This window comes from Onychostoma macrolepis, chromosome 12 (genome assembly GCF_012432095.1).
Source record: "Onychostoma macrolepis isolate SWU-2019 chromosome 12, ASM1243209v1, whole genome shotgun sequence".
Classification (NCBI taxonomy): domain Eukaryota; kingdom Metazoa; phylum Chordata; class Actinopteri; order Cypriniformes; family Cyprinidae; genus Onychostoma; species Onychostoma macrolepis.
Window position 1 is genome coordinate 27428063 of NC_081166.1, and position 123830 is coordinate 27551892.

At 36.3% G+C, this 123830-nt stretch overlaps 4 protein-coding genes across 12 annotated transcripts; 2 read left to right on the plus strand and 2 right to left on the minus strand.

Moving 5' to 3' along the window:
• The first annotated feature begins 288 nt into the window (after window positions 1-288).
• Window positions 289-26235, plus strand: LOC131551072 (uncharacterized). 4 transcript variants are annotated; one of them, XM_058793703.1, is made up of 32 exons: window positions 289-387; window positions 492-577; window positions 3700-3723; window positions 3797-3968; window positions 5123-5403; window positions 6965-7107; window positions 8738-8969; window positions 9631-9752; window positions 10042-10320; window positions 10971-11066; window positions 11175-11304; window positions 11429-11550; window positions 11646-11921; window positions 12122-12217; window positions 12336-12468; window positions 12606-12730; window positions 15926-16204; window positions 16324-16416; window positions 16518-16653; window positions 16805-16926; window positions 17025-17300; window positions 17508-17603; window positions 17780-17912; window positions 18075-18199; window positions 18292-18570; window positions 18683-18775; window positions 18905-19040; window positions 19197-19223; window positions 19382-19580; window positions 23867-24135; window positions 24292-24437; window positions 25082-26235. In XM_058793703.1, the coding sequence occupies exons 2-32, from the start codon at window positions 541-543 to the stop codon at window positions 25439-25441; spliced, it is 5037 nt and encodes a 1678-aa protein (XP_058649686.1). In that variant the 5' UTR covers window positions 289-387; window positions 492-540; the 3' UTR covers window positions 25442-26235. The 4 variants fall into 4 exon arrangements, with proteins under 4 accessions (XP_058649686.1, XP_058649687.1, XP_058649688.1 ...); XM_058793704.1 differs by having other exon boundaries at window positions 9631-9694; window positions 10122-10320; XM_058793705.1 differs by lacking the exons at window positions 492-577; window positions 3700-3723; window positions 3797-3968 and having other exon boundaries at window positions 365-387.
• Window positions 26236-26429: 194 nt separating this feature from the next.
• On the minus strand, window positions 26430-61822 carry LOC131551074 (integrin alpha-X-like). Of its 6 annotated transcripts, XM_058793710.1 has the most exons (30): window positions 61691-61822; window positions 55652-55757; window positions 54919-55022; window positions 54751-54821; window positions 42300-42411; window positions 42056-42186; window positions 41815-41960; window positions 41514-41661; window positions 40947-41097; window positions 40704-40777; window positions 39188-39305; window positions 38965-39104; window positions 38716-38862; window positions 38401-38604; window positions 36274-36407; window positions 36048-36184; window positions 35385-35536; window positions 35080-35211; window positions 32906-32979; window positions 31157-31298; window positions 30308-30406; window positions 30153-30232; window positions 29937-30023; window positions 29338-29416; window positions 29131-29226; window positions 28963-29043; window positions 28734-28844; window positions 28522-28635; window positions 28170-28280; window positions 26430-28052 (listed from the first exon to the last, which is right to left on the minus strand). In XM_058793710.1, exons 1-30 carry the CDS (start codon window positions 61728-61730, stop codon window positions 27984-27986), a joined length of 3390 nt encoding a protein of 1129 aa, XP_058649693.1. In that variant the 5' UTR covers window positions 61731-61822; the 3' UTR covers window positions 26430-27983. The 6 variants fall into 6 exon arrangements, 5 of the variants coding, with proteins under 5 accessions (XP_058649693.1, XP_058649695.1, XP_058649696.1 ...); XM_058793712.1 differs by lacking the exons at window positions 55652-55757; window positions 61691-61822 and adding an exon at window positions 51980-52082 and having other exon boundaries at window positions 26435-28052; window positions 54919-54982; XM_058793713.1 differs by lacking the exons at window positions 54751-54821; window positions 54919-55022; window positions 55652-55757; window positions 61691-61822 and adding exons at window positions 43107-43809; window positions 43911-44096 and having other exon boundaries at window positions 26436-28052.
• A 26052-nt stretch (window positions 61823-87874) lies between these two features.
• LOC131551029 (solute carrier family 2, facilitated glucose transporter member 11) lies at window positions 87875-90478 on the plus strand. The gene has a single exon (XM_058793621.1). It carries the CDS (start codon window positions 87965-87967, stop codon window positions 89483-89485), a length of 1521 nt encoding a protein of 506 aa, XP_058649604.1. The 5' UTR covers window positions 87875-87964; the 3' UTR covers window positions 89486-90478.
• A 22626-nt stretch (window positions 90479-113104) lies between these two features.
• On the minus strand, window positions 113105-114756 carry LOC131551351 (transmembrane protein 100). Its single transcript, XM_058794242.1, has 2 exons — window positions 114512-114756; window positions 113105-114409 (listed from the first exon to the last, which is right to left on the minus strand). Exons 1-2 carry the CDS (start codon window positions 114585-114587, stop codon window positions 113910-113912), a joined length of 576 nt encoding a protein of 191 aa, XP_058650225.1. The 5' UTR covers window positions 114588-114756; the 3' UTR covers window positions 113105-113909.
• Between the last annotated feature and the right edge of the window lie 9074 nt (window positions 114757-123830).

Here is a 123830-nt window from a genome sequence, read left to right on the forward strand (position 1 = left end):
TTGTTTGTTTGTTTGTTTGTTTGTTTTTTTGCAAAATTCACTATCAATTTCTTAGTGAAAATTGTTTCAAAACCATTTTGTATGTAACATTTTTAACTTATTCTAATCTTTAGCCTGTCATGTACATCAGTCATAGTACTACAACGGTATTTGTTCAACATAAATTCTTAGATTCATTCCATTCCTCTAATTTGCTTATATGTGCTGTAATATTTCCTTAGTATTCAGAGAACAGGTAAAAAGAGAGAATGTTTGCATGCTAATATGCAAATCTATTCAGTACTATGGCAACATTTGGAGCGCATGTTCACATTCTTCATTGAATCTGACATATTCTATACAGTGGATTTGCAAAGATATTGCACAGAAAACAGCTACATACTTCAGGTATGCACAATTTATTTTTTAAATATAATTTGACTTCTGCTGGTACATACAAATAGCATAGGACTTCTATAGATCTATTGCTTCTATATTTATTTTCTCCTCAGATGCAAAATCTGCCTTTTAAGAGTGCCGACTGAAACTGTTTTTATTACAATGGAATTGCTGTATCTGATGCTGACATTTATCATCAGTAAGTTTCTTAGTTTTTGTTAACATTTAAAACAAGATTGATTTAAATTCTATTTACTGTTTATATTCTATATTATATATATATTACATATTCTGTTTACATAGTTGCCACTTTTATTACATTTTAGAGTAACATTAATGCAAAGAATTCAGTATTCTTACGATGACAATACAACAACAGGTGTTTAAAAAAGCCTTTGGTGGCAAACATATGTTAATTGTGGGAGTTCAAGGGGCAACTAGCCAGATTTTTATACAGAAAACAAACAAACAAAACGATCATCAAATGATCCATGAGACCAGGTAGAAATGATCACAGTTGAAACAAATAGATATGCAAGTTACTAAACACTTGTGATGTGTAGCTGTGAAACACTATGCATTAATCATGTCCAGTGACCCTCGGTAACTGTTGATTCTGGAAGTCTAGCTAGTGGCCATAGTGGTTCAATGGATCATAAAACTCGCAGTTCAGATCATACTGGGATTTCTGAGTCACAGTCAAGATCATTTTTCAGATCACATTTATATGTAACTTTGCTTGAATTGATTACTCAACTACCCGGATAAACGGTCATTATACCACGTTGCTATTGACAACAGCCATTATCGGTCATAATAAATTACCTTGGAATGTTGAGACTGACTAAACAGAATCAAGAATTTCAGTACTCTGTATAAGAACTGAATAAGAATAACATTTAAGTTTGGTTTCAGCACTCGGCAGACAAGCACTCTAACTGAGGTGCATTGTTGCCGGATATCACTGCAAACAACACCCTTGCTCTGATACAATTAGCGAACAATGGGTAAAACATATAAGATTAACTAGTAGCATGCAACTAAATGAAAATCCAGGGAATGTAGTTACGTAAAAATAAATCAATATATATATATTTTTACATATAATAATTAAATAATTTGTGTACCAGAGCCCCGTATTACAAACATTAATAATATGATTTCCCTCCGTTACCTTAGAATTGTATCTCATTTAATCAATAGGTGGAAAAAAAGCTCACCATACAAAACTCTTCAGTGCTGTGCATGCATTATAATTATTTAAACTATTTCTAGTTGTTTGATGACCTTCATCTGATATTGTGGATTTTTTTTTTTTTATTGTTAGTTGTCCGCAGAGCTTGGTAGATTTCTTACAAACTGTAGGGTTACACTTCTTTTCGATAGTCCACTTTAGACATTCTACTAACTATAAGTCACTTTGTAACTACATGCCAACTAATTCTCATTAATTTGCAACTACATGTCTACTAACTCTCAGTAGGGTAGGTTTAGGGTTAGTAGAATAAGTTGACACTTGCAAAGTTTCTCATAATCAGTATGTTGTATGTTGTGGACCAATCAAAAATAAAGTGTTAGAAGATATTAAACAGAGAGTCTACTAATACTCTAATGACTGCTAGTTGACATGTAGTTGCAAAGTTACTTACTGTTAGTAGAATGTCTAAAGTGGACTATCAAAATAAAGTGTTACCAACTGTAGTCCATTACTGATTACAGATTACATGATTCGTTCTCACTCCCAACTCGTCACATATTGAAGCTTGGTCAGGACCACTTGGCGTCGATTTTTGGCGCTCAAGGTACCCCTTTAACGCCATTTTTCGACTTGCAGGGTCCCCATTGTTTTCAGTTGTTTGTCTTAGTTTAATGGTTTGCATGCATTTGTAAAAAAGAGAAATAATTTTATATAAATTTATACTTTCATTGGAGCACCTAACCCCACCCCTACCCTAAACCAAAGTCTCTTTAAGACAAGTCATGTCACTCGGCGGCCATCTTTGAAACGCCACTCGGGCATGCAAGTGCAGCTCCTATCACTTTGTATGGGGAAACATCAAAATCTCCCAAACTGTTCACCAAGCTTACGATTAAATTCCATATTTGAAATCACCAATGAAATCGGATAAGAACCGTGTCATGTTGTTTCTTTTGCTCAAATAGCATTATAAAAAGGTTATTTTTCAGGCTAGATCAGCCAGTGCGCATGTGCAGTCTTAGGCATAGACATCATATTAGTTCTCAGAACGCTGACTGTTTCTATAGCAACCAGGACTTTTAACGGTAGCTGCAGTGACGCGCTGACTTTACCGATTAGCGATTGGCTCTTTCATTCAGAAGGCGGGGCTTCCTGCGATTGAACAGCCATATTAAGCGTTGCATTTTTCCACATTCAAAACTATACGAGTGACACATCTTGGGTATTCTATAAGCTTTGCCTACCCACTTCTGAACAATATAAAACACGTAACAGGCTAATATAAGTGCAGTCACAAGTATTTATTGCAAAAATTGACCATAAACAAGCAGTATAAAAGCATTGCAAACAAGTCGTGTTGCATTCTAAATCTTCTGAAGCCGTACGAAGTCTTTACCCGGAGAAGAGAGTAAAACATAAGGTTTTAATCGCTGAAAATGATCCCGCACCGTTAACGCGCTCACATCTGATTAGGTGTGTTCGACTTGAAGCGGCGCTTACAAACGTGTATTTTAGATTTTTATAGAAATATGGCAACAATCACATATCTCACCCAGAGATCGCACTGTCATTGTGTTTGGAAATATTCATGCATAATTTAGATACATAATAGCATGAAATCAGATTTAAAAAATAAAACATTTTAGAAGAGAATGCAGCATCACGGTTGTCTGAACCAATGAGCATGAAGCTGTGTCGTCAGTCAGCCGTTTCCCATCATGCTTTTGATCAGCACAGTCGGTGGAGAGCAACTGCGCGCGACTGCTCAATCTGACACAGCCGCCTCGCCGTCGCGAGAGTTTTTTTGGCACACGTCAGCATGACATCAGAGCAAGGCGGACGTAACTCGGACACTTTTCTAACCGGCATGCATCTCGCGGTGATCACCGGTGATCGGTTCTGCGCAGATTTTGCTCATCTCAAACAAGCCTAATGGAGGATCTGCACGTCGAAAAATGACCATGCTTCAATATGTGACGGGTTGGGAGTGAGAACGTGTTGGATTTAAACTTTAGCTACTGAACAGACTTTGCCTGAAAGGGACTTTGAAGTCTTGTGATTCATCTTGAACACACACATACATTGTGTGAAATGTTTTTATCCTCTCTCCTTTTACTTTATAGGTGACATGAGAAAAGCTATAAAAGGTAATGATGTATTTAAAGTATAAAAACATCTCAAATTTGGTCCATTATTGACAACTCTCACTCTTCTCCTCAGCCCAGCACTGTGGGGTTTCCTCACTCAGCACTCATATTGTAGGGGGTGAGGATGTAGCTGTAGGGAACTGGCCTTGGCACGTCAGTCTACACAGTTTTGGCCGTCACCTCTGTGGAGGGTCCCTCATCAGCCAGGAATGGGTGCTCACTGCAGCTCACTGTGTTGAAAATCTGTAAGAACATAAAATAGATGTATAAATCACATAATGTGTGATTTAATGTGAAGATGCAGTTGTTATTCTCAGAGCTATTTCACTGAGAATAACAACTGCATCTTCACATTAAAGGTGCAATAGGAGATCTCGGAAAATGCTAACTTTAGCCTGATAGCACTGAAAGCGAACGTCCCGCCCTTCCTGCAATCGCCGTCTAAAGCCACGCCCCCTGAACGCACATTCGCTCAAAGAGCAGAATACCAGAGACAACATTAAATTACTACAATAGGCTACATCAACGGTTTCCAATTACAGTCCTCACGCCCTCCCTGCTCTGCACTTTTCATATGTATATCTTATCACATCCAATAGTTGTTCTGTTCGACTGTAAGTCATTAAGTGCCCTGCGAAGTGGACATCACCAGATATTCCGCCATGATTCCAGTTCAAAGCATATGTTCCATACAAAGGGCATTAAAGTGTGCGAGACGAGAATTTAAATTATATTTATTTACAGAGGTATATTATGTCATACTTCACACTTCTCTAGTAAGTTTTGTCTGTGTGTGAAGACGCTGAGTAGCACAAATCCATGAGTGAATGTTCCGAAGTGAAATAAACTTCAACGGATTTTCCCTGCTCAGGGAGTAGAGAGCAATGAACACTGTTTAGGGAGAATGTCAATCGGAACACAGTTCATGCACTGAGCTCACATCTAACGAGCTGGTTATCTGAAGCGAGTGTGTTAACTAAGCGAGACATACAAAATATGCAGAGCAGGGGGCGTGAGGACTGGGATTGGGAACCGCTAGGCTACATCATGTGTCATTCACCGGTGAGAAAACTTTTAGTAAAAGTATTACAATACCAGGAAGGAAGATTGGATTGTTGATGTTTGCCTGCCATTCTTGCTCTGTCCGCACAGCGTGTGTGAATGCGCTGATGACGTATCCTGTCTGCGCAAAGGTATGCTAATACATACGTTGACCAGCAGATAGGAAAGCCAATTAAAATGCTCGGACCAAGTGTTTTGATTGGACGAACATTTCTTCCACAGAATATAAAAATACAGATAAATACATTTAGACCACTTAACTTAATGATTGCTATCAGGATGTGAAGTTTTTTGCTTGTTTCATTCAGTTTTTTGATGTTTTTGCTTCTTCATTCAGATCCTCAGACATTGGACTGAACGGTACTGTTTATCTGGGTAGACAGAGCCAAAATATTTCAGTCTCTAACTCACATGAGGTGATTCGAGGAATCCAATCTATCATTCCACATCCAGACTATGACCCCTCACAGTTCGTTAATGACATTGCCTTGCTGAGACTGAGCGAGCCAGTCAACTTTACCAGCTACATCAGCCCGATCTGCCTTGCTTCTAATGACAGTGTCTTTCACAACGGCACTACCTGCTGGGCCACAGGATGGGGAGAAACTGGCTTTTTAGGTAATGATCATCATTTTAAAGGGGTCATATGATGCTATTTTAAAGATCATTATTTTGTGTATTTGGTGTAACAGAATATGTTGACATGCTTTAATGTTCAAAAAACACATTATTTTTTCAAATACTGTACATTATTGTAGTTCCTCTATGCCCCGCCTCTGTCAAACGCGTCATTTTCAACAAAGCCCCTCCTTCCGACAAGCACAGTCTGCTCTGATTGGCCAGCTGTCACAGTGCATTGTGATTGGCCGAACACCACAAGCACACGTCAGAAATGTAACGCCCCTTACCATAATCGTGCTTCAGCTTTCAAAATAAATGTAAAGACAGTTAATAATGCCTAGGTCTGGATCAGCCTTATCTTTTAGATAGAATAAATCCTTTTGTGGGAGACTTTGAGCTTCGTAACTCTGCAGATCTTATACATACACAAACAGCTACATACTACACTAAAGAAAAGGAAAAATAGAAATTGCATCATATGACCCCTTTAACACACTGGACCATGTATTCTAGGTTATGTAACCAGATTACAAAATGTAGGCCTACTACATTACACTGCCAATTTTAATAGATGTACATTTGTAAAGTGGACACGTCTGCAATTTATTTTCCTTTCATTTTATATTAGAATCAGTCAATAATGGCAGGACACAACATAAAGTACAGGACACAACATAGACTTACATGGTTTAACTCCAATTAAAAAATCCATTAAGTTTTAGCATTTCCATTTTCTAAGAAAAAAATTATATCTGAATAAACTTCAAATCATAAACAATTCTATGTAACACTTATGAACATTAAGTGAACCTTTACTCTTTAAAAAAAAAAAAAATCTAAACCTTGAGATTTATTTTAAGATGTATTTATCATTTTCCTTCTCATTGCTTTACATGGCTGTGAATTGAGCTGTGCCACATCCCTCGATGTGACATCATCAGCTTTCAGTCATATTCAGACTTGGCACGTGAATATGGGGTGAAGTGTCACTTGACCAATTTCCAGGATCAAATACATTTTTTAATGAAAATTTATAAAAATCACTTATTCTTTTCATGCATTTCATAGGCAAAAGACAGAAGCTGTCCTTTGTTAATAGAAATGTAAAGTCAGCACTTCATTTCATGCACAAAATGAATTTCATGAACTAAATTCACTTCATTCCATTCCATTTTGCACCCTAACCATGTTCTTTGAATGTACTTCATTGATAACAAAAACACGTTTTGTCCATAAAGTGCATATGTCCATCACTTCAGCTAAATATATGTCTTTAATGAGTATTTCAAGGACAAAATGTTTTGTGACATACTGGGAGCATTTTGTTTACAAAAGTTGTTTTCTGTTATCCATAAAGTAAAAAAGTTAATTCAGTCTTACATGCTCATAAAATGGAAAGAGTGTGTATTAAATAGACTAGCAGCTGGACATCGCATGAACATACTATACAAGCATTGAATTAAAATTTACTGTAAATGCATTACAGTAAATGTAAATACAGTGATCCATATTTTTATCTGAACATCTCAAAAGCCTGTTTACTTGATATATCACTTAGGCGCTCAGCACACTTATGGAACTCTGCAGGAAGTGAAGATGAAAATAGTGGGGAATAAGGAGTGTGACTGCAGTTTTAAGGACATAACAATCACTCCGACAATGATCTGTGCTGAAGGAGAGGCTGGCGAAGGAACGTGTTATGTAAGTTATAACAGTTTATAACGAAAACTGTATTTGTAAACTGTAAATTATATGAAATGTATTTAACATGCACAGCTATGAAGTAGTTCCAGGATATTGACTATATTGTAGCATAATCACTTTGTTCAATAACACATATCAGTGCTGTACATTATCTTTTTTTTCTTTTTCTTTTTTTTTGCATATACTGTAGCACTGGTGCTACAGAGGTTAAAAATGTTTGTAGCACAGGTCACAGAATTGGAGCACAAGAATAAAATGTTACCATCTCTGGAAATAACCACAAGTAGTGCAGTTTAATGGACATTAATGTTATTTATATTATTATTATACATTAAACTAAATAAGAAACATTACTATTGTAATAACACTGTTTCACTATAATATACAAAACAGTGTATTTCAGAATAAATAAAATTATTATTATATCACCGTATTTTACAGAAAGCTGCAGGGTGACCTGTTAACATGCAGGAGGCTATAACAATAAATCATTAGAAATCTCTAAGGATTTATTATAAAATTGTTATAATAAAAAAAAAAAAAAAATCTGTCACAGTCATATGCACCCACTACATCCGTCTTATGCATCCATTGAGAGAGAGAGAAAAAAAATCCTGTACACTTCTCTACACTGGAGAAAAACGTATAATGCATATGGATGTTTACTTTTTACTATTTCTTTAGAGAAATGTGTTATTTTTCCTATATTTATACCCCCGCTCTGACACATTCAGTTCAGTTCACGGAGCTCTCTTCTAATGAGCTGATGAACTGAATCAATTGTGTTAAATAAGGAAGACATAAAAAATGTGCAGAATGGGGGGTTCCCAGGACCAGGATTAATGCTGCATTCCATTTACCTCGGAAGTCGAATGTCTGAGTTGGGAATGACGTCACACCCAAGTGGACCCTGTTCCAGTAAATAAATTAAAAAATAAAAATAAAATAAACAAGGTGGACCCGTCTATTGTTAGCAATACCATTAAAACACATAGGAAAGCTATAGTACCATGCAGAGCTTGGGCCAGAACTTAAAAGACTGATTGCTGGCGTGATTGACTCACCACTGATGTTGGTGAGCTGCTGGCATCCCACTGACCTCTATGCACCACTGCTGTAGCATAATAAGGTGCAGATAGATGTGTTTTACCTGATGAAACATCAATACAACAAACATACAATTGTGAGAATAAGTGGTATATCTGTGTTCTTTGAGCCATCTTGGGTATTTTTATAAGAATGAAGTATATTTATAGGCCTATGTTAATTGACTTAGCCTTCTATCATGGTATAGAATTCTATAAATAGTTTGGTTTCTGCCTCATTCTCTGAACCCATGTCACTCGACTGGAGTGAAGTGAATTTTGCATAAAAACATGTCATTAAATGTTCTCTTTGTTTGACAACAGGGTTTGTCAACAAGCTCACACACATTGCAAAACTGTATCGCACGCATGTGACACACAACATTATATCACACTGTACAGCCCTGCATGTACATGCATTTACGATGAAATACAAGAAGTTTAAGCTTTCTTCAGACAACATCTGGTCCATATAGCTCAAGTTAGTTTCTTTTAAAATTAATATTTTAATATGATTTCACAGCCCTTGCTTTCATTTTTAGGACGATTCTGGCGGTCCATTACAGTGTGAGCAGGATTCTGTCTGGATCTTAGCTGGCATCACTAATCCTTATTCTTGTGGCACTGGAATTGTACCTGACAGCTATGCTAGAGTATCCAAATTTCAAAACTGGATCATGGAGAATGTTAATGGAACGGATATTGGCTTTGTGACTTTTACATCTGATGGTGAAGATAAGGACAGCAGCTTTCAGTGCAGTGGAGAAGATATAGGTAAGACTGAAAGCATATGACAGTTAACTGCCAGTAAAGACGGAATTGAACCTTTTCCTCTCTCAAAACCTCTCTTTTCAACTATTTTGGAATGGCCAATAGTTATCATTTAATTCCTACAACTTTTGATGTACTACTAGCACTGTTTTGCCATCCAGCTGGTCCTATTGCAAGAGGATAGTGAAGACCACAACAGTGGTTTTTATACTTTTCCTCATTAAATAAGATTTTGTTCAGGTGATAGCCTAATTACTTCATTAAGCAGAATAAGGTGTGCCTGTGTTGTAATTAAACAGACACTGGAATCGAATATTTGCCATACATGTTAGATGCCGACTTTATTGTAGAGGTATTTTTGCACTGTTGTTCACATTGTCATTTAAATGCGACTGCCATCAGTCTCGTGTGAACCGTATATGGCCCTGAAGTGACCCGCATGCGCAGAAAAAGAGGTGACGTCAGACGCAGCGCATTGTGTTTGTGGAAATAAAAATGGATGCTGCTCATGTTAGCGTGTTTTTAGCAATTTTTAATTTAATGTGCAATAGGAGCCTAAATAACGAAGTGATAAGAAGAAGAAAATTAAGAAGAAGGAGAGCACGATTTCCTCCAGCGCAGAATTTTTATTCCATTATTTTTTCTCATTGTTTTATAATTTCAGGTCTTTTCTACCCATTTGGAAATGAAGACATAGTGAATCCCTCTGAAGATGATGGAAGCTCCCAGTTAGTATTACTGGAAGAGCCCTTTGTATATTTTCAACATGTTTATCAACAAGTTTATGTAAGAGCATTGTTTTCATAAATTGTGTGTGTGTGTGTACAATGCATTCAGAAAGTATTCAGAATTCACTCCATACACCATAATGAAAAAGCAGAAAAATTGTGATAACAAATTTATTTAAAAAGTTAGCTCTGAACTGTCACACTGACATAAGTATTCAGACCCCTAAGTCAGTTGAAGCAGATCATACACTATCCAATTGTTGAAAGAAAACAAACCTGACTTTTTAATAGTTTCAGGTTCCATTTTGTACTGTTCTATTTATATTTTTGTTTTACCTCTGTTTCAGGTTAATAACAATGGCCATTTGACATTTGATGAGCCTCTTTCACAACCAATACCCAATTATTTACATTCACAACTCAACAGAGACATCATTGCTCCACTTTGGACAGACATGGACAACAGAGTCAATGGAACAATCTCCTATCGTCAGGTCACCAGTGGTAGACTCTTACTAGCAGCTTCAAACAACATAAACCAGTATTTTCCAAATCTGAACTTCACTGCCTCATGGCTGTTCATTGCCACTTGGGATAAAGTGCCGTATTATAACTACCTACAATCGGTAAGCTATCTGTTACTGTTATTACTCACATCTGGTAGTTTCCCATTTGCAGGTAAACCTATGTTAGGCCAACATTGCTACACTCTAAAAAATGTTGAGTTAAATACAATCCAATGCTGGGTAAATATTGGATAGAACACATTCTGGGTTGTTTTCAACCAACAGTTGGGTTAAATGTTTAACCCAACCTTCTGGGCAGTAACCCAACCACTGGGTCTAAACAACCAATCACTGGGTTCGTCCATATTTAACCCAACATTTTTTAGAGTGCATCAAGCTTGTTCCAGTTCACAACAACCTTTAACAATAGCTTCAAGCTTTTTCCAGTTCACAACAACCTTTAACAATAGCTGTGTGAAATTCAGTCATTTAAATAGGAATCCACCTTCACATTAAGGCAGAAAATTTCCCCATCATTTTGAAGTAGGTCTAGTAAATTTGCCTCAGTGACCAGAAGGAAGCTGCTTAGTATTAAAGTGACTTCTGCTTGAGCTGTGCTTTATAAATCTCTACGCTATTAGACATCGGACCTGTTTTACTTGCACTAATGTGACCTCAGATAATTTGTGTTAGAGAAAGAGGAAAATTTTGGTAAAGAAACAGTATCCCATGTCATCTGTATTTATATAGTTTTTATCTTCATCTTCCAGGAGTCGACCTTTCAAGTGGTTTTGGTGTCTGGCAAAAACATGTCATTTACACTCATGCATTATGGTCATATCATTCCGAGCACATATCCTGTAGAGGTAAAGTGATATGAAAACCATGCTGATCAAAATATATTTCTGTAACCGCTATATGATAAGCATTTGGTTTTAACTGAACTTTTCATTGTCTTGTTATTTGATTGACAGTCTGGCTATGACACAACAGATTCAACTGATTTCTTTTCAATTCCTGTCTCTGACGCCACATATCTGCCATACACAAGCAATGTCAATGTAAAGGGTCGATGGGTTTTTCGAGTTGACCATGCATCAGATGGTATAATAATTTAGAACAATTCATTGGACAATTAATATGTAGTAAAATGGTGCAATGTTTAATCTTGGTACAGTATGTACCGTAACAAGGCTATTTCATGCGATGACATTTTTTCTTTTTCAAGGGCTTTTTTATCCATCTGGCTATCAGAACACACAGAATCCCTGTCGAAGTAATACAAGCTCACCAGCTCTGTACTTGCTGTATCCTTTCTTATACTTTGGACGCACATATCAACACATATATGTGAGATGTTACATTAAACACATTACATTTTAAGTACATTAATGTATTACAACAAGTCATGTTACTTGAGTTAAATGTTCAAATCTCTACTATAGGTCAACAATAATGGACATTTGACGTTTGAACCATTTTATGAAAGCCTCCCCAAGACTTTCCCTGTCAACTCTTCTAGAGACATTATAGCTCCACTCTGGGCAAAGTTTGACTGTAGTGTCAGTGGAAGCATCACCTATCGCATTGTAACTCGAGGCCGTATTCTGGACAGGGCGAGAAATGATGTCAAACAGTATTTCCCTCAGTTTGGGTTCTCAGTGGATACAGTTTTCATTGCTACGTGGAATAGGGTGCCCTACTTGAACAGCCCCACTACGGTATGTAGAATGACAGGTTACTTTATTCTTTTTAAACATAAGTTTAGTACAAATCTATGGTGAAACTGAAAATGAGTTTTATGTCCCTGATAATATCAAACTTACTAAAAGGATTGCATACATTTAGCTTAAATGAGTTTTGTTTATAGAGAGTTTATAGCTGTGTTGTTTTTTAATTGAAACGTAATGACTTTTCCTAGGAATCCTCCTTCCAAGTCGTTCTAGTCTTTTGCAGAACTCTTTCTTTTGTCTTAATGAACTATGGAAATATCTCCTCAAATGATCAGAGTTTTCAGGTTGGACAAAATAAAAATCTTACTACAAAACTTTGAGATACATATGATAATAATGGGACCTTCATATTAACTGGTCATATACATTTTTTTTTTTTTTTTTTTTTGTATTTACTCGCAGGCTGGCTATGATACAGTAAACTCAACAAATTATTTTTCAATCCCTGTGCCTGATGAAAATAAGCTGTTCAACTCCAGCAATGTCAATGTGCCGGGACGCTGGGTATTTCGTGTTGATGGTGGACCTGAGGAGGGTAAGGTCACTGTTTAATATAGAAAATATCACATTATTAGATAAATAACAAAGATAAATATACAGCATTTTCATGCTTATAAAATGTACTCTTTAAAATTGTTTAACATGCCTCAATGATATTATTGGAAATATTAGGAATATTCTACCCATACGGAGATGAAGAGGATGAGATGAGCCCGCAGTCGGATGATGGAAGTTCTCCACTGATTCCTCTGCTGCAGCCGTTTGTGTACTTTGGCCGTGTATATGACAAAATATTTGTAAGAAGCATTGTGATATTCATGACTATTCCATATAGATTATTGTTTCTCAATGGGGGTACTCGGATAGCATCCGGGGGTGCTGGAAGCAATATTTTTGAAAGGTTAGGGGGCACAGAGGTGTTCTTGGGGATATTTTGTTAAGGTGATTATTCCAAAGATGAATGAGCTGAAACTTGCAAAATAATATGATCGCACGTCCCAATGCCGTATCTATTTCCGTCTTGGTAGCGCTTTAGCGCAAGCGCGTGGAGTTCTTCAGAAATAAAATGCGGTATCTGTTTACTGTAGAGCGCGTTCGATGACAGAAACACTGATTATAATGGGTTCTATGTGCTTTGACACAACGTGTCGTGGCATTCGTGTCCAGTGTAGTAGTGTTACCTGCTATTACACCAATGATACTAGACTAGACGGTGGGTCACAGGCAGGCACCAACCCTACTCCTTTATAACTCTGGGGAACAGACTAAAATCTTCATTAATGCCACAAAGTTACCACTTCCTCAAAAATGTCTTTATTTTACCAAACTGAAATCGGAAAGTAGATTGGAAATTTAATCATGACTATCAAAAATATAGGCCTATAAATCAGGGCAGCACTAAAATAGTTACTATTTTGACTAGGAGCATATGTATCTTTTACTTAGTTTTTGCTGAATACTAACTGCAAACATCCACCCAAAATTTAGAGGTAAAATCACAACAGCAAAAGGGTGTTCAAGAGTTCCAGGTAAGGAAGAACAAAAGGTAATCTCTTTTATATATATAAAAAAAAAAAAATCCTTTGTGAATATATTCTAAACAGGATTTAAAAAAAAAAACCTTTGGGTCTCTTTAACCTTTGGGGCAACAGGGTCAGTGTCAGATAGAGAGTGAAAGAAACCTCAACATTGCCAAAGCACTAAAAATCACAAACATGTTTAAAAACTCTGTAAATTAATGTTCTTACACTTATTGTTAAATAGTTTACTGTAAAAAAAAAAAAAAAAAGCAATTTACTGTCTTTTTTGAACAGTTTAATGGATCATTGAATTAAATATTTAATTTCTTAAAATTGTAATGACCCCAAACGTTTGAATGGTAGCCTACTGTAAATATAATAATATTTCTCATTATAAAGACAAAATAAGGTAACACTTTAGAATAATGGTCCGTTGTTAACAAGTAACTATGCAGGAAGTAATAGGTAGTACTACATTAACACACAACTTAATACTATTAACTAATAGAGAAGTAAGATTAACTAAGCAGTAAGTAACAATTTTAGGACAAAGGTAGTTCCTTATTAGATATGTGATAATTATTAAATAAAAATCTCCTCACTGAGAACTACTTGCGAACTATGACCAATTAATAAAGAATAACCAATTAATTACTAATCACAACAGTAACGTCTTAAAAGTGAGCAATTGGGTTCTTTGTGGAAACTAATTTATGAATATGATATCCCCCAAATAAGTCGGCTACAGTTTGAAATTATGACTTCTACTCTTACCAAAGGATGGATGTTCTCCGTTTATTTCAATCAAAAACAGAATAATAATAAAAACGATAATTCACTTAAAAATTTTAATAATTAGGAAGTGATGCTGACAAGCTCATGATTGAATTAGTTCACAATTATGAACTCTGTTTTATGTCATTTCAATATGTATCCCACTCCACATGATCTACTGGTAAAATATCACTAGTGCTTCACACAAATGTATGACTCAGGTGTCAGATATAAAACATTACATAACTTATTAATTTATGTGTGAGTAATTACTGAGGGGTTAACGTGTTTTTCACTTTAAAATAATGGTCCAGATCACTAGTAGTTCCTTAGTAGCACCTTAGCTTTAAAGTGAAAAATACATGAACCCCTCTCAAACGTTACCTTGTCATCCTGCAGGAACTACTAGTGATCTGGACCATTATTTTAAAGTGAAAAACACCTTAACCACTCAGTAATTACTAAGTAATTTAATAAGTTATTTAACACTTTATTTTGATGGTCCCTTTTGAACATTATGCTGACACTAAGTAATGTTGCAACTACATGTTAACAAACTCTCATTATTAGAGAGTATTAGTAGACTGTCTGCATATCTACCAACTCCTTATTGTGTTGGTCTCCCAACAGATAATAACTTTGCAAGAATGTCAACTTAATCTAACCCTAACCCTACTAGTCAACTAATACACTACTAACACTCTAATGAGAGTCAGTAGAAATGTAGATGCAACATTACTTATAGTCAATAGAATGTGTTAAAGGGACCATCAAAATAAAGTGAAACCAAAATATTTAAATCTGACACATAGTGTACATTCATACATTTTTGTGATGCACTAGTGATATTTTAGCAGGCACTATAATCTGGAATATGCTGTTTTGTGCTTAACACAATATAAATGCAGTCGATGCCTTCATTAAGGATGTGAATTGCTTTTATCAAGAGAACATCATTATTTATATTCAAGAAAAGTCCTCCCCAGCCTACTGTCTCTAAAGGTAGGTCTTTTGGAGTCGGAGGCATACTGAACTGACACAAACTAGAGCTCATAATTGTTAACTAATTCAATCACTTCCTAATTATTAACATTTTTAAATTAATTATTTTTATTATTATTCTGTTTTTGATTGAAATAAACGGAGAACATCCATCCTTTGGTAAGAGTAGAAGTCACAATTTCAAACTGTAGCCAAATTATTTGGGGGATATCATATTCATAAATTAGTTTCCACAAATAACCCAATTGTTCACTTTTAAGACGTTACTGTTGTGATTAGGAATTAATTGGTTATTCTTTATTAATTGGTCATAGTTCACAAGTAGTTCTCAATGAGGAGATTTTTATTTAATAATTATCACATATCTAATAAGGAACTACCTTTCTCCTAAATTTGCTACTACTTACTGCTTAGTTAATCTTGCTTCTCTATTAGTTAATAGTATTAAGTTAAGTGTTAATGTAGTACTACCTATTACTTCCTGCATAGTTACTTGTTAACAACGGACCATTATTCTAAAGTGTTACCCAAAATAATAATCAACCTTAATATTCATTGAAAACAATTAGACTATATTTAATTTAATGGGGGCAGTAAGAGACCTGGATAATGGGTGGGAGGTGCTAGCCCAAAAAAGGTCGGTAACCACTGATAGATGATGAAACTTCAACATCCAGACTGGTTTTTATTTTACAGGTGAATAATAATGGAGACCTGACCTTTGATGAACCATTTTCCCGGTATCATCCCTATTATTTTCCTGCATACTCGACTAAAGACATCATCGCTCCACTGTGGACAGACATTAATAATAATGAGGAAGGAACCATCTCTTACCGACAAGTAACAGATGCTCGTCTCTTGAATCGGGCTTCAAGAGACATAAACAAATATTTTCCCAACTTGAACTTTTCTGCCTCTTGGGTTTTTATTGCTACATGGGATAAAGTTCCGTACTATAGAAAGAGAGAGGCGGTAAGTTTATCTTTCAGTTAGTTTTCTGTTTTTACATAGTATTTTCAATGAATATCCAGAATGATGCTGTACTCTATTAATGATGACTGTATTAATGAAGGATTTCCACTCTCATCCAGGAGTCGACCTTCCAAGTGGTGTTGGTGTCTGGCAAAAACCTGTCATTTACTCTCATGCATTATGATTTTATCACTCCCACCCAAAGTGTAGAGGTAAAGAAGTGAAAAATATTGTTACCCCAGCTTACGATCTTTAGAAGTGTGAAATGGTTTTGAATTTAATGTGATTTTTTCTTTGTTTTCTTCATTGACAGTCCGGCTTTGACACAATTAATTCTACTAATTTCTTTTCAATTCCTGTTTCTGACATCGCAAATCTGTCACAAACAAGCAATGTCAACATCATGGGTCGATGGGTATTTCGTGTTGACCGTGTATCAGGCAACAACGGTACAATAATTTAATAATTAAAAATTTACTGAATTTATTGCATATCTTGTTTTGAGACGTAGAACAATTCATTGATATGCAGTTAAATGTTGAAATGTTTAATCTTGGTATGTACTGTACCAAGGCCATAATGACATGTTTTTTTTTACAGCTCCGTTTTATCCAACTGGCTATCAGGACTCTCAGAACCCCTGTCAAAGTAATACAAACTTAACAGCTCTACACTTGCAGTATCCATTTTTGTACTACGGACGCGAATACAATAACATATATGTGAGATGTCATGTTAAACAATTACATTTGAAATACATTGCTATATTACAAGTCATGTTGCTTCAGTTAAATGGTCAGTAAAATATTCTTTACTATAGGTCAACAATAATGGACTTTTGACATTCAAACCATTTTATGAAAGTCTCCCCAAGGCTTTCCCTGCCAACTCTACTGGAGACATTATAGCTCCACTCTGGGCAAAGTTTGACTTTAGTATCAATGGAAGCATCTCCTATTGCATTGTAACTCGAGGCCACATTCTGGACCTGGCAAGAAATGATATCAAACAGTATTACCCTCAGTTTGGGTTCTCAGTATATACAGTCTTCATTGCTACGTGGAATAGAGTGCCCTACTTGAACAGCCCCAGTACGGTATGTAGATTGAATGATTATATTAATCTTTTTTAAACATACGTTTAGTGTAAATTTAGGCAGAGATAGAAATTAAGTTATACATTCTTGATAATATCAGATTTATTAAATGGATTAAATACATTTAGCTTGAATAAGTTTTGTCTGTAGAAAATTCATAGCTGTGTTTTTCATTCAAACATAATGTTTTTACTGGACTTTTCCTAGGAATCCTCCTTCCAAGTTGTTCTAGTCATTTGCAGAACTCTTTCCTTTGTCATAATGAACTACGGAAATATCTCCTCAACTGATCAAAGGTTTCAGGTTGGACAGAATAAAAATCTTGCTACACAACTTTGAGATCCATATGATAATAATTGGACCCTGAATGTCTTTCAGTGGAATTAGAAAAAAAAAAAAAAAACAGTTTCAAAGATCATCATAATAACTGGTCATATTTCATTTATTAATTACATTTTTTTTTTTTTTTTTACTCATAGGCTGGCTATGACACAATAAACTCAACACATTATTTTTCAATCCCTGTGCCTGATGAAAATAAGCTGTTAAACTCCAGCAATGTCAATGTGCCGGGACGCTGGGTATTTCGTGTTGATGGTGGACCTGAGGAGGGTAACTTCATTGTTTAATATAGACAATATCACATTATTTGACAAATAGTCATGAAATATGAAATATAACATGAAAGAAAAAAAAAAGTGGTCATTTTGATGCTTATAAAATGCCCTCCCTAAAATCCTTAAATGCTCGTAAAAATATTATTGGAAATATTAGGAATATTCTACCCATATGGAGATGAAGAGGATGAGATGAGCCCGCAGTCGGATGATGGAGGTTCTCCACTGATTCCTCTGCTGCAGCCATTTGTGTACTTTGGCCGTGTATATGACAAACTATTTGTAAGAAGCATTTTAATATTCATGGCATTCATTAATATATATTCCTCATAGAAGATAAAACTTGAAAATCCAGACTGGTTTTGATCTTACAGGTGAATAATAATGGAGACCTGACCTTTAATGAGCCGTTTTACCAGTGGCATCCATATTATTTTCCTGCATACTCATCTATAGACATCATCACTCCACTGTGGACAGACATTAATAATAGTGAGCGAGGAACCATCTCTTACCGACAAGTAACAGATGCTCGTCTCTTGAATCGGGCATCGAGAGAAGTAAACAAATATTTTCCCAGCTTGAACTTCTCTGCCTCTTGGGTTTTTATTGCTACATGGGATAAAGTACCATACTATGAAAACAGAGAGTCAGTAAGTTTCTCTTTCAGTTAACATGTACTATTATTGAATTCTCATTGAACTGATACTTATGGAATATCCAAAATGATGCCTGCAATAATATGGAGTTCACACTCTCATCCAGGAATCAACCTTCCAAGTGGTTTTGGTGTCTGGCAAAAACATGTCATTTATTCTCATGCATTACGATTTTATCACTCCCACCCAAAGCGCAGAGGTAAAGTAGCGTGGAAAATGCGTCAGAATATTGTGTTAACCCAGTTTACAATCTTTAGCTGTGTGAAATGTTTTTGGATTTAATGGGATATTTTTGTTCTTTTCTTGTTTTTGTTTTTTTCCCCCTCAGTCTGGGCTTGACACAATTAATTCTACTAATTTCATTTCAATTCCTGTTTCTGACATCGCAAATCTGCCATACACAAGCAATGTCAACATCAAGGGCAGATGGGTATTTCGAGTTGACAATCCATCAGAAAACAATGGTATATATTTGTTGTTATGAAATTTGTCATTTGTCTCAATTTCAGATATCTAAATGTATAATTTTTTTGTCTCAAAACATGCATTGTTTATTACTTTAAATTGTGTTTGTAAGAGTCTTTTAGGTAGAAATGTAACATGCCTCTGTTGTTTTGCAGGATTCTGTATCAAAACTAACCCCCAAGGTATTGTACATTAATACTTCAAGAATTAATAATTAATGATATTTATTGATATTATTACATACTGAGCCAGGAACTAAACAATTTTTGGATCCCTTTCAGTCTGTATCAGCGCAGTTGAGTTACTGGGTAATAGCCTACACCATTGTCTTTTGTGTTAGCTTCCTCAGATGATGTTTCTAGTGCTTTGAAATGTGGAAAAACCCCAGTTACCACCAGAAGCAGGATAGTTGGAGGTCAGAATGCTTCAGCTGGACACTGGCCCTGGCAGGCCAGTCTTCTTCTGTTAAGCAGGCACATCTGTGGAGGTTCTCTCATCAACAAACAGTGGGTGCTGTCTGCTGCCCACTGTGTTCATGGGTAAACTCATTCAACTACTTGCAGACAAATACTTCAGCTTTCATAGTTTATTTGAGTAGTTTATTTTTCAACTGAGCAACTGAATTAACCCTTTAAAGCCTACTGTATCATATATGATATACACATTTCTAAGGTCCCTTAATTATCAACATGATCAAAACTTTGCGTCCCGTGCTGCAAAAGATCCAACTGAGGAGGTAGGGCAGGGGCTCTGGAGGAGGATGCATAGCAGGAGAAAAGCAGGGACTGAAAGAAGGTGATGGCAGGAGGAACCATGGTGGAGATGACGGAGGGAGAAGCCAGGTGGTAAACCAGGAGGAGCCATGGTGGAGAGGGGCTCAACAACACCATGTGGATGATCCATGGAGACAGAGCCACAGAAAATAGAGACCCAGTGGGACCCGAGCAGATGGAGAACCAGAATGACACTGGAGGCAGAGCTGATGGCTTATGCAAAGCGAGAATGGGGACCTGGAAGACCGCGATGCAGCTGGAGCGACTGAGAACAAATGAGTAGTCAGAGGGAAGAACAATTTAGCATCTTCAGTTCTCCTAACCTGCATGTCTTTGGGCTGTAGGAGGAAACCGGAGTACCGTAGTAAACCCACACTGTCAACTCGACACAGGGAGAACATGCAAACTTCACACAGAAAGGCCTCCCGTCCCTGCCAGTGCTTGAATCAGGAATCTTGCTGTGAGACAACAGTCAGGGCTCGCAAAATTTCAAAATCCCTGGTAGCCCTTCGGGCAGGTACTCTTCAGATTTTGGTAGCCCGAAAATTAATTTAACTAGCCCAAATTAAAAAAATACTTTTTTTTTTTTTTTTTTTTTTTTAATATAGAAAAACAGATAGGAGTTTAAATGTCAAATCAAAAATATTTTCAATACACAAATATCAACAAATATGAAGGAAGGAATCTTATTTCACTATTTACAGGGTATCTGCAGAATTTTTAAAAATATATTTAAGGCAATTTATGACCCATTTTAAGAGCTGCACGAGGAAAATGAACACAGTATGAGCGGGGTTGGACAGTGTCTATGGTAACATACAGTATTGAGCCATAAAATTACATGATTTACAGTTCAGATACAGGTTTTCACAAAACCAAAAATCTTATACAACAGCATTTCAGGCTATAGACCATTTTTATGAAAAGGGATAAATCAACCATATAAATTGTTAATTTAAAATGTATAAATATTACTGTCTTAATTGTTAAAATTTTTTGAAGGCATATTAACTTCTTTCTCATTTACAACTCTATGTGTTTGCTGCGTAAAAAGTTGATATTTGCATTGATCTGACCATAAACAGCAAGAAAGGCTTATTGGAAATGCAGATTCATTCTCTGCCACGAGGTGGCGCTTTAGGAGCGCTGAAATATTGCGGTTTCCCCGGAAACGCTGTACACAAAGCAGCTCCGCAGTCATAAATGCTGCTTTATCAGGAATTATAGTTTAGATGAAATTAAAATGCCAACGACACATTTCTGAGGACAGTCGGTTCCCTTCAGATACATTCACATAAAGACATCCGCGCTGCGTTTTGACTTGAAACTTGCAGCGCTCATATTTATTCAATGACATCATTGCCTTTTGAAGTTTAATCCTGCCGTATCGCGACTCTTGTCTTTCCTTCCCCAACTGTAAGACCTCTAGAAATTATAATTAAGACATTTCTTATACCATTTAACGTATTTAAAACTTTTTATGGCCTTAAGTTTGATACAACTCACTTTAAGAGTTTATAAGGACCCGCGGGAGATCTGTATTTAAGGTAGCCCATCGGGCAGGCGGTGATACATTTTGGTAGCCCGACTGGAAAACACAATAGCCCCGGGACATCGGGCTAGCGATTTTGCTAGCCCTGACAGTGCTAACCACCGAGCCACTGTGCTGCCCCTGAACTCAGGCAGGTAAACGGTTTATAATGTAATGTCAGAATAATGTCACGTTATGGTGGCTGTAAAAAAGCACACACCATTGGAGAATAATCAGAAAGTCTATATTTCAAAATCGAATAATAAACATTCAGGAGAATCACAGATAAACACAACTTACAATATTAACAAGACTGAACAGAAGGAACTCAGGGCATGAATACACAAGGAGAGATATACATCCTTGCACCATAACAATACAATCCAACAGAGGAGGGAGGGTGGGGCAAGGAGGTGGACGAGGGAATGGCAAAGGGCAGGGAACCATAAGAGAATGTGCTGAATGTGAATCAGGGTGGAGAAAACAGAGGGAGGAGAACAGAGCAGGAGTACCCAGGTGGAGACCCAGAGCCAAGCCAGAAAGGAGGCCCACGGTGGAGTCGAGGAAGGGAGGTGACATGGTGGAGATTTGGCTGACAAAACCATGAGGACAACGAACGGAGACAGAGACGAAGGAGGTGGATACCTGGCCAGAGCTGAGGAGACTGAGACTCACGGTGACAACAGGCCACAGGACTGAGGTGGAAACTGGGGCTCAGCAGGCTGGGGTAGAGCCAGTGGGACTGAGGACCCAGGTGGAGCTGGAGGCAAGGAGGAGCCCAGCGGAGCCACAGGGATGGAGGGACGAGGCGCAGACAGAGAAGTTGAACATCATTGTGGAGGCAGGTCGATGACGGACCAAGGCAGAGCCAGAGGGAGGAGGGAGTGCAAGGATGGCAACCAAAGTCTCATTCTGATGAGATCAGGCTTTGTGGACAACAAAGGAATGACTTTTGCCTTCAGATAAACAACACTACCTCTTGTGGACAGGAAGGTTAACATTAACCCACAGTAACCCCCGCTCAGGAACTGCTTTGTTCTCCCTTACTCTTATCAAAGTGTGAATGATTGTAAACCCCCCTCACAGGAGAAACAAGTTTTGCCATGTGGCCAAAGTCACAAAGGAAGAACAGATCTTAAAATGCATTCATACAAAAAGAACACAAAATCGATTAAACATTCTTCAACCTTCAGAAGTTCCGCGCTCCGTCACGGTTAGCACTCACACTACATGCGTGCCGAGCCCGAGCCCAACTGAACTGCACTCTGGCCCACCTCTTCCAACCGAGCCAGGGACGGCTAAACGAACCATGCCCTATTCTCCCGCATCCCGCACAAACGAGTCTCTACCTGTCCACACCCGCCCATCAAGTGTTGTCCTGCGCCGCACTCTGCTGCGTTGGGTCCCGTGATCATGCAGGTCTCTACTCGGAAGGTGCCTGCTATAATGTTATGATCGAGGCTCTGGACTCTGAGCATAGCTTGTTTTTTTATAATTATAAAATATTTTCTATAAAAACTTTAATGCCCTGGCAGTGGCAAATAGCTATGGTTTTATATTTAATTTGATTACATTAATGTTATAAATTGAGATTTACAAGAAATATGTTAACTGCTACTATGTAAAAGGTACTGCTGTAAAAAAGCACCTTATTTGTTTACATTGTTTGTAAACCAAATGTTATTGCACTTTTGTTCATATAGCAGTACTTTTAAATGAAAAAAGTGCAAATTACACTACTTTTGAATTCATTATTGAATTTTGTGCATAACAATGCGATTAATCATAGAAAATCATGCGATTAATCGTGATTAAAAATTTGAATCGTTGCCCAGCTGAACGGGGCTAATAGATCAGAAGGGGTATTGATGCTAATCCACCACGGGACTCGTGTAAGAAGTGCGACAGGAGACAGGGCACTGTTCAACTCTTTATCTGAAGTATTTAATTGTTCACAGCAGATGGCACAACATTGCTGCAATTGGATTGTACAATTTATGGCCACAAAGTGTTAAATGTGTTCTTTCTGAAATAAACAGAATAAAGTAAGCATCAGTTTGCATCTGCTAAATGTAAATTACAGACATGTAAATAACCTGCTACTGACGCGTTATACATGAATCAACATGACGAGAGGATTAACAGTAGCGAGCATATGCATTTGAATCACCGTATCTTAAATATAACAACATTAGAAACAATGTAAGGTTCAATTACACATGAATGAATATTTAAACACAACAATGAAATAAACAACGTTAGTTAGCTATTTTTTTTTTTTTTTTTTAACCTTGTCAAAATAACCCAACTGCAGTTTGATTGAGATTAATTGGAATGCACAATGAAAAAACAAAGATTTCTGACACTTGTTAAAAACGGAGTTATCTGTTTTTGCAAATTAACTCTTCATATAATTGGTTCATTTAAAAATAGATTTTTGACTATTAATTTTTTTTTGTCAGGCTTAAAAGAAACTGTTCTTGACTCTTACTTTCTCTCTGTTATACTTTAATTTTCTCAGGTATCCTACCTCTTATTTCACTGTATTTTTGGGGCGACAGACCCAGGGAGGCTTCAACCCCAATGAAGTGTTCCGATATGTGAGATTAATCATCAAACATCCCAGTTACAACAATTTTACAAATGACAACGATATTGCTCTTCTCAAATTGAGATCACCTGTCACCTTCACTGACTACATCAGACCCGTGTGTCTAGCAGCTCATGATAGTATTTTCAATAGCGGCACAGACAGCTGGATCACTGGATGGGGAAACATTGGTGAAGGAGGTGAGAGTTCATTTCTCTCACCTCTTAGTTGTATTAAAGTCAGCATATAAATGCTGATTATGAATGGTATTTCATCTGCAACATGACATATTTCAAGGTGAAAGAGAATACTCAATGACTACGCAGAGTAAATAACATCTAGTGTTTTCCATACAGTGCCCCTTCCATCCCCTAATGTTCTTCAGGAAGTGCAGGTTCCTGTAATTGGTTACAGACAGTGCAACGGTCTCTATGGAGTTGGAGAAATAACAGACAACATGATCTGTGCTGGTCTACTGGAAGGAGGCAAGGACTCATGTCAGGTACAGAAACACCTCTGCTCAGCTCACTTAGTCCCCAGACATGTGTCTAAATGGTAAAAAGTAAGTGCTTCAAATGACAAACACATGGTTAAACTTTTAAGGTTCATGTCCAATCTTTGAAAGATAATCAGAGATTTTTTAAACACTGTGTACCAAGCAAACATATTATTCCTACGTAACCGGTGTTTGGTACATTTTAGTGAACAAAAATGTATATTATGATAAAGTCTTTATTTTGATTAATTTATACTAAATAAAATAATAAAAAATACAATCTAATCTATACTAAATAAAAGTATTACTTAAAAATGTAGGTAACACTTTAGAATAGGGAACACTTATTAACTATTAACTATGACTTTTCCCTCAATAAACTCCTAATTTGCTGCTTATTAATAGTTAGTATAGTAGTTGTTAAGTTATTGGGTAGGATTAGGGATGTAGAATAAGGTCATGTAGAATAAGGCATTAATTTGTGCTTAATTACTACTAATAAATGGCTAATATTCTATTAATATGCATACTAATTAGCAACTAGTTAAGAGACCCTAAAATAAAGTGTTACCACATTTTAATATTGACAGAATCTTTGAATGGTGGTGTATGTAACTTTCTACATTGTATGTATTGATGTGCATTTTCAGGGGGATTCTGGAGGTCCGATGGTGAGCAGGCAGAGCTCTGTATGGGTTCAGTCCGGTATTGTTAGCTTTGGGACTGGCTGCGCTCGACCTGAACTTCCTGGTGTGTACACCAGAGTATCACGCTATCAGGAATGGATCAGCTCCTTTGTGTGCAGCGATCCACCAGGTTTTGTACAGTTTACCTCCGCTGGAGCTGATCCTGACTACAATTACAGCTGTCCTGGTCTTCCTCCTCCTCCTTCCTCATTAAAAGATACAGAATCTAAAATTGGATCTTCTGCAACAACTCCTCCACAAAATTATTTGCTATCATATTTGCTGTTGCTTTTAGCAATACTACTTTCTTTATTTTATATGTAAAGATACATTTGGGGTAAATACCTTTATCAATTGGGAATGTATCAAACGTGACAGTAAATGCATTTATAAGAAATAATACAATAAGACATGTTTCAAATCTGCATATAAGAATGATCCCTGAATTAACTAAATTACTCTTTTAAGTTGTAATATTATTACCTTGGTAAGCATAAGAGACTTCTTTCAAAAACATTTAAATCATATTGACTTTTGAACAGTAGTATATATACACAAATAGACAACAAATCTGTGTAAATGTAGGTGGTGTATGTGCTCAGTCAAATTCATTGATGAAAAGAGTTTTGATCTTAAAATATTTAGTTGTTCTTGATCATTCTTAAACAACTTTAATTCTTCACTTATTTTTAAATAACTCAAAATATTAATTAATTTCATATCCTGCATTCCATCAGTTTATATATATGCTGGAGAATGCTAATTTAATATTTACCTTTTATTACTAATTACCTTGTCGACATATTGTTTGTCAAATCATTTGTGAAGAAACAGATGCATGTTGTTGCACAAATCACAAAAACATATTTGTTTCACATGTATGATTTTTTTCTGTCTCATTGCATTTTCCCCATGACCTAGTTTCTCAGTCTGTTGGATTAATCATTCTGTTCACCTTTTTTCTCGCTAATTAACTCATCAGTTCTTTTATTTGCTACCTTTATTTAAACCCACAGTTCTCCATTTGTCTCTGTCCATTATCAGTTATAATAGTGATTGGTAATGTTTCTCTGAGTTTGTTATTAAAGTCTATTTCCAGTTAATCTCCTTTGTTGTGTGAGTTATAATTCTACAACATGCTACATCTATTCATGTAGCAACAATTTTATTTCCTATTCTGTTTGTTTTGTATATCTTTACACCCTCTAATATAGTTTAGCAAAGGAATAAATAAATACTTTTGTGATACACTTTTTAAATGATATGCAAGACACTTTTTAAAAATATAATTGCATCATAATTTCATTGTTGTGGTGGTGTAACGCTTATAATAGACTTTGTTTTATTCTGTGGCAAAAATAAGCATGCATATTATTCCACAATAATGGAACTGGAGCCTTTATACATGATTTTTTTTTCTTTCTCCATCCAAACCAGTGAAGCACAAACTCATTGGTCATAAACTACTCATTATTTTTGCTGTTTTGTTTGCCAAGTGCACTGAAATTACACAATGTAAAATTGAACAAATGTAAAAATTCCCTGTTGTAGTCAGAGGTGTTACGTGCCCCCTCAGATTTTTGAGCCAAGTAGATTTTAATTGCAGCTTTCAAAATACAAACAATTCGCCAAATAATATTTTTTTTAGATTTGATATGATGACACCAGTGTGATTAGAATGTTCAGTGTGGCACATCGCCAGCTGCTAAATTCAAATCTGTGTTTGCACTTTGGCTTTAGCTGAGTCAAAGACACAGACAGATGCATTTTTACAACTCTGCACATTATAACCAATCACACACAATTATGTTGAGCTTATGAATGCAATGGCCAATCAGAGACATTCAGATCAGTCATCACTGAAACGGCAGTGTTTTGTTCAATGCTTGCGCTCGCTGACTGAATTCTGCTCTCTGGTGAATTCTCTCACCAAAAACAACAAAGTTACGATGTAAGTAATATATTCATTTCACAATGTAAACAGCTTAAGTGATTATAATGTGGGACTTTGAGAGTGTTTTAACTCTGGCTAGACTGACAGTGAAAATGTTCATTGATAATGTAAATGTTCTTTGCTCTCTTTCTGTACAATGAAAGTGTTATAATTAGTAACTTACATCCCCAGTTTCACAGACATGGCTTAAGGCTAGTCCCTGTTTGAGCGGTCTCAACTGAAAATATCTTCCATTGTTCCAACGTTTTCTTCCAAGGCATTTTTATAAAAGCTGTTTAAATATCTTAAATCTTAATTTAACTAAGGCCTAGTCCTGGCTTAAGCTAAGCCCTTTCTGTGAAACCGGGCCACAATGTTTTTATTACATTCACGTTGAATACAAAGTCGGTTGTATTAAAAATATTTTATGGCATGACTCCCATATCTGGTACTTAAAGTAAGTAAAAAGACGGGTCTAATGCATAGTTATAGATCAACTAATACGATCTACAAAGGTGCAAAATACATTTACTTACTTATTTTAACTTATTTGAAAATCGACATATTTCAGGATATAGTTAACACGTTTGGGAATCTATCAAATTAAATAAAACATAAGCTTACACCAGTGCTATCATGGCTGCTGTGTGTCACATGACAAGCATGATGAGATTGTTTCTCCTCCGTTTAAAGCATCAGTACTTTTAAACGTGCAGCAGGCCCTTTTATTTAATAAAGATATTAGAGAGTTTGTTCACGGAGAGCTTATGATTATCATACAAGCAATATATCACTAATATTTCTATGCATATAATAAACCTCATTAATAAAGTTAGTCCTGGAAAGTAGTTTCACTTGCATGTAAAGCCACATTTTAATTTTTAATACACCACTATTGCGGTTGATATAAAGGGGTTGGTTACTTTTGTTATCCTATTCTGTGGCTAGATTTTGTTCTGCATTCTCTAGCAGCTGCTTGTACTGGCTTTTGAAGAAACCAGCCTGAAAGAAAAAAAACAAAAACAAAAAAAACATGCATTATAACACTGAAAAAAGAAACTCAAGGTATGTAGACCACTGAAAATAAAAGGTTTGAAACTGAACATCCAGTATACACACTTTATAGAGGGCCACTGTGATGAGAGCCAGTAGTAGCAGTCCTCCTATTACACCTCCAGCGATCTCTTTAGTCAGATTCACCTCCTCATACACCTCCACTTGAGTATCAATCTACATACACACATACTGTACATTAATACAATACTACCTCTGACAATCCTCCGTACCATATAAATATACCATTATGGTTTACATTGTGGTTGCAAAGATATACATGGACTGGAAAATCTAAGATCTAGCATATGAACAATTACATTACATTTTTAGGTTTCAATTTTATTCTTTTTCAATTTTCATTTGAAACATTTCTGGCTAATTTGTTAAAAAATAAAAAATAAAAAAAACCTGTTACCAGAACGGATGATGCAGTTTGTTGAGAATCAGAGGAAAAGAAAACATATTTGCTCTTGTCATAATCCAGAGATACTGAACTGACCAGCTGAAAAACAGCAGCTCTGAGTCCAGTCTAAGAGAGACAGATCATGACATTAAGAAATGATGACACAAAAAAATATGAATATATGGTCTGTTTTGTGATATGAATTTGCTTTAAATGTCATAAACCTGCTCAATCCATCCAGAGCTCACATTGCCAGTCATATTATAAAATTTCCTTTCATTCTTCATTAGAGTGACATTACAGCTGAACTCGGCACAGGCCGCCACAGAGCAGTTCTAACACACATACACATCCAGAGAGACGGAGCAATAGGGTCAATGCGCAGAGAAGATAAAACATTATATTTTATGCACTTGTTTATGTTAGATTAGCGAATTAAATTAAATCACTCACCACCACACGGTCCTTTTTAATTACTTCGACAAAATCAGTTATGACAGGCCGCTCATCCCTCTGTTTCACACAGCCAGGAATCTAAACGCACATACACTAGGTGTTTGGTTGTTTTGATTTTGATGAATGTGAATCAGTATGGGCTTTTTCTAATACAGTCATGCTTACCTGTATGTTTTTATCAGTCCAGATAGATTTATCTCCCAACATCACTGGTACTTTGATGAAAACTTTGAAACTTAGTTCTCTAAAGTCATTTTCAACCTGAAAGAGACCATTTTTGCCATGAAGAGACATTGAACTCTAGTTATGGGTGAGATAATCCTTATTTAATAAAATTTTGTGTTCATGGAAGTGTGAATTTCATTTCAGTACCTTTAGTATCTGTTTGACTGGTTTATCAGTATCAAATTTCTGTGCAGTAAAATTAATGTGGAGGGTTGAATCTTCATGTCTTATTTAAAAGGGAAAATGTGTCAGATAGTAATTTAATATTTTGTAATATTTCACACACACATACTAAAAGTTTAGAATCCTGAAGATCCCCAACACTTTCCTCAAGGCTGCATTTATTTGGTAAACCATGCAATAAAATAGTAATAGTATGAAACATGAATATGAATATGAAGATAACAGAGCATAAAGTTATTTCTATAAATTAATCTTTATAAAATAATTGTCAAAAATTATTATTTTTTCTTTATAAAAATTATTTTCAAAGCCAAAAATGCAAAATAAATTTTGGATTTCTTTACATTAATTCCACAAGTTTTCTAATGAGATTTATCAGTTTGAAGAACATTTAGCTTGGCCAATTACTAACTACAGTGTTATACAACCCTAACTAAATTAAAACAAATTTCAATTGGTTTTGCTTTAGAATCCCAGATTGAACTTTGAACATCAAGTGGAAATGTAACACCCATTGCCAAATCTGGGTGCTAACGTCTGTTATAGAGGAACAGAGCACTAACCTTATTAAGGCAATACTGATGGCATATTTGATACCAATGCTTTTCTCTCTGAGTAATTCACTGGTTTGAGAGTGTTGGTCATTTCCACTGTAAGTGATAGAGGGTTTTGGTTAGTAGTAGTATTTCCACTTATTAGTTTCTCATATGTGAACAGCTACTCAACAGCTCACGGTTGAACAATGCAGATGAAGGTGATATCTATCAAATGTGTCATACCTGTTGATTCTAGCAGTAAATGGGACCTTTTGATCGAAGGTGCTTTCTTTACTGATGCTGTATGTAATATGAAACACAGCCTAGAAGTGGACGCAGAGAAAATGAGAAGCGCTAAAAAATTAAAATGCACAGGACAGTTTTAAAAGTGACCTCACCTGAGAGTTTCCTTTAAGGATGGGTTTGCTGATGTGGCAGGTGGTCTCTCCAAATGAATCTTTTTGCTCACTGTCAAGAGATAAACACTCCACTCTGCCCTGCTCAAACAGAAAATGATGCATAAACATTCAGTAACAATAATTGTCATCCCAATTGCTATTCAAACCAAGGATGATAACTATCATGATATATTATAACCCTATGACAATAGAGACAATAAGTCCACACTAAAACAGTAACGACACAGAGGAACAATACAGTTAGAATCAATTTCAGAATTATTTTTTCCAGCTGATGAATGATAAAAACATTGACAGCCAATCAGAATCCACCCAACTTTAAAGATCAGCAGACTACAGTGCATACTTAAAATAAACATAACGTCATTGTGAAATGATGTTTAGTGGTGTTTTGTGAAATGGACGTTAAATTAGTTATCGTTATATTTCTATCATGACAACTCTCTGAGGGACTGGCATGGTGTTTGGTCTTGGCATGTAAGAAATACTGCTGCTGCACATATAACATATATAGAATAAACCCCATTCATAGCATACATGAATCATGCCATAGCAGATCTATACAGGTGGAGCTAGGGAAGGTGGAGGGTTTCTGAAGTGCGCTACAACTGCTACAGCAAGCACTATTTAAAGGTTAAGCAGCAAGCTCATTGGCTGCTGATACAAAAATAACCAATCAGCTGTGCAATGTGATAATGATATCATTAAGTCATATTGAGTTTGACCTATCAGACTGTGCCATCTAGATTTTCATGACAGAACTTTTGATTTATCTTTATAGATATCGTTTTTGGTGTTTTTATTAAAATGATATATTGTAAGTTTTACCTGTTTAGATATGATTCTCCTGTAAGAAAGTCCAAAGGGGTAGCTGAGGGTGAAGAGTGTGTTGTATGAGTTTTCTCCTCTGTTTTCTACAAACACTGTCACATTGATCTCCTGCATGATGCCGACCTCTATATTTGTAGATCTGGATCACAGAAACAAAAGAGAAAAAAATCACTTGGAATGAAACAAGGTTGATTCTATAATTTGACATTGTTGTATGGAGCCCCCAAAGGATTGTAAAATAATAATGATAATTGATGCGAAATCCAGTTCAGGCCAGACGGTTAAGTTGAAGGAATATGCTAATTTATTCTTTAAAGTTTCAAAAATAATAACTATGAAACATAACTCGAAAATGAAACATGAAATTTAATAATCATATGCAAAACAGCATATGCACCTGTTAGTACAGTTAATACAAATCACTCATATTTCAAACCTTACATAGTTAAAACCATTAGTAAAGATAATAACCAATTTTGAGTTAATATTAAGTATTAATAAGGAACAATTTCCTTTTGAAAATACTACAAATATTCTAAAAAGAGATAAAATCTTCCTAAAAAGAGAAATCAATCTGCAATAAAACCCGTCATAAAAGTTTTAAAGGGTGCACCCAAAGTATTGAAGAGTAAAACCTGAAGTTTCAAGAGGAGAGGAGAAGAGAGAAGAAGAGTCTGTAAGGGAGGGGTGCAGCACATCTTTTATACCCTTACAAAATCTAAATATAAGAAGAGCTCAATAATTAACATACAGCTACAGTTTGCCACATATCAAAACACAATAACTGCCAAGCCCAAAGTCCATATGCTGGCTCAACCCAAATATCTCGGTACTTTCAGATCCTCTCTTTGGGGACCAAAACGGTCTTCCTCTTTCTGCTGTGTACTAGACATTTGAGATCAGTCAAAAATATCAACATGGCTTTTGGTTGCAAACACAAGCTAAAAGGAGCATATAGATTTCCTGCAAAAGTCATCTCTCAGCACATACTTTCTGCAAAGGCCATTTCATAGGGCCAAAACCTCTTAACCCTAGATAATTAACACGCTATATCTGACTACTTTTAATTATATGTATAAGGCAAAGATACAGTAGATATTTAAAGTCTGCCTACTTCAGTTATTTCAAAAACAGCAAGTTGTGCACATAAGCATATAAAAATCATACACATAAGCATAAATCATATTTGTAATCATACACATAAGCATAAGCCATATTTGTATACGTCATTTTTCCTTATCCAAGACACCAATAATAATAATAAGATTGAATGGAAAATTATTTTGCATTCTTTTAAAAACTCTTGAGTTTTGCAAGAAAGTTTGTGCATGCTTGCAAAACCTTTGTAAAGGAAATAGTATGAGACTGGATGAAAACTGCTACATTTTTTGGTGGACCGCAATACTTTTACAAGTAAACACAAATGTTTATTTCCTTTGTTTCCTGTTTCCTTGTTCCTATATGTCCCCGTTTATCATCAGTTATATAATGGGTATTCATTTGTTACTAATTAGAGAACACCTGTTTTGTACTGAGTTTGTTTCCCTGTGTATTTGAGACCTTCAGTTCCCTCAGTTCATAGGCTGGTGTTGTTAGTGTATAGAGCACACTGTTATGTTGTTTCTTACCCTGGAATATTGCCTTTGGTTTTGTACAAGTAAAGCACAAGTCATGTTATTATTTGCAAATTTATTTGTGTTGTTCTTTAATATAATACAGAATAACTAAACGTAAATATTTGCTCACCCAGAGAAATTGAAATCCATCCTGAGGTCATCCACACAAATGTCATCACGTCCACAATTTATCTCAAAGTCCAGCTGTGGAATGAAGATGGGGGGAAAAAAACAAAAACATTCATAAATCATAAAAAAAAAAAAAAAAAAAAAAAATCACATATTACACTCAATATATAGTTAATATGTTTAGACATACAGTGCTGCTTAAAAAATTGTGAACCCTTTACAGTTTTGTATTTCTGCATAAACATAACACAAACCATCATCAGATTTTCAAAGAGGACCCAATCAAACAAATGAGACATAAAATATTTTCTTTTTCATTTATTTATTGAGAAAAATGATCCAGTGTTACATATATGTGTGTGTTGTAAAAGTATGGGAATCTCTAGGATTAGCTGTTAATTTGAAGGTGAACTGAGAGTCCATCTGTTCAGAGGTGTTTTAATTCATTGGAATGACTACCAAGTGTCATTGTCTGCCCTGTTTTATTTAAAGAACAGGGATCTATCAAAGTTTGATCATGTTTGTGGAAGTGAATCATGACAAGAAAAAAAAGGAGATCTCTCAGGACCACAGAAAAACAGCTGCAGTTGCTCATCAGGCTGGAAACGTTTAGAAAACCACCTCTAAAGAGTTTGGACTTCACAAAGAAGTCCACAGACAGATTGTCTACAAATGGAGGAAAGTCAAGACCCTCCCCAGGAGTGGCCTACCAACAAAGATCACTCCAAAATCAAGACGTGTAATAGTCCATGAGGTTGCAAAGGAACCCATGCTAAATTCTAAGTAACTAAAGGGCTAATGTTAATGTTCATGAGTCCACCATCAGGAGAACACTGCACAACCATGATGGGCATGGCAGAGTTGCAAAAAGAAAGCCACTGCTTTCCAAAAATAACAATCGCTGCCTCTCTGCAGCTTGCTAAAGATCATGTGGACAAGCCAGAGTGCTACTGGAGATAGGTTTTGCGGATAGATCAGACCAAAATATAACTTTTTTGTTTTAAATGAAAAGCGTTATGTTTGGAGAAAAGAACACATTGCATTCCAGTATAAGAAACTTATCTCATCTGTGAAACATGATGGTGGTAGAATCATGGTTTGGGCCTGTTTTGCTGCATCTAGGCCAGGGCGGCTTGCCATCATTGATGGAACAATGAATTCAGAATTATACCAGCAAATTCTGAAGGAAAATGTCAGGATATCTGCCTGAGAACTGAATCTCAAGGGAAAACGGGCCATGCAGCAAGACAATGACCCCAAGCACACAAAACATTTTACCAAAGAATTGTTAAAGAAGAACAAAGTTCATGTTTTGGAACGGCCAAGTCAAAGACATTAATCCAACTGAAATGTTGTGGAAGGACCTGAAGCAAGCAGTTGGAGGAAACCCACCAATATGACACAGTTGAAGTGGTTCTGTACTGAGAAATGGGCTAAAACTCCTGCAAGCGGTTATGCAGGACTGGTCAGCAGTTACGAGAAACTTTACTTGCAGTTATTGCTGCAAAATGGGGTCACACCAGATACTAAAACAAAGATTCCTATACTTTTGCAATGCACAGATATGTAACAATGGTCCATTTTTCTCAATAAATAAATGACAAAGAAAATATTTTTGTCTCATTTGTTTGATTGGTTTCTCTTTGTCTACTCTCAGGACTTGTGTGAAAATCTGATGTTTTGGGTCATATTTATGCAGAAATATAGAAAACTGAAAAAGGTTCAAAAACTTTCAAGCAGCACTGTATGTCAAAAAGATTAATTAAATTAAAATAATACCATGTGTTTTGAGTTGGATAGTTCACCCAAAACTCAGAATTCTGTAATCATTACTATTGTTTCATTCCAAATGATTTTCTGTATGAATTTTTCTTTCTTTCTTTCTCTCTTTCATTCTTTCTTTTTTTTTGTAGAAACTAAAAGAAACTATTTTGAAGAATGTTTCAGCTCATCCAATAAAAGTCAATAAGGTCCAAAATAACACTCAACCCCATAGAGTTTCATTGTAAGGGCAAGCATAGACATTTTTTCAAAATATCTACTTATATACTAACAGAAAGAGAGAAAGTCATACAGGTGACACAGTAAATAGTGGTGAGCTATCCCTTTAACATTACATCTGAAAGATACATGTGACATTGCAGTTGAAATTGAAATTGGTATGCCTTCTCTTACATTGTGGTCTGTGGTGGTCTTTATCCCCGGCAGCAGTATTGGCCTTATGTTTTGCAATGTGGCAGATGGCAGACCCTCAAAAGTGAATGTTAATTGATTGGACAAAGGGTTCAGAGCATCTTCTGAAAAAGCCTGATGGGATACATATACGATATTCATGTACCATAAAATCATGATTTTCAGTTTGTGTTGCATCTTATTGTAAAGTACAACACTTTATTATTCCCATTCATAAACATTATTTCATACAGCCAGAATAACAGACTCTGATATTTGAAAGTATGAAAAAAATGTTTCAGACTTACGTCTATAAGGAAAGGATGACTTTTGCAAGTTTCTTCATTAAACCTAATGTTCATCATGTAATTGTAGAAGCGGTTTTTGGGCGAGAAATATGCTCGATATTTCTGTCGCTTGGCATCCAGAATTATGGTGTAATTAATATTTGCTGTTAAGCCTAGATAATAAACATAAAACAGTCTTACATATTTAAAAAATAATAATAATAATAATAAAATAAAATCAGCCAAAGAAATACACAGAGGACATTCTATTTGTTTTAAATTTTGTGTTTTCAAATATTTAAATTTTAAAAATGCAGTATCTGGCTCTGACTCTGATAATTTTGTGTGCTTAAATGAATTCTCTCAAATTGAATAAAACTTGTGTTTAAAGTTTAAGTCTATGCACTAGTTCATAATCAACAAAAGTCAGTTTTTTCAGACAGGGTTCCTGAACACGCCCCCTTATGCCATTGGTTGGTCCAACCAATAGTCCTGCCCCCAAATTCACGCCATTGGTTGAGCCAATGCTGCTGAGTTGGGATTATCATGTAAATATTTTGGGACACCACAGAGACAGTAAATTTATTGTTGTCCCTGTTGTTTAAACTGGCACAGAAGAAACTATCTGCACATTGACTTTACACACTTCACAACATCATAGAATATTTCTAATTTTGGATAAACCTCTTATGCTGTGTCTGTACGGACTCATGGTGAAGCATACTCTCATGGTGTTTTTCAGTGACTGCTCTGTTTCACCGGTTGGTATTTTGGATGGGTTGTAAGTTACTTTGGTTTCCAAATGCATGATGGGTCTGGACCTGAATGATTCACATATAACACGTATGAACGATCATGACTGAATCTGTAGTTTTGTATATTTAGAGTTCTTTATAAAACAAAAACACACCTGAGAAGCAGAACTGCTCCCATGGTCCCAACTGCAATATCAGGAAGGCTGTCTCTGCTCTGGTCTAGAGAGAACTGACTCAGCGAAATCCCAAAGAACCGCAAACCTGGTCGCACAGATGACCCAGCAATCCTCTGTCATCACATATAGTGAAGGAAAGAGGGAGAATAACACACAGAGGATTTCAGAATGGAGGGTCTTCAGGTAAAACAGAAAAACAGTTACAGTTATAATAGGCACTGACCACAAACAGTGTTCAACAGGATATTTGTTGTTGTGTGTTTTGACTAAAAAAACACTTGGAATGTTCCTCTGGAGTTAAAAATTATGTCAAGTACATTAAAGAAAATTATTATTATTATTATTATTTTGTCTTACAACAGCTTGGTAACAAGGTTGAATAATGATTGTACTTGATGAATTTTAGTCAAATCAGTTGGAAAAAAAAACATACTTAATTTTAAATAACTTTTTTCGAATATAAAAGTTAAACATATACAGGTGCATCTCAATAAATTAGAATGTCGTGGAAAAGTTCATTTATTTCAGTAATTCAACTCAAATTGTGAAACTCGTGTATTAAATAAATTTAATGCACACAGACTGAAGTAGTTTAAGTCTTTGGTTCTTTTAATTGTGATGATTTTGGCTCACATTTAATAAAAACCCACCAATTCACTATCTCAACAAATTAGAATACTTCATAAGACCAATAAAAAAAAAAACATTTTTAGTGAATTGTTGGCCTTCTGGAAAGTATGTTAATTTACTGTATATGTACTCAATACTTGGTAGGGGCTCCTTTTGCTTTAATTACTGCCTCAATTCGGCGTGGCATGGAGGTGATCAGTTTGTGGCACTGCTGAGGTGGTATGGAAGACCAGGTTTCGTTGACAGTGGCCTTCAGCTCATCTGCATTTTTTGGTCTCTTGTTTCTCATTTTCCTCTTGACAATATTCAGGTCTGGTGAGTTTGCTGGCCAGTCAAGCACACCAACACCATGGTCATTTAACCAACTTTTGGTGCTTTTGGCAGTGTGGGCAGGTGCCAAATCCTGCTGGAAAATGAAATCAGCATCTTTAAAAAGCTGGTCAGCAGAAGGAAGCATGAAGTGCTCCAAAATTTCTTGGTAAACGGGTGCAGTGACTTTGGTTTTCAAAAAACACAATGGACCAACACCAGCAGATGACATTGCACCCCAAATCATCACAGACTGTGGAAACTTAACACTGGACTTCAAGCAACTTGGGCTTCCTCCAGACTCTAGGACCTTGGTTTCCAAATGAAATACAAAACTTGCTCTCATCTGAAAAGAGGACTTTGGACCACTGGGCAACAGTCCAGTTCTTCTTCTCCTTAGCCCAGGTAAGACGCCTCTGACGTTGTCTGTGGTTCAGGAGTGGCTTAACAAGAGGAATACGACAACTGTAGCCAAATTCCTTGACACGTCTGTGTGTGGTGGCTCTTGATGCTTTGACCCCAGCCTCAGTCCATTCCTTGTGAAGTTCACCCAAATTCTTGAATCGATTTTGCTTGACAATCCTCATAAGGCTGCGGTTCTCTCGGTTGGTTGTGCATCTTTTTCTTCCACACTTTTTCCTTCCACTCAACTTTCTGTTAACATGCTTGGATACAGCACTCTGTGAACAGCCAGCTTCTTTGGCAATGAATGTTTGTGGCTTACCCTCCTTGTGAAGCGTGTCAATGATTGTCTTCTGGACAACTGTCAGATCAGCAGTCTTCCCCATGATTGTGTAGCCTAGTGAACCAAACTGAGAGACCATTTTGAAGGCTCAGGAAACCTTTGCAGGTGTTTTGAGTTGATTAGCTGATTAGCATGTCACCATATTCTAATTTGTTGAGATAGTGAATTGGTGGGTGTTTGTTAAATGTGAGCCAAAATCATCACAATTAAAAGAACCAAAGACTTAAACTATTTCAGTCTGTGTGCATTGAATTTATTTAATACTTTTCCACGACATTCTAATTTATTGAGATGCACCTGTAGTAGTTCTCACAACAACAAAAACAGAACGTGTTTTTATCCTATTTGTGCAAATACCAAAACAGCGGGTTTAACTGTTAATTTGTCTTTTTTCTTATTAGCTCTTTTCCCACCCATTGCACCTGTGAATATGTGGGATTTATTTGATCTGCTCCTCCATTGAAAATGTAGATGCTGCCCTGTCCGTCCTCCTCTAAAGGAGCTCCAATAAGCACATCCTTGTAACCATCACCATTCAGATCTGCTGGACTGGCCAAAGAAGAGCCGAACCGACCCCTCTGACCTTCCATTCCCACCAGCACCATACCCGAAAAAATGATGTACGACTACAAAGACAGACCAGAGAGAGAAGTAAACAAACAAGCAAATCAAATATCTAAACTTAAATCAGAAGTGATATTCAAAATGATCTAAAACATTTAATCCCCATCGCTTACCCAATGACTGAAGGTGTAAACAAACACTTTTCCCTCCCGGTCAGGCTCCATGTACATTGGTGCCGATACCAACAGGAGGTCTGTTCTGGAGTCACGGTCCAAATCCACCACACAAACCTCAGCTCCAAAATATGAGCCAATCTGAGGCTGAGAAAATATACAAAGATATATAGTTTAACAAAAGGGCTTACTTACTTTCACTTGCTTGTGCAATGTACTAATATTTTACACAAATATGAGTTTTATAACCTTAGGTGAATCCAGTTGCTTTAAATTGCTTCGATTATTAGCCATTCTTGAAACAATCACTTGTCCCTTATGCTTGTGTCTTGGTGCTCCCATGACTGCATACTTTGTTCCGAACATTGTCGTAATTGCCAAAGAATAACCTGTAAATAAAATAGACTTTAAAATATTCTGATGTATTTGGCTGATTACATTTTGATATACACAGTCAAAGAAGAGATCTTACCTAAATAACTGTCATGCTCACTTCCAGCTTGAAAGACATTTAACTGATCATTTTGTGTGTACAGCTGATATCCACCCTTCCACTGGAAAGCTCCCACTGCAGTCATTATTATATCTGTCTGAGTGCATAATATTAGAGGAATGATATGCTGCTTGCATTTCAAGCATCCAATTCCATTCAAATTCACATGTTTTCTGTCTCCATTTGAAATGTTTCCATTCAAACACTGAAATGACGATTTATTATACATTGCATGGTCTTTCCGTTACTGTCAACAGCATGTGAATATAAGGCACAAGATTGGGTGTTTGCTGCTAAGCGTCTAGTCGTAACATCGAAGTAATTCACACTGCACTGGTTATTGTCATGGTGTAAAGAACAGAAACTGCTCTTTGTTAATAATTGGAATCTTTTCTGGGAGCGACCTAGGATTTTTCTTGCTGATGGCCTGCACCTCAGCAGAGTCAGAGCGGAACTCCTGTCGGACAACATCTCCAGGACGCTACGCTCCATATGACTAGTAAGCCAACTCTCAAATAACTGCTATGATGGCTTTTGTTCTACCCACTTAAATTATAGAAGTACTAAGCATAGTGGTTACCTACGACAGCAAAAGAACCGTGTTATAACTATGTTATAGTGGGGGGGGAAAGCATGCAAATGCTTGAATTAATCAGAGGTGCTTTCCCAAAAGCATCGTTAGCTAACTATGGTCGTTAGTTCCATTGAACTCTATTGGTAATGATGGAACTTGCGACCATAGTTGTTTTTGGGAAAAGCACCCCAGAACGGTTAAGACCGCAATTCATCAGCTCCCAATTTAAGTAATACACCGAAAAAAAATAAATGATTTTGTCAATAAAATAAATATTACTCGAGTATGTTTTACAAGAAAATACTATTTCAGTCTTTCTACTTCTTTTCATGGTAATTCAATGTGTTACTTGTGTTTCTTTGTATTTATTTCTGAAATTTACTAGCAAAGTGAAAATTTTACGTAGTGAAAATGTAAATCCCATTTTTTTTCTTCAGATTTTCAATTGGTTTTTATTCCTTTATTAACATTTTATGTGTAATTCTAACCTACAGTGGGTATAAAAAAATGATCTTCCCCTTTAAACTAATCATATATTGTTGCTTTGCAGCGTGAAATGAAGACAGACACAGTTTTTGTTTTATCCAGCTGTATTTACTCAGTGCAACTTATAACATCCAATGAAAGATATAACATCAACATGTCCGGAAAAAAAATAAAAAAATAAAAAAATAAATAAATAAACGGAATCAATTATTTTTTTACTTTTTTTTTTTGACATGTTGATGCTATATCTTTTTCACTTGGATGTTATAAGTTGCAATGAGTAAATACAGCTGGATAAAACAAAAAATGTGTCCATCTTCATTTCAGGCTGTAAAGTAACAAAATTAGATTTTTTTCTATACCCACTGTATGTATTTCATATTTTTAATTTTCATATAATGTCTTTTTAAGTTTGGTGTAAGGTAATATAAATACATTTGATGATAATGCTGCACTAAACCCGTCCTGTGCAAACTCCATCCGAGATGAATCACCAGTGGTCTGGGTTCCTAGCCAATAAAAGAAGCAACAACACAGTTGACTAGTAGTTGATTATTATTATTATTATTATAAATCAACCCAATGCACATGGTACATGAACTCACATAACAGCTGATAACTGTAAAATGTAAACATTCTGTCAGTCATTATTTATTTTTATTTACTCTGCAAACATACCTTCAATGGCAATAATGTTCTCTTTGAGTTGCTCACGAATACTTTCCAGCGCATCAAAGTCAGTTACTTTGAACACATGCTTATTGGTAGGTAAAGATGCAATAATCGCCAGCTCCATTGTTGCTTTGTCATTATCAAAAGCATTGCCAACCTAAGAAAAATTAAAAGTAGGGATAACTCCCCATAAATATTATGTTTTTAACATCTGGCATCATTTATTCAACCTAATATCATTCCAAATACGTATGATTTTTTTCCCCTTTCTGAACACAAAATAAGATATTTTTAAGAATGTCTCATCAGTTTTTGTCCATAAAATGAGGGTCAGTTGGGTCCAAAAAGACACTGGTTCCCAGTGACTTATTTTATGGACAAGATAAAAAAAAATTTAAAAAAAAAACTTCAGAAGAAAGTGAGTCATACATGTTTGTAATGACATTGGGTGCGAGTAAATGACAGAATTTCAATTTTACCTAAATTCAATTTACACAGCAAACAAAATCATTTTGAAAACTTCAAATCTTTTTCAAGACAAACACATAAGGAAATGCAACATATTGATCTTACCCCAATAGCATATCGTGTTATATTTTTGTCTTGTGCTTGTTGAACAGCTTCAGTCAAGAAACTATCAGTTGATTTACCATCTGTGATAACAACCAGAATTTTGCTGGCTGATGGTCTTGCACCTCCTTTACTATTGAATAGCTCCTTCCTGTTAATGGAAAATAGTACAGAATAATGATGCAGCTGTATAAGATATTAAGTTGTATAACTGTATAATATATGTTAATATTATTCTTGGTCTTAGTTTTTATTTTAATTCCATTCTGTTAATTGTAATGAAATATCAGAAAGCATGTCTTACACAAGTTTTTTTATAGCTGTTGCGGTTTTAGTCCATCCTTTCAGTTGACTTATCCGAGTTACTGCATCTTCCCACACCTTGGCGTTTTTGACTTGTTGAAACTTGTGATGAATTTCACAATCTGTAGAAAACTGTGCAATGGCAAACTGTAAGACAGATAGATAGATTCAGTTGTTGGTGGTAAAATTGGTGTTAAAATCATATATAATCTAGAACATAAAAAATGCATTGATCATCCTACCTGTGTATCATGGTCTACAAAACTTTTGATCATTTCTATAACAAAAGCCTTCATCTTATTAAAATCCACATTATTTACACTTCCAGATCCATCCATTAAAAAAGCAATATCAATCTGGGATGTTGGACATTCTGAAGTTGGAGGAAAAAAAGAACTGCATCATATTTTCATCAATCTGAAGCTGCTCGGCAGTGATAATTGTGTCATATACACTATGAAGATTGATTTGTCACAATACAAATACCTCTCAGAGTCCTTGGCATAGATTTGCTTACAACATTTTCTGAACTGATTTTAAAGCACATGCCGTTGTAAGTGGTTACATCACAGTTCTTAGGTATGGTTGGACCACAAACCTGAGAGAAATTAAGATGTTATTTCCAACATGAAAAACTCTAATCTGGACACTGGTGTAAAATTGGAGGAGCAAAATTTCATTCTTTTGACCATCTTTATGATTGTCTGCAAGTTGCAGCTTTATAGCTAACAATGACTCAAATAATACAAATACTAACCAAAATCATGCTGATGTCCTTACTTTTTTACATTAGTACATGCACCGAATATTTTCTTGGTTACACTTTATTTTGATGGTCCTTTTAACACATTCTGTTGACTATAAGTAACGTTGCACCTACATATCTACTAGCTCTCAATAGAGTGTTGGTATATAGAGTATAAATAGACTGGTAGGGTTAGGATTAGAATAAAAATATTTAAAAAAAAGGTAGCAGATAGTAATCAGACAGTCTACTAATACTCTAATGAGAGTTAGTAGACATGTAGGTGCAACATTACTTATTGTCAACATAATATTCAAAAGGGACCAAAGTGTTAAACTTTTCTTTCGTGCTTTTGCAGTACAAATGTGGTGTATGCAAATTTCCAGTGTTATTATACAGTATTTTTCTTATGTTTCATATTCATTTATACAACATATTCATTATGAGTTATTCTTTATGATTATTTTATATATTCTGCTAAAGCTCTAAGAGAGTCATCTAAAATTTAAGTATCGTCTTTTATAACACCAGATGGGTTATTCTCTTACCGGGTAATGAGCTTCGGCCTTCGAAACTCGCCCGCTACGTTTCAAAGATTAATGAATAAAATAGTCGCTGGACTAGTGGGCGTTACTGTTTACCTGGATGATACAATCACAGTAAGTAAAACTTGGCAAGAGCATCTCAAATGTTTACACCTCCTTCTCGTTCGCCTCGCCCAGACTAATCTCACTGTCAATCTGTCTAAATGCAAATTTGCGGGGGCGACCATTACACACCTGGGTAAAGTGGCGGGACTAGGACAAGTGTGTCCGGTGCGAGCGAAGGTCAAGGCAATAGACGAGTATCCCGTTCCTGCCACTAAAAAAGAGTTAATGCGTTTTTTGGGTCTAGTGGGTTTTTACCGCTGTTTTTGCAAGAACTTCTTGCAATTTCCGAAACTGGGCGGACACAGGCATGGGAGCAGCCAGGGCCGCGGGCTTCACAGAAAGCGGGTTTAGGAAATTGTGCCCTTGCACTCTTTGATCTAAGCACTGGACAGCTCGATTTCCAATGCCCTTTCTCCAAGAAGTAATTACAAGTGTAGTCGAACATATTTGGCGGACTCCTAATGGGACACTTTACTTGGTTTTGAGTTCACGCGTGAAGGAGAAGGGCATTCAATTCTGAACCTTTCTGTGCAAGACTTGTGTATGAGTTCCCACTCGTCAGCCAGAACAGCCGCCTGGGAAGCTGTCCTAACACCAAGCTCTGCAATGTAAGTGGCGACAGTGTCAGGAAGTGTGTTTTGTATTGTTCTAATAAAATAAAATTAATCAAATCATCCAATGTTGCAATATCTGTCGACATACACCAGCGATTAAACTGCAAGGTTAAGTCTCTAACGAATTCAATCTGCGTTTGGTTAGATTTTCACTGCAGCATACTGTATCTGGCTCGATTGCTTTTCCTGACGTAAAACACGCCCTCCTCATTACCCTACGGACAAAGAAATGTATAAATAAATAAATGTGGAAATAAAGAAATAAATACGTGAATAAATACATAAATGTGAAAATAAATAAAAGTGGAAATAAATAAATGTATAAATAAATAAATGTGGGGGAAAAAAAGAAAAAATACATAAGAAAATAAAATTATAAATAATCATTTATTTTTGCTTTTTTACTTTTCTTTGTACATTTATTTATATATTTATTTATTTATTCTTTTTTACATTTCTTTGTACATTTATTTATTTATTTATAATTATGGCAGGATTGTATGGAGGACCAAACCTGCAAAAACAATAAATAAATAAATGTGCAAATAAATCCACAAAATAATACATAAATAAATATATAAATAAATAAATGTGCAAATAAATACATAAATAAATATATAAATCCACATATTCCTGTATAAATAAATATATAAATAATTAAATGTGCGAGAAAATAAATAATTAAATAAATTAAAGGAATGTTGGGGGAAATAATAAAAAAAAATGCTAAAGGAAATGCTAAACTGAAAGTTTTTTTCTCCACTTTCAAATGTTTATTCATTTTTTAATGTAGTTCAGTATTTATTTTTCCTCAACTCAGCATGCTAATGAGGGGGTGTCTATCAAGCATCAGAGAAGGCGGTCTTTATGCCACCATTGGTTGATCGTTATAAAAGTTCTGCGTTCGATTGTTTGCCTGCGCAACATATAACCTTGTATGAAAATATTGCAGTCGAACAGTATGGCGGGAGTTTGTAGATCCATCATGGCGGAAAGAAGGTCGATTGCCCAGTTGCTCCGCGAGTCATTGACTACGTTTACATGGACATCAGTAATCTAATTATTTACCTTATTCTGAATAAGACAATATTATGATTAAGGTGTTTACATGAGTTGCTTTTAGAATAATCCTTTCATGTTCCCGTTTTACATGTTATAGTACATAGATCTATTAATGGCTGCGTCATTATGTCACCACGCGACGCTATCCGACGTCCAACCCAGAATTTCACGTTCAAACATATAGTTTGTCTTCGTGATGATGCCATATACAGTTTTGGGTGTTTCATTTTTAATTTTATGAAAGCTTCAAGTGCAGTTAATTATATGTACATGCGTACAGACGACGGCAGTGTTGAAGCTCTTTTATTTGCCGTCAAATGGTTGACCGCTGCCGTGTGTGTATCCTGTCGCAAAATGCGGTGAAAAGTCCTACACTACGGTAATAGTATGATTAAGGTGTTTACATGTCTGTGCTGCACTTCAATAATGCGACTAACATGTCTGACATGTCTTAATTCGATTTGTGTTTACTTCGATTATTACTTTAGCTGGATTAAGGTAATCAAATATATCTGTTTACGTGATAGACTCTTAATCGAAGTATTGTCTTAATCGTATTAAAATCGTTAAGAGTATTGATGGACGTTAGGTATACACCGGCAAATTATTTTGTTTAGGTTTATTTGACAGCTGTAACTCAGATTTGTTTAAAATGATCGAATGCTGTTGATATGTATGGTGCGTCCCAATTCGCCTATTTATACTATGCCCTAAACAGTATCCTTTTTGTGTAGAAAATGTACATATTTTTGGTTTGTAGCAGAAGATCAGGAACACATTACATCTACACCAACCCTACACCTAAACCTACCCCTTACAGGAAACTTTCTCACCTCAATTTAGGTCCCCACCATGACACGAGTTCCCATGAGTCTGTGTGTATCAGGTCTGAACCCATGTGCTACAGATCGCCTGTATGCACTTCAGACAGGAGTATAGACCTCTCCAAACCAGCAGACATGAGTTTGTTGAGGGCAGAGATCATTTATTACTCTGAGCTAAATACTTGTATGTATAAATACATAGTATATTTGTTACGACCTGAGTTTCTTGTATTTGTGGTGTGTGTGTGCTTTGTCTCCTACTTCTTTTGCTCTATTTGATTTCTGATAGGATGTCTACTGATCGGGGTGTACGATCGCCATTGGTCGTTTGGACGAGGCATGGTCTTTTAAAGGACCCCGCCGGCATTCAACAGGGAGCTCATTGTTGGTTCGGTCGTGTGTGGGTTGAGAGCTCCTGGATCCCTCCTCCGGCCGATGATCAAATTTGTTGTTCTTCAAGTGTAGATCTAATTCGTTCATTCTTAACATTGTATTCTAAGAACGCGGAGCAAAGGGGTGTCCTGCCGTTTTGGTTTTGGCTATTTGGTTTGGGTTCTGTTTTGTGTTAGGTAGTTAGGGAAGTAAGATGTATTTTATTTTCCATATTTGAGGTTATTTAGTTTATCATCTTTTCTTTCTAGATTGGTTTTGTTTGTTATTTTGGCCTTTGGGACACCTTGAAGAGATGCTCTAAATCCCACTTGATTGTATTAAATAAATCTAATCATTTTCTTTTATCTAACATCGTGTATTTGTTTGATTATCGACCGGAGGGTATCGTGCTTGGGGATTCCATAATCACAACCCTGTTTTATTATGCCCTGCTTAGAGTTTTATCTTCACTACCCTTAGACGCGGGACGTAACAATATTAAAGATTTGAAAGCCATCTCAATATGTGTTTTCTTCAATTACAAGTTGCCTATATTTAGGTAGGTCACAACTACCTGTGTCACTTTTTGATGCCATTGGTATAAGACAATCAATACTGACAGCATAAAGACAAGTTGTCCGCTGTCCACGTGTAGTTTACAGAGGAAGAAGGTTTTGAATGGCCCCATTTTGTTGACCATCAATAAAAAAATCATCACAATCACAAGTTGTCTTACTATATAAAAACGAGGCCCTTGTTAGGTAACCTGTGGACTCGATGTTGTCACGAATCTGGTCTGCACTCCCGGTCACTCACCACTAGAGGTCACCCGCTCACCACATGGACTTTCACACCACACATCACATGGACTCCATTTCCCATCATTCATTGCACTAACGACACACACAGCTCCTTGCACTGATCACACACAGCTGATTCCCATTTGCACACAGTATTTAAACCACGGACCTTTATGGAGTCAATTTAATGCCGCATATATATGCAAAAGAAAATAAAGTTTTGCAAAAGAAAATAAGTTTTGCAAAGAAAAATAAAGAATTGCAAAAGAAAATGAAGTATTGCAAAAGAAAAGAGTTTTGCAAATAAAAATAAAGAATTGCAAAATAGATAAATAAAACAGAGCAAAAGCAATGATTTTGCAATACATATTTTCCATGGCCATATCTACTAATTTATTTGCAATGCAGCTTTTATTTTGCGTTTCAGTCAAGTTTGAGCTTGCGATACCGTTTTCCCTTTGCGCTTCACGTTTCTGCGCGTCTCACTTTGTGGCGCTGTTTTGACATGGGGGTGGAGTCAGGGGACGGGGGCGTGTCTAACAGGCCTGGGCATGCCTCCCTGGAAGTGACGTCATCGGCCCAAGACGCAGATCACAGCTGATCCAGGCACCGTCACTGAGCAGAGGCATGCGGGCGGATCGTTTCCTTTTATTCACTAGCTTTAAAACATGCATGCTTTCATTTTATTAACAAATGTATATGTGTATTAGCAGTGTTTGCTCAAGTTAAAGAAGTTGTTAATATGAACATCTGCTGTTTATTTCTCTCAATGTGTGCACACTTTTATAGCATTAAAATGTGTATTGTTTCATCTGGTTAACTAAATGTGCATTAATAGTGCTTGTTTAAAATCTCTTAACCTGTGCACAGCGCTCTTTGTTTACATTAGTTCAGAGTTACTGCTAGTTTTAATGTAAAAGAATGCAATTAACTTCACAAACTATACATTAAAAAGGACTCAAGACTCAAGCTTCATATCCATCTCGACTTCGTTTTTCATTTACATAACTCCTGGCATAAATTAAGAAATGACTGGCACTGGAAGTTAAAAAAAAAAAATGAAGCTTGAGTCTTTTTGGTTTAAATTTCTCGTGGCCACGAGATATTAATGGGTAAACAAACCAGCGTGACCATAGCAACCTGGGATTATCAGAGATGTATTTATTAATATTTTATTTTTAATTAAGAAATTATAAAAAAAAAAAATACATTATTAAATTATTATATTAACACCACCACGGGGTAATTTTACCCATGGCTGTTTTTCAAATAGGCTACATAATATATTTTCAATTAAAAATATCCAAGTCTTACAGTCATTGACTTTAACTAAAATTGTGTTATTTACAATCCCCTGTTTATTGTTAAAAAAATTGTTTAGATAAAACCAGAACAAAAATGGGGCATTTATACCTATAAGCGCCATCAAGACAAATTTACGCATAATTCCTGTCATCAAGTTCAAATGAAGATGTTTTAGATGTTTATTCCTCTACTCATAAATGTTCAAACTTTGGATTAAATATTAATTTGTGTTTGCAATTTTTTATCGTTTATGGTTCGCTACTGTGTTGCTTATTTATTCCTGAAAAAAAAATCTGAACTATGATGTAATGAATAAAACAATTTTTATGATTACCCCAAGTTTATTGGTGTTGTTCTCTTATTCAAATGATAAATTATATAACTAAACAAATTAATTAATTAGGTGAAACTGTGCACTTGAATTTGTCATTGTACATCTTTTGCAATGTGGTGAATTAGTATTGCTTATAATAGTCTATTTAGGGTGTTTTAGTCATTTAAATAACATGGGTTATCTTGAAACATTTTATTAGCTATAATATTACAACACCCAAATATGTATTTATTTCCTCGTAATTCTCGTTGTCATTGCAGACTGGTTTATATTCATCATTAAGAAAAGTGATTAGTGTAACCTGCTTAAAAATAGCTGTGAACTTAAAACAACAGGACAAAAACATATGACTAAAAATAATAATTTTATGACTAGACATTGTGAAGACAGTGGCATAATACAGTGACATACTACGTTTTTAGCCATATCAAAACAGTAGTCATGGCATGGGTAAATTTGACCCGCTGGCGCTTTTAGGTATACAGCGACCTCTGGTGGTTGAAGTGTTAACCATAGGCTACGTGCTGGACTGTATCGCGATGTAGACAACATTCGAATTAAGTTTATTATGAATAAATGTTACATAAAGTATAATAAAATAGGCCGACAAGAAAACATTTTTATCCATCCCACAAGTCTTGTAAGTCCATGTATTTTATTAGTATTAGTAATATTTTTATATTTGTTGTTATGTATTTGATTTATTTTCCCTTCATTTCAATCTCTTAACGTTCAGGGCTGTATAATAATAATAATAATAATAATAATAATAATAGCCTAATATACACATATATTACATAAAAAGACACGATCAACGGACTGTGGGATGGATAAATATATTTGATCAGTCTCTGATAATCCCAGGTTGCTATGGTCACGCGGGTTTGTTTATGCATGATTAAACTCATGGCCACGACATACAGTATTATCACATTCCCACGACTTAATATCTCGTGGCCAAGACAAAACTAAACCAAAAAGACTCAAGCTTAATTTTTTTTTTTAAACTTCCAGTGCCAGTCATTTCTTAATTTATGCCAGGAGTTATGTAAATGAAAACGAAGTCGAGATGGATATGAAGCTTGAGTCTTAGACCTTTTAATGATGTATAGTTTGTGAAGTTAATTGCATTCTTTTACATTAAAACTAGCAGTAACTCTGAACTAATGTAAACAAAGAGCGCTGTGCACAGGTTAAGAGATTTTAAACAAGCACTATTAATGCACATTTAGTTAACCAGATGAAACAATACACATTTTAATGCTATAAAAGTGTGCACACATTGAGAGAAATAAACAGCAGATGTTCATATTAACAACTTCTTTAACTTGAGCAAACGCTGCTAATACACATATACATTTGTTAATAAAACGAAAGCATGCATGTTTTAAAGCTAGTGAATAAAAGGAAATGATCCGCCCGCATGCCTCTGCTCAGTGAAGGTGCCTGGATCAGCTGTGATCTGCGTCTTGGGCCGATGACGTCACTTCCAGGGAGGCACGCCCCCGTCCCCTGACTCCACCCCCATGTCAAAACAGCGCCACAAAGTGAGACGCGCAGAAACGTGAAGCGCAAAGGGAAAACGGTATCGCAAGCTCAAACTTGACTGAAACGCAAAATAAAAGCTGCATTGCAAATAAATTAGTAGATATGGCCATGGAAAATATGTATTGCAAAATCATTGCTTTTGCTCTGTTTTATTTATCTATTTTGCAATTCTTTATTTTCTTTTGCAAAACTTTATTTTCTTTTGCATATATATGCGGCATTAAATTGACTCCATAGACCTTCTCTCCCTCGTGGCCGAGTATTGTATGCATTATCGCTGCCCTACAGAGCCCCCTTAGTTTTCCTAGTCTTGCCTTGCCTTGCCTCGCCTAGCCCTGCCTTTGTTCGGATTGTTTTCCCTTGCCTGGATTTTCGCTTACGTTGTTGGATTACCTCTCCTGTCTCGCCCCTTTGGATACTGTTCGCCGATCATCGACCCACGCTTGTCTTTGGCTACTCTTTGTCTCGTCCATATTATACCTGTTTGCCATTGTTTGACCCTGCCTGTACGACCATGTCTCTGCCTAATAAAGTCTGCATATGGATCCGTACGTCTCACGTCTCATCAGGCCCGTAACAGATGTCCTGACAGGCTGGAGTTTGTGCAACCTTCACAAACACAATAATTTACCATGATGATGATAAATTGAAATGAAAATAACTACCGAAAACACACTGACTCGCTCGCACTGAATACCAGCAGCGCGCGGCACACGACTCCCTCTCGTGAAGCGATGTTGAGAAAAAGCGGTTTTTGAGAACTGTCAAGGAAACCGTCACTTTTTTTTCTAAATTTGTGCCCTCACGCCTTGTAAAACATTTTCAAACCCTGCAACAACGGTTCACATGATATTTTCAAACAAGGTTATATATTCATTTGAAAAAAATTTTTTAACATGCACTGTGTTGCGCAGGCGAACAATCGAACTCAGAACTATAACGATCAACCAGTGGTGGCATAAAGACCGCCTTCTCTGATGCTTGATAGACACCCCCTCATTAGCATGCTGAGCTGAGGAAAAATAAATACTGAACTACATTCAAAAATGAATAAACGTTTGAAAGGAAGAAAAAAAAAAATTTCAGTTTAGCATTTCCTTTAGCATTTTTTTTTTAATTTCCCCCAACATTAGTTTAATTTATTTAATTATTTATCTCCTCCATCGCCACATTTAATTATTTATATATTTATTTATGCAGGAATATGTTGATTGATTAATTAATTAATTTATGTATTTATTTGCACATTTATTTATGTATAATTTTGTGAATTTATGTATTTATTTATTTGCGTATTCATTTATTTATTGTTTTTGCAAGTTTGGTCCTCCATAGGATTGGCATTCCATACAAACTCCGGTCCGAACACCACTGGCCAAGAGCTTTGGGCTCTGCTCTCACAGAGAATATGATTTTTTTCACAGAGTCTTTGATAATTCACACTGCGCGATTGTCACTCGCGTGAACGAGCTCCGATTTGCCTCCGATTTCGGGCATTTGTCGGCGAGTGAAAAATCGGGCTAAAATCGTGCAGTGTGACCTCGGCATAACTGTCCCCCAGCCCCTACAACTAATGTAGACCCTAGTCTTCAGCTGACCCAAGACCGGGTATTTATGCACTCGATCCCATAAGTTTGGGAAGACTACCAATTGACGAGTAGTCCCCCAAACCTCCGATGTGCTCCCGAGAGAACTGCTACTAAGCCCAGAGCCAACCAAAAACAACAAACTAAAATAATAAACAACATGTCCGAAAACATGTCCTTCGCCTACACGGGGGCAGTTTATTTCCGTGCGGAAAACATGATAGATTAAGTTAAGGGCGACACTTCAAAAGTGAATTTTATTTTAAGTTCTCAGCCACAAAAAAAAACCCAAGACTACAAAGTCTTTCCACACTAGCTGTCTTCACCTCCATCCTATCCATTGTAATGAGGAATCAATCCAGGACACCTTTATATTCGGGCACACCTGTGCCCAATCCACCTGATTACCCCCGTAGAACCGCCGCGCACCTGTAGAAGGAGCACAAAACACGGCAAAAGAGTGGCGAAGTGCAGCGGCCGTAACAGTGTGTGTGTGTGTTTGTTTGTGTGTTTGTGTTTGTTTTCCTGCCCCGTCTGGATTACCCTTGTGGAATCATTAAAGATTATTGAACTTTGTTCTTCATCGTCATCTTTGTGTGCCTCATTCCACACACAGTATTGTAACTATATTATTATTATTTTTTTTGTATTTTATTTTACAGAGAAAGTATGTTCAAATCAGATTTTTGTTCATATTCATGGTGTCCCAAAACCGCAGATCTCGAAATCACAGTAATTACGACATGGCATGAATGCAGCAAAACCATTCACATAAAAACAAAATCAGACAACCAAAGACTAAAACTCAGGGCTATAATACACAAGAACCAGAGGAAAAAGGAACAAAACACAACAAATATGCAGAATACAAACACAACAGAATGCAATAATATTAAAATTAGAATGAACACAAATCTAAATTTGGGAATATTACATAAATACATCATATACTACATATTATAATAAAACAATCAGATTATCAATGTTAAAAACCTGTGAAAGTTCACGTAAATTATATAGCCTATTGTTATATTATAATTTCTGATGTGCAAATATGTGTCTTATTTTGCCTTATTTGTTATGTACCGTTACATTTTGAAAATAAAAAAAAACTATAGTTGCCTGTTGTTACATGTTGACCTAGTTTCCTTAGTTCCCCTGATTAGTTAATTAGCTCCACACCTGTTTCTGTTTCCCCTTGATCACTTTTAGTATTTAAAGCCTGTGTTCTCCCCTGGTCCTTTGTCTGCTATTATTTGATCTATGTGTTTGCTACCCCTCGCTCCTGGATTATCTCTGTTTCTTGTTTGAATTCTCATTAAAAGTCTCTGTTTTGTGTATACTCCTTCGTCGTGCGCTTTATTAGTAAAACACCGTAACACCTGTGTGTCACCAAAGCCTGTAGACAGGTATCATAAACTTTTTGCAGAGTATCATGGGTAAGATACAGAGTAGCTTCTGGTAAGCAGCATAGTAAGAAAATTTACAAGAGAAAACCAAAAATACAGTAGTCTATTTTTTCAGCATCATGAAATAAATCCGGAATCTGGTTTAGAGTGTATAAACAAATATATTTATTAAGCATTTATATCATGGGAGTTAATAATGACTCACTATTTGGCAGGTATTGCATTAAAATAACCCTTTTATTCATGCATTTATAACTGCTTATCAATGAATTATAAAGCATTTGTAAATGACTTATTAGTCATTTATGAACACCTTTATAAACCCTTTACAAAGGGAACCTTAATGTAAAGAACTACCCTAAATTATTTGCAATTTTGCATTGAGATTTTTAATTGGTCAGACATTTCTGTAATGAAATTTGCCCCACACAATAATGAGCCATGATCCCCTTATTACCAATTCACCAGCTTATTGTGGACAGCTTATTAAAAAGTTTATCTTTTCACTTTTACTATGCCTTTGTGTCAACTTTTTTGGAGTGTGTTGCAGCCATCAGAAGTGGCTCCCACTAGCCACTTTGGCGGGTTGAATTTTATATGCTGTAACAAAGCTCAATATTAATGCTTGTCTGGGACAAGTTTTTTTGTTTTGTTTTGTTTGTTTGTTTTTTGAAGGGGCAAGTGAAAGAGAACTTTACTTGCCCGACTGGAATGTTGACAGTTTTTGCTCGATTTGTTAACATAAACAGTTCCAAATAAAGATCACAGCACAGTCAGGCATCTCTGAGCAACACAGCGTTTCGTTACTGAATGATTCAACATTTTTAAGTCAATGATTCAATAACCCACTCATAAAGACATTCTTGAATGAATCAGCCATCTGAACGAATCATTTAAATGAATGACTCAATGACTCATTAAGACAGGCATGTGCTGCCACCTACTGGCAGTTTACTTTCAAATGTAAAAGTAGCCTATCATTGTATTTTTTTCCCTTACATTTCATATTTGTATATTAAAAATCTATATAAAATACTGGGCTCATAACATTTATGCAGTTGTAATTTTGCACTGTTAATGCTATTTATGCTTTGGATAAAAGCATCTGCTAAATTATTAAATGTAAAATGACTAAATGCATTTCAGCATCATTAAATTGTCTGTGTGAATGCATCTATATGCCATTAACTTCAGCTGTTTTCTTGCAGTAGAAATATGTTGTTGATACTGATTTCATTTGATTGATAACAGCCCTATAGTATCTTATTATAATAACCAAAATTATTAATAAAATATAAGAATTTGAAAGGAAACATACATTCAATATGGTTAAGATTAAACTGCCATTTGTATAAGCAAAACATGACCTGGAAATCGATTTAAGTAAATTTTAGATTTTAAAATTAGATTTAATCATATAAACTGTAATTTCCCAGCAACAAAATTGTGGCCAGAGAAAATGCTGAATGTCTATTAATTTTGGAAAACCACTAGCGACAGTGGCTAGTGAGCAAAACAAGTTAATGTCAAGCCCTGTATATATGGTCAGTGAAACATTGGAAATTGTTTCTTGGTACTTCTGTATATTAAATAAAGGTGAAAGAGAATTAACAAATCACAAATTCTTGATGTTACTACATTTTACAAAAGTCCCAACTTTTCTGGAATTGGAGTTGTATGAAACTTACCACTGCTCTTGAAGACTGAGGATCTAGAGACATTGAAAGTCCAAGGGACATGTTGACAGCCTCATTCGGGACTTTGTTGAATAAAAAGATGAACCATTTATTATCACAAATAATAAAACTATTATCCTATTTTACATATTTGAAAGCATCATACAAAAAAATAAATACCAGTAATGGCCAATGGCACGCAATTTCCTTTGGTGACAGAACAGTCATAAATTTTTCCTCTTTCATTTTGACTGTGTTGTATTAAAGGATCACCCACAAGCAGACTATGGAAGAAGACAGAAACAATATGAGAACAGGCTAAAAAAAAAGAGAGAAATCTGAGGCATTCTTGGCTGGGTATATTGGTTGAGTATGAAGCAACAAATGAAAGACAAGAAAGTGTGGACATCAGCATGGTTTTCGTTAGTGTTGCAAATAGTTTTATATTAGTCTACTGAAAATCACAGAAAGGGGAAATTAAAACTACTGGGATACTTTGGGATTCAAAAGGTTTTATTTCTGATTAAACTGATTAAAGTTCAAAGAATATTTTAACTGGACCAGAACAGTCCGCAGTGGCTCTGTTTTATTTTCATTTAGTAATTGACAAAAGAAAATGTCTAGCTTGACCTGCATTACAGTGACAACAGTAGCTAGCTGTAAAGTAATGATGTAATTGCTTTGCAGTACCTTCTGACTAAAAATGAAAAACAGAAACAAAATTGCAGAACTCAGATGTAGAAAGTTTAGCTTAGTAATTCATTTTACTTGAGTAGTTCATTAATTTGATACACGCATTAGGGCTTTTGATTTGTGGCTTTAATATCCACATCAGTCTTGGATTCAAATATTCTGTAGCTCTTAAAGTCAGCTGTTTGTTTTGAGTGATCTGTGGTAAAGCAAGTGAGCTCACCTTGCACCTTTCTGTATCACTTTATAGCCAAAGGCAGTGTTTTCATTGCTTGTGAAGGTCTTCCAGGTCACAGGATCAATGTTGAAGGCCATTAATGAATGGCACACTAACATGTAAAAGAAAGGTAAATTACAAGTCTTTAAATTAATTATGAAAATAAGTACCTTCCTCTGTAACAATTTTGTTTGCAGATATTGTGATTTTTATGGCAAAAAAGTAATATGAAATTCTGCCTATAACACAAATCAGTGACTATGTACATAAACTGCATATAAATATCAGTTGTCACTCTATGGCCTCGTTTCACAAACCCGGATTAGGCCATAGTTCAATTAGGACATTTACATGTTATTTATAAACGTTCCTAAAAAAAAGGAAAGAACAACAACAACAAAAAACACTGACGTTCATGTTGAGACAAAATAATTGCACTGACAAATGTTTAAGATATGTCACTGCAAGTTTCTTTCAGTTAAAGCAGCTCAGACATGAATTTTAGTCTGGGATTAGATTTAAGCCTTGTCTGTAAAATCGGAGGTATATCAATAAATAAACTTAGCAAGATTATATTTAAATACTTATTTTTATGAACAAAGCTCTGTAGTTTTAAAAAATATAATGCAATGCAATAGAATTATAATTGAGAGATGAACAAATAAGCATTCTTAACTCTTTCAACGCCATTGACGAGATATCTCGTCAATTAAGAGACAACGCTTCCCCGCCATTGACGAGTTTTTACGGCAATCCGTGTTCTAGGTGTATTACGGTAAGGAAAGCCCTAGCGCATGTCCTGAATGAGTTGCGGGACTTCCGGGTCTTTAGCAGTGTTGCCAATTTAGCAATTTTGTTGCTAGATTTAGCAACTTTTCAGACTACCCTAGCAACTTCTTTTTCAAAAAGCACCTAGCAACAAATTTAGCAATTTTTTAAAATTTATTTGGCTACTTTTACCAACTTTTGAAAAGGGACTCAAATCTAAAGAGCAGTAGCCTAGTGACTGCAGAATTAACTCAAGATGAGCGATTAATTCATAAATTCTTAAGATCGCTGTAGAAACACAAACCGCAAGACTAAAGACAATGAGTGCAGGGGCGTGGCTATATAAGGTCTAAGTAGCCAGGCACAGAAGCTGCAGCAGCAGCAAAAATTGTTGGCTGGGTGCAGTAGCAGAAGCACGCATGTCACAATTTTTGGTAAAATAATTAAAACAACAACCACAGTTAAAACTCAGTGAATGTAGCTGTTCATGAATTTTTGATCTGTAAGAGACTTAACTACCTCTATCAACATGTCTCAATCAAAACTGTACAGCCAGAAATACAGAAAAGAGTGGGAGTCTGTACCTGAATTTAAAGGGTGGCTGAAGCCAGTAGTTGGGGATAACTGCAAATCAGATATGCTTGCAAAAATGTATGACATCAAAAAACATTGTACTACAGCAAAGCATATAAATAAATCAAAACCATATAACCCAGCAAAGCAGTATACATTACCACAGCTAGTTAAGAAAATGGATAACTGCAAAAGTGCAGAAGCTACTATGGCAATGGCCATTGCGGAACATTGTTCACTGCTAGCATGCGACCATTTAGGTATGGCTTGCAAAGCTGCCTTTTCAGATTCTGTGGCAGCAACAAACTTCCACATGCACTGCACCAAATGCACAGAAATGATTAAGGGAGTATTGACTCCTTATTTTCTGAAAATGATAACAACAGATGTGGGGGATGAGAAGTTCAGTCTGCTTTTGGATGAGTCGACTGATGTCAGTTTCTCAAAATACCTGGGTGTGGTGATTCGGTATTTTAGTGCTAAAAAAAGAACACTTGTGTCCACATTTCTTGGGCTGGTTGAATTGGAGGCGGGTGATGCAAAATCAATAGCAAAGGCAGTAGTTGAGTTTCTCGAAAAGTGTAACCTTAAAAAAGAGAATCTTCAGGGTATTGGCACTGATAATGCCTCTGTGATGACTGGGGTGCACAATGGAGTCCACAAGATTTTAAAAGAAGAATGTGCTTTGCCCAATTTGGTACTCATTCGCTGTGTGTGCCATTCTTTACAACTGGCTGTCAGTGCAGCATCCAAAGAAACCATCCCTAGATGTGTTGAATACTTAATCAGGGAAACCTACAACTGGTTTTCGATTTTCCCAAAACGGCGAGAGGCATACAAAGCAGTGTATGCCACCATTAATTGTGGTCAGAAACCCCTGCAGATCACCAAAGTGTGCACAATATCCCAGCTCAGTCTTGCTCCAGAGGACGAAAAGGTAATTCGGAGACGATGCATCAACTATGTTGTTGCTCTAAGCAATCTCGAAATCTTACGAAACATGGCTCTGTTCAGTGTTAAGGAAACAATGAAGCACAATAAAAGCAACACTGAAATGATATAAAATAAAAGCAACACTGAAATGTAGCTGAGCTACTGGAGTACCAGCCCCAGACAATTGATAAAATTGTTTCCCAATGGAGAAACATACATTTGTTGAGGTGGGAATCAACTGAAAATACCATTGAGTTTTGGAGCGAAGTGTATAACTACATAGATGCTTCCGGGTCAAAACCATTCGAAAGAACTGTACAAAGCTGCACTGGCTGCCTTCTCCTTGCCACACTCAAATGCAGAGGTTGAACGGCTGTTCAGCCAAAGTCAAAGTTAAAGGGGTGGTTTACTGCGATTTCACTTTTTTCATTTTAAATAGTGTGTAATGTTGCGGTTGGTGCATGAACAGTATCTGCAAAGTTGAGGCGCTGAAAGTTCAACGTAAGCAGAGATATCGTCTTTTAAAAATCAGGAAGTTTAATGCCTACAAAAACGACTCCTATGGGACTACAACGAGATACTTCCCGGGTTGCATACGTAAAAAACCCATCAAACCCCTCCCTCCGGAACATGCAAAAAAGGGGGCAAGGCCATGTTCTGTACAAAGCTGTACAAAACTGCTTTGTCGAAGAGGAAGAGTTATAGTGGAGAGTTGTAGCCATGCCGTCGAAACGGTGTTATTTTCACCCAGCTGTCAGGTCTTCTGTGTTCGGGCTTCCTACGGATGCTGTAGTTCGTCAACAATGGTTAAAATTTATGTTTGATTATGTTCCTGACAATTACAATCGTAATTCAGCTCTCTGTGCTGCGCATTTTACGGAAGACAGCTTCCAGAATCTACACGAGTTCAATGCCGGATTCACACAGAAACTATTACTAAAACATGGAGCAGTTACAACTTTAAAACCAGAGGCAGCAGTTGTTGGGCCACAACCTGTAAGTAAGATTTAATAATTTTAAATGTATTTGCATGTATAATTTCAGACATAATGTTTTAGTTTTATCAAAGACGTAAACAAATGCCAACGCTGGCTTTAGTAGCCAGTTAGTTAAATGCTATTTCGTGTGTCTTTGACAAACACGTACAAACATTTTGGACCCGAATTTGTAATTATGTACTAATTTTGTAAATGCATTTTCCATGTATACTTTATGACGTAATTTTTCGATTTGATCAAGAACGTAAACACAAGCCAACGCTGTTTGGTTATAGTGGCCAGTTAGTTCGATGCTATTTTGTGTGTATAAGACAAACGTGTACAAACTTCAAAAATTGATATGTAATCACGACAGCAAACTTCCATTCAGAAACGCTTAGTAAGAGCCGTGCTTGCGGAAGTTCTGCTTGACTCTCTTCATTACCGCTTTCTGGGTCTGATTCTGGCTCAAACTGATACGGCAATGTTGACACCATTATTTACATTTGACCGGAGCACATGCATCTGTCGCCCGTGAAGGTAATGGGCGTGACGTTTCTGGACAATGTGCAGTACGCAGTTTAGCCAATCACAACACACCGGCCCAACTGACCAATCTGAGCCCATCGCCTGTTTCTGAGGGAGTGGTTTCATAGAATCAGGAAGTCAACCGGTCGTTCAAATGACAGAGGAGAAAGCGGCTTACAATAAAGGTGAAATATATGAAAAATAAGGCGGTTTTTAACAAACGAAACACGGAGACATGTTATATTGCACCCCATAAACACAATCAAGCAAAGAAAAAAAGCAGTAAACCACCCCTTTAAGAAATAGACTGTCACTGCACACTCTTAACTCCATACTCCTTGTGCGGTATGGACTGAAGCTGGCTGGTGATACTTGTTACCAGCATAAACTACCCAATGACATTCTACAACAGTTTGGCACCACCGCAGCATACAGTTTCAAAGCCATTCCATCCTCTTCTGCTGATACCAGCTCATTGACAGTTCAGCTGGACAGTGAAGATGAGGATGATTTGCTTGCTAACCTATGAATAATCAAAGAATGGAGTTTCTGGAACTAGTGGAATCAATGGCAGTGTACACTGAATTGTGAATGAAAAAAGTGCAAGAGGAAACACTGAACAACTAACCAGACAAGAAGAACCACCATCCTAAGAGATGCCTAGCAACAGACACATCATATCACATTCAAGTTAAAATGCTAGCTACAATTGTTTGATATAATTGTTCATTTACTGATACCTTGTTATTAACATGTATAATTGTTGTTCATTTAGGTAGCATATTAACTACCAATACAGTGCTTTAATTGTTGTTAATTGTTAATTTCACAAGTTAAAAAGAAAATAGACTACATAAACTGTGATTGTTCAAAAGAGTGTAACTGTTCAATATCAGTGTTATATTTAAAAATAAAAATATCTGATCAAAAAGGTCTTGTGTTTGTATTACTTTTACAAATAGCCTACTACACGTATATAATTTTTTTCAAATAAATCTAAATTAACATTTTAAATAATGTTTTTGCTGAGGTGGCCAGTCAATTTGAGAAAACTCATTGTGTTTTCTGTATATTACATGAAGATGCAGTTTTGTGTTGCGATTACGTAATGACGCCGTGACGTCATTTAGCAACTTTTAGCAACAAATCGTTCCGCCTTTAGCAACTTCCTCTGAAAATTAGTTGGCAACAGTGGTCTTTAGGGTGCGAATAGAAGACGATCGGCATACATGGAAGGATCAGAGAAAATGTAGATCATATATAGATCATAGCCTATGTAGATCATGCTTTGACCATTTTGAATCTGATCGAGACGATGTAGTCAGTGAGAGAGATGCATTTACAGACACAGAAACTTCTGTAGTTATAACCGATCCGTCGATCTGAATAGGGGTGCGTGTGTGTGTGTGGGCTCTATCTATCTATCTATCTATCTATCTATCTATCTATCTATCCATCTTTTTCTCAGTTTTTTGTCCAAAATGTTGTATTTTTGATGGTACCCACCTGTATTCAAATGGTCATAAAACATGAACACATGAAGATAGAATAAAATAGTTTTCTTGTTTAAAAAGATCACATTTTTTTGTTTAAAAGCAGAGACTTGGTTCTTTATTATGATATATAATATGTTCTTATATTCATAGCAGAAAATATTCTGAGGGCTGTCAAAGTTAGGTGAAAATCATCAAAAACGCTGGCGGTGGCTGGCAACTTTTTAAAAAAACGCTGGCGGTGAAAGAGTTAAAATACATTTTAAAATACTCATATTTTTTACATTTTTGTTTCAGTCCTGTTTCAGTCCATATTTATTTTATAAAAAGTAGTAAATATTTCACAGCAAAAAAATTTACAATTTTAATAAAAGATGTTTTAATTGCTAAAAAAAAAAAGTATAAACTATCAACAGACAACAGAAGGCATGTAGTATACCATGTGCTGGGTTTTTTTGTTTGTTTTTTGCAAAGATGCCTTATACATTTTCATATCAGATATGCTTCAGTGGGCTTGACAGCAATGCATATCCAACAGATCAGACAAAATAACTGCACACATGATTTTAATAATGCTTATTTATATTATCAAGCTATTAAAATTCATTAAGCAAATATCACAGAATCTACAATCTGTTCAGCTTACAGTAAGTATACAAGTAAAGATTTTTTTTTTTTCTTTTCCGTTTGTTTCTGATTACTATCTTTACGACATTAGGTAATTTTAGTATAGCTTATGCCACATATATAATTGCACATAAATTTGATCTTACCATAAAAGAAACACAAAGGCAACCGGAAATTCCAGTCCATTTCTGCATCAAGATACAAACAGAGGTGAAGGGTGGACAAAAGAGACTGATACGTGTTGAGTCGCAAGTTTGAGTGAAGAATCTTAGGTGTGACTGAGAGAAAACTCAAATGGAGATGTGACTAAAGAGGAACTACCACAGAGGAAACAGGATTCTACCAACAACCACCTCTTTTTCCTCAATCTCTCTTTTTTGTATCCATTACTGTGACTAAAAATAAATGACAGATAATTTTCAGCATTTTGGAAGTACTACTTTGTGTATCTTGAAGTCAAAATCAACAGCAATTATTCTGACATAAAAGTAGGTAAAAACAGAAATGCCAAAATGCAAATGTAATAGTAAGTAAACTAAAGTAACTAAAAAGTTGAGCTGTTTACAAGAGTTTTTAAATGGATCATAACCTACAGTTGCAATATATTATTTTGTCATAACTGTTGCTCCAGTCCCTGACCATCTGATACCACTTTTCCACCGGGGCTGGAGCCAGAGCCGGAGCCGGAGCCAGAGCCCAATTGAGAACCGGGTTATGCATTTCCACTTAAAAAGAATCTGGGCCGGTGCCCAAATCTTGATTTCACTACAGCCACTTCCACTACAGACAGCAGTTTGAAAGGAGCCATTAGGCTTTTTCAATATGAATCGGTGCTGTGACTGCACATCTATGTTTCACTTTCAGTTTTACTCGCTCCGTGTCCAATAAGCAATCCACGTACTCCGTTTTCTGGTCCAATATATTGCTTTAATCTTGACTCAGAGATAAATCGAACAAATAAAATTAAAGAAACAAGATATAATCTTACATCTTAAATATTATGGATGCGGTAAAGAAAAGTGTGTGACTCTGCTGTATTCCTAGAAAGCACTGCCGCCAGACTTCACAGTCTCGATTCTTAAAGAGCCAGTACACAATTTTAACATAGTACATATTTTCAATGTAAAATAAAGAATATTTGTTCAGATGGCACACATGAATAAAGTAAGTTCATAAATGCTAACAATCCAAACAAAAACATTCAAAGCTGAAATGCACCACATAATATAACATTGATGACTGAATCTGAACAAAAATAGGCCCCTACAGGCGCTGCACAGATCAATTGACATGAAATCAAAGTACCTCGAAAGAAATTGGAGAGCGGACAACTCTTCATGCTTTTGAATTGTAAAGAGTTATGCTCCCTGCCAGTGGAAATGTGATCCAGTTTTGAATGAGTGCCAGTCTTAAAGGTGCTGTATGTAGGATTGACATACAGCGGTTGAACTAGGTATTGCAGTCCAAATTAAAAATATTGGAGACGGTTTTTTTTTCACCCGGCCCCTCCTCCTCAGACTTGATGCACAGGCAGGTTGTCAGATTAACGACACCAACAGGAAGGAGCGCACATGCCGATGAATGAAATTAAATACGCTGTGTTTTCCGCCAACTGGCAACCCGCGGTGCCAAAAAACAATTAGCCTTTTTCACACTTCCGCGTTTCTGGCTGCCGGATTGGCGCTTGCAGGGTAAAAGTTTTTCCGGTGAAAACAGCAGCCGTACTGAACAAGAATGAATTTGAGAATCAAAGCGCAAACCTTTCACAATTAACTGTTTGGTCAGCTTGGGTCATCACAAATGCAAGTTTGTTTAATTCTAATGGTGGCAGTTCAGTTAGCTTTGCCATTCTGTCCTCAGGGCGGCCGTGGGTCCTTAAAAAGTCTTAAAATGTATTAAATAAAGTTTTGCTTAAAAAAGGCCTTAAAAAGTATTAAAATGTCTTAAATTCAGATTCAGTGGGTCTTAAATATCTTCGGTCTCATTACCGCAAAAGTTTCACCAGTCTGACGGACCCAGGGACTGTTTACAATCATTGGACAGACGGAAGATTCCCCGTGCTGTAGTTATTGCGTCATCAGAGAGAGTTACGGTAGCAGAATGCAGGTCGAATACCACCAGCTCGCTGACAAGCCTCCTAGCTGCTTTAAATGGGTTAATGCAAGTTTACTGAAAAATTTTACTTGCCCGATGGGACAAATAGCTTGATTAAAACTTAAGTGACATTTTATTACATTCAGCGTAAACAGCGATTGATAATGGATAGTGTATTTCTGGTATCAATGTTGTCTCTGTGAGAAACTTATATGGAGAAATCAAATCAAATGAGCATAACGGAAAACATAAAGAAACTCACAGAACGAAAATAGTATTGCACATTCTCCAAGCAGCACTCGCATGTTTGTTCCTGAATGATTCAGTGTTTTGAATGAATCGGTTGAATGAAGTGACTTACCGCCACCTACTGGTGGTTTAGTTAGTTTAAAAGTATGCATTTTTCCACCATCATTTCTTATTTGTATATTCAATTTTTTTTATTTAAAACATTAATCTCATAACATTATTGCGATTGTAAATTTGTAGTGCAAATGATTTAATTTGATTGCTAACAGCCCTGTTGTGTATATAAAATTTCTTCATCAGTTGTAAGAATTTGACATGAAAGATGACGCATACATTTAATAAGGTTAAAATATATTGGACTTTATGGAGGTAAATAACAACCTGGGGTAAATATTAAAAACATGCAGATTTAAATATGTAAAAGCTGAATAGAAAACTGATGAAAATATTGCTTCATTTACACCACCAACAATATTGCTGATGCGGAGCTTTTGAGGGGGTATTTTGTATGGGATATTGTCTGCAGATATGAAAAGTTATCTATATATCGTAATAATAAATAGCATTTTTGACAGCGATGATATTTTTTTTATTTTTAAATTTAAAAACACATTAAATATTACATTTACATATGTAATATAATGTGTATTTCCTTCACAGGTTTGGTCTTAAATTTTACATAAGGTGGTATTAAAAAGGTCTTAAAAAGTCTTAAATTTAACTTTTTCATATCTGTAGACACCCTGTTGGTGCTGGCTGTGCATTATGACTCTCCACGTGATTTTTTTCGCTATTATTATTATTATTATTATTAAAGTATTGTTGAATTTTCTACTTGCTCTCCTTTGCATTAATGTGATGGAGTAAATGTACATTGTATAATGTGCCCTGGGAAATACATATTAAACAAGAGATGACTCGGTTGCGTTGTTCCTATTCTATCGGGATTACATTGTTGTATTGAGTTTAATATGCTTCAACCGGACTGAGAATTGTTTAATGTATTCTTGGAAAAATGTGCATCTGGACATGTTGTCATTTTGAAGTAATTTATCATGACGTGGTGACTCGAGAGGAAATGACGAATCACCACATCACGATAAATTAAAGTAAATTGAGATAATACGCTCAAATGTTCCGGAGATCAAAGACTATTTAAAAAGGGACTTTGCTGGAGACAGAGAATAGATCCATCCAGCGCTATGTTAAGTGCATTATCTCACGAGTCAGTGGTCTGAGTGGCCATATAAATTACAAACATATAAAATGATATTTCTTTATAGATTATATAACAACAACTTGGAAAACAGACAAAACAGAAAAGGTAAGAAGCATTATTTGAGAAAAGGGCACACTGATATAATAGGCGCAGACCTGTAATGGAACTAACTTTACCCTGCGCTGACGTAATTTCCGATTCTCTTGAAAAAGGCTAATTGGGTAAACAGGCAGTGGGCGGGTTTCACAAACCATAACAAACACAGACATTCTGGGCCAGAATGCACATTTTCAAAGGAGAATAACTGACTGTAGCATTGTTTTTCAGATAAACAAGTATGTTAACTTAGCATGTTTCTTAAATATCTGCAAACATATTATGGTATTTTTATGCTTTAGTAGAGTCAAAATCCTACATATACCACTTTTTAGTGCGGGGCTTGTAGGCAGAGCTCGGGCAAGTCAAACGGGAAGCTTTTTTTGGCTCCTCTTGTTGATGCACATAACACTATTGTTATCTATGTGTCTAATTCTGAGGAATTAGAGACAGAAATGTGCGTATTAATATTACTAAAGTTATAGCTTACGCCAATGACAGATTAATGTGTTTTGGCTGCATGAGACAGATTTTGTGGAAACAATTTTGCCTGTATATACTGCCTGCCACTGTGAGCCTTCTGTTTTCCTTGGATCTCCACGCTGAGCCAGAGAATGCAAAAGAATTCAATCGCAAAAGAATGCATGAAACTAGAATAAAATGTTTTTGTTTACAAGCAGATACCCTGTTCTATCTTTTGATGTTTTGTATGTTCAGATATTCATACAACAAAATATACAAATGAATCCCTAAATAGGGACATGGTAGTATGCTTAAAGTATGGTGTACTTAAAGTTCACTTAAACAAAACTTACGAGCATACATGCAGTATAAAACTACTAAACTAGTAATTTACTGAGACTATACTTCAAAGTGTACTAAAAATTCTACTACAAGTATTTAATTAGTAAACTATCAGTATACCTTAAAGTTCACTTTTAGTATAGTTGTAGTACAAGCTAAAAACTTTGATGTAAACTAGTTGTGTACTCAAAGTTTACTACTTTTATACTTAAAGTATATTTAAGTTTACTTTTATATACTAGAAAGTGGGCCAATTTAGTCCCAAGGAGTATTGAAATAGTACACTTACAAGTATACTACTAGTACACTGATATTTGTATACTTACTACATAAAGTATACTTAAAAATATACTTGAACTTTACTTAAGTATACTTAATAAAATAAACTTGAAGTATACTACTTTTTGGTAAGCAGTACAACAATGAGAGAATTAAATTCAGTGCTATTATTTCCAACATGAGCTCATTCATGGCTGCATTATTTAATTCATACAAAGTTATGTCTTTACTGGGACAGGACTTGACGGGTTATCTTAACCTTCGTGACTCCGTGAGTTCATCTCTAGTTCTTCGAGCCAAGCTGCATAAACTTGCCTACATATCAGGTATTTATGTAATTTGTCCATTAATGGCTGTTATGTAAAAAAAAAAAAAAAAAAAAAGTTTAGTAACTACAGCAAAGCAATTAAGTGTATTTTACCTGTACACGCCGTTGTTGTCTCGTCTCAGAGGCGATGCGATGGCGATCCTGCGTGCAATTCTCAAAACACACACAAGATGGCAACATTTATTGGTGAATCCGATATTACAAAACTGCTGTTTGATTATGGTAATATGCTTAAATATCGGGAAATATATCAATTGATCTCTAATTATAATAACTTATGCATAATTACGTGCAAGTAACCCTAAACCAAACCCTAATCCTAACCATATTTTAAATACAATAGTTAATTAATATTACCCAGTACTTCAATGTATAATTACACTGTAAGAAGGACACCTTAAAATAAATTGTAACCTATATTTTTATTAGGTACTAGTATAAATAAGAACTAGTATGAATAAGTACTAGTAGCCTCTCTTTTAAATAGGTAATAGCTAGGCTAGCCTAGAGAACAAGCCTAGAATAAATAGTAGTAGCTAAAAAAAGAATAGGGTACAACAGGACTAAAGGCATACCGTGGTAAAAAGCACATCTGATATTATTTTCCTCTAAACCACTAGATGGCAGAAAAACTTGGCTTAGCTCTTTCGAAAACATCCGCTTTTCAAGATGCATGTGCAAATTTGTCTGATCCTTGACGCGATCGCGCGCAACAGCGCAAAGTTGATTCTGTGCTATATATTTGATGATTTTTAAAATGTGGTAGATTTAAGTAGCAAATGAGAATCACTAAAATTATTGAATATATTTTGAGACAAAGGTCTTCTTTATGATATTCAGTTTTGTTTAAGAATTAAAACAACAGTTTTAAATAATAAAAGAATATGTAAAAGTATGGTATTTGGGGTAAAAAGCACCCCTGCTTTTGGGGCTAAAGGCACAGTAATTAACGTGATAGTTAACAGATAGCTGACTTTTTTAATTTGTTGAAATGACATGGTTAGATTATGATGGTAAATATCATATATGTTGGGTGTCCATCTTAGAGATAATCACCATGTTTGAAATGAAACCATCATATGTAAAAACATGATATTTTATTATATGATATGATTAATATAATTTGTTGATACTACTGTAAATCTATATTAAATTATTATGGGATCTTCAATGCTTTCAGAATCTTTACTTTTTTAAAACGGTTTTGTTTCTGTTTTTTAAAATATATGTTTTATATTAACATTTTAAATACAGTATTTTTATTGAACAAAAATTATATTATTTATCAAAATAAGCAGAAAATAGTACAAACTTTGCTAAACTGATTGTTTTGAATTTAGACATTATTAAACAAAACATTATTTTAGCTGAAGTATTTGTATCAGTACTGTATGCCTTTTACCCCGTGTGTGGGGGTAAAAGGCCCCCTTGCCACCTCATACATTTATAAGATTTTTAAACAAAATAAACAACTTGCATAATTTATTTTCTACACAAAATCTGTTGCTCCATAAATGTTCAATACAAAGGTATATATTTTTTCTGCAATCATACACTTTGGGCGCAGTGAAAAGCACTTTTTTTAAGGGTGTGCCTTTAGCCCCGTTGTACCTTACTAGTTGCATGAAAATAGATATTAGTACCTTTTAAGGAACTAATGTAAAACAGCTTGCCAAATGTTGGAGGGAGCGTCTGATTCTGAATCATCTGAACAATCACACCGTATACACATAAATACACACAGCATTACACATAAAAAATACAGAAGCATGACTGAAATAACTTCCAAATGCACTAAATGTAAATATTAGTAATCAGCAGATGACACTGAATGAAACTGGTTATACTGTCAGAATAGTTGCAGCACTGAAGCATGTCTGAAGTAATTACCACTGCCAGAACAGAAACAGAACAAAGTTTTACTGAGCTTCCCCATCATCTTTGTGAGCTACTTCTTGTGTACTGTCATCATGACAACAAGCATCTTCTGTTATTACAGGTGCATCTCAATAAATTAGAATGTCGTGGAAAAGTTCATTTATTTCAGTAATTCAACTCAAATTGTGAAACTCGTGTATTAAATAAATTCAAGTCTTTGGTTCTTTTAATTGTGGTGATTTTGGCTCACATTTAACAAAAACCCATCAATTCACTATCTCAACAAATTAGAATACTTCATTTTTAGTGAATGTTTGGCCTTCTGGAAAGTATGTTAATTTACTGTATATGTACTCAATACTTGGTAGGGGCTACTTTTGCTTTAATTACTGCCTCAATTCGGCATGGCATGGAGGTGATCAGTTTGTGGCACTGCTGAGGTGGTATGGAAGCCCAGGTTTCTTTGACAGTGGCCTTCAGTTCATCTGCATTTTTTGGTCTCTTGTTTCTCATTTTCCTCTTGACAATACCCCGTAGATTCTCTATGGGGTTCAGGTCTGGTGAGTTTGCTGGCCAGTCAAGCACACCAACACCATGGTCATTTAACCAACTTTTGGTGCTTTTGGCAGTGTGGGCAGGTGCCAAATCCTGCTGAAAAATGAAATCAGCATCTTTAAAAAGCTGGTCAGCAGAAGGAAGCATGAAGTGCTCCAAAATGTCTTGGTAAACGGGTGCAGTGACTTTCAAAAAACACAATGGACCAACACCAGCAGATGACATTGCACCCCAAATCATCACAGACTGTGGAAACTTAACACTGGACTTCAAGCAACTTGGGCTATGAGCTTCTCCACCCTTCCTCCAGACTCTAGGACCTTGGTTTCCAAATGAAATACAAAACTTGCTCTCATCTGAAAAGAGGACTTTGGACCACTGGGCAACAGTCCAGTTCTTCTTCTCCTTAGCCCAGGTAAGACGCCTCTGACGTTGTCTGTGGTTCAGGAGTGGCTTAACAAGAGGAATACGACAACTGTAGCCAAATTCCTTGACATGTCTGTGTGTGGTGGCTCTTGATGCTTTGACCCCAGCCTCAGTCCATTCCTTGTGAAGTTCACCCAAATTCTTGAATTGATTTTGCTTGACAATCCTCATAAGGCTGCGGTTCTCTCGGTTGGTTGTGCATCTTTTTCTTCCACACTTTTTCCTTCCACTCAACTTTCTGTTAACATGCTTGGATACAGCACTCTGTGAACAGCCAGCTTCTTTGGCAATGAATGTTTGTTGCTTGCCCTCCTTGTGAAGGGTGTCAATGATTGTCTTCTGGACAACTGTCAGATCAGCAGTCTTCCCCATGATTGTGTAGCCTAGTGAACCAAACTGAGAGACCATTTTGAAGGCTCAGGAAACCTTTGCAGGTGTTTTGAGTTGATTAGCTGATTGGCATGTCACCATATTCTAATTTGTTGAAATGTGAGCCAAAATCATCACAATTAAAAGAACCAAAGACTTAAAGGGTTAGTTCGCCCATTTAAGACATGAAGTTGTATGCAATCCTTACCAGCACTATAGTGCATACACACTGACCCACCCTTTAGTCACCTCCCTGGTCAGAGTTCTGGCCGCTGGAAGTTTTTCAAGATAGTACTCCCGGTTAGTTTCCGGGGCCTCAAAACTGTGCGTTTTTACGTGAAAAAATTATTTGCCTTTCAAAGCTTGATTAATTTACATCACAAAAAAACACGCCTGACAAAATTCATACCTCAGTTTTAATCGGCACTATTTTCTTTCCATTTCTATCAATCCGCGCTGCTGTCAACGTCAACAGTGCGCACGTTCAGATCAGCTGTTGATAGCGCGACTCGCTGACAACATGTCTGACTACGAAACTTCTGATGACGAAACCAATTTTAGCACAATGTCAGACGGAACAGATGATGATGAAAGTAATTTTCAGCTTGTTTACCGTACAGTTTAGACATTGGATCATAAAGTTAGTAAATAGAGCTTACCCGTGGTACTGGTACAGCAAAACTCTTTAAAATCATTTTTTTTCTTTTTCCTCCTTGGTTGGGGATGTAATCGTCTTCGCTGAAGTGAGCACTGCACACACGGAAATCCTTGATTCTCGATATTTTAGCTCCCGCAGAGTAGCCGATGGCAACCAGCCAAAGCTGTCTCGTAGCTATATCCGAAACTGGAAAACGATGGAATCTGAACGGTGATCCCGGCACATTCTTGTGGTCACAGCCTGGGAATTTACAAGTTCGCACCATTGTTCATTTTCTACTTTTTATGTCGTTGTCATTCGATTGTGTAAACACTATGGAACAGCTGATCTGAACGTGCGCACTGTTGACGTTGACAGCAGCGCGGATTGATAGAAATGGAAAGAAAATAGTGCCGATTAAAACTGAGGTATGAATTTTGTCAGGCGTGTTTTTTGTGATGTAAATTAATCAAGCTTTGAAATGCAAAAAAAAAACAGTTTTGAGGCCCCGGAAACTAACCGGGAGAACTATCTTGAAAAACTTCCAGCGGCCAGAACTCTGACCAGGGAGGTGACTAAAGGGTGGGTCAGTGTATATGCACTATAGTGCTGGTAAGGATTGCATACAACTTCATGTCATAAATGGGCGAACTAACCCTTTAAACTACTTCAGTCTGTGTGCATTGAATTTATTTAATACACGAGTTTCACAATTTGAGTTGAATTACTGAAATAAATTAACTTTTCCATGACATTCTAATTTATTGAGATGCACCTGTACTTGAAATGTACACTTTTCAATTTATTCAAGGATATTTAAGTTTATAATGTGCCTGGTTCTTACCTTATTAATGAACAGGAATTGTAGTGTGCAAGTAAAGCTGCAAATTCCTCCTCAGCTGCCTCTGTTATAATCCTATGATATGTGCAGCAAGTCGAGAGGACAATCGTGCTTGGGCACCTTAGGCTAATGCAACTGTGTGCTTGATGTATGTGTTAAATAACAACACAGAACATCCTGACTTGCTTTCAAACTCAAATGTTAATTTCCTACACAAATGAAGATATGCACAAAGAAAATGACAATTTATACTCCGGTATTATTATTGGTGTGTGTGTGTGTGTCTATGTCTGTGTGTGTTTTCCTGCCCTGTTTGGAATACCATTGTGGAATCTTTAAAGATTATTGAACCTTCTTCATCGTCTTCATGTGCCTTATTCCACACACAATAGTGTCACAACTGTTCAATGGTTTGAGGTCAGTAAGATTTTTTTTAAAAAGAAATACAAACTTTTATTCAGCAAGAATGCATTAAATTAACCAAAAGTGACATTTATATTACAAAAGATTCCTATTTCAAATGAATGCTCTTCTTTTGAACTTTCATTAAAGACAATTCTGAAAAAAATCAGCACAACTGTTTGTTTCTTAAGATGCAAATCAGCATCATTACAATGTTTTCTAGATGATCCAGGGCCATCACTAGTGGAAATAAATGTGGGTTACAGGTCATTCAGTGGGTCCACGCTCCACAGCTATCGGGGGCTCCAGAGATTTCAGCACAGCATTAAATGCAGCTTTTGTTAGCCTAAGACTTTCAAGTTTATAAGAAATGTTTTCTAAACACTTAAAAAAAAATCGTACTGGCCCCAAACATTTGGACGGTAATGCATGTATTCTCATCTCTGTCAAAATCAACAAGCATTGTTTGACTTCCTGACACTTTCACAACCACAGTAACAACCACACATCTACAGGAAGTGTATGTATTTATATACATATGCTAGAAGCAAGAAAGGGAAGAGGATATGTGGTCTTAAAAGAAAACAAAACCACACAATACAATCGAAGTCAAATGAACAAGTCACAAACTATAAAACTGGGTCCGTATTCGCAAAACATTTTATCTTAGCACTAAGAGTTCTCCTAAATAGCAGTAAAAGTTTTTAGCTAAGAGTTTTCTCTTAAAACCTATTCACAAAGCTGCTGAGACAAACTTTTAAGGAATAGAGAGAAGTCTCAAGCTAAGAGCAAGGGTGGGGTTGACCTTGTTGCTATGGATGATGTCGGCATGCTTACTAACTATGCACAGTGATTGGCTAATCTTGTCAAGGCCTTTATATTCTCCTCTTGTTTTCTGTCCTGTGCCAGATCGAATCTCTGCTCTGCTGAGTTAACCTGGCTCTTGTCTCTGTTGACTGTTATCCTGTTCCTATTGTTGTCAAGCCTAGTCTTGCTTAGTTTCCTTTGCATTTATTTTATACTTTTGATATTAGGGTTTTTCTTTTGATTTGAGTTCTGTGCTATCTAGTTCCTTGTTTTTTGAGCTCCTGCCTTTTAGTTTAGGTTTTCTTTTGTTTTTGTTTTTCTCCTTTTCCCCTTTTGCCTCCCAGCTCCCCCTTCGGCTCTGCCTGCCTCCCTCCCATCCCTTGCGGCCCAGCTCTACCTGCATCCCTGCCCTTCCGGTTCTATCCATCCAGCCGCTCAGCTAATATCAGTCTCATCCACCAGCCTCAGGGGATCCCAGTTAAGTCAGCCAGGCTTCTGCCTTCATCCTCCTGTAACCACTCTCCCTCACTCTCTCACCCTCGCCATTCCCTGTGCCCTGTTGTTCATTGGAGAGCTTATCTGTCTCGTAGCTCTTGGACTGTTGCTCTCTGCCAATCACTCAGAAACCCCTTTCCTAGACGCCTCCTGATATCAACAATTTAATTCTTGATATCAAGAATTAAATTGTTGATATCAAAAATTACCCTCCCAATTCTTGATATCAACAATTCAATTCTTGATATCAGAAATTAAATTGTTGATATCAAGAATTAAATTGTTGATATCAAGAATAGACATTTTTTATGGCAAGCCGTTTTAACTTTTATTCATTCTCAGGATATGACTTCTTGATATCAACAATTCAATTTTCACTAGTTAAAATGTTCATTCTTGATATCAGGAATTAGATTTCCACTAGTAACAATGGCTATTTTTGATATCAAGAATTAAATTGTTGATATCAAGAATTAAATTGTTGATATCTGTAATTGTATTTTCACTAGTTAAATGTCACCATAGGCTGCCATTCAAAATCAATTGTTGATATCAAGAATTAATTTCTTACTAGTAACAATTTCATTCTTGATATCAGAAATACAATTCTTACTAGTAAAAATGTCTATTCTTGATATCAACAATTTAATTCTTGATATCAAGAATTTAATTGTTGATATCAACAATTTAATTGTTGATATCAAGAATTTAATTTCTGATATCAACCATTTAATTCTTGATATCAAGAATTAAATTGTTGATATCAAGAATTAAATTGTTGATATCAAGAATTAAATTGTTGATATCAAGAATTAAATTGTTGATATCAAGAATTAAATTGTTGATATCAAAATTACCCTCCCAATTCTTGATATCAACAATTCAATTCTTGATATCAGAAATTAAATTGTTGATACTAGTCTTACTAGTAAGAATTGTATTTCTGATATCAAGAATTAAATTGTTGATATCAAGAATTTAATTGTTGATATCAAGAATTTAATTGTTGATATCAAGAATTAAATTGTTGATATCAAGAATAGACATTTTTACTAGTAAGAATTGTATTTCTGATATCAAGAATTAAATTGTTACTAGTAAGAAATTAATTATTGATATCAACAATTGATTTTGAATGGCAGCCTATGGTGACATTTAACTAGTGAAAATACAATTGTTGATATCAAGAATTAAATTGTTGATATCTGTAATTTAATTCTTGATATCAACAATTAGCATTTTAACTAGTGAAAATGTAATTGTTGATATCAAGAATTAACATTGTTACTAGTGGAAATGCAATTGCTGATATCAAAAATAACCATTGTTACTAGTGGAAATCTAATTCCTGATATCAAGAATGAACATTTTAACTAGTAAAAACTGAATTGTTGATATCAAGAAGTCATATCCTGAGAATGAATAAAAGTCAAAACGGCTTGCCATAGTGCTGGTGTAAATTCACTCAAACTTGATCGCTCAAACTCGCGAGTCCGCTGTTTCTTCTCCAAGGTAACTGGGAGAGAGAAACGCGAGAGCAGGGGAGGCAGGGCCACCTTCATTGAAGAAGGAGAACCGCAAGTGCAGCAGGGACAGACTGAAACTTTCATAGTGAAAGCACCGCTGGCAGATCAAAGAGCAGCAAGAGGCACTAATCCTTAATAGAAACACTAATCCTTAGTGTAAACACACTGGCAGATCAAAGTGCTGTGTGCAGAGTGAAACACCAGGGGCTATGGCGGCGTGAAAAATCACTCAAGCCTGATCGCTCAGCCCTGCGATTTTACTGTCTCTTTCTCCGAGGTGACTGGGAGAAGAGAAATGTGAGAGCGGGGAACGGTCAACGATAGCTTTCTACTCCGATCCGCCCAAGAGGATAGAGCCACTCATGTAACGAGGGGCGGTGATTCACACTTGAAAAAACACCGGCGGAACAGAGCACTGCGGGAAGAGTGAGCACGTGGGCTCTTGATCTGGCGTGGCACCATTCGAATCCCGTTGCTCAGCTCCGTGGCTCTGTTGTTTCATTCTCTGAGCTTTGGTGAGAGAGGAGAAACTGGAGAGCGGAGCTGCCTTCATTGAAAATGCCCGCTTATATAGTCAGATGGCCCAGCCCATTCTGGGGGGCTCTGGTGGGCTTCATCGCCATTGGTTCGTTTTTTTACCACTGCACGAACCGATGGCTGTGCAGTTACACTGCGTGATTGTAAAGGCTTCAGTCCTCGGAGAAAAAGGAGTTTTCCCCATAAGCGTCGATGCATTACGAATGAAGTATCGAAAGGGAACATATTTTTTCTTGTCATAATCCAGAGATACTGAACTAACCAGCTGAAACAGCTGCTCTGAGTCCAGTCAAAGATGCAGATGATGAGAATAAGAAAGCATGAAACAAGAATATGAATGTATGGTCTGTTTTGTGATATGAATCTGCTCTAAAGTCAGAGACAGGCTCAAACCATCCAGAGCTGACATTGCCAGTTATATTATAGAGTATCCTTTCATTTTTTTATGAGAGTAACGTCACAGCTGATCTCGGCACACTCCGCCAGAGAGCAGTTTTGACACACACACACACACACACACACACACACATCCAGAGATTTTCATTAATGTGTTTAACATATACACTGTGCTTCAAATTATTATGCAAGTTATATTTCAGACATATAAGGCCTTTCTTAAGATGAAAAGTATGAAACAGTGCAGTTTTACGAAAGGCATGAAAACCACTATAATCTACTTAATCTAGATTATCAAAATGTGAAAAAAATAGTGAGTGAAAAAAAGAAGCAAAACTCAAAAATTGTCCTCACCACTATACGTTGACTTTTAAAAATGTCCATAAAATTGGTGATAACACTCTTAAAAATAAAGGTGCTTCACGATGCCATAGAAGAACCATTTTTTTGTCTAAATGGTTCCATGAAGAACCTTTAATATCCGAAGAGCCTTTCTGTTCCACAAAAGGTTCTTCGTGGCAAAAGGTTCTTCAGATTATAAAAAGGTAAGAAAGAGATGGTTCTGTAAAGAACCTTTGACTGAATGGTTCTTTGTGGAACCAAAAGTGGTTCTTCTATGGCATCGTTGTGAAGAACCTTTTAAGCACCTTTATTTTTAAGAGTTGCAGGCTTCTGCAAATAAAAGGCAGTACAATTTTTCTTGGTGACATTATCAAACTAGCTTCTGAACAATAATGGGAAGAATGAAGGATGAGAAACTGTTGTTTTTCCCCATATTATGCAGAAATTATTGAGTTAAAAGAATCAGTATATGGCTTGTAAGAAATAAATTCACTTATATACGCTTATTATGGTAAATACACTTGTAGATTTGAATTAGTCCAAATGTCAGCATCACCAACTTTACTTTGAATGTTAATTCTTTAAGGGCATTTTCAATCTCAAAGAAGAAAAATAAGGAAGAGTTATGTACAGTAGACATAACAATGTATTTTGCCATGGTGTGTTTTCTTCTGTTATATCTCTTAAAAATGAAATAAAATATTTTTATAAGATACTCAGATTATTATTGAAAACTAAAAAGAAATAAAACCATTAAACAATACATCACTTTATTTAAAATGAACATTAACAGAAATATAAATCAAATATAATCCTTGCCAAGGCAGCATTTCTCAATCCATTAATAACTACAACTAAAATTTATATATAATTTTGATATATTATAAAAAAACTATATAGACATTTATATATAAAAAGACAAAAACATGCCAACACCAATTTACTAAAATGAGAACAGACAGCTTAAAATATATTTTAAAAGATATATCCCTAATTTAGTGTACACCTGTAAGTAATAATCACAATTAAACATATGTTAAAGTTTTGACAGTGTCATTTTGTTAACGCCAAGACATGTTTAACTAGTCAGCTATCCATTAACGGTAGATCATTTAATAGCGCTAACCAGATAACAGCTAGCGTGCACGTGTATAACTCTGCAGAGGTGGCCTATCTAATTAGCTAGCTAAACTAATTAGAGTACGGAAATACTGCTGGTATGTTCAGATGTTTATAGCAAGGGTAGGCTAACATGTGGACTGTTGTCAGCCTGTTGGTAGCTTGCTAGTTAGCTAGCTAACATGCTACCCACCAGCCAGCTTAGTCATGGCTAACTTGGCAAGAAATAACATTTGAAATACATTTAACATTGTCCATAGATGCACAGAACAGTGTTGCAACATGGGCAGATTGCCCTTCAGAGATCATCTTCTTCTGGGGAAAAAACTAGAATCTATCCATTGTTTCTATCTTTTAGATGTTTAAATAACAGTGTTTCCGCTACATTCATTCTGCCGTGGAGGACCGCAACACCAAAAATCATCCCCGTCACAGATGCAGCTTCTCTGTGTCATCATAGATTATATAATTTCCTATGATTTAATTAATATAGTTAAGATTATATAAGACTATCATTTAATGTTGTGCGAAATCCTTTAGATCCACTATTGCATTTTTTATTTTATTTTATTTATTTTTTGCCATTTCTTAATTATTTCAATTGATATCAATCTCTTGATTTCAGCTTTACTTGAAGATAGATTAATTTTTATTTGTGGATGATTTAATGCTTTCTTTGCCAGCAGATCTACTTCCTCATTTCCATCCACAGCCACATGTGCTGGCACCCATAGGTTCACCAATATCCCTAACTGTATGGAGCGAATTTTGTGCCAATATTCGTCAAACAAATCCAGTGTTTCGCAAATAAACACAATCTGCTTTGCAAAGAAAAACTCGACTTGCAAACAAATGCAAAGTGATTTGCAGATACAAAACTATTTGAGAGAAAATGCAGAGGTATTGACAAATATATGTATTGTGTGTTGCAACTGTGAGACTCATTTGCCTTTTTATGAGGAAACTTGGCTTGATTTTCTCACAAATGCGTGCAGGCTGATTTTCTCACACGCGTGCGGGCAGATTTTCTCACAAATGCGTGCGGGCTGATTTTCTCACAAATGCGTGCGGGCTGATTTTCTCACGCGTGCAATTGAGCAACTTTCTTTTCCAAAAACAGCAGATGGCGCTGTCGGTCAATTTACGCTAGTCTCCCGAGACCTTTTCAGACCAGTATGAGTGGGGAACAGGTGAGTTTCTGTCTTACTATCTTATAATTAACCATTTAGATGTTTTCAAAAAGTGACCCGTGTCAGTGAAATTCACAACAAGTGCTGTAAAACTGTTAACATGATTGATTAGTTCAAAAATCAGGAGTGACATGGCTAAACATTCAACTAGACAGTCTTTCCCTATAAAAACTGATCCATTCTCCGTAACTCTTATCCTCTGTTGGATCGCGGGATATAGAATATATAACATTCAAAACAATGCAGGGGTATAACAATATATCGTGTCACAATATATTGTAATACTAAAATGCAAATGTGTAGTGGATAGCGACAATATTGTGTACCAAAAATGAAAGGAGTAGGCAAAACTAATTATACAAATAGGCTACTATAATCATTTAATAAACTAGTTAAAGTTCAGGTGAGCTTTATTGTGATTCAGCTATGTAAATGTACCAAAATATAATCTAAACATTAATATCCCTTACGAAAATTAACCATGGTTTTACTAAATAAATACCATGGTATTTGCAGTAGAGCTGCCTATATTGAAATGGTAACCTGCAAAAAAACATGATTACCACACTTTTACTATAGTAAAACCAACTTTAATTTGCATAAGGGATATCATAGTTTATTATCATATTTATGTTTATATATAGTACAGTAATATACATGCCTTGTACAACATGTAAAACTAAAAGTGGCCTGTAAGGAGATATTTCATATTTCAACCAATATACCAGCAGATTTTAGTCTGACAATAGCCTGTTTGGAAAAGTCCAACTAAAATTATGTAGCTTTTTATATAAGGCCGAGCAACATTTTAACTCATGAAGTTAAGAATAAAAGGCTATCGTCAGGAATTATATTAGTGGCTCTTCAAAATGCAAACATTCGTCATCCGAGTCACTATGAGAAGAGTCCTCACTGTCTAGAGTGTGTCTTCACCTGTGTGAGGGACCGAGCCAAAGCATAAGGAAGCATAGAAAAATAAGTTTCCAAAAAATGTATTATTTTAATCAATCAAACAAAAAAGTTCATATTTAAAAAGGAAAAAACTAACTTTCCACAAATCATCAAATAACTAGGCCTATTAAAGAAATAGTCACCAAAACAACGCTAAACAAAGACTTGCGCTGACCAAACTGAACTCACACCAAATGACACAACAGAACCACATTTATACAATTGGACTAGTCCACATTACTCATAAAAGGGGGGAAACAAATAAAAACACAAACTACAAAGTACAATAACAAACAACAACTTCTTAAATACTTGAAACAAAGATTAAATATGAATCTTACATAAAACCAAACAAAATACTATTAAAGAAAAAGAATTAAACCAGCAGTCTTAAATTTAAACTATATTGGTTCTCCCCCTGCTTCATCTGTCTGTTGGTGCCGGCCGGAGCAGCACGACGGTCCTTTAGATACCCGGGACCCAACGCCGAACCTCCACAACTTGCCACTGCACTGCAACCTCAACTCAAAGAAACGGTATTAGCAAACAAAATACACAGAACAGCAAACTAAATTGTGTGCACTCCAATTAGCTACCATCTACTGCGATTTAATAAAGTGTTGAGATGACAGATAAACAGAATTTGTGTCTTATTTGAAATACAAAATTAAGAATATGGTTTAAAGGTTATCAGTCGGATTTAACTCAATCAATATGGAAATGAAAATGTATGCACTAACATGTGTGGGTACGTGTATGTGTACGCCCGTAAGCACACATTACCATTCTCTAATGTGTGGCCACCTTGTGGGCCATCACAACCTGTGTAGCACGCTGTTTATTAAACCACTGTTTATTAAAATGCTGAATTTAGTATTACATCAGCATGAACTTGTTCCCCAATTCACAGGACAAGAGTGACACCAGAAGAGAAATATTCATCATTTTGCTTAGCTAAAAAATACGTAATTATTTAATCATTTTAAAAAAAGTTTAAGATATTGTACTAAATAATGTGATTTGTTTTCATTTTTTTATTAATAATTAATGACCTCTTGGGTGATATTACTATATACTAAATTAAATTGTCTAAGCTTTCATTTTTGGTACACAATATTGTTGCTATCCATTATACATTTGCATTTTAGTATTACAATATATTGTGACACGATATATTGTTATATCCCTGCATTGTTTTGAATGTTATATATTCTATATCCCGCGATCCAACAGAGGATAAGAGTTACGGAGAATGGATCAGTTTTTATAGGGAAAGACTGTCTAGTTGAATGTTTAGCCACGTCACTCCTGATTTTTGAACTAATCAATCATGTTAACAGTTTTACAGCACTTGTTGTGAATTTCACTGACACTGTAGTAGGGTCACTTTTTTTTATAAGATAGTAAGACAGAAACTCACCTGTTCCCCACTCATACTGGTCTGAAAAGGTCTCGGGAGACTAGCGTAAATTGACCGACAGCGCCATCTGCTGTTTTTGGAAAAGAAAGTTGCTCAATTGCACGCGTGAGAAAATCAGCCCGCACGCATTTGTGAGAAAATCAAGCCAAGTTTCCTCATAAAAAGGCAAATGAGTCTCACAGTTGCAACACACAATACATATATTTGTCCATACCTCTGCATTTTCTCTCAAATAGAGTTGTGTATTTGCAAATCACTTTGCGTTTGTTTACAAGTCGAGTTTTTCTTTGCAAAGCAGATTATTTTCGAAACACTGGATTTGTTTGATGAATATTGGCACAAAATTCGCTCCATATAACTGCCTTGTTCTAAACAAACACTGTAAAACTTAAATACTAAATCTTGCCATTCTTCAGATTTACCATTCAATAGGCTAATGAGAGCAGCCATTGAGTCAGCATCACAGTTCTTGCTGGCTTAACAACTTCGATCCACTGTAGAGCTGGTATGATAGCTAATAACTCAGTAGTGTATACTGACACATGATCTGATCATCTTTTTGCAATTTTTATTTTACAGGTAGGAATATTTAGCCTAATGTTGCTGCTGTTCTACCAGACTCTGGCTCCTTTGACCAATCTGTAAATACCTGTAATACAGAATAATACTCTTGAATTATATATTGCTGAGCTACTATTTCAGTTGGCATGTTCATTTCCATTTTATTTATTACTTTGTGTATCTGTAAATCTGTCAGTGGCATTGGGGACTTCCAAAGGGGAATTGCTGGTATAGCAACAGAAGGGGCTGCCCTTCAGAGATGGCAGAGCTGTTGCTTTAATTACCATTGTCCATTCTGCAGACCAAAATTGTTCAAAACCCACCACAGAACTTCATGTGGTGGAAAATCATATCACCACTTATATTTGGCAGTACAGCATGAAGACAAGTTGGCATTGATTGTTTTTTTTTTTTTTTCGTAGTCATTGTTAATACTTATTTTTACTGATGGTAACGGTTGCTCATTAGCCTAATTTGTTTAATGTAAGCCTCTTAGTGTTGTAACAATACAATAACATATTGTTGACCTTTTTTAATATGCTTCTTTCACTGGCCTATGCCATAAGTCCTACACTGAAGTAAGTTATCTTATCAGTAATATACAACCCCAATTCCAGAAAAGTTGGGATGATCGAGAATCTGTGATTTGTTAATTTTCTTTAACTTTTATTTAATTGACAAAAGTACAAAGAAAAGATTGCCAAAGTTTTCACTGACCAAATTAAATGTATTTTGTAAATAAAAACAAATTTTGATTTTGTTGGCTGCAACACACTCCAAAAAAGTTGGGACAGAGGCAACATAAAAGTGAAAAGGTTATAGAATATCCAGTTTAAACTGTTTTGAAACAGTTCACAGTATAAGCAGGTGAATGGGTAATAAGTGAGGGTATCATGTTTGGGTATAAAAGGAGCATCTCAGTCTTTGCGAGCAGAGCTGGATCATGGCTTTGTGATTTTGGCATTACTTTGTGCCAAATTTCATGAGAGAAGTGTCAAACAAGTCAAAAATCTCATTTCTCAATGCAAAATTGCAAAGACTTGAGGTCTTTCACCAACTACCATACATCATTGTGAAAAGATTCAGGGAATCCAAAGAAATCTCAGTCTTTGTAGGGCAAGGCAGGAAACCTCAGTTGAATGTGCTTGACCTTTGAGTAACCAAATGCAAACTGGAAGCAACAGTAAGTAACATTCATATGGCTCCATTATTGTTTAAGCTTTCTTTATCTGTGCTAACATTGTTCTTCTGCTAGGTTGCAAACTACTGCCTTTCATTAATATGCTAACCTTGCTGGACAGAAGGTGTGCTATGATTTTCTTTACAAATACCTTATGTGAATGCATAGGTTGTTCTGTAAGCTATCCCTGTTCTGTAATTTATCCTGTAACATATCCATCCTAAATGGATTAGATGTCCTTGTTGTTTTGGCATCTTGGAGTCCACCTCACTTCCTTTTGAGTCACTACCAGTAAGTGATTATTGCTTCATATGATTTAATTTTGAGGAACAGAGATGTGTTTGTACTAACATGTACACTGGTGTTGCACTATCAACTTTGGGTAGATTACTTACAAATTGCAGTCTGTTACTGATTCCAAATTATGATTGACAAAAAATGTTGTTAGTAATGTAATCCATAACATTACACATTTTAGGTAATATAATCAAACTACTTTTTGATCATTTTTTTGTTTACTTTTGACCTAACTTGTTCATCTCATTGATTTAAATTGGATAATCTTGTAGCATATTGATATAAAAATGCATTGAGAAAGAAAATATATTCCATTCACTGTAACTAACAACATGAAATGCATTAAACATTACGATTACGGAACTGCATGGGGATTTGTGAGTTTAATGAAAAGCTAATAATTAATTAAATTATAAAAATGTAAAATTAAAATAAATCATTTTAAAATAACATCAATCAAAATAAACACTTAGTAAAAAAAAAAAAAAAAAAAAATATATATATATATATATATGTACCTGCATGTGACCATTAACCAATTTCATAAAACCATGAACATGTAAATGTGATTCTTAATTACTAAAATATGTATTTTCAATTCTCAGAGGTACTTCAAGTAAATATATTAGGTAAAAAACGGAAATGCCTGCATTACATGTAAATAAGAAATACAATGAATTTTGCATTTTAACGTGTTTGAAAGACAAAAGCCTCCCAGTGACATAGTACTACATGTAAGGAATAATTGACGACGGGCCGTTGGATTATTAGAAAAATCACCACCTCGGGTGTGCATTATTTTTCTAATAATTCGACGGACCGAAGTCAATTATTCCGCTTATACTACGGTTGCCACACCTCAAGACATCGATCAGATGATATATTTCAAGGCATTCGTCCAGTATTTCTACTTAAATCGCTATAGAGTGGGGGAACTATGACGTCACTTTGTAGGTGGATCGGCGGTTAGCATGAAACTGGTTCGACAAAAAACCAATAGGATTTTTCCATAGGCTTTTGGATTATCGCAAAAAATAAGCTCTGTTTTCAACCATAGTTCATGAAACTTACACGTTTTGTCCATCAAGATAATCTTGACAAGATAATATAACTTTGACGAATTTTGAAGCCGAAATAAAAGCACCAGAACTGAAAAGCTAAACTTAGGCTATAAACGAACTACAGCACCACGGTCGCTCGTCTTCAGCGTCACCACCACCGCGCTCCCGACAACTGTTTCAAACTTATTTTTAGCATGTTCAGTGAAGGATTTACTCTGTATATGAATTTTAATCCATGCTACAGGAACCGTTTCATGAATAAATACAAAACTAGAGACAAACTAAAACTGAAATGAGACATTATAAATAGTATAGTGAATAAATTAAATAATCATAACTAAAGGACATTTAAAGCACGTATTTCTGTACATTTCGAAATAAGGTGCATTAAAAGTGAATAAATCCTTGATTAATATGAATATTTTAATTAAAAACGTATCCCCGCATATTTAAATAACAGCAGAGTGAGGGAGTTTTTGGATATGGTAAGATTAAACTTATTTAGTGAACAAAGTACCACATTTCAGCTCTCATTTTGTTAGGATTGGTACACAAAATGTTATTTTATCCGTGCTTCAAGGAAATCCTCAAATCTATGTTTTCTAACCGCTTCATGTGGCCGCAAACATTTAATTTTTACGTGCCTTTAAGCAATATGCATCATTAAAGTTTAAATTAGTTATTAACTGTATTAACTGCATTAATCTGTTATCAACGGCTCAAGCCTCTGTTACTAGGTTTAAAATGACGTTTTGGAATTAGCAACGGAGGCGCTGGATGAAATGCGGAAGAAATAATCCTACTCACAATACAGTGGGGGAACTATGATGTCACTTTGTAGGCGAAAACCCGGAAGCGAGTTAGCATTTTAGCACTTCCGGTTCCAAAGTCCCAGAGTCAATGGGTTTTTTGAATGGGATTTTGGTTAAATCCCTAAAATAAGGTCCGTGGTTCACACAGGCACAATATACTTTCACGTTTTATTCTACGACATAAAACACACCAATTACACCACACTCGTGATTTTTTTTAAGCTGTTATGTTTCTTAAAAAAGACGGTTGCTAACAAGTTGCTAAATGGGACTACAGGTGCTGTCGGAGACATTAAACATCATCACGCCAAACAGTTTATCAATATACAGTATTTTCAGTTGTAGTATAATTTGTAATTCAATTAATTTTAGGATAACCAATGAATACTTTACAGCATTTTATATTGTTGTTCGATGTTGTTGTTTTTTTGCTTTGCCCCGAAATGCGACACGTTTTCAGAGGGAAGATGCTTGTTTTATCGTTTACTGACACGGAGACTCTCCGCACCAAGGTAAACGCATATTACGATTATTACATGTAAACACCACATTTGCCGGCTTAACGTGGTGAAATGAGAGAGAGAGAGGTGCTGCGTCCCAATTCGCCTACTTATACTATGCCCTAAAAGTATGTACTCTTTTTGTGAAGAAAAAGTACATACTTTTGAGTATGTAGCAGAATAGTAGGCAGGCTTTGGGACATACTACTTCGTCATAACTGCCTCTTTAACGGACGCTCTGTTGCTTAGTTACGTGCATCCTGTCACTGTTTAAACTGCCCTGTCAATCATATTATCACAGTTAACATTATCCACATTTGGTTTAATTTGATTTCCTACCGTACTGGAGAGAAATAAAGAAGCACATCGCGGGTCTTTCACGCCAAGAACTCTGCTCATGTGTTTGCATAATGATGCATTTAAAAGTTAATGACGAAACGTATCATTATAAAAGTTCACAGTCTTGCTGCAGATGAAATATAACGTGGATAACATTCAATTATTATTTTTTAATCAGGTTAGACACTGATTATTTATCACTCAAATCACTTTCTCTACCTGTCCGTTGGTCTCGCATGTCCGCCATGTTTGTAGTTTTTTTAACACGTTTTATGCGTGTTTGTAGTTCTGATCGATTCCTCGTCCGCCGCGCAATGTTTTATGGGCAATATTAGCCGTTAGAGTGTGCATCCATAGACATAATAAATAGTATTTATTATGTCTATGTGTGCATCGATCTGTACTTCGAATTCTAACCGGAAGTAGTAGACCATCCGGGAATCTTTGGCATACTTTTTTAAACATACTGTGATTTGGGACATACTAATTCTATTTTCGAATACTATTTAGGACGGATAGTATGCGAATTGGGACACAGCAAGGGAGAGGGATTACCTCTGTGCGTCTCTCAATAGTGTTCGGCAGCAATGTCTCTAGTTATAGTGAAACTTAGTTCCTTTTGTTCACGAACAGCGCCCTTGTTGTTACCTCGCTTGTGAGAAGTCATGTAGTTTTTAAGTTGTTTACTGATAAAATCGTCAGAGTAGCGCTAACAACATTAGCGGGATGTATGCTAGTGTGTATGTAAACTGTAACTGTGATGTATGTGCGGTCTGTGAGAGAGAGAGAGAGAGCGGGAGAGATAGAGTATGTGCTTTCCATACATAATAAAGCGTAATTTTGTGGCAAAAACATGGACATGATCTATCGTTTTTATCATATTGTTTACTATATTTATTTGTTTGGCCAGTGTCGTTGTGGTTAAATAATCCACTGAATGTTAATTCAAATGAAAATGTATGTGTTCATCAGTAATTGATGCAATGTAGAAACACCTCTTAAACCTGTAATGATTTTTGTAAATCCAGTGTAGAGCTGAAGATCTTTGGGTTCGGGCTTAATTTATATCATTTTACACGGGCTCGGGCCGGGCTCTGCTTTTTTCAGGAGCAGCTTCTTAGCAAAACCAGCTTTATACTGACCTTCATTTATAAAGCAGTCTGGTGAAAAATGATTCGCGCAAACATGAAAACATTGACGTTGCTCGTGGGGAATATTCCCTTCAAAAGCAAAACTCAGCCACTGTGTCTTCAGCGGTTCGGACTTAGGAACATCAAAATGACTGCTGTGTTCATTATTGCACCCGAGAACAGAACACCACAATCGCTTAGACGCCATTCTGCTCATAGACAGCTCCAGCGTATATCAACAATGACGCGCGGACTATGATTGACAGCTCGCTCACGAGCAAGGGCGGGTCTGTGTTGAAACACTGCTGTCAATCAACCATCGTGGGAGGGGCGTCCGACCGTGTGGCGTCACACGGTCGAACGGCTTGATTTGAGACAGGGTAAAACAAATAAGGAGATTAAAAAAAAAACACTGGATGGATTTTTATCATTTTATGATGGTTGTGTACAGGCACTGCTAACACACATTTCAGTACAATCAACTTGTAAAAGTGCATGTACCATTATATGACCCCTTTAAACGGGTTTCGGGCTTTTAAAAAGCTGTCAATCAAAATGTACTTGTCGGGCTCGGGCCCTGTCGGGCCTAATTTTTAAGGCCCAATTACAGCTCTAATCCAGTGGTCAAATGCTGACTATTGACTGCTCTTTGTGTGAATGTCCACAAAACTGGAAGACTCTCTGAGTGTATATAAGCGGTAGGCTATTTTAGAAAGGAACATTTAAAAAGATGGAAGAAAAAAAAATAGAATTAGGGAGAATCAATTATAAATAATTTATTGCTATTGTATGTATAATATGTAATCATACAATCAATAAAAAAAAGTAGCTTTAGTCTAAATAATAAAATATTTTAAAATGTAATTTAATTTAATTTAATTACAAATACTTAATTTTTGGAATCTGATAACGTAATCCAGATTACATGTAATCAGTTACTAGCTCTGATTCCAAGCTCTCCCCCTGGATCTAGTGTAGGATCTAGTGTACTACAGTAGTTGTTGAGACAAAAAAAAAAAACAACAACAAAAAAAAAAACATGCATGCCTCAATTAAATAAATCAAATAAATAATATCAAATAAAATGCACTAATTTTATATTACACATACATGTGTCTTCCAGATCACTGTAAGAAAGTTTTAGTGTTACGGTTTGCAGTTTAAGGAAGGTTTGTTGCAGTGGCGGACATAGCCAAACTCTACAGGCCCCCAGGCCCACTTGTGGCTAGGCCACTGGTTTGTTGTAGCCTGTAGTCTTTTCACGTGCGGGCCGTTCTACAGCGTTCATCTGAACCGTATTGATGGTAGCCTGAAAAGGGACTCTTATTATGAAATACCAACAGACTGACGTCATTTTTCAGGAAGTTCATTCTGCATCACTCTTTTCAATGACAGGAGATCACCAGGATCTGCACGTGTGTATTCCTGCTGGAATTTTTACATATATATATATATATATATATATATATATATATATATATATATACATATATATATAATTGCTTAATAATGGCACATATATTACATGTGAGTTGCTTGTTTCTCCTTTGACTATATAAAACGTTTTTGTTTTTTTAAAAATGAGTGACACTATGAAGCAAGGAGGTTGCACACGCACTCTTGCATTAACTGTGTGCTCTGCAGCCATTGGTGGCACTTTTCAGTATGGCTACAATATTTCAATCATTAATGCACCCACAGCTTATGTGCAGAAGTTCATTAATGAGACCTGTATGAAGAGATGGGGTACAGCTCTTGAGTCCAGTCAGGTGACACTGATATGGACCTTTATTGTCTCCATTTACTCACTCGGAGGACTTCTGGGATCCCTGCTTGCTGGCCCAATGGCTGTTAAGTGCGGACGTAAAGGTGCACTGCTGCTAAACAACTGCTTCCTTTTTCTGAGTGCAGTCCTGGCTCTGTGCAGTCGCTCTGCTAGCTCTTTTGAGATGATCATCCTTGCTCGTCTGCTGGTGGGGGTCAATGCTGGGGTTAGCATGAACGTCCAGCCCATGTACTTCGGAGAGAGTGCCCCTAAGAACATGAGAGGTGCTGTTGCCTTTTCTTCTGCTGTTTTCACTGCTCTAGGGATCTTGATGGGCCAGATAACCGGTCTGACTGAAGTTTTGGGGAGCGAATCTCTCTGGCCTTATCTGCTGGCGAGCAATGCTCTCCCCGGCCTAGTGCAGCTGGTCACCTTGCCCTGGTTTCCTGAAAGCCCGCGTTACCTGCTCATTGACCGAGGAGACCGAGAGGCGTGCGGTCAAGCCCTGAAACGCCTCCGAGCGTGCAGCGTTTTTACTGATGAGATGGAAGAGATTCTCCAGGAGCGCGCAGAAGCAGGCGAAGCCCGTGCCAAAACGCCGTGGGAGCTGTTCAGTGACCGAAGTCTTCGCAGGCAGCTCTGCACCGTAATGGTGGCCAGCAGTGCCATGATGCTGTGTGGAAATGATTCCATTTACTTCTACGCCTCCTATATCTTTCAAGAAGTTGGTATTCCAATGGACAGGATTCAGTATGTCACGATCGGCACGGGTGCCTGTGAGTTCACGTCTGCTCTGGTGTGTAATCTCCTGATCGAGCGCGTTGGCCGCAGGTTGCTCCTCGCAGGCGGGTATCTGCTCATGGCTTGCTGGGCGGTGGTCTTCACTGTCGCTCTTTCGCTGGAGGGCAAAGTGGCCGGCATGCCCTATCTGAGTATGGTCTGCATGTTCGCCTACATCTTGAGCTTTGGCATGGGTCCCGCAGGGGTCACCGGGATCCTCCCCGCCGAGCTCTTTGACCAAATGGCACGTCCCGCAGCTTACATGGTTGCCGGTTCCATGATGTGGCTTAACCTCTTCCTCATAGGAATGGCGTTTCCGTTCATAGTTAACGGCCTGGGACAGTTCTGCTTCATCCCCTTCTGTGGAGTTTGTGTGACAGCATGTATTTTCGTCATTTGCACTTTGCCTGAAACCAAAGGAAGGACTCTAGCAGAGATCACTGAGGAGTTTGAGAAGCGGAATAAGAAAGGCACAGCTAATGGGCTTCCTAAATACGGGCAGCAATCTCAAAGTCTGACTGATCCATCAGAATTCCTAGAAACTGAGAAGATCTGAGAGAGATCGGGCTGATTTTGTGGTGCTACTGTACTCAGATTTTATGTTTGTTTTTTTTGTTTTTTTGTTTGTTTGTTTTTTATCACTGACACACTGTTTTTTTGCCCTGTCTATTCATTTATTTTAAAATACCTTGAAAATGCCATATATAGTTCATCAAGAAAATTATAAACTTGTGTACACTTAGATTTATTAAAAGTAAGGAAAATGTTTTTAATTTTTACTTGATGGTTATACTACAATATTGTTGTTATTAAATAGTTAAATGGAAACGTTTCTTGAAAATGGCATAAAAAGCCATATGAAACTAGCATGGAAAAAAAAGCTTTTCTGACGTGATGCACTTTGAGCTACATCTGATTTAAAAATGCTGCATGTTGCAAATGTTTTTTTTTTTTAATTATTATTATTTATTAATTATATTAATTTAACTTTTATTATGTATTCTTATTTATCATCTGTCTTTTCCCATTTCTTCCTTCCCAATTGGTTATTGGAATGCAGCTAGAAAATATAACACCAGTATGTGCAATTGTGAAAAAAAAAAAAAAACAGGAGCATGTTGGGAAATTGTTAAACTGTGATTTGATTCTCCTTATCAGGGATGTTTTTTTTTTGTACTGTTTCCCAGAAAACTTGAATCTTGACGCCTGCAAAAATGAAATCACTTAAAATGTGCACTTATGTATTTTACCTCATTCTGTGACTCATAATATAATGTTGTTAAATATTTATTGCAAAAATAGTAACTTATTTTGAAAGAAACACCCAAATAATTTTACCATGTATTGCATTTGTTAAAGATCTGTAAGAGATCTTACCAAGTATTTGCATGTTGCACCAGCAGATGGCACTATATCAATATCATTGTTTTTTTTTCTGTCTGCACTGTTTGTCTTCTCAATTGGATGTGCAATTTTTAACCAAAAAAAAAAAAAAAAAGGGAATTCACAACATGCCATTGCATTTAGGTATACCCACAGTTGTAAAGAACGACAATCAGTATCATATCCTTCATTTGTGCCTTATAATCACATACTTGCTGCCTACTAACCTGCCTGTCAAATCTCCAAAGTAATAACCCATATTCATCCAAATGAAACAGAATATTAAATCCAAGTTTTTTTAATTGTATGATGATTACCGTTTGTTCTAATTCCTTGTATAAGAATTGTCAATCTATCAAAAATGCTGTATATTCAACTCAGTTTGTAGCTAGTAAAGAAAGTTGCTTGATGAAAAATTCTCACTACTTCTTTCACTGCTAATGTTTTAATTAATGATATGGTCATTTGTTCTGCAAATGATAACTTTGACTGAGCATCTAATTGCATTCAATGTGTAATAGTGAATTCAAGCCAGTACCTTTGGCTGTTAATTGGAGGTAATGAGGCTATGCAAAGGCTTGACTCATGTGTATTATTAGAAGCTGCATCAACACCCTTTCCTTCAACTTAGAGGAACAAGTTGAAAAAGGACTGAAGGGAAGTGAGTGTCCAGGCTGAGAAAATGATTTTTTTATTTTCTTTTATCACATCTCTCTTGTTAACATATTCAACTGATTTTAGTGAACGTAAATCCATTTTAAGTTCCATTGAGACTAGTGTCTCTTGTTTTTTCAGCCTTACATCAGATTGTTTATTTTGTTTTTTAATATATATAGTTTTTACCAGAGTATACTTTTATTTTTTATTTGGATTTTGTTAAATTGAATCCAAGAATTCTAAATGTGTGGCTCTTCATCTTAAAACCTACAGTTAATTTGGCCTCAAAAGTCACTGTTATGGATGCTAATATAGTGGTGACCTTGGTTTATTATTAAGTGTGTGTCTGAACTACATTATTAAATACCGTATTGACCCGAATATAAGACGATGTTTTTTTTTCTTGGAAATACATCTGAAAAAACGCGGTTGTCTTATATTCGGGGTCTAGACTTTGACATGTCAGTAATACACCCACAACAATAGGTGGCGCCAAAAACGCATAAAACGAGTGTGCCATGAAATATGTAATGTAATGTGTGATGTAAAGATCGCGAGTGAAAACAAAAGAAAAAGAAAAGCTTACAGCGGCAGGAGTCGTGACTGTCATGTTAGTCTGATGGGAACAAACTTCCTCTGTAAGTGATTTAAAAACATAAGACAGTACCCAGATTTGAAGACTACAATAAGATTTCATTTCTACTGTTAATAAAATTTTGGTAGGCTACTATGAGATGGATAGCCTAAATGTTATATAATTCAGATGGGCTACCTGTTATTTCAATGGTATATCAAAAAGTGTATATTTTTCAATGTCATTGTTGGTACATTTTACCAGTATTTACCATACTTTCAAAACAAAAATTAAAATAGGAAAAATATGCAATTTGAAAATAATTTAAGAAAAAAGAGTTTTACAGAGAGAGAGAAAAAACAAAAACAAGATTTGGTTTCAAATATATATATTAATGACATGTTAAGAACTACGTCACTGTTAGATTATGTTTCCTGAACTATGGACACTTAAGATTTTCTTATTTTCTTTCTGTTATATGAAGATCATATGTATATACTGGACATATGCATGTGTGTGTGTGTGTGTGTGTGTGTGTGTGTGTGTGTGTGTGTATATGTGTGTATATACACACACACACACACACACACACAATACATTTATCCAGTTAGTCATTAGAAATGTATATTTTTAATAAAGGCATGTAAATCTATTCAGTCTCTGTACTCACTGACCCATAAGAGTCCACCTAACACTTATCACCAACTTAATTTCCATAAATTGAAAGTGTAGACAGCAACCCAGCTTAATGAGATTCTCAAGTGGCTCGCAAACTCTTTTCAAATTCAGTGTGGTTTTATGGTCTGCTTTTCTCCTTGTTATCTGATCTTCCTATCATGAACTGTGCTTATGTTGTAGCATCACTTCATTGCTTCCAGAAGAAACCAGTGGCTGAAGGGGTTTATTAGAGAGCATGCACTTTGCTGAAGCAAAGAAGCAGTTCAAAGATCACGTATATTGCATATTTAGTATATGATTAGGCTTCTTTCTTGTTTAAACTCCAAAATGGTTTGCTGACTGAATGGTGAAACAGATTTTCAGGCATTTATAATGAACAGCATATGTTGATACACCGGCTTATGTGGTAAGTCTATATCTGGATTCTTGTGCTATCTCTTTCCCCAGGGATGTTGTAGACAAATATAGAACATCTAATGATTTTTTTAACCAAAAGTGTAAGGCTTACTACGATTGGCAGGCTTTCAATCTGTTCTGAGCATCTTGTGTCCCTATGGCCAACACCGATTTACACTAAGCTACATTCTAAAAAATGCTGGGTTAAATACAAACCAGCGCTGGGTAAAATATGGACGAACCCAGCGGTTGGGTTACTGCCCAGAAGGTTGGGTTAAACATTTAACCCAACTGTTAGTTGAAAACAACCCAGCATGTGTTCTGTCCAATATTTACCATTGTATTTAACCCAGCATTTTTTAGAGTGTATGATTGGAAGTCAGGGAATATATGTGACCCTGGACCACAAATTTATTTGAAAAACTGTATTTAAATATCAAAAATTAAGTTTTGATATATTTACAGTAGGAATTTTATAAAATATCTTACTGGAACATGATCTTTACTTAATATCCTAATGATTTTTGGCACAATAAAATCTTTTAAAAATCTATAATTTTGAGCCATACAATGTATTGTTGGCTTGGCTATGGTTTCAGATATACCTATGCAACTTATGACTGGTTTTGTGGTCCAGGGTCACATATGAGGAACTTAGGGCTAAAGTCGCCCTACATTAAAGGAAGGGTAGGTGATGTGATTCAAAACCTTTTTTTTTTTTGTTATACTGGTTGTAAGTCTCTTCACATTCCGATAGCAATCACTAAGTTAAGTTGTCTAAATGTATTTATATATCGTCTGTGGAAGGCTTAGGACCATAAAATGTTTGTCCAATCATATCACTCGATCCGAGGGCAACGATAGGCTGCCTGCCTGCCTGTCAGTGTATGTATTTGCATACCTCCGCACACCCTGTTCGTGCAGACATGATAAGTCATCAGTGCGTTCCATTACACTATTGCAGACCGAGCGAGAATGGAAGGTGTTATTATAGTAGCCTATATTATAGTATATTTGTTGTTGTTGTAATTGTACCTGTAAGCTCACATTTGCCCCTGGTTCCTTATCTGATCACTTGCTCATGGGTTAGGGTACCCTCTGATATACAATGATTTTCAAAGGTTTGGGATGTTTGAGATGTTTTTTTAATGTAGTCTCTTATGCTCATCAAGGCTGTATTTATTTGTTTTTCAGAACAAAACAGGACCGTAATATAGTGAATATTATTGCAATTTCTATCTATCTGTCTATCTATCTATCTATCTATACACTTTAAAATATATTTTATTATGCAGCACTGAATTTTCATCAGCCATTACTCCAGTCTTCAGTGGCACATGATCCTTCAGAAATCATTCAGTGTTGAAGCTGTTGTGGTACTTTTTTTTGATTCTTTGATGAATAAAAAGTTTAAAAGAACAGCATTTATTCAAAATAGCAATCTTTTCTAACAATATAAGTCTTTACTATCACTTTTTTATCCATTCATTATACCTTTCTGAATAAAAGTATTAATTTATTTTTAAAAAGAAGAAGAAAAGAAAAAGAAAAGGTTTTGAATGGTAGTATATGTTGTAACACAAAAATTCTATTTTGACTGAACACTGTTGTTATTAAATTTGTTTTTATCAAAGAATCCTGAAACAGTATCACAGGTTTTATTAAGAAGCACAACTGTTTCCAACACTGATTATAAATCAGCATATTGGAATGATTTCTGAAGGATCATGTGACACTGCAGACTGAAAATTCAGCTTTGCTTCACAGGAATGCATTATATTTTAAAGTAAATTTAAAAAGAAAACTATTATTTTAAATTGTAATAATATTCCACAAAATTACTTTTTTCTGTATTTTTAATCAAAGAAATGAGCCTTGATGAGCATAAGAAACTTCTTTTAAAAACATTTTAAATCTTACTATCCAAAACTTTTTAATGGCACTATATGTATGGTTTCACAGAAGTATCATTCCCTGAATATATTGATGTGACAGCATAACGATGGTCATTCATTCAGACATTAAGCTGGTTTTAAATCATGTTGGCATTTTGTATTATTTATTATGGACATTCATGTTTTCATACACTTTCAGATCCAAACCATCTTCTCTGAAAGAACTGTAGTAAAACACTGCTTCAAATCACAATAGCATAAATTTGTCGCCATTACAGAAAGTTTTGACTGTGCTTTTGACATTTTATTGTATTTTATTACAGTATTACAGCTTAATTACCTCAATTTAAATGTGATAAGTGTGTCTTATAATCCACAAGGGAGCACAGAGCCTGACGGTGTCATCTGTAATCATAAATACAGGCAAATCATGTTGCTGGAAAGACACAATGAATACAGAAGCAAAAGATCATCAAATGCAGTTAACCATAACAGGATTTTAATAGCTGCAGAACACAGACCTTCATGTGTGCAGCGTGAGTGAACAGGAGCAAGATGGAAATGATTTTGAACAGTTCCATTAAAATTCACCTTGATTGTATAAAAAAACAATTTGGTGAAGTTCCCAGATTTGATAAACTGCTAGCCATGCCACATTCCATCGCTTCATCTGCACCTGTGTGGTTTCATGAGGGTTTGCTCCCTAGGCAATGAGTCTTAATGAGAAATTCAAATAACTTCTAAGAAATAGACTGTTACAGCCATTTTTACAAAATCTAATTAGTTCCCATTATTTCTGTGTTTTTTGACCTTGACGGTATCCTGTTTTCTGATTGTTCTCTGCCTGCCCTGACCTTGGCTTGTTTTCCCTGGACTGTGTCTGCTTGCCGCCTGCCCTGATCTTCTGCCCGGTTCTTGATTCTGTCTCTATCTACCCCTGCTGCTCTGCTTTGCCGGTATTTGACCCTGTATTGTCTGATTACTCTAATAAAAGCTACAAATGGATCCAAACGCTTCTGACTCGTCACAACACTGTGGATACCAGATATAAATTCAAGAATTTCAAGGGCACACAAAGTGGACCCAGACACTATTTGGACACGTCAGCATAGTTAAAAATCAACGAATATTATAGACTTAGAAAGAAAATATCCAACCCTGAGGCATTTCTTTTGAAGAAAAACAGCACAAGCACAATATTCACGGTTAAAACATACTGTAAATAAATTTAACAAATAAATAAAGTTGAATAAATATATGTGACCCCGGCTGTGAAAACCCAGCTAAAGTCATTTTTTTTGTGTGTGTGATTTACTGTTTTCTACATAAAATCATCATTCATAAGGTAAAGAACATTCTGTGAAAATGTAACCTTGATATATGTAATATTGATTGAGTAAGGCCATGTCAAAGATTGAACAAATGGTGAAATTAATGGTTGAAATCAAACTTTGATGCTTGTTATCTCATAATTAGATTTTGAGACTTTATATTTCACAGATTTTAAGACTTTAGCCAGGATTTTCACTGATATTCATAAGGTTTTACCACTTTAGTTTGTCATGCTATGAACCCTTCTGCTTTTATTTCTCCCAGCATGCTTTGCTTCCCGTCCTGTAGGCAGTGCACATGGTGTTTTGAGCATATGGCTCCAAAGTCCAACATGACTGTATTTTTGCAAAAGCAATTCTATAGCCAAAATTATATCTTCAGTCAATTAATATGCATACGTTAACCATTTTTGAATCTTATTTTATTTTTTATTTTTTTTCAAATGCAAGATCGAGGACAATCACAGCTCAACTATACTGCAGTATTTGGACAAAACAAAACAAAACCTTTGTAGTGCTGTGGTCTGATAAAAAGAATTGCAGTCAGTCCTTCTATTAGATCTGCCTAATGGTCTACAGAAGTGTCTGCATGTTGTCTCAAAGAATATCAGACTACTCAAGAATGAAGAGCATCTTACTCTGAATTCACATAAAAGCCACTGATTTGTGACCTTTATCACTGCTTGGTATTCAGTGCGACCCTCCTCTACGCTGCTCAAACAAAACATGAGAAATAAATATATTCAGAATAAAGAAATGCACGAGGCTGAAAGCATTGTGCAGAACTGTAGCTTTGAGGAGACAATATTGAGCCCATAGTGCTTCTATAGCATATTGTTGAAAGCTTTTCAGCCATTAGAATTTGACAGCTGCAGTTTGTCACAGTATAGAGACAAAAGGGTAATTAAACAATGAGCAATAGTTAACAAATGACGATTAAGCATCTCCTTTATTGCTGGATAATGAATGAATGAGGCATTTATATAGCGCTTTATTGTGTATTGCTGTACACCCAAAGCACTTTACACTCATGAGGGGGTCTCTCCTCAACCAGCACCAGTGTGCAGCATCCACTTGGATGATGCAACGGCAGCCACAGGACAACGGCGCCAGTGCGCTCACCACACACCAGCTACAGGAGGAGAGGAGAGAGAGTGATGGAGCCAATTCAATGAATGGGGATTATTACGAGGCTGTAATTGACAAGGGCCAGAGGAGGGAATTTGGCCAGGACACCGGGGTTACACCTTTAGTGCCATGGGATTTTTAATGACCACAGAGAGTCAGGACTTCGGTTTAACATCTCATCTGAAGGACGGTGCTTGTTGACAGTATAGTGTCCACATCACTATACTGGTGCATTAGGATCTACACAGACCACAGGGTGAGCACCCCCTGCTGGCCTCACTAACATTTCTTGCAACAGCAACCTAGTTTTCCCAGGAGGTCTCCCATCCAGGTACATGAGATGCACAGAGTCAAGTATAAGTAAACCATTTCTTTTAAATTAAACACTGGTTTTATGAGGCCAAGCTGTTTGTTTTGAGGGTCAGCATTAACTCCACCAATGGCTTAAGTCATGGGACAGGACTATCTGTTGCCTGACCAGTCACAGATGAGGTTAATGTTAGTGGAAACCTGTTTGAAAACTCTCTCTCTCTCTCTCTTTCTCAGTTGTGTTAGCAGAAATGACACATCTCATAGAGTGGTATGAGGTTTTTACAGTCTAGCTGCAAAAGCAAACAGCATGATGTATCCTAGCTATATTAATGTTCAAATGTTCAAAATGTTCAATTCAAGGCAAGGCAAGTTTATTTATATAGCACATTTCATACACAGTGGTAATTCAAAGTGCTTTACATAAAAGGAAGTGAAATAGTCATTAAAAAGAATTATAATAACAAGGAATTAAAAATAATAATAATCACAACAATAAAAACAAAGTGATTTAAAAATTGATTTAAAAAGAATTTAAAACATTTAAGAATAGAAAGTGATTATACATAGTGCAATCAGTTCGGACGTAGCACAGTGCTCATTCAACAAATGCACAGCTAAACAGACGAGTTTTGAGTCTGGATTTAAATGTGGCTAATGTTTTAGCACATCTGATCTCTTCTGGAAGCTGGTTCCAACTGCGGGCGGCATAATAGCTAAAAGCAGACTCCCCTTGTTTTGTGTGAACCCTTGGTATTTCTAACTGACTCGATCCTAATGATCTGAGTGGTCTGTTAGGTTTATATTCAGTGAGCATATCTCCAATGTATTTAGGTCCTAGGCCATTTAGAGATTTATAAACGAGTAAAAGTACTTTAAAATCAATCCTAAATGTAACTGGAAGCCAGTGTAAGGACCTGAGGACTGGTGTAATATGCTCAAATTTTCTGGTTCTAGTCAGAATCCTGGCAGCAGCGTTCTGGATGAGCTGCAGCTGTCTAATGGTCTTCTTTGGAAGGCCGGTGAGGAGACCATTACAATAATCCACCCTGCTGGTGATAAAGGCATGAACCAGTTTCTCCAAGTCTTGACTGGAAACAAAACATCTAATTCTTGCAATGTTTTTGAGATGATAGTATGCTGATTTAGTTACTGCTTTGACTTTTTCAATTCAAACTCTATTCATAATTCAAACATTGCACATAGCATCCAAATTAAACAAAAATGCAAAGAAATAAACAAATATACGTATATATTTATTGAAAGTATAGTTGCACATACCTAAAATGCATAAGCTAGCATGTGTGAGAAAAGCTCATTCAAAAGCTAAAAGAGCAGTGTACAGCAAATTTTGTAATGAAACTAAACTAAGGTTAGCATTTCAATTTCAGCTAATGGCAAAGCTTTATAAAAAATAATATTCAGAACTAATAGGGGTCAGAGCCCCTGCAGATGCACCATGCTTTATTTCTGACAACAATAATGCAGCTTATCTGTAATATTTGCTGTCTGACTAAACAGCGAGACCAGAATGTGAAAGCCTGTATTACTTGGCGAGCACAAGTGCAATTGTAGGTATAATGGAAGGCTGCATATGTAGTATAATGGCTAATGTGGAAAAATTGGTCTGAATAGAGTTACTAATGATGGGCGAAGCATCCAGGTCACGTTTCAGCATAATAACAAAAGAGAAACAAAAGCAAGCAAACGCCGAAAGCTCACAGTATTAAAAAGGCAATTGATATGAAGTATCAATTGTATCAAGTATCAATTGTATCAAGTATCAAGTATCCGGGCTTTCCTGTAGCTCAAATAGTAGAGCATGGCGCTAGCAACGCCAAGATCATGGGTTCGATTCCCAGGGAAAGCAAGAGCTGATAAAAAAAAAGTAAAAACTGTAACTTGAATGCAATGTAAGTCGCTTTGGATAAAAGCGTCTGCTAAATGCATAAATGTAAAATGTAAATGTAAAATGAGGCTGAAGAGCTCATGAGAGGTTGCAGTTAAGTCTTGCCCCGATAAAACAAGAAGAGCAGGCAGTGTGTGAAATCTGAGCCAGAGGTAAAGTGCTTTTACATTCAGCTGATTGAAATGTACACTTGTTGCTTTACTAATTGAAAGAGATGCATCTTCGGAAGCAGGAGGCTCACTTAAAAACTTTTTAATCTTATTTTATCTTACTATATAAATACTAGTAAGGGACAGACTGTCTATTTTCAGTTTAGGCCAAAGGCAGATGAGAAAGAGCATAAAACAGAAAATCCAATCCAGTAGCTCCATATATGGCTCAGCCTACACAGGAGCTGGAAGTGAGGTGACTGACGGCTTCTGCCTGTAGGCCGAACCGATTAGATCAGTGCACTTACTCACCAAGAGTGGGAGGCTAGATTGGCTATCAGCATTGTTTAACCTGTGAGTCTGTCCATCAGCAGGAATCATTACACCAGCCCAGGGAGCGCATGGCCATATATTTGTGATGCAAGTGAGAACACAACACATTCACATGTATTTTAGTTGTAAAAGTTTTATGCATTATTTAAATAAGAGCTAAATATATGTGCCAAGAATCATCACTTACATCTGACACTGGCGGTTGTTGTTAAAAAATCATGATAATGTGCTTTAAAATGTTTTTGTGTTCACCCACTGCTGAAAAATGGCTTAATAACATAAAATACCCGCCGCCCCCTCCAAAAAAAAATTATTTTCTATCCAGTCAACTCATCACAATGATTTCTGTCACTTCTGCTCAGTTATAAGAGATTTTAGAATTTTGATGTTGTTCATGTGTTAAATCACAAGTAAATGCAAAGCGGCTGGATTAAATTTAATAATCTTAATAATGAGAGTTGTAGCATGCTGCAAGACTACTTGAATTCCCAGCATGCACTGTGGTATACTATTAATAGTTTTACAGTCTGCTGCTTTTGATTGTACTGTTATCGTCCCTATCAGATATTTATTGTGTTAATAATTATCTAATGTGGTATGTTCATTAAGGTTTGATTTCATTTCTAGTTGTGTTTTTAAATTTATTCCCCAGTCAGTCCATACAGGTTTTTTTTTTGTTTGTTTGTTTCTTGGTTTTTTATTGGGGCCATATACCCAGATATCTCTTAACTATAGATAGATAGATAGATAGATAGATAGATAGATAGATAGATAGATAGATAGATAGATAGATCATCCCAACAACCTTTTAAAGTGACAATTCTCGATGTATTGTATTTATCTAAAATACAGTTATTTACAATTTTCATTTGTGAAAACCTCCAGTCAACACTCATTTGATTGTCCATCCATATTTTTGTAATTTTTCAGTAAGGCTGCTTTGACACAATGTGTATTGTTAAAATCGCTATATAAATAAAGGTGACTTGACTTGACTTGCACTAAAATAATATAATTTCTTTATGCATTAGTACAATAATTTACTAAATAATCATAAATTGTTGCCAGAGTAAATATTTACACCCTTATTAATAAGCCTATCATCAATGCTTGCACATGTGCCTCTCTTCTTCAACATTTTCCCAAAATACTTACACCACATCCACCCTTCCACCCACGCAGCCAGCCAGCCATGTGACATTGCCAGCTATAAAAAAAACATTTAAGTGTGGGTGGGAGATGAAGAAAGAGTCGATATGGCTTTTAGATCAATTGTTCTAGTTTTATAGGGAGGATGAGCAGTGAAGTGAGTCAGGAGCAAAGGGCCCAAATAAACATCCACTCCTCTCCATCTGGACTAACAGCAGAGGTGCAGCATGAAAGAACTGCTTGCAAGAAGACAGACTGATCTAGGCATTTTTGGAAGGCTATGAGAAACTGGCCTTTGAAAGATTCTCAGAGTCATGGAAATACTGAGATATGAATAAGCTGAAGATGCAGTAATTACCTTCCTATTGTGAAATATCTAAGACATTTGTGAAAAAAAAAGGCATTTGTAAATACTGAGCGTCTGTGTGAAAGAAAGAGGGTGTGTTTTTGCCTGCAACAATGGTTGCTATGCTTTTTTTCTCTGCCTTAATTACTAAAATTACAGCAGCATGATGAGCATGATCGATATAAATATGTATGTAAAAAAAGCAAACACTGAAATAAGTACATTGCATAAGTTTTCATACCCTTAACTCAATACTTAGCTGAAGCACCTTTACAGCCTCAAGTCTTTTTGGGTATAATGCGACAAGTTTTGCACATCTGCATTTGGCAATTATCTGCCATTCTTCTCCTCACCTCTTCACCTCTCAAGCTCTGTCAGGTTGGATGGGGCAGACACACATTTTCAGGTTTCTCTGGAAATGTTTGATTGGGTTCAAGTCCAGGCAATGGCTGGGCCACTCAAGGACATTCACACAGTTGTCTATAAGCCACTCTTGCTGTGTGCTTAGGGTCATTGTCTTGTTGGAAGGTGAACCTTCTGCCCAATCTGAGGTTCTGAATGCTCTGGACTGGGTTTTAATTAAGGCTATCTCAATATTTTGGTGCATAGAGCTTTTCTTCGACGCTGACGAGTCCCTCAGTCCCTGCTGCTGAAAAACAACCCCACAGCATGAGGCTGCTACCAGCACACTTTACTTTTGGGGTAGTACTCTGCAGGTGATGAGCAGGGCTGGTTTCCTTCAAACATGACGCTTGGAATTCAGGTTCATCAGACTAGAGGATCTTGTTTCTCAGAGTCTGAGGGTCCTTTAGGTCCTTTTTTGCAAATTCCAAGTGTGTTTTCATGAGTCTTGCCACACTGCCATAAAGCCCAGGTTGGTGGAGTGTTGCAGTGATGTTTGTCCTCCTGTATATATGATCATGCAGCTCAACTAGAGTAACCATCAGGTTCTTGGTCACCAGTCTAGACAAGGCCATTCTCCATCAATTGCTCAGTTTGGCCAGGAGTCCAGCTCTAGGAAGAGTCTTGGTTGTTTCAAACTTCTTCCATTAAGGGCAATGGAGAGTACATGCTTCTGTGAACATCCAATGCAGCAGAATGTTTTTTCTCCAGATGTGTGGCTTGATGCAATCCTGTTTCTAAGCTCTACAGGCAGTTTTTTTTTTACCTCAGGGCTTGGTTTTTGCTCTGATATGCATTTTCAGCTGTTAGACCTTTTATTAAGTCGTGTGTCCCTTTCCAAATCATACCCATTCAATTGAATTTGCCACAGGTTAACTCCACTCGAAGTGTAGTAACATCTGCAAGCGATATGAATGCCCCGAGCTAAAGTTCAACCGTCCCAGATGACGGTATGAGTAGTTATGCAATGGAATCATTTCAGTTTTTTATTTTTAATAAATTTGCAAAGATGTTAAAAACTTGTTTCCTGCTTTGCCATTATGGTGTATGGAGTGGGAAAACAAAGTAATTTAAAGCAGTTTAACAAAGGGCAGCAACATAACAAAACCTTAAAAAAAAATACAAAATTAAGGGGTATGAATACTTTCACAAGGCACTGTGTGTGTGTGTGTGTGTGTGTGTGTGTGTATATTCTCTCCGCAATATCAGGTAAGAACTAGTTCGCTGAATTCTAAAGAATGCTTTAACATATTTATTATTTTTTGGGACAAATAAATAAACAAATAAATAATTAGACTATAAAAATGTATGAATGCTGTAGCTCAATTATAATTAAACTTTTATAATGATACAAAAATAGAAAATAATAGTTATCTTTATTCATCTATTAAAGTTGCCTATATTTCTGTATATATTTCTGCGTTAAAAATCACATCTAAGCAGTGAGTATTACTTCTCAGCAGCTGGTGCAATCTCTGAAATTGCTTTATTATCATATAAATATATTTTCCTAGAAATAATTTGTCAATCTTTCAAGGAATCTCATGTATCTCAGCACTCCATATGACACGCAAACAGACTTAAAGACTGTGTGAGCTGAGGCTACCGCTAAGGGATCTCATCTGAGATTCATTCCTCAGGGTGTTTCTGCTCCAGCTGATAACATGCTAATATTAAAGAGCATAAGTTTATGCTGACTCACTGGCTATATTGACTCCTCCTGCTAGTTCTTTGATTCTCAAAGTCTGATGTTTAAATCTTTAATATTTTTGGCAGGGGATCCATCAAAATGCAACATGTAAAACCATTTTTAGTGAACCATGGTGATCACTGGATTCTACAGGTCAGGAGTCCTACTGGTATGAGCAGAGTTCAGTGCAAATCAAATAAATGTAACAAACTGGATTTACACACAATTGAATGAATGAATGAATTCTGAACTGTTCTCATATGCACTCTATACTGAATTTCATAAAGTTATTTTTGCATAGAGGAACACAAAACTACTTTCAAATTATTTAATATGCAACATGTTTAGTATGTTAAAGTAATGTAGAAGTAAAAGAACTTTGATGGCATTGGCATTATACATCAAAATATGATTGGTTTTCAATATACATTTAAAGGAACTAAAATCAAGTGAAATTATGTTGTTACTTGTAAAAGTGACAGATTTTTCATTTTGGGGGGGGGGGGCATACAGTAAGCCTTTAAACAGGAATAATACTATAATTATCATGTATCATCCATGTTTTCTTAGGAATGTTTTTCAAATCGAGAGGCAATATAGTAATATTAGTATGCGACACACAAATGAGTTTGTGACCTTATGTGCTGGGAAATATCATGTGGCGGCAGAGGTGAGACACTTCAGCTCAGAGGACATGCTGCTCTGCATATCTGACAGTTCTAGCAGCCAAGACACATGCTTCCTCTTTCCCACTGGCTTTCTCGGCTGTTCCCTTCTTCGCGGACAAAACTAACCCAATTAGCGAGTGCTAAAACCTGGAATTATTAACCCACAAAAAGGTGGGAATCAATGATGAATACGTTTTTTTTTAAAGTTTCAAAAAGTACCCTTCTCCTTCTTTTTCGACACAGACATTCTCTCGAAACAGTCTAAATTAAACAAAGGAGTCACTTCGACACTGTGCTGTCTGAATAGCCAAGCCATTTGGGAGAATGAGTATGGGGATTCACTTCTTAATGGCTACATTAATAGAAATTTTATTTACATTTATATTTACAAAATGTTGGAAATATATACTGGATGTCGCTTAAATTATTTCATTGTTGAGTTTTCCAAATCTGGGAGGATTCAGGAGAGCAGATCCCCATCACCTTTGGTGTCTATGCTTCATTGCTATGAATCGTCGTCATTATTACACATTCATATTAGATGTTTGGCATATGCAATTTCATGCTCTAGAAAAGCTGTAGCTGAAACGCTTGCCTAAGTAGATGTGTACTTTAAACTTGAAATGGTAAAATGACTGCATTGGAGTGTTTAAATCATTATAGAGAACTACATCAAATGGTCACTATAAAGCACAGTCTTTCACTAAAAGCCTTTTTATCTCCTTAAATCTCCCTTTCTATAGCTTAAGTGATGCCATGTTGGTTCCAAAATAGCAGCAGCTGTGGCTGATACACAAGATGACAGAAGAGTGGGTGTGTTTCCATCTGCTGTGTGACACGGTCCTGATGAGAAGATCTCCTGTGATGAGAGTATATGTGCACATGTACGTGTGTGTTTGCTGGCGGCTGATGAAGGACAGTGCTGCTGGCTTATTGAACTGCCTGAACCACTTTCAAGATGAAGACTTTGATTGCAAGGACATTAGAGCCCACCTGCTGCCTGCAACTGCTGGTGGCCAGGACCTCTGTTTTTGTTGTTGTTGTTGTTGTTGTTGTTGTTTTAAATATCAAAACAAGAAAAAGCAGCTCATTTTAACTTCACACGCCTGCTTACGTCACTGTGTGGGAGGGTGTCCATTCACCATTATTATTTTGGCTTGTTTTCCCCCTCCATCAACCAGAATACTAGCGTCCATGATGCCAAGCCGTGTAGTTTCCAAGCCATATCTTCCAAGAGAGCTCCCTAAATACTCATTTAACATAGTAATTAATTTGTTGGAATGATTTTGCTCATACAGAGCTTAGAATTAGCACAAATAACATGATATTTTGGTACTAATTTACTATGGCCTGGTTTAAATTTAATTGAATGAAGATTGCTTTGTAAATACTCAACATGGTGCTGAAAGAAGACTGGCATATAATTGTGGCTAATTAACACACTGGACTAAAAGCATGTAAAGCAAATCCACTGGCTTCCGGATTTACCATGGTAACAATGAACTGAATATTTCCAAAAATACATTACCATTTTCACTTTCAGCTTTTGTTCCCTCTTACATAAATGCTGACATGTACAGGGTTGTTAATTTGATCAGTAATGGCTTGTCTGAGAGGTAAATGAAGTGATTTAAAATGTTAAAATCTAGAATTGTGGTCAGTGTTAAAGTGTTAGTTCACCCAAAAAATGAAAATTAGCCTGTGTTTTATTCACCCTCGAGGCATCCTATGTATATAGTCTCAGCCTCATATGGCACACATAATTGGAAACACTTCAGGAGTTTCAAAGTCGTCATTGGATTGGTTGATTTACACAGGATTTCCGGGAGACGTGTGTGTCGCGTTCTTTAACTTTCCGCCTGGAATCAAAGATGCCGTGACGCCAAACCCCTTCACGAAAAAAGAAAGCCGTCGTGTTTAAAACTGTGACAACGAGTGCTTATCAGGATCAACTAAACGCTGGATTTTCAAAAGTTTGTGAAATATTTAAAGTTCGCGGCATAGAATCTTTAAAATACGTCCGAGAGTTTTACACTGTTATTGTTACGCTGTGCACTACCGGCACATCCGGGAACTTAACTGTCAATTTCGTTACCGCCCCTTTTTGGGGGAAAACAAACTAGACTTCCCATAGGCTTCAATACAAAATAGCGGCAAAAAGCAACGTCCGTACACAGCGGACAGACGTGAATAACTTAAGTAACCACTAGGATTAATCATGTCAAGTAATTATATGTCCACCCTGCCTGCCATAGAGCGTGAAAGATACATCCACAAACTTAATTTGGTCAATTTAAAAACTCATTATCCCAGCGTCAAATTGGTGTAACAACCCCACCCAGTGGCCAGAGGTGTCTTGCCGGACATTTACTCGTACCTAATCTAATCACAAGGTAAGCCAGTGAATGATTTTACTTCGTATTTGAAAGTAAACATCTTTAAATGTATATATTATGTCCTTATATTTAGAGTACTGAGTGCACTTTTCTGTCCAGCCATACAACTAGCCTGGCTTAGCTTTCGATAGCATCATTCGTAATTCATGATATTTTCATAACAGCAAGATATGGATGATGATGGCAGGTAGCCTGGGCTAAATTTGGGTTTTTACAAACATTATTGGTGCACCCGACCACACAACAACTCTTTGGCATGTTGTAAGGTTAGTCCACTTCCTCGATCCGATGCTGTATGGCGGTTTGTTTTCCCCCAAAAGTGGGCGTGAACCTGTTCAGAGACATTCTATGACGTTGCGCCGGTTGTGAGTATCATGGCGACATTTACACGCCCTGAAACGTGACGCTGAACGAAACGAACTGTGATTGGTTGTTTGACATGTCGTTCAAACGGCCTCATGGGCGGGCCTTGGCCAATGAAGGCTGCCATGGATTCCAGACCTTCAGCCGTCAGTGAGACTAATATGACTTTCATCTTTCAGATGAATCCAACTGGAGTTATATTAAAAATTGTCCTGGCTTTTCTAGGCTCTATCATTGCAGTGGGTGGGTGTTTCTGTTCAACAGTCAACAAGACGTCAAACAAAGTGTGAGCATCCATAATAAAACGTGCCTCACACGGTTCCGGGGGGGTGAATAAAAGCCTCCTGTAGCGAATCCATGCGTTCTACACCTATATATACACCTAGGATGCCTCGAGGGTGAGTAAAACACAGGCTAATTTTCATTTTTGGGTGAACTAACACTTTAAGCTACATTTGGCAGGAATCACTCCAGGTTTTCCAAACTCCACTCTATGTTTTCCATATCCTGCTTCTCACTTAGAGAACCCTAGATCCTGGAATGTCCCTATTTACTTTCTTAATACATATTTGGGATCTTATGGGTAATTATTCATTTTTGCTTTCAGTTCCAAATTGAAAAAATAAACAACAACAACGACAAAAATGTTTTGTAATCAAATTGTGATCATTTGCTCTTTTCTCTTTGCTCATTTCTCTAAAACAACTTTCATTTTCTGGTGACTTAGGTCTCACAGGCTAATAAATATGTTAACCAATACACAAATAGCTATTTTAGGTTGTTTTACCAAACTTGCTCTTATATCTGACTCCATTCTATTATGTAATGACCATTCTTATGTAATTCAATCTATTCCTACTGAATAAAATCAAGTATACCCTGCATTTGTTCATATGTAATATACTGTTTCACTCAGAAATAAATATGATTATGAAAATATCCTTTGCAAATGGGTTTTACACTGAGTTTGTGAACTGAAAAAAAAAAAGAGCAAAGGAACTGAATGGATACCTTACTCCTTGCTCATCTCTTCACCAGTTCCCAAGAATCATGCTTTCATTCATGGAATTTGCCATAAGTTTGATTGATTTTATGCACTTAAGCAGAACTACGTGGGTGTTTGCACACTCATATCTCTGTGTGATAGTCATCTTTTTGTTTCATAAAATAAGATCATGAGCAGTTTGGCTCTTCCTTTCATTGCTTTGTGCTCAGGAATGACAGATTCTCTCATTACTGATCTATGTGAATTCATGCAGCAGCAAAAAAGTCAACAGCAACAGCCTCTTTGTTTCTAACCCATCTTTGTGATTCGTGTTTTATTTTGTAAATATGTAAATGATCCTGTATTATTTATACTGCCTAAAGGGGCCATATCCCTGTCCTTCAAAGGCAAAATGCAGTGACTACACATTAGGGCTTTATTTAATAAATCCTGGGTATTCATAAACTGACATTTCATGATGTAAATTAACCCTGGGTTTACATTCTTGGATGTTAATTGAGTTAAGTGTGAAACGTTCCTCTATGAGCTTAAAAGTAGGGTTTAGAAGCAGGGTTAAACACACTGTGAAAAGCCCATTTATATATATATATATATATATATATATATATATATATATATATATGTGTATATATATATATATGTATATGTATATATATATATGTATATATATATATATATGTATATATATATGTGTGTATATATATGTGTGTATATATATATGTGTGTATATATATATATATATATATATATATATATATATATATATATATATATATATATATATATATATATGTATTTTTATCTTAATATGGACTATTTAGCCCAGCTATTATCAACTGACATTCCTTCTTTTCTGAACTTTAGTCATTAAATCCATGAATACCGCAGGTAAATTCACCGGTACAGAATTGCAACTTTAGTGCCGTTACCTTCTTCATATTCATAACCTGCTTTATAAGCAGTGATATAACTTTAAATACCTTTATTCCATCGTCTGTATTCCACCTCATTTTTACCCTTCGGGTCAAATATTGCACCACAAACATCATTAACAGCTTTGACCTGTCAGTGCTGTGCAGCCATGGTCACGCTTCGTGTTCTCGGCCTCCACGTTGTGCATTAAAATCGTTAAATGCACAGCTAGCCGTGCATTATCCCTTACTGATATATCTAAGGAACTTAAATATAACTGCAATCATAGTTAAAATATCCGACTTTATTTAACTATACTTCAGTTATGGCTGTAGGGTCATTTTGAATCAGGCCATCCAAGTCTCCAGTGTTTTGGCACTGGTTGTATGGACTGGGCCTGTAGATATTGCGTAATCCGTCCTCATGGCACATGGAGTGCAATGGCAAAGATGTTACATGGCTCTTGCCGCCCTCGCTGTGCGGTAAACCATTCTAATCAATGCCTGCTAATTAGCTGAGATGCTGGAGCAGTGAGTCAGAGGCCACAGATGACAGTAATGCAGATACGCTCACATTGGTGTGCAATATTAGCACCTAATTCATCTCTTTGACAGTTATCTTAATGTTACCACTGAACCATGGGGGATCTAACGATGGCAAGATTTGACTAAATATTTGTTAATTAATAATGTTTTCAACTCAAAAGTAAATATGCACATAATGTAGTTATTTTAATATATTTTACTGTTATTTATTGTAAATAAATTAATAAATAAAATCAAACTTACAAATAGGCTTTTTTGCGTAAGAAGTATTCTGCATTTTGGCGGATAAAAGGCTGCATGCTTGCCTGTGGTTGCATATTTATAACATATTTATGGTGCATTCTATTCAAGGTGTTTATTGCTAGTGCGGCAGAAATAAACAGCGTAGCTTTTACAAGTAATTCGCGTGGAATGTATCTGGTTGCCATGGCAACCTCATGCATTGCTGCTGCTCTAATCATAGTAAAACCGCTTTTAATGGTACACAGATTGTGACTTTGTACGTTTACTACAGAAATGCTAAAATGTATTTAAAAGTTTGACTGACCAAATCGACTGGCTTGGTTTGCCCCCCACAAGCTCAAACGTCAAGCTACGCCTTTGCACTGAACTCTTTCAGCTGTAGTTTGATGTAAAGCAGTATGTCTACACTTAAAGATAATCTATATCTGTCTTATTCTCTCTCTCATCTTGTGCTGCGTTATAATTAGGTTGACCTTTTGGAAATAGATATGAGCTATAGATGCTGATATAAATATTGATGTAAATAAATCATTAAGTGTTGAAATCTCTGTTAGACAGCCGATGTATACAAGTCTGGTTTACTTAAGTTTAACCATCCTTCAATTTGTAATAATAATTGGAAAACGTGTACAGAATGGGGGTAAATATTAACAGGCTCATATATCGAGAAATTAATTTTGTTTCAATAAAAGTAGTCTCAGCCTCAAACGTCTGATGCATATGGCACACACAAGTGGAAACACTTCAGGAGTTTCGAATCTAGAATTTATTGTTAACCTTTTTATTATTAGCAAAATTTCACATGCATAAAAACAAAAATATCTTAATTCATCTCCTATGTTAAATTTGTTTTGTTCTGACTTTGACTTTATTTTGTCTTATTTGTTTATATTTTGTATTGTTATTATTTGAATGTTACCCTTCTCTGCAAAAAAAAATTAATAAAATAAAATAAATAAATCACTATGATAAATTGGTGGCTTGAAATTTCTGTTAACATGTGATTATAGTATTTCTAAAATCCCCCCCAAATTATCCAAATTTCATCAGCAAGCTCTTCTCGCTTGGAAAATTTGTTAGTCACAATCTCTCTCCTCACATCTCTTTCATTTGGAATAATGGTACTATAACTGCTTCAAATAAATCTTTATTTTTAACAAATTGGTTCAACAGAGACATTAATCATCTTATAAAAATGTTTGACAATTTTGATAATCTTTTAACTTACGAACTATTAATGTCAATTTACAGTTTTCCCGTACAGTTTAATTCAGTTATTAAAGCTATTCCTGTGACACTTCGTCAACTTGTCAAAAGTCATATTTGTTATAATTCTTTATTTGTGACAATTAATCCAAAATTAATTTTAGAAAGTGTTGAGCTAACTGAGAAAAAAAAAAAAATGTAACAACAAACATATTTGTAATATTTTCCAAAAACCAAATAAAATATCTCCAAGAGGGATTTTTTTTTGGAACTCTATAATTGAGAATATTGACTGGAGAAGAACTTGGTTAATTCCTTTTAAATATTGTATTAATAATAAAATAAAATAAATACACTTCAAAATTCTTTAATATCAAGATTCACTGATATTGATGATATATGCTGTTTTTGTAATAATGAGAAAGAGATACTGATTTTTTGACTGTAAAGTCGTAAACAATTTCTTTTTTTTTTTTTTTTTTGATTTAGCAGATTTTAATTTAATGAATATTAATTATTGCTTTACTTTAAAGGATGTTATCTTGTATTATGAAAACAAAAGCAATAAGGATCTAGAATTTATTGTTAACCTTTTTATTTTATTAGCAAAATTTCACATACATAAACAAAAATTTCTTAATTCATCTCCTATGTTAATTTTGTTTTGTTCTGACTTTGACATTTATATTTCTTCAATAAGACTGTTAAAAAAAAAAATGTCTGTGAAACTGTGATACACTCTTCAATACCCCTGGTACTTTGTAATATCCTTATTCGTTCAAATTGAATATGAGCTATGCTTTTTATTTATTTTATTTTAATTTTTTTTTTCTTATTTGTTTATATTTTGTATTGTTATTATTTGTATGTTCTTTTTTCTGAAATAAAAAAAAAATCAGGAATTTCAAAGTCGCCATCGGATTGGTTCAATTATACAGGATTTCCGGGAGACGTGTGTGTCGCGTTCTTTAACGTTCCGCCTGGAAACAAAGATGCCGTGACGCCAAACCCCCTCACGAAAGAAGAAGACTTACTTTTTTAAGGTAAAACAAAGTAAGTAAAAAATATATATATATATTAAAAAAAATATATATATATATTTTTTTTTTACACAGTGCACAGGGGCAAATGATATAGTCCTGGCTTGCTGCAGTTAAGAATGAAATTGACAAAGCTTGATTACACATTACATTCCTTTAATACAATTCTTTTGATAAAACAGAAAATCATAAATACATATATTGACAATAAGATGCACAAAACAATATGCATAATTCTAGTGTATATCTGCCCAATAAATAAAATTTAAAAAAGTGTCATTTAGGATAAACCTGAAATTTTGTCACAAAAATCCAATCTATGTTTGGTGAACATTTCATTCCTTCTATATATTATGAACGAGGTAGATCTGTCTCTAAATGTCTGATTTGTCTAATAATCTGTATCACAGCGTCTTTCATAATGAGTCATACTATGAAAGTGTTCTCAGATATAGTCACCTGTGCTACACCAAATGCAAGGGTTAAAATGCGTACATATTCAAAAATGCAGAGAATACATTTTGTCAAATGAGTCATAGTTACAGCATGCGGCACACAGCACCTTCTCTTGGCTGCTTTTATATGATGCGCTCTGCCACAGCTCTCCCAATTATTTTATTCTGAGCACGTATTCTGTGCTGCTTCCTGACATTTTTTTCTTAATGAAACCTCCCTCCTCCTTTCTCAACACCACCCAACCACTGCTCTGCCTCTCATTCTCTCTCTCTCTTCCCTCTTGACCGTAAAGGTAAAATCACAGATATTGTCACATCAGCCTCACGACTTTGCCAAAACACGATCCCCTTCTGTTTCAGAAAGCAGTCATATTCAGTGATTTCAGGTGTCAGCATTCACATAAAATGTCTGTTGGACAGGAAATGAATAAGGCTTTTTAAAAAGATTTTTTTTTTTTCTTCAGAAAACCTAGTGGTGGGTAATACAAAAATATCTACCGTTAAAATACAGGCACTCAGAGAACACATACAAACAGCTGTCAGTTGTTCTCACAGAGAAATATACAAAAAAATATATGTATAATAAAATATATAACATATATATGACCAAAAACAGATATACAATACATAGCAAAAAATCAACAGCCTTACAAACAGCCTTAAACTCCTTAAGGACACCAAAGCTCAAATACATAAACAGTGCAAATAGATCCAAAGTACTGAACCAAAATACTGATCATTTTCACATATGCAGCATATTCTAAATGTACCACTTTTCACATGTCAGTAATTAGATTTTTCTACTTCACATTCAATTGGCTGACATTGGTTGCAAGACACTGGTTTACTGCTAACATGTCAGTAGATATGTAGTGATGTCTCTACTGCTCTACTCTGCTGGAGTTAGCTACAGTGTGCAGGTATAATCATTTATTACTTGAATGCTCACACATACATACACTCCCCCAACCCCCACCCCCACTCACACACACATACACATACAAAGGTTTCCAGAAATACATGCAAGTAGGAATGTTTTCATGTGCACACACACTGACCCCAGATTTCTCTTTGCAGAAGTCACTTGACAGACAAAACGATAGGTAAGAGCAAAATAACAGTCTGGAACGTCAAAAAAAAAAAAAAAAAAAAAACTGCTTTGTTGCAACATTAACATGTAATCGTGCACAAATTTCACAAATATAAAAAAATAACAGTTAATTTGTCATGCAAAACATGAGCTCACATTAGCTTGTCCTTATACATTTAAAATAGGCTCTGTAATGACTTGGCATGAATAAATAAATAAATAAATCCTGGAACTGCATGTTAATCAAAAATGATATACTTGTTAACATAAGTAGCTGTCATTCTTTCATCAGTGGTCATATTTCTCACCAAAGCCTTCCTTTACTGACCTGGAGTCATCTGTCCAGAGACTTCCATGATTTTCTTTTGCATCCTACTTTCATAAATCCCTCAAGAAGAAAGCAGGGAAAGTTGCAGCATTTAAGGTTTAAAGTCTCCAGTTTCTCCAAAGACAGTTTCTCCAGTTTTAAACACGATACATGAACACACACACATACACACACACACACACACACACACACACACAGGGCTCCTCCATTGTCCTTGTTTCTTTCTGACTTTTACCTAATAGAAACACAACTGATAAAATTCATTTGTCTGTGTACCGTCGCTAAATGTTTCCACAGGCCATCAGCGACAGTGAGGAGATGTTACAGACAGCTTGCCCTCAAACTGGTCATTTTTCTTTCCAGAGCACCAGAAAAACTTCTGATTTTGTTCAGCGTGTCTCATAGAGTGCACTGCTCTGAGCTGAAGATGCCTCCCTCCTTCTTTTCTCTCCTCCGAGACCGATGCACCTTCCAGCACGCAGCCGCTATCAACAGCATGATGAACCCTGTGACCAGCAGCACCAGAGACACCACTTTAGTTTGGGGCAGCGTGTTGAAGTTGAACGTGACTCCGGTTCCCGCCATGCCGATCACCAGTGAGATGACCCCGAAGGGAAACACACAGCGGTACCAGGACTTCTCAGTGCCGCCGGTGGCCTGGGCCAGACGCTCCAGTGTGGACAGGTCCTCCGGGGCTTTGGGTACCACCATCGGGGGCGTCCTGTCACGGGCCAGGCTGCATTCAGGGTCCAGAGTGGCCAGCTGCGTGGAGGCTGGAGGCTGGCAGGGCAAGCGGCCAGATGAGCAGCCCATCTCACTGGCCTTCTGAGTGTCGCCGCTGATGCTTTTTCCGGTTGCTGTTCCTTCTTCTGCTGGCTCTGACAGGAGTGAGCATTTGCCTGGGCAGGAGGGATATTTTTGGGAGTGATCTATATATAGAGCTCGATGAGGACAGGTAGAGTCATACAGTCATTATCGGCTAAGATGACAGGTTTACTCACTTCCTCTCTCAGGCTGCGATGTGTTCCTTGCTCCGCTGCATTTGGAGCGTCTGCCCTGCTTGTAACAGCAGCACATTGTCTGTTTTGCTAGCAGAGCTGACTGGAGTATACAGAGCTGAGGACCAGGGAGGAACCAATGAGAGCAGAGGGGCCAGTCGGAACCTCCGATTGGCTGCTGTTTTCCTGCGACATCACAGATGGTTGAGAGAGCTCCAAACTCGAGTGTTATTGATGATGCTGATATATTCACAGCTTATGCCACCTACATTCATGCTCATCTCCTCCATCTAACACTTTCCGTCTGTTTTTCTATAAATACATATAAAATGTTTTCATTAATTAAATTCAAAAGACGAAATAAAAAAAAACAAATGAATGACTGAATGCATGTGAGGGTGTGTGTGTGTGTGTGTGTGTGTGTGTGTGTGTACCTGGTATTCCAGGGACCAAATGTCCCCACAAGGATAGTAATACCAGTATATTTTGACCTTGTCTGGACACTTTTTTTTTTTTTGGTCCCCATAAAGAAACAAGCTTATAAATCATACAGAATGAAGTTTTCTGAAATCTAAAATCAAAGAAAGTTGTGTTTGAGGGGTAGGTTTAGGGTAAGGGAGCAGAAAATTCAGTTTGGACAGTAGAAAAACCATCACGTCTATGGAATGAACCCATAATGATAAGAATACCAGTGTGAGTCATTGCATATATTTTGAAAATGGATTTGCATTTTTTTTTCTATTCTATAAACCCTCTGATTTAATACACCTATTCAGTCAGTGGAAATTTTCTAATAATAGCATGTACTCTCCACATCAACACTCAAAGAAAAACTAGGCACAAAGCAACATAAAACACATTACCAAATGGAACATGATGCATGAAAGGAGTGCTGTTTATCTGCAAGAAGCTTTTTGATGAAGATGTTCAACATCTGCAGTCCATGTGGATAATTGCATGCTTGTTTCTATTTATACAGTCATGAGTACCAAACTGGGGGATTCAATGTAACGAGCACAGAGTAAGAACAATGTGATCTGATTTGCTGGATCATATTCCGCACAAATAGAGAAATTATACAGAGTACCAAGAACATTTGGTCAAAGGAGAATATCTTGAAGAAGCAACCGAGTGTATTTCAGTGTGAGCTCTGCATGCATTAGTTTAGCGTGCAGCTGTCTGTGGAGCTCATGCATCACTTGCACTTTCAGCTATGTATTTTCTACTTCCAATATGGGCTTCAAGTCTGTCGTGGGAAGCAAAGTGTAGCCTGCAGGGTCTTATCTAATAACAATGAAAATCACCCTCTAATGGATGTTGTAGGTGACTCGACACAGAATGAACAAGCAGAGGGGATCCCAGGGAGAGTGAGAGAAGGAGAAAAAGGAAAAGGAGGAGTAAACACATTCAAACTGACACTTGGATCTATGGAAACTCATTTAAGTGATAAATTGTGTGAAAGAGCATAAGAAATAAATGCTGAATATAAGACGGACCTGAGGAGTGTTACAGCAGTGACCTATCCAGAATGTTTTTTATGTTCTGGGAATTTTTTCAGTGGCAAGTTTTATTTTTTATTCCCAGAATGTTCTGCTAAGGTGGGATAACATTCTCTAAAAACATTCTAAAAATGTTTATTGGTAACATTATGAGAACACTAGAATGGTGGGAGGAGTGGAAAAGTAGTTTTCAGGGTCTGAAAGATTTCAGCATCCCAAGATGCTATCATCCGCCATTTTTGACAACATTGTCTGGACAGAACTGCACCATTTCTCGGATGCAAGCAACCTAGGGTATGGCGCATGTTCCTGAGTTCCTGGTGCATCTGAGGTTCAAGAACTAAAGATGAAGTTAGGGCATCACTCTAAACCAGGGGTGCTAAATCCAGCTCCTGGAGATCGACTGTCCTGCAAAGTTCAGCTCCAACTCTAATCAAACACACCTGAAGCTACTAATTAAGATCTTCAGGATCTCTTGAAAATTAAAGGCAGGTGAGTTTGATTAGAGTTGGAGCTGAACTTTGCAGGACAGTCGATCGCCAGGAGCAGGATTGGGCACCCCTGATCTAAACCTTCAATCATTGAGCGACCAATTCAAAAATTAGTGGTTCTACTTGAGAGTGAGTGATTCATTGATAGTTCTTGCATCAGACAATTAGGTAATACCAGGTTAAAATTATTATTATTATTTTTGATATGTGTTTGTTGAAAAGGGTCATTGAAGTTTGAAATCATGTATGATTTGTTTTCTGTGTTTATCATTCAGTAACATGATTTGATGGAAGTGTAATGACCTTCCCCTTTAACTCGCTTTGCTTGGTGTCACCACTAGAGGGAGTAATAAACATATAGGACATAAGTGAAACGAAGTCGAGCAAGAGTAATCCACGTTTGTTCAAGAGCTAACAGGTACAGCTCGGGAGAATGATTTGAGCTTTCAGCTTTTAGTATCCCTTTCAGTAGCCCCTCACTGCAGAACAAAAGATCCAGGGGGCGGGGTTGGATCCACATCCAGAGGGTGGAGATGGGTAGGTTTAGGGGTGGAGATGGGTGGGGATGGGTGGGTTTAGGGATCAGGGGGTGGAGACGGGTAGGTTTAGATAAATGTAAGGTGGGAGGAGTTGGATCTAGATCTAACCACACCCCCTGGATCTTGTGTTCTGCAGTGAGGACCATCTCATCCCTTTAGCAAGCAGAGCGAGTTTTACAGTGCCACGGTGTTGTGATCTGATTGTTATGGTGCTATGAAGTTAATCAATGGTTGTGATGCATGGAGAGAATTTGCAACAAAGAATTGAGACAACGAATATTTCAGTAATGAAGTTTATTGCATCTGAGTAAAAATAAATTGAAGGCACCCGTCAAAAACTCTCTGCCTAGTTTGTTTGACGTCCGACATTCTAATAAAGATTTTAGCGGGAATCTTCTCATTTCACTAGATGTGGACTTTGTGGATGTGGATGTGAAATTTTGGCTGAAAATTAAAACCCAACCTTTGTTTGATGTCAACTTCATCATCATTAAATAATTTCAAAATACAGCATTACCAGCCTCACTTATTATAAAACAGATTGACTTTATTTTTGTCAGACAATTACAAAAGTTCTTATTGAGATTAACAGGGGTTTAGATGTTAACGGTTTATTGAAAATAATAGATTTATTACCATAACCTGACTCTTGATATTTGTGTGTCTTACTGACAAAGATTTATATTTTATTCATCTTTATCCTTGAAGTGATCTGATTAAAACACTGCTGGATCTCAGTCTGTAAAACCACTATTCAAGTCTGTAATAAATAATATGCAACTAATACCATAGATTAGACTGAAAGAAATCAGATAATCGAACCGCTACATAATGATTATATCTTTATCATCAGCAAGTAACCAACATTATCTAATCACATGTTCTCTTACTGTTGTGCCATAACAAACATAGCTACCACAACTGTCCAACTAAAGCAAACACCGATCACCATAATGGTGAAATCAAACCAAACTATTACTTTTATACGGACATCAACATCTAAACCTCTGTTAATCTCAATAAGACCTTTTGTACATGTATGACAGAAATAAAGTCAATCTGGTTTATAATAAGTGAAGCTGGAAATACGGTTTTTGGAGTTATTTAATGAAGTTGGAGATTCATCGATCAAAGGTTGGGTTTTAACATTTGAGTCCACATCCAATGGGAAGCTTCTCACTAAAACTAAAATCTTTACTAGAATGTTAGAGGATAATGTTCTAATAATGTTATTAAAAGGGTCATCAGATGCCCATTGTCCACAAGTTGATATGATTCTTTAGGGTCTTAATGAAAAGTCTATAACATACTTTGGTTAAACGTTCTCAATGGTAGTGTAAAACAACACTCTTTTTACCTTGTAAAAATCAGCTCTGTTCAGAGCAAGCCATATTGTTGCATGCCGCTTTAAATGCAAATTATCTCTGCTCACCCCGCCCCTCTCTTCCGAGCCGCTCTCTGAGAGACGGTAAACTTTAGCTGCATTCATCGTGAAACTTGCTACCTAGCATGTTATTAGGAAAGGCGATTTGCAAAGATTCATAAAAAAACCTTATACTCCCTTCTTCTGTAGGTTAAGTTGGATCACGAATGATTTGCTCGAACATAGATGCATTTAGGTAGATCAGGGGTGCATTCCCTTCAAAAAAAAAATGTAATCCACTGCGTCTTCAGTGGCTCAGATGTCAGGAGTAAATGATGACTGCTATGTTCATTTTTACATTCAACAACAAAACCCCTCAATCGCTTAGGAGCCATTTTTGTCTACACCTGCTCCGGCATCGAAACCATGGTGGACTGATGACAGCTTACTCAGGGCGGGACTAAGGTAAGACTGCAGTGTCAATCAACTATCGTGGGAGCGGCCTTTGTCTGTGTGACGTCACACAGACAAGAAGCTGAGAACGGCTTGATTTGAGAAAGGGGCAAAGATTTTAGTAGATTTAAAAAAAAAAAAACTGGGTATATTTTTATCATTATAGGGTGATTGTGTACACACACTGCCAACACACATTTATGATCAAACAACTTGAAAAAAAAAAAAGTGCATGTTGCATCCGATGACCCCTTTAATAAATATTTTTGGAATGTTTTTAGAGAATGTTATCCTACATTTTAGGAGAATATTCTGGGAACTAAAATAAAACTTGCCACTAAAAACTTTCCCAGAACTTAGCATAATGTTCTCAGAACATTATTAGAGCAATGAAATTTCTAGATGGGGAGAAGATGCCATATGTCTGGTCACCTGACCTTTCTGTGTGACTCACTGGTGCTCAGGGAGGTACAACTGGATCTCTGCCTACGGCTCCACCTGTCACCCGGTCTGGTGTCATTTGTGCCAACTTACCATCGCATCTCTGCCAATGAACAAGCCTACAGCAATAGATGCACTATTACAGCAAAATAAATGTGCTTTTCATCTGATTATGTGCCCGCTGAGTCCGTTTGAGTATAGACCGCACCAGTATAGACCAGGGTCAGCCGGCTGGGGATTGCGCAAGTCTTCGAGCAGCTACAATGCAAACGAGTCACAACCTAGAGGCTTGGATGTTGCTGATGGGTAATTAGCCCAGTTCTGTAGGAGCTTGTGGGTGTCCATGGCATGAGGAGTGCTGATGGATTAATTTGAAGTAAAAGAAAAGAGCAAGGATGATCTCCTTTGTTGCATCTAATCCATATTGTATGCATTGAAATGAGGTTGACAGAGGCAAGCTTTCAGGAAGATATAAATCTGAGGAAATACTGAAGCTTTCACACTGCCAAAGTCTGAGTAACTGTCTAAATCTGGAGATTTCAATCAAAGGGTCGTTAAGGGACTGTGGAAGGAATACAGCATATTGGGGGATATTATGTGAAATCAACCGAATTTCAGAAACTTCCACTTCTAAAATGTGGATTTTTTCTTCTTTTTTTCCCCCTGAAGACAGACAAACATAGTGATGCATGTCACAGATGAAAATGTGTATACCTTAAAAAAACATACCTTAGAATTGGAGCCAAATTACACAAGGAGGAAATTACTTAAGAAAAATGGCAGCATTTTTCATGTCTGTAACTTTTAACAATATCTTTTTAGAGGTTGGTTTAACAAACAAACAAACATTTCTATATATAGAATATCTCAAAAAGAATATCTTCTTTTGTATTCCACAGAAGAAAGTCAGTCACACAGATTTGGAATGACATGAGGGACACTAAATAATAACCGAAGTGACATTTTTGGGTGCACTAACCCTTAAATGTAATAACTAACATGAATTTACAATGAACATACAATAAAACAATATAAATAACATATTTATGAAACTGTACCCTGTATTAATACAATAAATTACCGGTATGTAAAATGTTACTCATTAGTAGTTTATGAATGTTAATGGATTTACTGAATTTTCTTATAAGATTTTCATGACACTTCTCTCTATTTGAATACAATTCTGATAAGTACTGTACTAAAATATATGTAATATTTTATGTATATCAGCTATAGTTTCACTGCACATTTTCATTTAGTAGATGCTTTTATCCAAAGTGACTTACAAATAAGAATACAACAACATACTTTGAAGCCTTGAGTCATAGTTTTAATTTAGTTTTGTTGTAAGTGCTGAGAAGAACTCATATTGAACATGCAAACAGCAGAAAGGAGAGTGAGAAGCAAGAGAAGAAGAGAGAAAGATGGCATAATAAAAGGGCAAATTACCACGTGTATTAGCTCATTATATACTTCTTTACCCGGTGAGAACAAAATGCCACTCTATCTTCAACATTCCCAACAAGCAGTGTAAAATCCTCAGAAGATTAGAAGATGCCTATTTATTTTTAATTCTACAGGTGATATGATTGTGATTATTCTATCCACACTTATGTGCTGGAAGGATAATTGTATCATTCTCTGTTAATCACAGCTTTAGCAAGCAATATCATCTCACATTTTTCCAATTACAGTTAAGCTTCAGAGATTCAAAACAAGATTGCCGATGTCAATATTAATAGCAACATATAGACGTCTCTGTGGTAACTGAGCCATACTATGTATAACAAAAGTCATTACCGTGAGTCACTCGCATAACATTCAAAGGACGTCAGTGCTTCATTTCAAATTAAATAGTTATTAGTTCAGTGTATTTTGTTAGGCCAGTGACACAGTCAAGAACATCTACAGGAGAAACCAAAAACACGTAACATCCAGTTTCAAAAAATAAATCACTAAGGTTTTGAATTTAATCACTGTATTAGGACATTGTGAGCGGCAATGAGATCCATGATCATCTGATCATCATCTGATCTGTTTAAGTGCAATATGTTTGAAATTTGTACCCTCTGGGGAAAGAACCATGAAATAACCATGCAGGTTTCATCGCAGATACTATCAGTGTGACTGTACACAACTTCACTGCTTTATACTCCAGACAGCATATTGAGAGGAGAGGAGAGAATATGCCAAGGGAACCTGTCTTCTGTATCCAGGTGACTCATTCGCTCTTGGGGAAAGGGAGGTCAGATATTCCTGCACCGAATGAGAGTTTGACTGTATTAGCTTGTCACTAACAGTGTTGGGGGTAACCAGGGGCGTAAATTTCATCTGACAGTAGGGGGGGACAATAAACGTAAAATTTCTCAAGAGCAATTTTTGAAGGGGACACAAATAATACAGCCAAAATTGTACTTGTAAGGATAGATATGTGTACACAGCATGCACATAGCATGGAGACCGTGTTTAAATATGAGTTCATGGTTCACCACGCGGTCATATCGGGCCGAACAGTTTTGGTCAGGTATGGTTCCAGTTGTTTTTCCTTGCTAAGCGCGCTATTTTGAGCAATGTAAACACAAATTAGTAATAAAATCTGATCTGATCTCCATAACGCGGTGGTTATTTACACCTCATATCATATGTAAACACTTGTGTTACCACGGCAACGACTGACGCATTCCACAGAGATCCGTTATCAGCCCCGGAGTGGAAAACCAAACCGTATCCGTGCTGACTGGCCCGGATCGGCACGGAACGATTAAGCAAAGAGAACCGTTCGGCCCGATAGTGGAAAAGCGGCTGTACAGCACGGTTCAGCACGGTTGTCTAACCGTGCCGAGAATTCCGGGCCGAGAACAGTTTGTAATTGTGCCGCGCCGTACCAGGCTCACGTGGAAAAACAACTGGAACCGTACCTGACCGTTCTTAGAACCGTTCGGCCCGATAGTGGAAAAGCGGCTTATAATTATTATTTTCGTCTGAAACCTAGTATGTCTCTTTAGCATTAATTCAACCGCATTAAACCCACTGATCTGCCACTTGACATCATATTGAACGAAACCCAACACGTGGGTCTACAATATTAGCCTAATATCAGTTCACACACAGGCTTATCGCCATGTTAGTTGTAGTGGGTGACAAGCTACGGTATTAAGCTTGTTAACCTCATAATCGCTCATAGAAAATACATCAGATGTCATAATTTTTTTTGTCATGACTAATTTATTAATGATCCAGCATCATCTGTATTAAAGAGAAATAATCATTTCACCCGATGTTTAAAGAGAATAAAATAGCCTTGACAGCCTACTTACACATAACTAACTTGCTCTCTCTCACCGGACTGGTGTGTGTGTGTGTGTGTGTGTGTGTATCGGTAAAGAAGGAAAGCAGGCAGTGGACCAAACCACTGTGAGGAAACGGAGGGGGGAATCAAAACATTTCTGAACTTAAAACGTTTTTTTGCGTTTATTTTGTTTTACTAATCACACAATTATTTTAAGTATATGTCCATTATATTATTTTCAATACACAGAGTCGCTTGTAATGATATTTTTAGGGGGGACAAGCATCAGATAGGGGGGGTCCTGTCCCCCCCGTCCCCCCCGGGATTTACACCTATGGGGGTAACGCATGCATTACAAGTAACGTGAGTTATGTAATCAGATTACTATTTAAGTAACTAGTAAAGTAACACATTATTACTTTTTTAATTTAGAAGGAAATATCTGAGTTACTATTTCAAATAAGTAACAAGTTACTTTTTTCCCATGTCGTGACTGACAGCTCTCATGTTGCCATGTTGAGAAATGGGGAGTAAGTGCAGATGCATTGTGCGTGCTATGTGAACATGATGCTTACTGTAGTTCTAGAGTAAATATGAACAGTAAATATTACTCATCTCACCTGCACAGATTCAGTATTTCTCAAAATGATTAAAAACAGTAAAATGCAAACTCGGCATATTATACACAAACCTGCAATAATTAAATATGTTAAATAAGACAAATATCATTTATTTATTAATTCCCATTTTATTAACCCATGTCTTTGCTACTGACTTTCGATGATCTGATTCAACCATACTAAGCAAAAGTAACTTTCCCCAACACTGGTCACTAACATGCTTTACCATGCCCATAATCTATACATGAGAACAGGAAAGATTCTGCACCAATCAAATTTGTGTCAACTGTCAACAGGCAGATGGAGAGTATGAAGGAATATGACAGTAACATGTTACTGTATTCAGAGGACAGAATGTGTGTGTTCTTACAGAACAATCCACCTCTGACTCTGTTATATTGCACTATATGCATATACACATTTTTTTGCCAAATAATGATAATAATAATAATTTTTTTTTTTTTTTTATATATATAAATTAGTCAGTAAAGAAATATGATTGTCCGGAAATATGAAATACCTAGCTAACGAACATATATGGTAGGTAAAGTTAACAGGGACAGTTTCCAAACAGTGCATCTAGTACAACATAGGTCAAGTATTTGGGTAATCTGCATTATAAAGACA

Bases quoted from the DNA above. Each gene is read 5' to 3' on its own strand.
- LOC131551351 (XM_058794242.1), bottom strand. From the start codon at position 114,587: ATGTGCTGCTGTTACAAGCAGGGCAGACGCTCCAAATGCAGCGGAGCA. The intron at 114,410-114,511 runs GTGAGTAAACCT...CCTCCTGCCCAG, and splicing joins ATCGCAGCCTGAGAGAGGAA to GCAAATGCTCACTCCTGTCA.
- LOC131551029 (XM_058793621.1), top strand. From the start codon at position 87,965: ATGAGTGACACTATGAAGCAAGGAGGTTGCACACGCACTCTTGCATTA.
- LOC131551074 (XM_058793710.1), bottom strand. From the start codon at position 61,730: ATGGACTGGAATTTCCGGTTGCCTTTGTGTTTCTTTTATG. The intron at 41,961-42,055 runs GTAGGATGATCA...TCTGTCTTACAG, and splicing joins TTGTAGACCATGATACACAG to TTTGCCATTGCACAGTTTTC. The intron at 39,105-39,187 runs GTAAGATCTCTT...TTTTATTTACAG, and splicing joins TGAGCATGACAGTTATTTAG to GTTATTCTTTGGCAATTACG.
- LOC131551072 (XM_058793703.1), top strand. From the start codon at position 541: ATGGAATTGCTGTATCTGATGCTGACATTTATCATCA. The intron at 11,551-11,645 runs GTGAGATGTTAC...TCTCTACTATAG, and splicing joins GCACATATCAACACATATAT to GTCAACAATAATGGACATTT. The intron at 17,301-17,507 runs GTATGTAGATTG...GACTTTTCCTAG, and splicing joins ACTTGAACAGCCCCAGTACG to GAATCCTCCTTCCAAGTTGT.